This window comes from Eschrichtius robustus, chromosome 11 (genome assembly GCF_028021215.1).
Source record: "Eschrichtius robustus isolate mEscRob2 chromosome 11, mEscRob2.pri, whole genome shotgun sequence".
In the NCBI taxonomy this organism is placed as follows: domain Eukaryota; kingdom Metazoa; phylum Chordata; class Mammalia; order Artiodactyla; family Eschrichtiidae; genus Eschrichtius; species Eschrichtius robustus.
In genome coordinates, this window is record NC_090834.1 from 91,231,972 (window position 1) to 91,376,150 (window position 144,179).

General features: G+C 39.9%; 3 protein-coding genes and 1 non-coding gene across 9 annotated transcripts; 2 read left to right on the plus strand and 2 right to left on the minus strand.

The window, feature by feature from the left end:
• The first annotated feature begins 5,403 nt into the window (after positions 1–5,403).
• RAG1 (recombination activating 1) lies at positions 5,404–8,535 on the plus strand. The gene has a single exon (XM_068556408.1). It carries the CDS (start codon positions 5,404–5,406, stop codon positions 8,533–8,535), a length of 3,132 nt encoding a protein of 1,043 aa, XP_068412509.1.
• An 11,173-nt stretch (positions 8,536–19,708) lies between these two features.
• On the minus strand, positions 19,709–21,292 carry RAG2 (recombination activating 2). Its single transcript, XM_068556451.1, has one exon. It carries the CDS (start codon positions 21,290–21,292, stop codon positions 19,709–19,711), a length of 1,584 nt encoding a protein of 527 aa, XP_068412552.1.
• Positions 21,293–21,647: 355 nt separating this feature from the next.
• IFTAP (intraflagellar transport associated protein) lies at positions 21,648–79,344 on the plus strand. 6 transcript variants are annotated; one of them, XM_068555209.1, is made up of 7 exons: positions 21,648–21,769; positions 37,789–37,943; positions 57,159–57,313; positions 58,550–58,621; positions 59,950–60,016; positions 71,133–71,272; positions 79,106–79,344. In XM_068555209.1, exons 2-7 carry the CDS (start codon positions 37,802–37,804, stop codon positions 79,262–79,264), a joined length of 735 nt encoding a protein of 244 aa, XP_068411310.1. In that variant the 5' UTR covers positions 21,648–21,769; positions 37,789–37,801; the 3' UTR covers positions 79,265–79,344. The 6 variants fall into 6 exon arrangements, with proteins under 6 accessions (XP_068411310.1, XP_068411313.1, XP_068411312.1 ...); XM_068555212.1 differs by having other exon boundaries at positions 59,950–60,010; XM_068555211.1 differs by lacking the exon at positions 21,648–21,769 and adding an exon at positions 22,089–22,106.
• On the minus strand, positions 48,146–48,253 carry LOC137772769 (U6 spliceosomal RNA). Its single transcript, XR_011075572.1, has one exon. It is a non-coding gene; the product is annotated as a U6 spliceosomal RNA (small nuclear RNA).
• Positions 79,345–144,179: the final 64,835 nt, after the last annotated feature.

A 144,179-nucleotide genomic window follows, 5' to 3' on the forward strand; every position in this document is an offset into this window, starting at 1 on the left:
ACAAACTTACCTGACTGAGAACTGACCAGGTAGGTCATTTCAAAATTATGATAAAAATGATCATATAGTTAGCATTTGATGAGTACCTACTAAAGGCAGACACTGTTCCAAGTATTTTCTTATAATAACTCTCACTGTATAACCTCGTTGACTCTTTGAGGTATATACAGTTCGTATTTCCATCTTACAGATGAGGAAACTGAGGCGCAGAGCTATAGAACACTGGCAGAAGCCCCAGATTATGTTGACAAGATCATTTCCAACCAAACAGTATTGGGGAGTGAACTGGCAGCTTTGGCAGTGTTCCAGCACACGCCCATGTGTGGTTCTACACTCAGGTCCCCCAGCTAAGCTTCCTGAGGAGCCAGGTGCCAGCTGGAGCTGGGGGCTCCTGGCCTGTGATTGGCTGCCATCATTTGTGGTTAGCCCTGTGTGGTGGAGGAGGCTGGGAAGGACAGTGGAGGCTGATAAATATTGCAGCAGTCTGCTCTGAAAGACAGGAGGACACACTCTGCCTTCTCTTTGATATCAAGTAATATCAACCAAATTGCAGACATCCCAACACTTTGCCCAGGCAGCCTGCTGAGCAAGGTAACACTCATATTTTTCATGCCTTGAGTCACAATATTTATTACATTTTTATGTTTCTACTTAGAAGTACTTGGGCTTTTTCCCTTGCAGGGAATGAGAGGAAGGAACAAGGGAAACTGACGTACATTTGGTTTTTCTCTCTAATGTACGAAAATAGGAAAGGAACAAAAAACCAAGTTGAGGAAGACACTGTAGGTTCATAGAGAAGATGCATAATATCCGAATTACTGTAAATGAGTGCTGCAGGCAAAGGAAGCGTTTAAGGAGTGTCTTTTTTCTTTGTCCACACCACCCCGGGGATATTAGTTCCCCGACCAGGGGTCGAACGTGGGCCCCCGGCATTGGAAGCTCAGAGTACTAACTAGTGGACTGCCAGGGAATTCCCTAAGGAGTGCTTCTTGAATGGATTTGTAAAATGAATCAGCAGAAGGAAAGGTGTGAGGTACTTGGAAAAAATACTGTGCTGGTCCAGGCAAGAAAAATAATCAGGAGCAAACAAATTCCGGGGTTGGAGGAAATGTATACTTGCTCAGGTATTTGCCAAGTACTGCCAGGAATTTCCTGAACTAGATTGGACTAAGCAGGAGATCAGTATTTGTCAAAGCATGACCTGTGGGCCCCTAGTAGCAGGATCACTGAAATGCTTGTTAAAAAATATGATTTCTGGACTCCATCCCAGATGGAGAATCAGACTCTCTGGGACCTGATGATATTTTTTTTTAAACACAAGCTCCCTAGTGATTCCGATACAGGGCAATTTTGAGAATTGCCACTGTAGAGACCCTACACAGAGGTTACGTTCTTGAATGGGATTCCTGAACAGGGGCTGTGACAGTGCACTTCTCTTTCTGAAGTGGTTCAAGCAAGAAGTTGCCTGGCGGAAGAACCAGAATCTTCTGGTCATTTTGTGGATGCCTGAGACATAAAAAGTCTTTTGATGCTTTCAGCTTTTTGATGCTGATGTTTGGCAAATAGTAGACAATAGTATTTGTGGAGTGAATGAACGAATAAATGAGTGGGACAGTGACAATAAGGGATAATTCTTGGCCACACTTGAACATTGTGTATGGACCAAGTTGAAGATGTTAAGAGGAGAGATTGTGGACCAAGTACCAGTACGTTTGTGTGTGTAGGGTCTGAGTGTGTAGGGTCTGTGTGTGTAGGGTGTGTGTGTGTAGGGTGTGTGTGTGTAGGGCTGGGTTGGGAGTCAGGGGTGGTACTGCTGTGGTTCTACCTCCCGAAATAACTAAGGATGCACTCATACAAATGACAGATTCTGCCCCAGCCAAGCCACCCCAGACCGGCTTGTCAAAATGAATCCACGCCCTGTGGGGAGAAGGAGCCCTGTAGCTGTGATAGCAGGTGATGGCAGTGCTGAGAGGGCAGAGCCCATGGGAACAGGGCTGAGCCAGCAACAGCCACCCCGCCTTGTAGAGCCTGAGGCTGGTCCACTGCTGAGACCTTTTGTTAGAAGAGAGGAGATCAAGCATTTGCAAGATTCCTGAGTGTCAAAAACAAAAAAAAATCCATGACGACAAGATAACTCTTTCATAGTCCTAACTTCATGTTGTCTGCAGGTCCATATTTCAGTCCCCTTTCAACATGTTTACCAGAAAAGAAAGGTAAGCTAAGAATGGTGGTCAGATTTGAGGCTTAGCCAAATCTTAAACTTTTCTGGGGGGAAATTTAGGAAGAAATACAGAAAAGGGACTATGGGTACATAGAAATTTAGCCTTTAAAACATTTTTTCCCTAAAGTGAATATATCACAAAAATTAAAAAAATAATCTGTATTTGTTGTGAAACATTCTAATGATATAAAAATGAATTAAATAGAAAATTAGAGATCTCCTTACCAGTGCCAATTCTATTTTCTAGAGAGTTAACATTGTTAAGGTTTTAGTGCATATCCTTCCAGATTTTCTGTATTTTCAGATATATACAAACATGCATAAATGAAGTCTTACTTTACTTGCTATTGTTGTTCTGGTCTCTGCTTTGTCATGTGGGCATCTTTTTGTATCTTGATGTATATAGAAATTGCACATATGTATCAATGCATATAGAAATTTAAAATTTCTGTGTTGTTTTCCATTGTATATCTGGACCAGAGTTTATTTAATAGTGCCCTATTGGTGATCATTTATGCTGTTTTCTATTTTTCAAAGTAACAAACAAATCTTTTAAACAGATTTTTAATTTTTTCCTTTCTCTCTCTCTGTCTCTCTCCATATAAATATCACTGTGGGAATAACCTGTGGGAATGTTTCTATAGGATAACTTTCTAAAAGCAAATTTATTGCACAAAAGATAATATATATTTTAAAAATTTAAAGACATTGTCACATTTTCACTAGAAATATTATACCAATTTATACTTCTCCCAAGACTGTATGAAGATATCTGCAATCCCCATGCTTATATTAATGCTGATTAATATCAATATTTTTAATTTCTGCTAATCAGATAGATAAATGATATCTTATTAGAACTAGTTATTAAAAGTTCTATCTTCTAAAAGTAATGGAAGTGTATTTCAGAGGAAGTAAAAATCATAGATAAAGATAAAAAATATAAAACGCCTATAGCTTTCACAGATCACCACTATTAGCATCTTGGTGTATGTTCCCCTAAAAATAAGAAGAATAACACATTTCTCCCACTCCCTCTTGCTTCTAGTTTGGATAAACTTTTAGCAATTAAGTAGAAAAACAATCTAATAAATAAATTTGATTTGGATGTCAATGGCTAATAACTGCTTGGTGATGGTACTCGTTCCGTGGGAGTAGTTACACAAATGTATTTTGGCAGATTTTGACCCAACATTTCAGGCCAGTGCCAGTCAGGAGAGGGGTGGGTAGGGAGGGGAGACAGTTCTAGGGAGCCTTCCAACATGCCTTGTGGTTGACTTACTCATTGTGAAAGTTCAGTATTTAACTTGAGTAGCTCTAAAGATGGTCATGCATTTTTTTTTTAAGAAGAACTCAAAATATTATCTTGGAATTCCAGAGAACTAGTGCAGAAAAAGACAGGGAAGGAAAAGCCTAAAGAAATAAAAAAGAGACTTGGGAATGAGTTCAAAGCAATGGGGCAGAGGGCAGGGGACACAGAAAGTCCTCTGCCCTGACCCAGGACAGAATTTAGGAACATAATAGAACTGTAAACAACTCTGAGGTGTTGGTTGGGCTGCAGATGAAATATTGAATATTTCTGATGTTAATGAGACCTTTGAAATGGTTTGGAACTGTTTGGTTCTCACACAGTTCTGCATATAGAACAAGGTAACAGGATTTCCTTTTCAACAAAGACTGGAAGTTGGCTTTTAGTTTTTATGAAAAACATAAACCTCTGAAGCATAATGCATGCAAGATGCAACAAAATTCAGTGGTTTAAAGGGGCGATCTGACAGGAAGCTTTGTTAGCAGCTGTCAGGACAACACTTGTGGCTTCCTCTCCCACCCCTACCCCCAAATCCCACCTCTGGGCAAAGTGTGTTCATCTGAGGATTAACCTCCATGATCACATGACTGGAAAAATATCATCAGTTTGGTTAGTTAGTTAATTGAGGGGGAAACGTTGTTTGATAAAATTGGCAGGTCAAGAGCATTAACCCAGGCAAATATGAGAAATATAGATGATAGTCTGAAAATACAGTTGCTGTTTTCCCAGTTATGTGTACTAAAGAATTTTGAGAATATTGGGCTAATTGGGTCTAGAGACACTCAAATGGCATTTTTAGACTTTTTTCTGCTGCTCCATGATGTCTACACCACAAGCCAGATTGCTAGGGTTTCCTGGAATGTATAATTGCTAATGTTTTTCAAAGAAGAAAAATATTACTCCCACCTCTTCTTATTACAAACTATAGAGCTAATGACCAGTGCCCAGTAATGACTTTCAGGATGGCCTGTGTAATTTTATCTGAAAATACTTGAAATTTTCATCTTAAAATTCTTCAGAATCTTTGTACATGCACACTGTGGTTTGTTGCAGGTTTAGAGAGTTCTGTGGGTTTTGTTCCTAATGGAGAAACAACCTTATAATTTACAGCAGCGTTCGCTAGTTAAAATCGTAAGTGTAATTACTATCCATGATACTTATTATTAGCGTGCATTCATAAAGCTCAAAATTCACTTCATCCTTTCACGTACTGAGTAATTAGTTTCTTTGGATGTGTAGCTTTATCATCCCTTTATGTTCCATTTGGAAGAAATCAACAGCCAACCTCCCGGGAGACAGCTTTAAAAAGCTGGAAATGTATTGTCCAGCTAGTGCAATGAGACTGATACAATGCAGAAAATATGACTTTTCTTTGGTTTAGTAGACAGCTTTTCCTTGCATTTATTCAGCAAATAACTATTGAGCACATAATGTGTGCTAGGAAACTTGGGGAGACAGAGATAAATCACTCAAGGATTCTGTCCTCAAAGACCTTAAGGTTTCACTGGAAGGGAAATAATATTGTACATACATAATAGTGTACATCAACTATACCTCGATAAAAGATAATAAGTTAAAAAAATAAGATTGTGCACATATATGTGAAATAAACCATGGTGTTGCATGTAATTAGATACATGGTATAAATGACCATCAGCATTGTCAGAACAGGGAATGACTCTCTTCTCCGCTATATGATCAGCACCTAACATAGTATATTAAAATAGGAGGTTTAATACTTATCTTTTTGGATGATTTAATAAGTGAATAATTGAATGTACTAATTTGTATTCCTTCCAAGGTACATCAGTGGGATATTGAAATTTTTTCCTAATCTGACTTGTTTTTATTGTTTCCAGGTACCTCAGCCAGCATGGCTGTCTCTTTGCCACCCACCCTGGGACTCAGTTCCACCCCAGACGAAATCCAGCACCCACATATTAAATTTTCAGAATGGAAATTTAAGCTATTCAGGGTGAGATCCTTTGAAAAGGCGCCTGAAAATGCTCAAGCGGAAAAGCAAGATTCCTCCAAGGGGAAATCCTCTCTAGAGCAGTCTCCAGCAGTCCTGGACAAGGCTGGTGGTCAGAAACCAGCTCTGACTCAACCGGCATTGAAGCCCCACCCAAAGTTTCTGAAGAAATCCCATGATGACAGGAAAGCAAGAGACAAAGCCATGCACCAAGCCAACCTGCGACATCTCTGCCGCATCTGCGGGAATCCTTTCAAAGCTGATGGGCACAATAGGAGATACCCAGTCCACGGGCCTGTGGATGGTAAAACCCAAGTCCTTTTACGAAAGAAGGAAAAGAGGGCCACGTCCTGGCCAGACCTCATTGCCAAGGTTTTCCGGATCGATGTGAAGGCCGATGTGGACTCGATTCATCCCACTGAGTTCTGCCATAACTGCTGGAGCTTCATGCACAGGAAGTTTAGCAGTGCCCCGTGTGAGGCTTACTCCCCAAGGAATGCAACCATGGAGTGGTCCTCCCACACAACATCCTGTGACATCTGCCACACTGCCCGTCAGGGACTCAAGAGGAAGGGTCATCAGCCAAGCACGCAGCTCAGCAAAAAACTCAGAACTGTGATTGACCGAGCTCGAGAAGTCCGTCGGCGCAAGAGGAGAGCTCAGGCCAGGATCAGCAACAAGGAACTGATGAAGAAGATCGCCAACTGCAGTAAGATACATCTCAGTACCCAGCTCCTGGCAGTGGACTTCCCGGCGCACTTTGTGAAATCTATCTCCTGCCAGATTTGTGAACACATTCTGGCAGACCCTGTAGAGACCAGCTGTAAGCATGTATTTTGCAGGATCTGCATTCTCAGATGCCTCAAAGTCATGGGAAGCTATTGTCCTTCTTGCCGGTACCCCTGCTTCCCTACTGACCTGGAGAGTCCAGTGAAGTCTTTTCTGAGCATCTTGAATACCCTGATGGTGAAATGTCCAGCCAAAGAGTGCAATGAGGAGGTCAGCTTGGAAAAATATAATCACCATGTCTCAAGCCACAAGGAATCGAAAGAGACTTTCGTGCATATTAATAAAGGGGGCCGGCCCCGCCAGCATCTCCTGTCCCTGACCCGGAGGGCTCAGAAGCACCGTCTGAGGGAGCTCAAGCTGCAAGTCAAGGCTTTCGCTGACAAAGAAGAAGGTGGAGATGTGAAGTCAGTGTGCCTGACCTTGTTCCTGCTGGCTCTGAGGGCAAGGAATGAGCACAGACAAGCCGACGAGCTGGAGGCCATCATGCAGGGACGGGGCTCCGGCCTGCAGCCGGCTGTTTGCTTGGCCATCCGTGTCAACACCTTCCTCAGCTGCAGCCAGTACCACAAGATGTACAGGACTGTGAAGGCCATCACGGGGAGGCAGATTTTCCAGCCTTTGCATGCCCTTCGGACTGCTGAGAAGGCCCTTCTGCCGGGCTACCACCCCTTTGAGTGGCAGCCACCTCTGAAGAACGTGTCTTCCAGCACTGACGTGGGCATTATTGATGGGTTGTCCGGACTGTCCTCCTCTGTGGACGATTACCCGGTGGACACCATTGCCAAGCGCTTCCGCTATGATTCAGCTTTGGTGTCTGCTCTGATGGACATGGAAGAAGACATCCTGGAGGGCATGAGAGACCAAGACTTTGACGACTACCTGAATGGCCCCTTCACTGTAGTGGTGAAGGAGTCTTGTGATGGGATGGGAGACGTGGGCGAGAAGCACGGCAGTGGGCCAGCAGTTCCGGAAAAGGCAGTTCGGTTTTCCTTCACGATCATGAAAATCACCATCGCTCACGGGTCACAGAATGTGAAGGTGTTTGAGGAAGCCAAGCCTAACTCTGAACTGTGTTGCAAGCCCTTGTGCCTCATGCTGGCAGATGAGTCTGACCATGAGACCCTGACGGCCATCCTGAGCCCTCTCATTGCCGAGAGGGAGGCCATGAAGAGCAGCAAATTAATGCTTGAGATGGGAGGCATCCTCCGGACTTTCAAGTTCATCTTTAGGGGCACCGGGTATGATGAGAAACTTGTCCGGGAAGTGGAAGGCCTCGAGGCTTCGGGCTCAGTCTACATTTGTACCCTTTGTGATGCCACCCGCCTGGAAGCCTCTCAAAATCTTGTCTTCCACTCCATCACCAGAAGCCACGTTGATAATCTGGAGCGCTATGAGGTCTGGCGTTCCAACCCATACCATGAGACGGTGGAGGAACTGCGGGACCGGGTGAAGGGGGTCTCGGCCAAACCCTTCATTGAGACGGTCCCTTCCATAGATGCACTCCACTGCGACATCGGCAACGCAGCTGAGTTCTACAAGATTTTCCAGCTGGAGATAGGGGAGGTGTATAAGAACCCCAGTGCCTCCAAAGAGGAGAGGAAAAGATGGCAGGCTGCCTTGGACAAGCACCTCCGGAAGAAGATGAATCTGAAACCAATCATGAGGATGAATGGCAACTTTGCCAGGAAGCTCATGACCAAAGAGACGGTTGAAGCAGTTTGTGAATTAATTCCCTCCGAGGAGAGGCACGAAGCTCTGAGGGAACTAATGGACCTTTATTTGAAGATGAAACCCGTCTGGCGATCATCATGCCCTGCTAAGGAGTGTCCAGAATCCCTCTGCCAGTATAGTTTCAATTCACAGCGTTTTGCTGAGCTCCTCTCCACCAAGTTCAAGTATAGATACGAGGGCAAAATCACCAATTATTTTCACAAAACCCTGGCTCACGTCCCTGAAATTATTGAGAGGGATGGCTCCATTGGGGCCTGGGCAAGCGAGGGAAATGAGTCTGGCAACAAACTGTTCAGGCGCTTCCGGAAAATGAATGCCAGGCAGTCCAAGTACTACGAAATGGAAGATGTCTTGAAACATCACTGGTTGTATACCTCCAAATACCTGCAGAAGTTTATGAATGCTCATAATGCATTGAAAACTTCAGGGTTTACCATAAACTCACAGGGAAGCTTAGGGGACTCATTAAACCTAGAGGACTCTCCAGAACCTCAAGATTCAATGGAATTTTAAGCAGGGCAGCCACTTATGAATTGGTTTTGCAAATAAATTTTCCTCTGGGTGGCATTGTGACCTTCTCCTGGTACCCTTCACTCCTGCGTATGGGACTTCACCACCCAAGCGGTGGTAGGTTGGAGAGGCCACAGATGCTGAACCCATGTCAGGAATGGATAACTGGTGAGCTGATTGCTTGAGCCGTTTAGGGAGTTCAGAAAAGCAACAGGAGAAATCAGTTATTTGAAAGCTCAATAGCTGAGAACAGGAGTAACTGCAGGGGACCAGAGATGAACAAAGATATGTGTATGTGTGACCGAGTGACAGGAAAATCAAAGTCAAGGTTGTCAAAGGACAGCCAGTGAAGGCAGGAAAGGAATTTGACTTGTGGTTTCCATCTACCACCACCTCCCCAGTTATTCTAGTTTATATTGAGATGTGTTTTCTATATCATTTTTGTAGAATTATTTATTTTATAAATTTCACATATTTTGGCTTATTCTACAAGATTCAGGAAAGCTTTTCAGATTTCTCTAATAATAATATCTTACATTTGTATGGCACAATGACCTTGACAATGCTCCTGGTGCATTTTGTCATTTGGTACACTTATGCAGAAATACCCTACATCCAGAATATTTTTGGAAAATCAGTCCTTTTCTGGATTTAAATGATGTCTCTGTTGTAACTCTTGGAGTTTAGGAGATCATCTGGTACCATGGATTTTTCAATTATAAAGTTAGAATAAAACTGTTAGCTGCAGTTGGTTACTAAATCTTGTGATAATACATGTTTACTTAGCGATCAGTAGCCAGGTATGATTTTTATTTTTTACTTTTAATTAATTTAGATTCTCCAAATGCTTTTCCATACAATCTCAAAGCCACAGAGGCTATTAAAATCTGGTTTTGTTTACTGTATGAAAACAGATTCAATGTCTTGCTGAAAATTTCTGCCAGGTTTTCTTCATTTGAAACCTGGGTCAATTTTACTAAATCCAGTTTTCATGGAGTTTTTCCCTTTGCAATGTGTTATTTTTTTCTATTATGATCAGTTTACTTTCAGTATATTAAGATTTTTGTAGCAGGATATCTTTGTACTTTTCTCACCTGCTAAGTTTACATGGAGCCTTCTCGTGGTACAGTGGAAGAGTTAACATTTGTAGAGGGTTGTGGTTTTTTTGGCCACTTTTAGAATATTTCCACATTCATTTTGCCTCATTTTTCCTTACTACAACTCTGTGGGGTAGGCATTGTTATGATTCTCATTTGGTGGAGAGTTAAATGATTTGCCCAAAGTTACAGGGATGGTACATACCTGATCTGGAATTTGAACTCAGTCCTTTTGTCTCCAAATTCCACGTTGTTCCTACCATGAAAATTAACCACTGTTTTTTGTTTTTTTCTTTTTTTAAATAAGGCAGTAATATAATTTGTTTAGAATCTACAACTAATCACTATAGTTTGTAATCTTGGGATTACATTTCTTGGGGGCAGGGATGGGTGGGTTTTAATTCCTTGGTGTGCTTTGGGCCTTTTGCTAGAAGAAAGAATTGCCAAAATTCCCAAGAGCCTCCCAAACCTCTGGTGGCTCCAGTTTTTGGAAACCGTTGTCTGTATCCTTAGAAATTTGGGAATTGCCAATTGCTGGCAGTTTAGAGCAGGCGTGGGATTTTTTATATGCTAGTGAGTCATAATGATATGTTAGTGTTAATTAGTTTCTTTTCTTCCTTTGATTTTGTTGGCCTTAATTGCCACTCTTCATACAGAGTATATCAAAGAGCTTTGTAATTTAGTTGTCAAACGTGCATCAGTGATATTATCCTAAATGGTATGCATTTGGTGCTTTTACAGAGATTGAACCTGGTATTTTTCCATTTAAAAAATACAGCGGTTTTGCTTGCTTTTTATATACAGAATACATAAATTACAAAGACATTTGTAATTTAGTTGTCAAAAAGATATACATATTTTAATTTTATTTTTTCTTGAAAATGTTTAAGTTTTGCATTTTGTAAACAAATGGGCTTTGAAGCCATGACTTTCCTTCATCCCATTTAATCCTTACAGCATGTCTCTGCACTAATAAACAGCTAAATTCATGTAATCATCTTACTCCCTGAAGCATGCTGGCGCTGGTTTGTAGATTTTTTTTTCCCACTTCTACTACATTGATTGGTGGCAATGTAAATACTTTCCAATATTAAATTCAACTTTTCTAGCATTTAGGAACTATTCTGAATGCATGTGAGTAACAGCATGATTTATAGCACAACCCTCCCAAAAATCCCTTAATCAGATCACATTTTGATAAACCCCAGGAACATCTGGCTGCAGGAATTTCAATATGTAGAAATGCTGCCTATGGTTGTTTTTGCCCTCACTGTTGAGATTGTAATATACTAGACCCCGGTTTTATATTCAAGTTTTATTTTTGACAATGCCCACTGTAAATGCAGCCACACACTCTAGGGAAATTCACCACACTGAGTGGAGCTTTTTTTTTTTTTTAAGTATAGACTGAGACTTGAGAAGTGCAATGCATTTTTCTCCCATGAAACCTGATGCTACAAGTTCTCCTGCCAACCCACTGAGGTGCACTGCAGGGACCAGTGATAATGGCTGATGAAAATTGATGAATGGTCAGTATGAGGCGAAAAAGTGCTTTGGGATTAATAAATATGTACCAAGAAGCAAGAGCAGGAGGAAAAGATGTCTTTTCCTTCCAGGTGAACTGAAATTTAGTTTTGCCTCAATTTGTTTTCACAAAATATAGATGATGAAGATTTTTTTGGTTGAGCGTGTGGGTCTCACATTAGATCAAACAGAATTCAAATTACACACAGCTAGGAGGTAGAGTTTGTAAGCACCAGTGGTGGTTGGGAAAAGGAATCATCATTTAGATGCAAGTGATTTTTGATTGCAGATATGTATGTGTCTTTGGTTATTGTATGAGAGGTGGTACTATTCTTTCAATGTCAAGAGGTTTTTTTAATAAGAGAAGGTATTTTGTCCCTATTTTATTTTTTTCATTTAACCATAGTAATCTACATAAATATACCTCATTCGTTTTTGGTGAGATTTTTCTTTTTGTGGAATTGCACTTCACTTTGTTTTCATACAAATAATTGTAAAGTTTGTTTACTGGCTTCCAAGACTCTTCTTCTTCTTCTATTTTTTGTGTTTGCTTTGGGAAAAATTCAGGTACCAGGATGCAATGGTTTTATTTGATGATTTGATGCAAAGGACCTGTATTTTCATGTCAAATGATTTCATTTAAAAGATGTGTTTCAATAATTATTTTTATATTTTAATATTTTCATTCCTTATTAATGTTATGGTTATTGTGAACAGCTTTATGTTTAAGTGTTTGAAATAAAAGTTTAAAATTTGAAAATAGTGAGTATTGTGATTTGTATTCAAATAATAATATTGAGTGCAACATTTAAAAAAATGAAGTAACTTTTTTTTTTTTGAGGGAAATACGAAATAAATTTGGTGATCTTATAATAAAAAGCAACAGAATGGTGACAATGAGTATAATTTATACTACTATAGGAGAGACAATTTGGTTCCAGATACTTAAGGTAAATGTAGGATGTGAAAATGAGTCGTATTTAAACTCCTTTGAGAGTCTGATAAAAATATGACTCTGTTCCCCAGAAAATTCACACATTCATATACCAACATTTTGGTCAGAGTAGTTGACTTGTCCAGGGCCACACAGATAATGGTAGAAGTGAGCTAGAGCCCAGGTTCTTTTGACCAGTTCTTTTCCTAGTGATAACAACAAAAGCAGCAGTAACAACAACAGTAATGATAGCTACCACTGACCAAACAGTGTGGTGGACACTTTGCATATGGTTTTCTCATTGGATCCTTTTGGAGTCAGTACCACTATTTTCTTCATGTTATACACGTGGTCCCTGAAACTTATCTCAGCCAGAAAATGGCAGAACCACATCTTGGCAATCTTCCCCCTAGTTCTGTCCATCTTACCTTCATACTAGTCTGTCATCTCCACATCATCCGTGAAATTTCAAGTAACTTAGTGCCACTTTCTGGAGACTTCCAAGCTCCCTCCAACTCAGAACACAGATTTAGCCTGGCTGCTTCCATGCAACCATACCAGTTTTTTTTAATATCGAAATATGTTTGTACTTGTAGGTAGGTAGCCTGTTCCCCAAAGGCCCTGTTCCTGCAGCCCCCCCTCCCCCCGTCCCCCAGGAACTCAGATTCAGCAACTAACAAGTTAACTTTTGGCACAGCAGGGAGCCTTAAGGACCTGCTCCAGCACCCTCTTCTTTCACTGATTTTTTTAAAAAAACTCCTACTATCCTTGCCTTGTACTATTTTTTCCCAGCTTTACTGAGGTATTATTGACAAATAAAATTGTATATATTTAAAGTGATGATTTGATATAAATATACATTGTAAAATACTTTTCACAATCAAGTTAATTAGCTCATCCAGTGCCTCACACAGTTACCTCTTGTGCGTGCGGTGAGAACACTTAGGATCTACGCTTTTAACAAATTTTAAGTGTACAAGGCAGTACAGTGTCACTAATATAGTCACCAAGCTGCACATTAGATCCTCAGAACTTACTCGTAACTGAAAGTTTGTACCCTTTGACCAAGTATTTGAACATTACCCCCTGCATTTGAGAATGAAGCATCTCCTCACGCTTTAAGGTCCAGCTAATTTCTATATCATTCCCAATACCCCTTGTAACTACTTCAGCCTATTTTTAAAACAAATATTTATAGGATGTCTTCTACGAGCAGGCAACGTGTGCTTGGCACACGCCGGAGATATAGTGGTGAACACAGATGGTTTCTGCTCACAAAGAACTGTGTGGAGGTAGACATTGAATCAACTATAAGCCTAGCAAATGCATGACTCCACAGTCTAGTATGTGTTATGAAGGAAAAGTACTAGGTACAATCAAAGTACAGTAAGACAATGGAATTTAAACTGGGGAATCAGAGAAGTGTCTAGGAAGAAGGAACCTTTAATGGAGGCTGGTAGGATGAGTGGGGTGAGGGCAGGTGAGAGGTGATAGACCTGGGCCAACTTAGCCTATGGGAAGACTGAGGTGGGAGAGTGATTGGAGATGTTTTAGGAACTGAAGGAAGGTCTGTGTGGTAGAAGCAGATAGAGAGGAAGAGGGTGCTGCATGAGTCTAGAGAATCAGGCAGATGCCTCATCATGTAGGACTCTGCGGTTTGGTAAAGACTTTGGATCCTACCCCAAGTGCAAATGGAAACCATTGAGGAGTTTGAGGCAGGTAACTGTTGCCATCCATGCCATGCCAGGAGAGGGACACAAGTGAAATGCTTTTGGAAGGTATTAAATGTGAAAGGATTTCCAAGATTGAGAAGGTTATGCATATACATTTAAATGATGGAGTCGCTATTTCAAACATTTTTGACATCGGTTACACACTGCCTGCTAATTCATATGTCTCACTCCCTTAGTTAGGTGACTGTGTCCAACCCTAGGCTGGAGAAGATGCAGGGAGATTCTGCAGTATCCTCAACTTGACAGCCTCACCTGTTCATAAAGTTAGCATTTCTTCCCCTGACATTTTTCCTTCTTTCTCACGGAAATTTCCTTTCCTTCTTGGCTTTCAGAATGAGGTATTAGTTCTCTTAGGAATAAGTGGGCTATATTAGATGTTTCCTGACAGAATTAGGTTTGGGAAATGGTAAATTCCAAGACAAAAAGCGATATTCTATACTGGAATGGAATTTGGTGGCATATAAATAATTTGGAATTCTTGGCACTGTGGATTAGAATGACTGCCTGTTCTATCTAAATATACCATGATATCCATTCTAATCTTGTGTGAACTCTTTTCACTAGAAAAGAGAATAATTTTAACCCAAGACCTCACCTCATCTCTTTCTGTGAATTTCACCATACTTTTTGTTCCCAAGTTCTATGAGATGGGACAGTTTGATTGATCAAGATATTTAGAACACAGACTTATTTCCATATCTCATCCTTCATTTATTAAAGACTGGAAAGATAGAAAGACAACTGCAGAAGTGAGTACATTTCAGTTCATATTCAGTGAGCTTAATTCAAGAAACATTTTCAGAGCAACTATAATGTAACAGAAACCATGCTTGGTACTAAGGATATAAAGTTGCTTTCCAGGAGCCCACTGCCAAATAGAGAAGGCAGGCATATAAATGTCATGTAAGTGGATAAATGCTATGAAGACAAACAGTGGGGAAAGAGGGATGGCTTGGCCACAAACGTGCGTGTTTTGCTCTGTTTGGGCTGAAGTCTTCACCGAGAACCTCAAGATTGAATCAAATCTTGAAGGATGGTAATCATTCACCAGGGGAAAGTGTTTTCTAGATGGAAGAAGTTCAGCTTTGATGAGGAATCATGTACAAAATGGGTAAGGGGAGAGGAGGGATGAGCCTAGAGAATCATCCCATATAATACTGAGGCATTTGGATCTTTTTTCCTCATGGGAGATGGGGGATCACAGGAAAGTTTTCACTTATGTGATGTCATTTTGGGATGATTTCTGTGGTCTCAGAACAGTCAGATGATTGGAGGGGCCATGGTGGAGGCAGGGAGACCAAGTCAGGAGGTTGTTTAAACAGTCTAAGCACAAGATAATACAGACAGGGGCAATGAGTCTGCAGAGCATGGAGCTTTGTTTCTACTTTAACAGGACTCTGTTAGTACCCTTCATTATTACTTCAAGGTACTGTGACTTTCATCTGGTTGTTTAAATATATGCTATAGCAGGCATTGGCTTCAAGCTTACCACATCCATTTCCCTTTTCTGGGCACACAGTTAAACTATATTTCCCATTTCCCAGCCCCTTTGCATCTAGGTGGGGACATACAACTAGTTTTTGTTTTTTTGTTTCTTTAATCAGTGGAATGTCAGAGGAAATAATCTATCACTTGCAGTCTGAAACATTTGCACGAGGGTGTGCCTTCTCCATGTTCTTTCTTTTCCTTGTATCTGAAGTCTTCAGGATCCAAGATAAAGATGAAGATGGTAGAGTTGCCAAACAGAAAAAGCCTGATTCCCTGGGACACATCTTGGAGGAATGCCACTCAGATGGATAGCTTAATAAGGGAAACCTGCATTGCAATCTGCTTGAGTGAGAAATAAACTTTGTGACAATTTACTGGTGTTTGGGATTTTTTTGTTACCACAGCCAGTGTCAATTATCCTGACTAATACTTATTTTCTTATTCTCATCTATGGGGTCACTCAGAGGTTTGTTGGTTCCATTTATTCTTACATCTCTTACTTATTCAGTTAGTATAATTTATTCACTCTATTTTACTCTAAATATCTATATCAGTGTTAAGCTAGGCAATGAATAAGTCACTTTGACTGCCCATACTGGAATACAGATGCAACTCACTGAAGAATTTAATTCAATTCATTTCAATGACAATTTAAATGCCTACAATATGCCAGGCATTATGCTAAGTACTAGGTATATAGAAATTACAAAGTATCCTATACCTTGGGTTGAGCTGTGGAGTTGGGAGAACAATAGAAACCCCAGATAAGCTTGGGGAAGTCAGGAGCAGAGCGAAGGTGCACCTCACTTTCCTGACAGAGTGGAAGAAGCAAGTGACTTTCAGAGGCAAATGGTGATGAAGTGGTTTAGCCAGAGAAACTTGGGAAGAGGTTCTGTGACCCAGTAAAGGTGCAGGAGCAGGAAGATGTGCCCAGGAGTGGTACAGAAAATAGACAAGTCCTAGATGGTCTCACAGAGAGAACTGTGGCCACGCTGGGAAAGGAAGGGGCAGAAAGATCTCCTCATCATGTGATCCCAGAAGGGACCTGAAAGTGGGAGAGAGAGAGAGAGAGAGAGAGAGAGGGAGAGAGGGAGAGAAGGAGAGAGGGAGGGAGAGAACGAGCCAGAGAGAGAGAGAGCATTCTAGACCTTATAATACCTTGTGGTTAAGGCTGAGGTGCAACCCAGGAGTCATCTTCCAAGCTAACCTCAGGCCAGGTGGGAGTGTGGATGTTGAGAAGCAGCTAGTGAGGCGGGTCAATGACCCTAAGTACCAGATACTTCACCCTCACTCGTTCTTACTCCTGACACCTCAGCATTATATTTCTTCTGGAACTTGGAGAAAAAGTTGGGTGAACACAGAGAACTCTAAATTTATTAAAACTAAATTTCCAACGCACAGGAAAAGGGATGCATAATGTAATGTGAGTTGATGTATAGAAAAATACAGTTTTATTTCTTGTAACTCTGAGTCTATCAGCAGAGATTTGTAAGCATTACAGCTATTAAGGAGGTGATGGGGTTCGGAGGAGGCTTCCTGGAGGAGGAGCAGGTGTCTGAACTGGGATGTAAAGAGTGGATAGGAGTGGGCCAGATGGACTAGGGTATTGGCAGGTGCTATAAAGTGCAGGAGAGCAAGTGTGCTCTGCAGAAGGAATGGGTTGCCCCAAGGCCCTGAGTACCTGTGAAACGACTAGGGCTGCTCACCAGAAATGTTATCAGTTCAGCATTTTTGGAAACTGAGCACAAAGTGTGAAGAGAGTAGTAAAACAGAGAGGTAAGCAGTAGGGGACAGGTCAACATGATAGGAATGAAATTGTATGTGATTTTATTGTACTGATGAAAAACTGGAGGCCCCTGCCCTGCCCACCCCTCCATGCTTATGCCACTCCATGCTCCCCTTGTTTACTGTGTGTTCCCCAGACTGGTGTTCTTTCAGTTCCTCTAACGTGACAAGCTTCATCTCACCCTTTAGACTAACTACTCCTTTTCCACTATGCTTTCCCTGCTCCTAACACATTGAACTCATTTGTACTTGTAGATGAGTAGAGTCCCTTAAAATAGTCACTCTGGAAAGCCATATACTTATTTATTGATATTATTCTTGTGTAAAGCGTTTTGGGACTTACCTTTAGGACCTATTTGTGAGGTATATCAGAAAACCCATTTTGTTATCTCAGACTTCATTTTTGGGCCTAAAGTGCCAATAATACTGAGAGTTACACCCTACTAGACTTTGGACATTTGTCTGTTTCCAGAAACCAAATCCATCTCTAACTATTGAGTATCTTCAAAGGAATGAAACATAGGCTCTGATGGTGATTGAAAAGTGAGTCCTAGAAATGTTTTCGGCAAAAGCATTATATCATTGGGATAAGTGAATACTCTTCTAATGTGGTTCATTTGAAAGTTTGCATGTGCTTAGTAGAAAAGAAACCTTATTATCTTAAAATCACATCTGGTGGACTCATTGGTGAGATGACTTAAAAGACCTATTTTTACAAAAATTTATGGTAAGTAAAACCAAAGTACTTGCTCTTGACACACACACACACACACACACACACAAACAGCTATGCTAATGAGATCTGAGCTTGACTGTAGAACCCAGTGAGTTTATAATTGAATCACTCAGATTACCATATGTTGATCTCACTGATTACAAAACAAATATGGGTAATTATTTTTTAGCCACTTGGTCACTGAAGACAAGTCAAGATAAGAGAACGTATATAGTACTTGAGGGAATAACCCTTTTGAACCCTGTGGAGGATATCTCAGTTCCAACTTGTGCTACTTTCTACTAACAGATAAAAAATAAAACAGAGAGCTCCTGAGAAAATTAAACAGTATCATTTTGCCTGCAACTAGGTAACTACAAATGTTAATAATTGAAATAAATCAATATAGACAGAAGACATTTTCATATTTTATTAGTTTTATATAGGTGATGGAAACAACAAAAATCAAAACAATGGTACAGCAAATTATTCAAAAGGTATATTCTTCAAGCAACATTACTGAAACAAAGTGAACATGATTTAATTTTTTCAAATTAATTTCAGTATCTGAAACATGGAACTATTAGCAGAAGAACTTTTGTTCCAGGATTTCATCTCCTGTATGGTTCATATTTCCCCTAAATTTGGCAATAAGAACTTATACACTGTGGACTCTTAGTGAAAACTGATGAATAAGAGGCTATGGTTTAAGCTCTTAGGCTAAAGTGAAATGCTTTTCCAGAAAAATATTCCAGGAGGGAAGACATTTGTATCTAAGGTCATCTAATTATCAATTGATATTGTGAAGCCTCAAAATTAACAGTCCTTTTAATTTCAATTCTAGCAAGTAACTAATTGAACCTTAGCAAGCTCACTGATTTTATAACTTTCGTTGGCAGCAAACTCCACATATTAACTAGACTCATAAACACACGTACATTTCTTTTTTTCTCTTTTAAAATCATCTACCTGTTAACTTTATCAAATTCTCTAAACTTTTATTATTTGGGTAAGTAATCAATATTACTTGGGGAAATAACCTCTCCATGAGATTTATTTGGTGGTTCTTTCTTAGTGCCCTGTTTCAGAGAGCTAAGAAGCAGTGGACTGCAGTTTTCATTCAATCTCTCAAAGAATTGGTTCAAGTGCCTAGCTTTGGTTCATCATCTGTGGACCATATGATGGGGAGGGGGAAATCCTTTGAAGAAAGTGCATGTGGATAGTTTGATAAAATGTAACAAACGATGTAGATTCTTTTTCTCTTCCTTCATGTCAATGGAGATTATTTATTTCTTCCTATCTATCTATCTATCTATCTATCTATCTATCTATCTATCTACCTACCTACCTAGCTCCTCATAGCGTTTTCTGTACATGGGCATAGTCAAGTGGCCATCTTAGAGGTGTACAAAGAACATTTGTGTGGGATACAGGTGATTCAGTTTTAGTTTTTGGTCAACTACCAAATTGCTATAGTTCACAAAATAATTCATTTAATTTCTTTGAGTGTTAGTTTCTTTACTGGTTAAATTTGTTTTAACTGCTCTATGGATTATTTGTTATCAAAAGTCCTATAAGGGATATAAGCATACCTCGATTATTATTACTGCTTCTGTGTTTAAGATTCCTTGAATAAAAAATTCAGATAAATTCTCATTAAGATAACTGAGTAAAATATTTTCAAAATATAGGTTATAGGTCCTGTATAGGTCTAAATACAATGACTGTAGTTAGAATTGTATTATAAGCACTTTTCCCTGGCACTTCATTCGTATAACTAAAAGAAAACATTAGACATTTTCAGTAAACAAAAATAGGGACATAAATTTTATCATTGTTATGATTCTTTAAAATAGGTTTAAAAATTTGATGCACTTGAATCTGAAAGGCTCTTGTTGAACTAATCAAACAACCTTCTAAGAAAGGATTTCTTGGCAGGAGTAATAATTTTCCCAGAACCCTTTTTGTGGAGGGATTTCAGTGGAGGCTTTTTTAAGGGTAGAACTCTTTTGGGGGTTTGCAGTGCTCTTGCTATCTCCACATGCTCATTGCAATAATATTTGTTGCTTCCTTCTGACAGATGGATGAGTGTGCTTTCTGCCAGATCCATACACTGGGCATGGACCCAATGCCCATCTCCATGAGAGCAGTAAATCATGGCAGGTTTGTTGAGCTCAGTTGAATAAAATGGTACCCAAGTGTTGATATCCACATCACAAGTAGGGCAGCATGTAATCCAATAGCCCGTTTCAGACTCATCTTCTTCATCATCTTCATTATAGGTGTCAAATTCATCATCACCATCAAAACTATTTGCTTCTGCACTGAAACAAAATTCTTCTGAGTCTTCAAAGGGAGTGGAGTCCCCTGGGTCTTCTGTTGATGTCTGACTATTTGTGAATGTTTTCTGATCTTCATTCACATCGTCTTCAGCACATTTCAACATATAGAAATAGAATGCTTCTGAAACAACCTGTTTATTGTCTCCTGGTATGCCGAGGAAAATAGTTCCATTTCCCATGTTGCTTCCAAACCATATCTTGCTGTGCTTAATATCTGGGGTCCAATCTGGGGTTTCCATCTCACGAATTTCCATCTTGTTGTCCTCGAAAGAGATGATGTTGCAGACCATTCTTTTTTGATTTTCAAGCTGATAGCCACCAATGATAACAAATTCATCATTGCTTATTTGAGTCAGGATTGCACTGGAGACAGAGATTCCTCCTGGCATGACTGTGCAATTCACAGCTGGGCTACCCAGAGGGAGATCAACCCTTATTCTGTATAGATTGGCAGGGCGGATGTTATTGGCAAGTGAATGGCCTCCTAAAATATAAACGGTATCATTTCTGGCAATGGAGACGTGAAAAGATAGCCCATCCTGAAGTTCTGGAAGAATGTATGACGTAGAGCACCCAAATTCAAAATCCACCAAGAAAACATGGGGCAGGCAGTCAGCTACACTGTTCCATTTTTCTGTGGTTCTTTGGGCGGAAGGTATGTATGACCGTCCTCCAAAGAGAACACCCACACTTTTTCCACGACTATACACTACATCAATGGAATGACCATACCTGCCTTCAGGAACATCTCCTACCAAGTCTTTCTCTGTGCAGCGAAAAGTAACTTTTTTGTTGTTCTTGCAAACAACAGACATGATATAAATCTTATCTGAAAGCTCGTTGTTTGGTGTTTTCCCTCCATGGATGATGTACCGATGATTTTCAGACTCTAAGTTGCCTTTGAATGTGCAAGTGGCTGGATAACGAAGAGGAGGAAGGTAGCAGGAATCCTTAGAGAAAACTGCAGGCTTCAGTTTGAGATGGTTATGCTTTACATCAAAATGGAAAACTCCAGTGGGGCAGGACCTTTTGGGCCAGCCTTTTTGGCCAAAGAAGAAAACTTGCCCATCAAAATTCATTAATGAGAAGCCTGGTTGAATTAAGGCTATGTTATTACCGACTGTTACCATTTGTAGTGACATATTTTCTGATGGTGGATAGATCTTTTACCTGAAAGAATTACAAAATTTTTTTGGCCTTACTACATCCCTTCATATAAAATCACTGTGTTTAGATCCCCTCACACGTAAGAAGCATGTTTGAAAAAGAGCTGTCCCACAAGCTCGTAGTGGCCTGAATTCGCAAAATAGCAAAAATTCAGGCAGCTAGGTAAGCAAAGAGAAACAGAACCTTCCAGCTTAATACCATTCAAGAAGCTGGGACCTATTTTAGACATGGACTAGCGTCCCTTAGACTTCTGGGAATTGTAGTCCTTTTCCCTTAAAGATTCACCGCTTGTCAGCAGAAAGAACTACATTTCCCAGGAATCCGTTCTCTATGGGATGTGTGGCTACGATAGTTTGTCTCTGTGGCTCCGCGAGAGGAGTCTGTCTGAATAAAGACGCCAATAATGCGAAGTGACTAGATGGGAGCCGAGACGTAAAACTAGGGAAGAAGAGGTGAGAATGGCTGACTCAGACCAAATATCCGGGTTACGGGAACGCTGCGGCACCGGGAGCTGCGTCTGGCTACCCCCGCCCGGGTGTTGTTGGAGCCTCTCCTGGGGACTCTTATTAACAAGTGACCCAGTAGGAAGCAGGGCTGCTTGTGGCCAGAGCGGGGTTGCCTGGAAACCGCAGCCCGAAGAGACTCCCGGCCCAGGTGTCCTCACGGACTTCTTTGGAGCTTTGGAGCTCGACTCAAAATTGCACCCCCGGGTCTCCTTAGGTTAATGGGGCGGGGGCTTGACGGGGGCACAGAGAATAAAAAGCTATGACTATTTTGCGGAACCGAAAGGTTAGTCTCTGAATACCTGGAGTGCAGGGGAGAATTTACCTGATAATGGTTTTTTACCACTCCTGTATTTAGTCATGGAAATACAGTAATGAGACTTTAGCGGATACCACGCCAAAGGCCATTTGTTTTCTCAGCTGCTCTTGCTCCGGTTTTTAGAGTTCTTTTAGGGATGCAGAGAAGTTTCCTAAACACCTCTCCTTCTCCCTTCCTCCCCCCGCCCCCACTCCTCCCTCTTTTTGGATAAGAAAATAGAGTTAGTGGCTGTTATTTCAGATCTCTCTTTCCAGCCCCAGAACCTTGGAAGTAATTAGTAATTCTGTTGTAAGCAGGCATTAAGCAAAGAGGTACCAGAATTATTCAGAATGTAATATTTGTATGATTTTTAAAAACAGGTATTTTACTAGATGGAGTAAGCTTGATAAATTTTAATTTTTAGAAAAATTATTACTTACCTTGGAGAGATGTCAGGAGCCTTAATGGGAAATGCACGCCCTGTTTGCAGAGTGAGGTCCTAGGCACTAAAGATTAAAGGAAACAAAATAGCACAGATTCCTTGACTTTTAAGAATAAATTGTTAATATGCTTCAAAAACAGTATAAAACAGTGTCTAAGAGTATGGACTCTGAAGGCTGACTGGATTCAAATCCTGGCTCTGTCACTTACTGTGTGACCTTGGGCAAGTAATTTAACCGGTTTGTGTCTCGGTTTCCTCATTTGTAAAATGAAATAATAATTTTACCTACCTAACAGGTTGATGTAAGTTGTGATTAGTAAGTTAATACATGCAAAGCACTTAGGACAGGGCTTTGTACGCTGTAGGTCATAGCTGTGACGATTATGCTTGAACATATAAAAAGTAAGGTTGTTAATGCACAGTTACCTGCCAGTTGTGGCAGATGATGTTTATGATGTTGGAGATGATTAGAAGGGCTTTAGGATCTGGGAATCTGGTTAGTGGGTGTAGACTGATAATTTTTTAGACTAGTGAGAATTGGATAAACATATACAACAGAGGAGTTGCTGGTGGGTTCAGTTTAAATAACAGGAAATATTTCATTCTTCTTGTTACCCTTTCTCTAACCCCTCATTAAATATGCAGACTCTGAAGTTGGAATGTCTGAGTCCAAATTTGGGCTCTAAAAGTTATTTGCTGTGTAGCTATCTTTTTTTGTCTCTTTTCTTTTTTTATCTGCAAAATGGGGATAATATTAGTACCTATTCATTGAGTTATTTTTGAGAATAAATGGGATGACACATGTAAATCACATAGCACATATGTGATCATATGTGCTGGCACATAATAAGTATTGAATAAATGTTAATTGATGCTGTAATTTATTTTTATTCCTCCTGCAAAGGTTCTTTGGACCTTGTGGAGTTTATGGTCAGTCTAATGAGATCTTGGTGGGGCTGTTTGCCTTGAAGATCAGGTGTAATTAATTGCTAATTATTCTCTTCTACTTATGTTTAGCTTACTTGGGAGACTCCTCAAGGTGTGATATTTTAATAATCATCTTGTGGGTTATTAAACCAAGTGAGGAACTGGTGAATGAGAAGGATTATTACTAAGGTTATGAAAGCAATCCTTTTTCTTCCTCAGACCATGGTGGTTTGTAGGTTCAGCAACTTGCCTTGCTTATGAAATAACCTGGGCAAGTGTTTTATTTACTCGTGGCCTATCCAGGTATACATGAGAGAAGGCATCTGTGCAGCTAAGAAAATGCTCTCCATAGGAACTGAAAGGAAATATTGTTGGCGCTCAGTTTAGTAAAGGAAAACCATATGTGATTACACTCAGCATGATGTGTGATGATTTTTAGAGAGTTGCTCACTTTTGGGCTGAGGGAGCACCAAAGCCTGCTTGTTGTAAACACCTGTGAAGACCATTATTGGGATAGAAAGCAAGCTCTACAGAGGTAATGGGTCCCAGATCCCAAGGGGTGACCATACAACAAGAACATTTGCTTTTAAATGGAAAATTAAGAAGTTTTCATTGTAACCTATTGGCTTCATTTTAAAGTTCATAGGGATTTTGGCTTCTCATAAGTGAAAACACGGTTATTGTAGATTAAACAGAAATATTTTCTTGGGCAAGACATAAGGAATACTACCCCTTTTTGTAGCTTATTTTGGGTCCCCAAAGATTTCTGACCTGTTCTCCCTTTGGTGCCCTGCTATTTGGCTCACCTCATAATTTCAGGGCCCTAAAAATAGTGGTAAAGTTGATTACTGTTAAGATGAATTACCTCTTCATGTAACACAGTTCAAGAATCTGTGTATTTAATTTTTAGATTATTCATTTTAAACTATGGCCAGATGACTTATGTATTTAAAGAATGAACAAGAACATTGAAAGTGTTTTCACATTATTCCATACTTGTTTCGTTTTTGCAATTTTGCTTTGCTAACTTAAATATGTCTTCACAGGAATAGACTATAGTATATTTTCCACAGTTTTACTATGACTCTATTCATCACATCTTGGTTTTTAAATGAGTTTTTAAAAGGTGACACTAGAACTAAAATAATCTACTGAAGTGGTTTTCTTTAAATAGACCAGATAAACACAGGCAGATTTTGAAAAAAATGACACTGTTCTTTGACTGAAAGAAGTTTCAAAGTCAACACATTAAAGATTCTTTTTAAAGGTCAGAAGTATAGGACCAATAAATTTATACAAGTCTCCCAACCCCATGCTAACATTCCTCAGCAGGGAGATTTTCATTTATTCACTGTGAAGCTAGGGCATAGTTGAGAATCAAAAGAGGGCTAATGGTGTAAGGTCTGGGTTTGTAGTTTCCTGTGTCTGAACTGACACTTTTTTCCTTCCAAAGAAAGCTACTGTACTCGGAAGCATTAAATCTTGCTGATCAGTGTTGCCCGTTTTCCTGATTGCTCCAAAATAGCAGGTAACCTCATGTAACTGCAGTCGTTTAGTGTTCGAATTAACACTATCTTGCACGGTTTATCAGGTTTGAGGTATACGTTGTTTGATTTTTTTGCTGGCAGTAAAACCAGGATTAGGTCTTCCTTCTGACACTTATGCCAGAGAAGCATTTATGCATTAAGATTAAAATTTCAACACTGATACCACAGGAATAAAATCCTTGCAGCAGCCTGAGACCAGAAAGCCCCTCTCTTTCCAAATTCTACATCATCCCTTCCCCATCTAGACACCCAATCCACCTGGAACTAACATACTGCTGAAGGGGGGCACCTTTCCCTTAAAGTTGACAAACGTAGGCTCCCGTATCTTAGCTCTGGTAGAAATGAAGTTATTGGACCTACCTGAAGGCCAGGGGCACTGCTCACCCCTCTCTGAATCTTTGCCGCTAAACCAGGTGTTAAATGTCAGCACTTGGGGAAGAGTCACTGACTGCTCTCTCTGACCGTGGCCTGCAGAAGGATGACGGTAAAGAGAGTATGTATGTGTGCCTACAGATGTTCCAGTGAACACTGATCTAACGGGAGTAACTGACTGTGACCTTTTTTTTTTCTTTAGACAGTTAAGGGAGATATCCAACTAGGGTGTACCCTCAAGATTTAACTGTTTCCTTACTGGTGAACAGTGGAAACAATCTACTATTAACTGTAAAGACCAAAAAAAAAAAAACCAAAAAACTGGTAAAATCCTGATTTATTAAAAACGTTTTAGAATGTTTAATATGTTTATTAAATGTTTATTATTTAAACATTTAATAAACATTAATAATATAATGTTTATATAATTAAACATTAATAATAATGTTTATTATTTAAACATTAATATTTAATGTTTAAATAATTAACATGATTTAAAAAATACTATCATGATTCAAATGGGAAATTACTTTTCCTAAAGCAGAGACTACTAATACTAATGTCAGTTATTTTGACCGTGAATTGCTCCTCAATGGTCTCATTTTCTTTAATGCAAGGCTTAGAAGGAGTTCTGATTATGGGAGGCCTACCACCAACTTTGTATCAGGGAACTGCTGTGTAATATTGTATAGTGGAATGATTAAGAAAATGGGCTTTAGAGTCAAGCTGACCTGGTTTTCTCTGCCAGCTTTGCCATTTTCCAGGTGGAGTCATCTTAATCCTTAAGCCTCTTTTTTCCCCATCTCTGAAATGGGGATAGAAATATTTACATCAAAAGATTGTTGCAAAAAGACTAAATGAGATAATGTCTTTGAAGTGCTCAGCCCAGGAAAATATTCCACCGTGGTCTTAAAAACTATGATAGTAGCCTCCCCATTCCCACTCCAAAGTTTCATAATCAAAGGAAGAATAAACCGAAGGGTTGAGAACAGATGAAAAAGCTGACTTAATTTTTTAAAATAGACCTAAGTTTTTAGAGCAGTTTTAGGTTCGCAGTAAAATGGTGTGGAAGGTACAGAGAGTTCCCGTATACCTCGTGCCCCCCGCTCACTCATAGCCTCCCTCATTACCAACATCTCCCACCAGAGGTACATTTGTTACAATCGATGAACCTACATTGACACATTATTATCACTCAAAGTTACATTAACATTCACTCTTGGTGATGTACATTCGATGGGTTTGGACAAGTGTATAATGGCACGTATCTACTATTATAGTATCATGCAGAATAATTTCACTGCCCTAAAAATTTTCTGTGCTCCACCTGTTTGTTGCTCCCTCCCCTCAATCCATGGTAACCACTGATCTTTTTACTGTTTCCATAGTTTTGCATACTCCAGAATGTCATATAGTTTTCAGATTGGCTTCTTTCACTTAGTAATATACATTTAAGTTTCCTCCTAGTCTTTTTATGACTTGATAGCTCATTTCTTTTTAGCTCTGAATAATATTCCATTGTCTGGATATTCCACAGTTTATCTATTGTATTTTCCTACTGAAGGACATCTTGGTTGCTTTCAGGTTTTGGCAATTATGAATAAAGCTGCTGCAAACATCCATGTGCAGGTTTTTGTGTGGACATAAGTTTTCAACTCCTTTGGGTAAATACCAAGGAGCACTATTGATAATTCATATGGTAAGAGTATGTTTAGTTGTGTTAGAAACCGCCAAACTGTCTTCCAAAGTGGCCGTGTGATTTTGCATAACCACCACTGATGAATGAGAGTTCATGTTGTTGTACATCCTAGCCAGCAGTTGGTGTTGTCAGTGTTCTGGATTTTGGCCATTCTAATAGGTGTGTAGTAGTTATCTTGTTTTAATTTTCATTTTCCTAATGACATATGATGTGGAGCATCTTTTCATTTGCTTATTTGTCATCTCTATGTCTTCTTTAGTGAGGTGTCTAGTAAGGCGTTTGGTCCATTTTTTAATCAAGTTGTTTGTCTTCTTATTATTGTATTTTAAGAGTTCTATGTATATTTTGGATAACGGTTCTTTACCAGATGTGTCTTTTGCAAGTATTCTCTCCTATCCTGTGGCTTTTCTTTTCATTCTCTTGTCAGTGTCTTTTGTTATTTTATTTTTTTATAGTTTTATTTATTTATTTATTCGGCCGCGTTGGGTCTTCATTGCTGAGCACGGGCTTTCTCTAGTTGCGGTGAGCGGGGGCTACTGTTTGTTGTAGCAGGCTTCTCTTTGTGGTGGTTTCTCTTGTTGTGGAGCACGGGCTCTAGGTGCGCAGGCTTCAGCAGTTGCAGCACACAGGCTCAGTAGTTGCAGCATGCGGGCCCTAGAGCACACGGGCTTCAGTAGTTGTGGCACGTGGGCTTCAGTAGTTGTGGCTCATGGGCTGTAGAGCACAGGCTCAGGAGTTGTGGTGCACAGGCTTAGTTGCTCTGTCGCATGTGGGATCTTCCCGGACCAGGGATCGAACCCGTGTCCCCTGAATTGGCAGGCAGATTCTTAACCACTGTGCCACCAGGGAAGTCCTGATTAGTGTCTTTTGGAGAGCATAAGTTTTTAATTTTGATGAAGTTCAGCTTATCAGTTATTTCCTTCATGGATCGCGCCTTTATTGTTATGTCTAAAAACTCATTGCCATACCCAAGGTGATCTAGGTTTTCTTCTATGTTATCTTCTAGGAGTTTTATAATTTTTGTTGTTAACACTTAGGTCTGTGATCCACTCTGAGTTAATTCTTGTGAAGGGTATAAAGTCTGTGTCTAGATTCCTGTTTTTGCATGTGGATGTCCAGTTGTTCCAGAACCCTTTGTTGAAAAGACTTTGTTCCATTGTATTGCCTTTGCTCCTTGGTCAAAGATCAGTTAGCTGTACTTACGTAGGTCTATTTCTGGGTTCTCTATTCTGTTCCATTGATCTATTTGTATATTCTTTCACCGATACCACACTGTCTTGATTACTGTAGCTGACCTAATTTTAAACAATTCATTAAAAACAGTTACATCAAGAAAAATGTATACCATTTATTAAGCCCATTTCCCGACTATAAAACTTTTCATTTCTTTGTGCTCTATTCTAATTTTTATCCAAATGTATATATATTTTTACTTAGTTATGATAAGAATGTATTTAAATTTTGTTTTATCTTTTTAATGTAACATTATTTCATATATACTATGAAATGTATATTTTATTCCAAAATTTTTACTAGTTGCCTAAAATTCCATTAAGTAAATATATCTGACCATTCAGTATTGTTGGTCATTTAATCAGGTTTTATGTGGCTTAGATGATAGAATGCAGGGATCAGAGGTAGACAGATTTGGAGTTGAGTCTTAGTTCTGCCACTTACTAGCTGAATGGCCTTTTTGACCTTCAATTTCCTTATCTCTAAAACAGGGACAATACCTGCCTTACTGGGAAGATTAATGGATATAAACTGTTATACAGAGTGTACTCAGTAGATCTTGTGTAATGATGATGGTGCCATAAATATATTTGTGTAAGTGAAGATTTTCATTTTTTGCCAAATTTTAGGATATATTTTCAGGGTTGACTTTTAAAAAACTGACAAGTAGCTCAGTTGTTTGGCTGATTCTTGTCATTTGGAATGTTGGTCCATTCCTTAAAAAAGTGTCATCATCTCTTCTGTTACTTCCATGATGATTTTTTTTTTTTTCTTTGTCTGCAAAAGAGTATTGGGTTATTTCTCTAACCTATTTATGGTGTTGTATAATGATTATGGCACTTGAAATTCCAGCATCAGTGACAGCTCTCATAAAATTGACATATTGGTTATCTCCACAGTAAATATAAAGTAAGAAGTGCAACCTAGAAACCAGGGGTAGGTTTAGGTAAGTGTTTTAGCCTTTGCATTCTGCTAACACCAGAAAACAAGCAGTTTTTTGCTAAATGGGTTAGTTGTCTCCTAAAGAGACTGGAAATTAGCAACATATTTGGAAATGGATTTTTAAACCCTGAGCCCTTGCCACACATTAGGAGAGCATTAGACTCGCAGTGATCTCCTTCAGAGCCCCCAGTCTACCAAAGTCCTCAGAATAGAAACTAAATGTGAAGTCATGAACAATATTTATTGAGTATCCACTATGTATAGAGTCATGCGGAGAATTAGGAAAAAAAATCACGGACTCAGCTCTTGCCCTTAAGGAACACGCATGATAGTAGGATGAAGCAAATTTTTGATTGTGGATAAACATGTTTTACATTCTTCCTATGCTCACCCTTTCTTAAAAGTTCTTAAAAGTTCACCAAGAAATCACAATTATAGGGGCAGAGTCAAATTCCTACCGAAATATATGGATTTCTCGTGCCTTAAATCCAAAGACAGTGGACAATTAAAGAATACAAGTCAGTGTCATTACAGAGTAGAATAATTTTTATTCCACAGAGGAGATAAAAAACTTAGTAATGGGATATACTGACATAGTAATTGAATGAAAAGGAAGCATAATTGGAGAAAAATAGAACGTCAGAGATGGAAGACAACTTCAAGTCCAGTCCCCTTATACCTACATTCAAACTGCTTAAGGCCAGAAAAGTTAAATAACTTGAAAGGGTAACATAGCTGCAGGGGTGTGTGTACATGGTGGGTTGAGGTGGGCAGGGGAGGAGCACAGTTTTGTGAACTCATGACAGTGTTTCTTAAGAAATGCAGTGACCTCTCAAGCATTTCCATCCCCATCTTATAAATGGAGAAAAAACTTAAATGACATTGTTGCTCAATGGGTTAGCAAGTGTTTGAAATGAGGTCAGTGGCAGCTTTTCATAGCATTCAAATAGGCATAGACAATTTTTACTTTTTTAATAAGTGGCTGATTTTTCAGGAAATAATGTAAATAGTGTGGGAAAGGGAGATGTTTGGTCTGTTGAATGAATCCCATGATAGAAGCCACAACTGAAACTAGCCAAGAGGAGAAAAGAGGAAGGAAAAGGAAACGTATAGAAGGAAGCAATCTACAGTTAGTATGATGGATTGTCAAGAGAAGAATGTGACAAGTGACTTGTCATATTTTTTTTTGTCATTTTTTTATTTAAAGTAATGAATTAAATACAGCCACCTGACCAGAATGTTCCATGATTTAAAGTGGACACTTAGTTGTAAAATAAAATGGAGCAAAATTTCAGAGGTGTTTTACAATGTTGTACTAGAAAGAAAATGCACTTAAAATTTTTATTCTTAGAGAAGGAGGGAATTTGTGTATGTTAATTTCTACCTTTGAGTATAGAAACCATGATGGCAAAAAGAAATTGTTTTTATCTTGGTGTGTGTGTATGTTATGTGGTGTACATCAAGGCAAAGTTGCAAATAAAATGTTGAGAGAAATTGGAAGCTAGGGAAGCACTGTATTACTTCTTAAGGCCCATTTATTATTCCACGGTCATAGGAATTTAGAATCAAAAACAGCTGAGAAATACATTTTAAAATCTTATTTCTTTTAAGAGAATGTCAAATGAAAAGGTCAATTTTATTTGCAAGATCTGGCATTTCAAAACACTTGGAAATGAATTCCTAAAAGCAGAGTTGATTTAGTTTGGTTGGTCTACACCTGCTCCTAACTAGCTGTGCAGGTGTTGCTTTAAAGCAGGCTTTCTGGTTTTGTGAAAGTGCTGTGCACCGTGCATGTGGCCGACAGGCTCTGGAGCTGGAGAAAAAGGGATGATTTTAATTAAGAGTAGATGCCTTTGTGCCACAGTAGTTATGCAGTACATATAAAATGAGCAATAATGGGACATTGCGTCCCATGGGAAGGTGGGATTACAATTGAGCTAATAAATCTTTTATGATCGAAATCTTACTGCATGATTATAGAGCTCTAAAGTTAACTTAGAAACTCTACTGCCTTATGGATTCACAGCTTTATCAGGGGCCTTGAAAAAATGTTCACTGAAAAACTCACTGTTATTGTCTGTAACTCACTGAGGTAGTTGATCACATTTCTGAGGCTAGGAGATCAGTTTTGAATAAGATTGAAATATGTGTATTGTACATTTTTCTTGATAAAATGTACTAGTCTAGAGTTCAGTTAATATGCTTGTAGGAGTTTTGTTAGGGGGTGAAGGTAGGGTATTGACTTGTGATTACACATGACTTAAATTTTTCAGAAAAGCAAATTAAGAAACAAAAAATGGTAGTGAAAAGGTATCTTTCTGCTTTCAAAAACAATGGATTTTCTGAAATTTGTCTTATGGGTATATCCTTCAGCTTCCATGTCCACAGGTAATTTGCTTTTTAAAAAAACAATAGGGAGTGAGCGGGGAGAGGCAGTTCTGAATGCTTAACTGTTTGCATTTTTGTTTAATGGAATTAGTAACTGTGTAGTTGAAAACAGTCTAATAGTTGACCTGCCTCAGTGAGTCAATGTAGATGTTTCTGGATTGACTTAAACAGCTTGGAGGAAGAGTATATTTTGGGGAAATAAAATTGATTTTATACAATCTGCTGATGAACAACAGGGCTTAATGAATGATAGCCTCAAGAAACCCCATTGCAGTAACTTGGATGGATGATCAGGAAAGGGAAGCAAATTTTTCAAGAGGAAAGTTTCTGCTTAAACATGTAATTTTATAGATTAGTATTATTCCCATCCTCCAGAGCTTTCTGCAAGAGGAAAACAATCAACACGCCTGAGTTCCAACATTTCTTGGTAAACTTTTACTGGGTGTCTTCTCTTTCTCTTTTCCTTAAGGTGAGATCTTTTGTCAAGGAAAAAGTAAAACAAAGACATGTGTACTTCTGAGACCTCTGCACAGATGCCAATACACAACTTCTGTCTTCTAAAGCTTTGTAATCAACATTCAGCCCTAAGCCTCTCCTGCCTCCCACAAATGCTTTCCATAATATTCACTGCAGAGGCTTGTACCTAGGAGAGTATATATGGAAGTCCAGAGGCTTATACTGTCAACTTTTTCGGTGATAATGGAGAATTCCATGCTTTTTAACGTATTAGAAAAGGCTTGTTGGGAGAAGCTTATAAATTGGAATGCTGTGTATTCTTAGATGCTAGAATGTATGTCTTTATCTCATCCTGATAAACTGTAAAGGAGTTTAGATCCTTTTCTGTTTTGTAAGGTGTTTTGTATTTATGCCTTCCTCTTTTCCTTTGTTTTCTTGTTCCTACTGGTAGATGTCTAAAACAATGGTATATATGCATATGTGTCTGTGTGTGTGTGTGCTTTGTCTCAAGATGTTTTGTATGTTATTGGGGTACAGAATGTGGTTGTAGTCAGATGCATGGATACATCCAGCCAGGGTGAGATTGCTGCTTTTTGTTTAAGTTCCTGATGACTTCGTGTATGCCTTAAAAATCATAATCAAGAGCATCTCATTACTGTTTGTGATACGAGAACCACATGATACTGCTCATCAATAGAGTCATTAATTGACAAAAACCTCACTTACAGTTTCTTTTCCAGATTCCTTTATTTGTTCTCTGTGATTGGACTAGGTGACCTTTAGATTTCTCTCAACTCTGAGAATCTTTGGCAATTTCTGTCATTTGATTTCGTACTCCTTAATATGATCTAAACGACATAAAAGATATTATAGGATGCAAAATAGTTGTTGTTCAGTCAAGGCAGAAGCCATCAGTTCACACTGGGTCTCTTCTATCATGTCAATAAATCTATACCCTTACAGTGTAGTTTGGCCTCTTGAGATTTGTCCATTTTCCAAAGTATAAAAAGAGACCTAGCCTTTGAAGTATCAAGGTTGATGGTTTCATTCCTCAGGCTAGGTGAATTCTTTTTAAAATATCCCATTTTACATTTCACACAGCAGGAGCTTCTTATTGAGAAGAACTATGAGAATTTGAGAATGTGGGCTTTGATGGCCCCTGCACAGCTCTTTAAAAATGTGTTATTATTTATTACTTTCAAGCATCAGTGGTAAACCTCACAATTTAAAAAAACACAAACAAACCTTTTTGCAGGCATACACCTTTCTGTGCTGTTAGAAAGCAGGTTATGTATTTTGAGAGGACACTAGCTCAGGGTGACTTGTTTCTTAAGGCTTATCACTCTCGTCTCTGACAGTTGTGTTTTGTTTAGCTAAGTCGCATGAAGCAGGGATCTGAAGATAAGCATCAAAGATATGCTACAGCAATGGTGATAATTCCACATACCAAATTTTATAATAATGTCTGTAAAGGAGCAGGTACCCTTCACAAGGACCTTCCTGGGACAGACACCCCCCTCCCCACCCCATGTCCTCTGCCTGCCTCTTGTTTGTAAAAAGGCTCTAGTCTCCCAGATCTTCCCTGAGTTCCAAAGAGCAGATTCAAACAGCTGCTAACTAGGGAAGTGAGGGAATGTACAAACAAAGGAAGAACAAGCCCAACTTAATTTTTTTCATAATTGTTATCTTAAACCAATGTCTTGATTTATGACCCCAAACTGTCGAGATAATGTTCTGTGGGTTCAACCAGCTGGCCCCAAGTGGACCTGAACTTGATGACAGGGGAGGATCAATTAAAAACTGAAACTCCTAAACCATTCACTGAAGGCTCTGAGTATATAATACAATGTTGCAACCATTGCTTTTGCTCTCTCCTAGAAAAAGTTACAAAACACAGACCCTGGCTGCTATTCCATAGCAATGGAATGAAGGGTTGACAGTGGGGAATTACCGCCATGGCATAAGCTCCTGAATAAAGCAGCTTTTCCGTTTTCACCAACACTTGTCTCTCAAGTATTGGTCTTTCCAGCAGTGAGCAGTCAAACTTGGGTTCAGTACCAGCCTCATCTAGTTACATGTCCTTTCAGAGAGCAGGTGACACTAACCGGCTTGAGTGTGAGTGGTCATTAGTTTCATTATTTGTTAGTAGGAAAGGGGAGTCCAGGAAGGTTATGTGACTTTCTTGCTAGCTCCCAGTGACTCAGTAAGAAGAGACCCGTGCTCCTAAGGAAGCTTGTGGTCTCCCTGTGAAGCTCAGTAGTCCAAGCAGAGCAATACATCCTCCCAGTGGTTCCTGCTGGGTGCTGTGACTGTGAAAGTGTTACTTCTGATTTACCAGTGGGCGTTGTTATACATTTAGTTATCACAATATGCTCTGGGTCTTTTATGTGGAGATTTAAGCCTTAAAACAAAACACCAAACCAAAACAAAGAATCCTGTTATCCAAGTATATGTCTCTCTCTCTCTTCCTTTTTCTCTTTTAGAAAAATACTTTATGGTAAAAACACAAACTAATGTGAATGGTAACTGAAAAAGCATTGCTTCCTTCTAGAAAACCACTAAGATTTGCATAAACCACTTGACTGTCTGGTAAATGATTATCTGCTCTGTCAGTCTCTGGGGACTTTTAACATGAGGTTATTTATATTTTTATAGATAAGGAAAGTTCTAAATTTGAAGGTGGGTATCTGTTAAACTCTCTAAACAATGACAGCTTGTAAAACTGGATTTTCCAAAAGTCTTTAAAAAGTCAGTAAAAACAACCTCTCCTGTATTCTGGTAACCACATGAATAAAATTAAAGGCACTGAAAGATTTTGAATTTGTGCTGTGTACAGCCTGTTGATTGTTTGCCTTTTAGTAAAACTGAGATGTGTTAAGGCTAAATACTCAAAATACACCAATCTGAGAACTGCAAAGGAAGTTTAAAGAAATTTCTATTATCACCCTTAAAGCATCCATGAGAAGGCATTTACAGCAATATAAAATACAACCTGGCTGCTTCTGTTTGATATTTTGCCTGTAGAAGTAGATTACCTGAGAAGCCTTGAGAAAGAGATTGATATAATACAGTGTTGGAATCTTGCTGGGATGCACTTCTGGAAGAGCAGACATTTTTGTAATTAAGTACATGTCCTACTGATAGTAAAATAATAGCCACCTTTGAACTTATCATTATTTATTATCTAGCAACTGCAAGCATAATATATTAAACTATGGATTGCTGAAGCCTGGCAGTATTATAGGTAAATTTGCATACACTGTAACTGGTGCTTTTTCCTATATCTAATTTTCAGGTACAAATAGCTTGAAACAGTTTCTTTCATTTGGGGTTGGCACATAGCTACACTTTTTATTTTCACTTGGACTTATACAATACCATGTTTTATCTAGGGTTGTAATGTATCACGAATTCTCTTGATTGATCTTTGGGTAATATTAGTACCTTCAGAGTCAAAGGGGTCGCAGTCAAAACATGTCTTCATGTAGACAAAGGACAGAGTACTAAGACTGATCCATTATCATCATCATCATCATCACGGCTGACATTTCTTGAGGCCCCATGTATATTCATCTAATCCTCATAGCAATCTTGGGAGGCTCTCGTAGCTTCGCAATTCCAGTTTAAAACCCTTGGGGTCAGATGTCTTTCAGTATTCAGAAGTTTTTGGAGTTTAGAAAGGTAATCAGGGCAAATGCCACATATTACAGAAAATCTCCAGTGGGATCAGGAAAGCACCTCAAAAGCAAGCCCATTAGTATTTTTTCAGGGAAGCATATGAATAGTTATACTATTTAAATAGAATAAATAAAAGTCATAAACACTTTCATATTAATTCAGGTCAGGTCTTGCCACTAGGTGACTTTGGGTATTATCTTACGAATACATTTTTGTTTTACTATTATTTTTTCTGAGCTTTTTGGTAAATACCAAATAAATAAAGTTAATAACAGACACCAGATTTTCACTCTTGTTTTGGAAAAATAGAAGAACCATGGTGTCTATACAGTATCAGAGAACCCCTCCTTTTTATTATCCCCCATGAATTACACTGGGTGCTTAGGCTGTCATTATTCTTCTGCTTTCTATAGATAGTCATTTTTCTCAAAGCCGTGTAAGAATCATATTTCACACAGAATGAATGGAATTTAACAAGATGAAATATCACAACTAAAAACAAAGTTCAAACTCCTCAGGGATTGAGGCATTGTGTCTTAGCTGACAAGCATTTAGTTAGCGAAGCAGTCAATGAGCTGACAATGTGAAGGGGCCACTAGCATGTGAACGTGATCTTCAGGTATAAAGCAGGAGTGTAACATTTAGAATGTGAGAGTTAGTCAAATCTCACTGTCTTCAGACCATATCTGGAGTCTTGTCTTCATTTCTGGATGGCATATTTTAAAGGGATGCAGGCAGTGTGAAATCTTTTCTAGGTAGATTGATCAGAAGGGTGAAAGGACCCAAAGCCATGTCATACAAGGTACAGATATAGTGATTGGGCAGGTTTAGTTGAGTCTCTTGCCAGCTTCTAGCAATATCTGACTATAGTACCTGCTCAAATGCGTAATTTTAGCTTAAGATTGATGGACTGCCAGCTCTATGCCACCTCCTGAGTTATGAAAAGACATGGACCCTGCCTTTCACGGGCTCTAAGTCTAATAGAGGACACAAATGTATACAGCTATTTACAATACAATGTGATAAGTGGAACAGTAGACACAGTATAGAGAGGCAGCACAGAAATTATGATTTGCTCTTCCTGTGATGATGGGAGATGGGAAGCTAAAGCTTTCAAAGAGAAACTGAATTCTGAACTGGGTTTTGAAAAAGAAATTAAGTGAATGAAATGAGAAGATTGAGAAAGGACAGTATAGGCTTGTTCAAATATTTGAAAGGATATCACGGATAAAAAGGATTGAAATTATTCAGTCCCATCCAGGGACTCGGGACCAGTTGGGGTAGGGTACAGGGAGACAGATTTAGGCTCAGTCTTAGAAGGAGGCTTTAATAGAGCTGTCCAAAGGCTTCTTTGGAACATTCAGAGTTTCCAGTGTCTGGATGTGTTAAAGTACAGACAAGTCAGCTGTTTGGCAGCAATAGTGCAGTAGTATGGAGGGGGGTGTGTGTGTCATGCAATGGTTAGAGAAACATAGTGAAGTACTTAAGGACATGGGTTCTAGGATCACACTTCTAGAACTGACACTTCTGCCTACTGGCTCTGTGATCTGAGCTAGAATTTTTATGAAGTTAACATAAAAGTGCTCAGAACAGCACCTGTTACCTAATAAGTGCTCAAAAGGAACTAATAAATATTAGCCACTATTGTTGTCATTGGAAGGGTGGTTGTTTGACATATTCTTTGAAGTTCACCTTACCTTGACAGATTTTGGGTTTCTAATTGTGTAACTGTGTGATGATATTCCTGTGAATTAAGAGGATGGAAATGAGGAACTGAAGCAAAAATAAAATTGTGATAGTTAACAGTTCAGCAGTTGAGATAGGAATAAAACTCTGGTCTCTTGAACTAGGGTTTATTGCTCTACTAACTACCTTGATTTGTCCTTTTAGGGCCTTGGAATTCTTCTACCTACACATCTGGAGTATTTTTAGGAGAGGCTGGTACTGTACAACTCTCTGTAGCTCATGTTTTTCTTTGTCTTACAGATAAAGTGGCTTCATGAATAGGAATGCCTGCCAGATACCAGAATTGGAGGTGATGGATGAAGATCGGCATATTGAAGAAGTCTTGGATAAGTTTGTTAATTGTCACGAGCAAACATATGAAGAATTTCTGAGCACTTTCACTCATCTTTCAAAAGGTAAAATGGAGACGTAAACTTTCTATAGCAGCTGAGACAATGAATTTTATTATAGTTTTATGTCTTTGCTGTCTTTTTCAGAAAGACTATTGAATGAGCATTCATTCATTCTATCTCTTTGATCAGGTAATTCTCATCAGGGCGTTTGCAACTGATGCATGTAAATACTAACATTTTTATCCAATCAAGAGTTGTATTATGGAGTCAGAGCCATTGAATTTGAGAACTGAAGAGGACTTGAGAAGTCATTTAGTATAATCCCTTCGTTTTATTTTTGAAGAAACACAAGTGCAAAAAGTGGAGGTTTTTAAAAGCGTATTGAAAACATTGAAGAAATCTAGCATAGTGTAGGATGTTTTTTGTACACTGCACACTTTTGGATTCTGCCATAGCCACTTTCTGCCTTGGGGGGAGGTCATTGAGTAAAGAGGGGATAATAGTAGTACCTTAAAGGTTGATGAAGGTTATTTGAGATAATCCATGTGAAACTGTTAGCATAGTGGCTAGCACATACATGCTTAATGAAGGCTAGGTATTAGTATTATTGTTGTTGTTGTTGTTGTGATGATGATGACGCTATGTTTTCTGTAGAATGGAAACAACCTTTTAGACCGGAGTGATAACTAAAACCCTAAGGGCCAAACCCGTGCTGTGTGTTTCTCGTGATGTGTTTGGTTGCCTCATGCAGTATTGTTGTTTTATTGAGCCAATAGTTAAAAGTTGGAAATTTTACATAAAGATCTTGATTTGCTTTTTTTTGCTGATTAAGTGAGAAGGTCGGTTACCTCTTATTTCCCTGATGGCAATATCAGCTGGAGTTCAGGAGCCCTTGCCATGTGACCTCCCTCGTTGGACACACTCTCTGGCTCTCACACACTCGAAAAACCTGTGTATACCCTGCCTGCTTCCTTCCCTTAAGTGGCTCCCGTAGGCATTGAGTTCTTGCTCTCAGCCTTGGTCCTTTCTGGGTCATGGGATCCACATTCGGGAGACTGTTGACTCAGCTCTTAAGCGGAGTCCAGTGTGCATCTGGTCATGACAATCTCAGGATACCTGACTTCATGATTTGAAGTCATAGTTCATGTGTCCTTAAGAAATGTAAAAGAAGGGTAGTTATAATGAAGAAAAGGAAAAGTGATTCCAACCTGATTCTTTTATTGTGCTAGGTAGTGGGAATATCATTATCTATTTTGTTTACACTTAAGGGAAATAGAGAATTTAGGAAATTCTTGTTAACTTGGGCTGTGAATGATCTATTTTGGCATGATACGTGGATCAAATTAATCTTGATGATGGACAAATCATCTTTCAATCTATGCACATGGATTTAGGAAGATGCTTGCTTTCTCTGAGCCTAATGATTTAGTTCCATGTTTTCCAGAGCCAAACATGGCAGTATGACTGGCTGGGGTAGGGTATGGGAACAAGGGTAAAACTGGCAGAATTAATGCATTTTGGTATGCCAGTGGCATTTTGATAATCCAAATTATTTCGGAAATTTATTCAGAAGGCTGACTTTATTTTTGTACTCTGAAAGACTAAGAACTTCTTGCAAGGACTTGGATATTTTAAGGAGGTTATGCTGTTTTTGTTTTTGGGATAAGGGGTCTATTCTTTTTTCAAATTTCTGTATGCTCATTCCATGCTGAGAGAAACTGTTTCAGATGTGGTGACTTCATTTTGAGTTCAGTTTTAGGCCCCAAACTGAGCTGAAATAAATGATGACACAAGTCATATAAACTGCATCTCCAAGCACACTAGTTTTTTCCCTTTCAAAATGTCCCTAGGCGCCAGTTCACATTATAAACTAATGACCTGAAAAAATTCCTCCTACAGCAAAGATTTGTGAGTGGAAAAATATGTCTTAAATCAGTAAGTGTCCTTTTTTCCCCCAGAAACATTTAAATACCTTCTGCAAAACCAAAGAGTACTTAGGGTCAGGCCTAAGAGTTGAATGATAGCCAGCAGAATTGATCAGTCAATGTGTTCTTTTTGTTAGTTCTGTTTGACGGAAGACATGAAAGCTGTTTCTTCAAAGTTTTCTCCTTCTTTCCAGCCCTTCATTTGTCTTAGTGTATTTGGTTGTTTTGCTGATATGTAGTGGAATCTTTTCTGTGTTAAACTGGCCATCACCACATATACTTATGTACATTTCTTTAGTAAGTTTAGTATCTCAAGTACATTACCATTTCCACTGATTGACTGTTCTATTTATTTTTATAATAGTTATATGCCAGAATGTTTATGGGATTCATCTTCTTTCCAAGAGTGTTAAAGGGGTCAGTAATCCTATTAAAAATATTTCCCTGGAAAAAATTAAACTGTAACCTTATTGAAGAAATTCACATTACTGCTTCAGATGCTTGGTGGAAAACAGTTGGAAACTGTTAATATTGTACCATAACTGTAACTGCAGTACATTTATGTTGACCATGTTTTGCAGTTTTTTTAAAAAGCAGCTCTGGTTTTAATAATCACAGCGCATAGTTGATGATAACTCCAGTGTCTTGTCAGAATGTTTAAAGAGACATATTATGTATTAGTTTTAAGCAGACATTTATAATTGAATTCTTAATTTAGTGTCATCAGTTCAAGAAAGTAAGACCGAGTTTAAGATTTGTATTCGAAAATCAGCATGCAGATTTTGGTTTTGTTCATTATCAGTGAAGACATTATATTTTTGACATTACTGTGGATAATGATAAGAGGCTGACTTTCAATCTTTGGTATTTCAGTTTCTTTGTGAATATAGTTAATTTATACTAGACTATTTGTCTAAAGGAAAAAATGCTTCTTCCTCCTTATCTGTTATGTTTCCATCTTTTTTTAGGTTACAAAAACACAGATATAAATAATTATACTTGATTTTCTGTTCATGCATTCATTCATTTATTCATTCAGTAATCCTCTGTGTGTCTTGTTATAATCTGAGTTTCTTGTTTTAGATGCTAAGGATTCAAAAACAATTAAGATATAGTTTGTGTTCTCAAGCACTCATAGTCTCACACACACACATACACACACGTACACACACACACATACCATTATTGTTATGATTTTGTGCTTCAGGTTAAATGATTAATTTCCATTAAGGTAGCCAATTTTACCAACTTCAGCTTAAAATGCTTTGGAAATTGAAATGAATCTACTGTGATTTTATGATTAACTCTTAAATAGGACTTTGTATTTCATTCTCTCATTTCATTCTTAAAATACCTAGGATCCAGATTTACCAGTTTCTGTATTACCACACCCTAGGATCCAGATTTACCAGTTTCTATATTACCACATAATAATAGCTTTTTACTCAACTGCCATATTTATCTACTTTAACCTATTTTCTTCTGTCAAAATCAAAGATCTTGTTTCTGATTTTGATGTGTAATTTTGTTTCTTGTTTTCTTTATGCCATTCTCATTTCACTTTCAATACTTCATGCTTTTAGCATTTTATTGTTCTTTCAACATATATTTGAAAAAATAAATCCTGTCATCTCAGTCTCCCTTTCTCCCTTCACACTTGTTAATATTTGAATTAAATTCCCCCTTAGAACATTGTGTGTCTGAATGTTCTGGACAAATGGCTATGCCTGTGGCTTTATAACCTGGTGGTGGTCTAGTCTTTGATTGTCCCAAACTCTTAGTTTCAAAACCTCTGAATAGGTTTCAGTTTTTCTTAGGTTTTAATAATCTTAATAATCATGAGAGAGTTTGACCTTCTCTTATTGATAAGCAGCTAACATTTGTTAAGTACTAGGTATTATGCTTAGCACTTTACCTGGGTCATCTCAATCTTTGTAATTACCTAGTGAATTTCTTTTTTACATTTTAATTTTTATTATTTTTATTATTCTCAACTTACAGATGAGGAAACCAAGGCTTAAGGTTAAGTAAATTGCTATTATGGACTAAATTGTGTCCCTTCAAAATTTATCTGTTGCAGCCCTAACCAGTAAGGCAACTGTATTTGGAGACAGAGCCTTTTAAGAGGTAATTAAGATTAAATGAGGTCATAAAGGTGGGGTCCTAATTCGGTATGACTGGTGTCCTCATAAGAAGAGACACCAGGGATGCCTGTCCACAGAGAAAACACCACAGGAGGACACAGCGAGAAGGCAGCCATTTGCAAGCTAAGGTGAGGGGCCTCAGGAGAAACCAGACCTGCCTACACCTTGATCTCGGACTTCTAGCCTCCAGAAGTGTGGGAAAATAAATTTGTGTTGTTTCAGCCACCTTGCCTGTGGTATTTTGTTATGGCAGCCCTAACAGAATTGCCTAAGGTCGTGTAACTAGTTAGTGATGGCATTGGATTATGGGCCTAGTCATTGTGGCTCCAGAGCCCGTACCCTGAACCATGTTGCTTTTCTGCCTTCCATACAGCATCGGGCAGTTCTCAAGGTCTGGGATTCACGGGCATGTGGATAACGTGAGCCATAGGAATGGATGTGCTACCCCAAAACGCTTACACTCTGTACTTCTCCAGAGTGTAAGCTCCATGATGGCTGATTGCTTGGGGGTTTTGTTCACCATTATTATTCTAGTGTCTAAAGCAGTGTCTGGTAATGTAGAATAAATCAATGCTTAATACATATTTGTTGAATAAATGAAACAAAAAGAAAATAAGAGAACGAAGGATGTCAGAAACACAGATAGGAGGGCCTCAGACCAACCCTAAAGAACATCCACAGTTAGTGGCTAGGCACAGGAAGAAGAGCCCGCGAAAGGATGCCCTGATGTCATGATGCCCCGAGTTTGGATTTGATATACTAGCTAACTGGGAACCATAGTAGAATTTCAACACACACACACACACACACACTGCAAGTGATTTTGAAAAATAGAGGCAAAGAAGGAGAGAAGCAGCTAGAGTCAGGGAGACTGGCTTAGCTAGGAGGCTGAGCAGAAATGCATATACGGTTGCAGCGGACTCCACTAGGGCCGTGGAGGAGGAAATGGAAAGGAAAATAGGGCCAATGCAAGTGAGAGTGACAGTACTTGGTAACAGGTGACTGACAGAGGATTAGGGAAAAGAAACAAAGATGAGTCACAAGTGTTTTGCCTGGAGATCCTGAGGCCCACCGAGGCCAAGTGACTTGTTCAAAGTTCTCATTTCAGGAGCCTTTTATTTTTTCCCTTAATGAGTGTATGTTCTGTCAAGAGCTCAGGATCTTGGGCTGGGACTGGGTTTACACTTCTGGACTGATAAATTTTGAGTTGTCAGTTCAGCCAAAGGAATATCACCACTCACACTTGACAACTTCTGAAAAATGTAATTAAAAATGAAACTGGTGACAGCACATAAAACAGCATGTTTCCGAAGTTGACATATCATTTTGGTCCCCAAAGCTATTTTGAATTAGAACGTTAGAAATGCATCTTTAAACTTCCAAAGTGGGACGAAGAGTCTTTTCCCCATCTGAAGAATGAATTTAAAATCTGCTGTAGAAAAATACCCCAGAGAAAAATAGAGAAAGCAGCTGGCCCTCTTACCAATTTCAGAGCAGAAAAGGAATTTCAGTAGAGCATAAAAACAGCTTTCTCTCATAAAGAAAACACAACAACAAAAAATAATCCTCGCTGTGAAGCCTTTTGCAGTTGTTTTGTGTCGAGTATTAGATAGAGACCGGCAGGCTTAGCATTGTTTTGACACCCTTGCACCTGGCAGATTGCCTGCCAGCGGAAGTTGGAAACGAACTGACCAGCTTTATGCTTCCAGGTGGCACTTAAGCCACATTTTCTGCGCTGTTGTTATCAGTCATTTAATTCCCTACTGAATATTGAGTGGTGTTTTTAGTTCACAGGCCATTTGCAGTGTCTTTCTGTTTCCTTTTTTACATTAGCCACATTAAGAAAAAAAGGCAACTTGGGAAGCACTTTTGCAAATGTGAGTTTAACAGTAAAGTGCACTATTGAAAATAGCACAGCAAGTAGCAGTAAACTTGCTTTAACTTAAGACATAGACCACTGGGATGTTAAATTCAAGAGAAATTTGTAGAAGGCATCATATGAGGACTTGGTAATAAAAGCAACTAGGCAATTTAAAAAAAAAAAAACCCACCTAATTAACCTGGCATCCCAGGGGAGAGAATAAGGAAGCAGTTATTGATTGATTGATTGATTTTTTTTTTTTTTTGGTATTGCTGAAAGGACTAAAAGGAGAAGAAAAAAAGCTCATGGTTTTATACTGATCATACATTTAGTAGCTATCTGTATGTGACTTATTTATCACAGCATAACATCAAATATCACATAGAACACTGAAGGAGAAAAAAGTATTGGATGAAGTCAACTACTTTATAGCAGAGTCCTATGGAAGAAGCATCACCAGCTGTTTAACCTGTTCTTTCTCTTTGGGGGACCATCTGCAAACTGTCATTAAACAATTTTCATTTGTTTCTCTATTTCTTTTGTCATCACTAAATCACTTCACTTAGGGAACAAATTGACAAATTATGAAACACAGAAAACTGCTGGTTCAGTTGCAGAAGGAAATTTCCCCCTCTCAAATTATGATGGATTTTGAGCTGATCAAGCCATTTTGTTTTAGAGATATTACCATAAATCTTCAGCCGCAGTTGTTACAATTCGTATTCATTTTACACATGAATATTTGGTCCATAGATAGTCATTTGTTTTCTCTGCTGTAGTCTAGGTGTAATTGGATAAGGAAAGAAAAAGTATTTAAGTATTTACAACATTTTGAATTACAATCATTACATTTATTTTCGGCAGTGTTTCTAACACATATTTTCTTGCAATAAATATCTTTTCTAGTGTGTTTTCTCAGTAAAACACACATAAGATATTATGTGAAGTTTTAAATTTGACTTATGTCCAAATAAATGAATCATTTTATTTCTCTCTGTATAACTTTTCAATACACACACATATACATATATATTATATAGTATATTTTATATGTACATATAAATTAGAGAGGTGAACTTTCTTAGGCAAATGGAATTTTGAACTTTTCCAAAACACAAGCAAAGAATTACTGGTAGGGCTTCCCTGGTGGCACAGTGGTTGAGAATCTGCCTGCCGGTGCAGGGGACACGGGTTTGAGCCCTGGTCTGGGAAGATCCCACATGCCGCGGAGCAACTAGGCCCGTGAGCCACAATTACGGAGCCTGCGCGTCTGGAGCCTGTGCTCCGCAACAAGAGAGTCCGTGATAGTGAGAGGCCCGCGCACCGCGATGAAGAGTGGCACCCGCTTGCCACAACTGGACAAAGCCCTCGCACAGAAATGAAGACCCAACACAGCCATAAATAAATAAATAAATAAAATTAAAAAAAAAAAAAGAAAAGAAAAAAGAATTACTGGTAGCCAAAGAAACTTTTAAGATGGTTACTATCAACCTTTAAGTAGCCAATTTAAACAATATTAAGTGCATGCGCATTTGTTTCATATGCATTTTTCTTTAATTTTTACTTATTGTCAATATGTTGTTATACTCGATGGAAAAGAGTAAATTACTGGACTTCAAACTGAGGTGGTCATGAGACTGTGTCCTTTGATTCAGTGAATGGGTACATATTCACATCTGGATGGTTTTAGCAAAATGTTCTTTCAGCCATAGAACAATAATATTTTCTTTGAAATGGTCAGCTAAACCCAAAGGGATACAAACAGGAAACTTTATTTTAACCAAACTCATATCTTCCTTATATGAAAATCCAACCACAGTCAGTCTAGTATGAGAATTTTTTGTGTCTTTTTCTTCTTGCTATTTGGATTCATTCCAGGTGGGATAGATCGAAGTGAACACTAGTTAGCTTACTCTGCAGCCCATTGCTCCCTTAGCACAGTGAGGAACCATTGTACCATTTTCATGTTCTTTCCGGACTTAGCCTGCCTTTGTATTAGTTTTTGTAGTGTGTGAATACCTGATTAGAAAAAAGGGATTGTGAATCAAGTACCATTTTCTCTTTTTTTCCACCTTCTCCAAATTAGACTTTGTGTGACTTATAGCCAGTCATCTAATTTCTGGGTATTGGGCTTAGTCCCTAATTGTAGTATCAATCCAGTTCTTGCTAATGTTGAGATCATTTCTGTATTGACTGTATTCCTGCTATAATTCAGGCATTGAGCTAGAATCTGGGAATACAAGATGAATGAGACAGAAATATGTTGTTCTTATTTATTTCTGTGTGCTGGGTGTTCCAAATGCTCTAGATGTGTGAAGGCACAATAGCAATCTATATGTTTGTAGACTACGTACAGTTACAGGTTGATTGATTGGTAAGGCAATGCATAAAACAGTATCCAGAATATTGCCTTTGGTTTTCGAGTCTCAATTTTAGATTGAATAAACACTTAATATGAGTTAAGAAAAGAGCAATAAGAATGCTTAGAACAGCGGATTTAGAGACTTTTTCTTCTTTTTTTTACTTCAAGCTTTTTTTGTATTCAAGGGATGTCTTGGAGCACTCTGAAAAAAATGAGGGAGTGTGAAAGACATGTATAATTTAAGTCTGTTCTTGCATTGCTCTCATATGCCAATGTATGAGTCCTATATTATTACAGATTTATATAGAAGAGGTTATTCTACCTCATAAAGTTTGAAAACTTCTAGGAAGCATTTATTTATAAAGGAGACAGAAAAAAATTACTCCAGCTTTCTCCAAGCTATATGAATAAAAGAGGTTGTCTTGAGTAGATGCATCTTTGTGTAGGCAGGCAGTAGGGCATGATCTCAAGGTGAAGGGAAATTTCTTAGGTTGGAGGAATTTAGTTTTATGAAGAATTTAGTATACTGCCCTTATATTTCTTATTTTGTTGTGGGCAGGACCAGTGTAATGGAAAGGATGCTATTCTAATGTAGGATGCAGAAGACCTGGTCCAGGCATTTATTAACTCTTTGAGACTGCAGTCCTGCCACTTACTCTCTCTGAATCTATAAATCAGGGATAATTCTGTCTGCTTGGTGTCTCGTAGTTATGCAGAGAATCAGATGAAATATACATGAAGATACTTGATAAGTTTTGAAGATTTACTCAAGTGTTATGACTATGGGGACTATTTATTATTTAAAAGAGGAGCATCAAGGTTAAATATTAAAGAAATCTTGATTATACAATATAAAAAATGTAAAATACTGTCTACAGTATTTTATATTTTTATAAAATTTTATATATTTCAGTATAGTTTTCCACACCTCTTCCTTGAAGTAGTTAAAACCAATTATGTATAGTATGTATTGTGTAGTATCTATGTATAGTGTGTATTGTATAGTGTAACACTATACAATGCAGGGAATAATCCTACACTGGCCTCTGGTGGATGGACTAAATAATATGTCTACACATAACCTTCAGGCAAAGGTATTTATGTGTTTTGACAAAGATGAGGTATCAGAAACTTCTTTTTAGTTCTAAATTTTTAGATTCTGCTCCACAGAATCTTTACTTGGGGCTCTTACCTTGAGTATATGCAAAGATCACCTGGGAGATGCTTATTAAAATGCAGCTTCCTGGGGATCAATCCCCCAATTCTGAATTACTAGTTCTAGTGTGCAGCCCAGGAAGCTTGACTTTCAGACCAGCTTTGAGAAGCACCCTAAATGAGATTAAGGAGGGGCATGGGAAGATGGATGAATTCATCAAAATTCTGTGCTTTTGTATATATAGTATTTCTCTAGGATTAAGTTCCATAGCTTTCATGAAATTGTCCACACTCTTCACCCAAAGTGTAAGAACAATTATTTTACTTTAAATATAACTTTAGTTTAATGTTATCATTTTATATTATTTAAAAGATACTTTGACAGTGAAAAAGCATGACATGTTACAGGAATGATTTTTTAATTGAAATATAGTTGATTTACAATGTTGTGTTAATTTCTGCTATACAGCAAAGTGACTCAGTTATACACATATATACGTTCTTTTAATATTCTTTTCCATTATGGTTTATCCCAGGATATTGAGCATAGTTCCCTGTGCTCTACAGTAGGACCTTGTTGTTTATCCATTCTAAATGTAATCATTTGTATCTACTACTCCAAACTCCCAGTCCATCCCTTTCCCACCCCACTCCCCCTTGGCAACCACAAGTCTGTTCTCTATGTCTGTGAGCCTGTTTCTGTTTCATAGATAGGTTCCTTTGTGCCATATTTTAGATTCCACATGTAAGTGATATCGTATGGTATTTGTCTTTCTCTTTCTGACTCACTTCGCTTAGTATGATAATCTCTAGTTCCAAAAAATATGGAACACTTCACCCATTTGTGCGACATGTTTGTGCAAGGGCCGTGCTAATCTTCTCTGTATTGTTCCAATTTTAGTATCTGTGTTACCAAAGCAAAGCACTACAGGAATGGTTTTACTTTGATCTTGCTAATCTCTGATACAGAGGCTAGGATATAATAGCATACAGAATTTTAGGGTGGGCTTTGGTTCAGCATATATTCTGTCCCAAGTCTGAAGGATTATAGTGCATGTGTCTGCAGGCCAAAGTTACCCAATCACAGGGAAATCTGTCTACTTCTACTGTTGCCAGAAGAGTATCTGAGTATTTTGCCATTAGCGAGTGCGCAGGCAAGAGACTTGGGAGACCACATGGGCTATGAAGGCATCGTGTTGCATGTACTTTTAGGAAATGCCCCTCCAATAATTTTGTGCTTTTGGTAACTTTTCTGCTCTGTATTTCATACATGAGGGTACTTTGTAAGTTTAAAAAATTTACTCAAGTGTAAAATTTTATGATTGGGGTAACTGTGATTTAAAAGAGGGACCTCAAAGTTAACTATTAAATGAAACATGAATCCAAAATATTAAAAAATGTAAATGTAAAATATCATATATGTATATGTATATTTTTCTTTGGTATTTCTAGGAAAGACTGCTTAAGGAGGAAGGAGATGCATGTATGTGTTCTCCCTGGATGGAGGGTTTGAAGAAAATGCTTTTCACCTCTACAAATGAATGTTTATTTTTTTGTTCATGGTAGGAAAATTAGAAAATACAGAGAGGCACCAAAACACATGCATATACACATATACAGCAAAACAAAAAAACATACTCTTTCTGCAGCAGTAAAATTTTTAACTACTCTGTGGTCATTCAGAATGAAGATTACATTTCTCATTCTCCCTTGCAGTTGGGTATAGCCATTTGACTAAGTATGTGCCAATAAGAAGTGAGGGGAACTGATATGTGTAACTTCTATCCTCATTCATACAGCTAATGCTCATTGAACACCTAGTATGTGCGAAGTGCTGTTCACATAAGTGAACAAAAGAGACAAAGATCATTATCTTCAGGGAATTTGCTTCCTGTAAGGGGGAGATAGACAACAAACAATAAACACAACAAATAAGAAAAATATCTGTGTTAGAAGACAGTAATTTCTCTGGGAAAGAAAAAGAATACAGAGCAGAGTATGGAGGATCATAAGTGCTGGTAGCAGGGGTGTAAGGTGGCAATTTTATGTAGGGTGATTTGGTTAGGCCTCCGTGGGAAGGTAAAATCTGAATGAGGATTGGAAGGAAGAGAGGGAGTTAAGCCTGCAGAGACTTGAGGGAAAAGCATTTGAGGCCAAGGGAACAACTAGTACAGAGACCTAGTGACAGCAGTGCCTGGGCTGGTTGAGGAATAACGAGGAGGCCAGAGTGACCAGAGTGGCCTGAGCAGGGGTGAGAGGAGGAGAAGCTGAGGTCAGGGGGTGTGGAGGTGGGGGTGGATGAGGCATGGATAGCCTTGTAGGTCCTTGTAATGACTTTGGCTGTATTAGTAGTAGTATTAATTTTTGGTAGCTACATTTTTGTACCCTTCTTATTTATGGCCTTTGGATAAATTTTTACACATGGAAATGCTGGTTCAAAGATATGAAAAAATGTAAGGCCTTGATTAAGTAAAAATTTTCAGGGGAATAGATCAGACATTATTGGCTTTGTAGTGAAATCTTTGCCCACATATTTAATTATTTTTTTGGATAAATTCTTAGACATGGAAATGCTGGCTGAAAGATATGCAGAATGTTATGCCTTTGAGTGAGTAAAAGTTTTAAGGGGATAGATTCTGTTTCTCATAGGCAGAAGTCATGTCCTTTAACTTTCCCAATTCGTAGTCTTCCAGCCTAGCATGGTGCTAAGCACACAGTGAGCTCGCTGGGTGAAGTGTAGTGTGTCAGTCTACCTTCCAGTCTTAATCATTACATGTCCTTGGGAATGGGGAAACAACATTTTCCCTTTCAGGAATTGTGAGTAAGTTTCTGATGGAGAGGTCCCTATTCTCTTTAGGCTTACATTTTAGTGGGAAGAGATAGAGCACGGACAACTAAGAAGGGTAATTGCAGATGATTTCAGATACATTTGAAGAAGAAAACAGGATCATGTTTCTAAGGCTGTGACCATATGAGACAATAAGATGATCAGAGTTGTAGCTTCAATTACTATATGCATTTTTCCCCTTGTTGGGGTGTGAAGGGAAGCTGGGACTCTGTGGCTGGCCTTTGTGTTGATTTCAGCATGTCGTGGCACCGCATGGAATCGGATTAGTGATGGTGGTCTTTGGATCAAACTCAGTATTAGAATCAAGGGGGCACCAAGTGTGGAAACAATCCAAATGTCCATTAACTGGTGAATGGAAAAACAAAATGTGGTCTATCCAGATAATGGAATAGTTTTTGACAATAAAAAGGAGTGAAATACTGATATATACTACAACATGGATGACCCTCAAAGATGTCATTCTAAGTAGAGAAGTCAGGTACAAAAGACCATGTATCATATGACTGTATTTATATGGAATGTCTAGGAAAGGCATATCTTTAGCTATAAAAGGTAGATTAATGGCTGCCTGTGTTGGCAATAGGAATGGGGAGTGGCTACAGATGAGTACCTGGGACTTTTTGGGGTGATGGAAATGATCTAAAAATGTAATTGTGGTGACGGTTGGACAACTCTATGTATTAAAAATTATTGAATTGTACACTTAAGTGAATTCTATAAATATACCTCACTAAAGCTATGGAGAGGTGGAGCTACTATTCATGGATACCTAGATCCTTACCTGAGTTCTTCACTGGATGAGCGTATGGCCTCGTGACTCTGCATTTGGCTGAAGAACTAGGAGGATCCTGCTTGTCATAAATATTTCCTATTAAGAAAATAAACCATTTGTGCATAGACTTGAAATTTTTAAGTAGATAAGGACAGTGATACAAAAAGAAACAAGATCCTACTTTGTGTAGACAGTGTCACCAACAGGTGTCACCCTGTTAGGCATTCTGGGAGCTCAGGGAAGCTGTGCTCAAATACGCTGCATCTGCTCCCACGCTGGACCAGCTCCCTTCTGCGGCCTTGACTAAAGCAGTTGGGAAGGTGAGTTTATCTTATGGGATGATATGTGTGGCCTCTTTGCACCAACATGTAATCCATTTGACAGGTTGCAAGCATGCTGTAATATCTACTGCCACCATCACAGAGATTGTTTTGTTGTTGTTGTTTTTAAGTTATCTGGGGCATGCCAAATTAAACTAAAAGAATAATACAGATTGCCATGGGAAGATAAGGTGAACATTCTGAGATATCTAGAGGGAGGAAACATAACCGCTTGGAGACAGTGTCTTCATATCTGTTCTAGAAACACAAAAAGAACCTACTTTGTGAGCTCTTTTCTCCTTTCTTAAATCCATCGCTGAGGCTCCCTTTACTTCTCACCTGGATTGCCACAGAAGCGCCATACTTTCTGGTATGAAAGTATCTGAACCACTCTGCCGCATTCCATCCATTTCATCTTAGAGCACAGCTCTAGTTATGACTCCCAAGGGCCTTGGTATACTACAGAGTTTTTGTCAAGCCTGCAAATAGCAGCCCTTCCGTGCATCGCAGAATATGTACTCCTGCCTTCCTGGAATACATGGTGGTTCTTCCTCAGGCCCCACGTGTTCCCACCTTGGGGGCTTTGTTTGTACAGTTTTCCCTTTGTAGGATACCTCCTCACAGGGCGCACCTGCTGAAATCATAGCCGTCTTTCAAAGCCCAGCTCAGACTCCCCATTCCTATATGAAGCCTTCTGTGATTCTCCCAAACCAGTTGTGATTTCACCCTTCTCTAACTTTGTGCTCCCTTATATCCTCTGCGTTAGTTGTGTTCTATTTGGGTGGTTTGCATACCTGGCTTAACTTCTTAGTTTGTAAGCTCCATAAGGGCAGGGACTGGGTCTTACCCATCTTGGGTCACTTTGCACATAGTTGATGCCCACGATACAACCTGTGGGTTGAATAAGTTGCATAACTCAACTACCACTCAGCTTTTCTCCCTGAAAATAAACTTACAGCAACTTTACACTTTCCTCACTTTTTTTTCTCTCTGTAAGTGCCTAACACTGGACATTTCAAAAATGTCAACTTACTGCTATTGTGTCCCTCACCTTGGACTTTTGACACACTTTTTTTTTTTTTTTCTGAGCTAGGGTTGTGCATTTGTGTCTTGGCAGCTGGAGAGCTATGTCTATGAATAATGGGTCAATTATCATCCAGCCTCGGGGAAAGTACAGTTATTCCTGACTGGCCAGGCTAAGGTAATCCTCTCCTCCCTGTGCCCTTTCCAGTGAAGAACATGAAACAGTTGGAATTCAGACCACTGCAAAGGGAATTTAGACAAGACATTTGTCTGCTGAATTTAGCTTCTTTGGACTTATTCTGATTTATGATTGATTCGTTTTTAAATTGCTTATTTAATCCTAATGCCTATCGCTTCAGGGGAGGCCATATACCAAGGAGAATGTGATCAAGAAGCAGTGGAGTGAAGTAGTTTGGCTGGGCAAATGAAGAGTGAATATTGTCCACAGCAACATTGCTTTAGGCTAGGAGTATATGAAAATCACCCCCCTGACTTTCAGAGTACCCAGTCTTGTTATAAGCATGATTGCTTATCCCCTATGCTCTCGGCAGGAGGCTTTTTGCAACTACCCAGTGTTGCACACAATTTCCCCCCTGTGATTTTTTCTTTCCTCCTTAGCAACATATTCAGTATCTCTTCACAACTGAGAACATGCTCCTGATTTGTATTTCTGTTGACCATGGTGCAGAAGAACAGACACTCAGGTGTTGCTGGGAGAATTAGGTCATGAGTTCTGATGTTGGTTGTGTTGATCTGTGAGAACTTTCCTGTAAGTCTAAACTTTCTTCTCAGCTCATGGACACTAGTCTGGCCTTTGAATGGATGAATTTGAATTTTTAAAAAGTTTCTTTCAAAACCGAGTTCTCTAAAACTGACTGCTTTCATCTGGAAGATGTACAGTCAATTTACGATTGGTATTTAATTTATCAAGGCGTCCATAGTTTCAACCTTTTGCAGGAGTGTAACGTTTTCCTTTGGCCTGAAATTAGACATTGTAGGTGTAGTTGGTGACCTTGTAAGGGAGATCTGTTGGAAGCTTGTCTGTTTGGTATCAAAAGAACATTGAAATTCCATTGCTTCAGAATAACGAAACCTTTAGCAAAAAACCTTTGTTTCATGTGTATTGAAGTTTTGACTCAGAAATGCCCAAAGAAACACTCTTTCAGGTCTCAGTAACCGACTTGTTCTCTGAAATATTGCTGTTAGATTTCCAAAGTGTATTATGTCTGGCACTTATTTCAAAGCAAGGAACATTAGGGATAAGATGAAAAGGTAGAAAAGGACTCTGATGAAAAGCAGAAACAGAAGAAGATGAAACGCACACTTGGGTGGCATGTTTGGATGGCCACCAGGATAACTCTGGGAAGCAGCATCTGGCACTGTAATCAGGCTTTAGGCCACTTCGGATTCTGGGCTGTGCCAACATCTGGCATTTTGTCATTATCATATTGAAAAAGAACTTTTTTCCTATCTTCTTCTGCCAAGAGATTTTGTTTGTGCTGTTTTTTTAAAAAATGATAAAAGCATTTGTAAGAAGCCCTTCGGGGTCTTTGGAGTGAAATAGTACTTACTCTTGTGAAACTGCTTTCAAGGTTTAGGAAGGAGTCTTAAACTGTAGGTTCAGTCAGAGAGAGAACAAGTTCTTTTCTGAATCTTTCCATATTTTAAAAATGAAAGCTTTATGTTTATGAAAGGACGAAGTTTTGAAAGAGTAAACAAGAAATTGTGTTAGATCTGAGACCTCAACCATCGTTCCACGTCAGCATCAGAAGCTGGGACTTCATTATATTTTGCTCTTTATTTTGAAGGAGTTTCATCTGGTTATTTGTCAAATAACCTGGTGTTTTATTGGAAATGGCAGAGGAGTACACTGAGTGATTATAAGAACAAACAGAACTTGTCCTTACGGAACATCTGTTCTTCCCAGACATCACTGTGGTTTTCAAGTACGTAAATCAATAGATTATTACAGTAGTGTTGTGCTGAGTACACGGTATTTTCTCAGGAAATACTAGGTTTAGGTTGTGCTAGACTTAAAGGATAAGCAAGGAGAACTGAAACTATTCTGCCTCTTATTAGAACAGGGCACTGAGGAATGGCAGGGAGCCACTGGAAGTCTGCTTGCCTCTAACTTTGATGAAGTTTGAAGAACCCTTTCATTCCTCCTCACTCCTGTTTCCAAGCATCTCCATGCCTATCTTGCTCCACGCTGCTGCCACTGCTTGTCTCCGCCCTAGGACTGATGATTTTACAGCCATAACTGTGGCTGTAAAAGAGGAAGAAGTCAGGGAGGGTAAGTCCTAAGACCATTTTGTCCTCACTTCTGTGGCCTGACATCGTGCTGGTTACTCCAGCAGTGTTCCTATAACCCTCCCATCACCTTCCTTACTCAGCCCCTCAGCCCCTCCACCCCCAGCAGCCAAGGCGAGTGCTTCATATCAGAGTTTGCAGGGATTTGTTGGGGGCACAAGGCAGGAGTCACCCGTCCCAGTAGTAGCTAATTAGGAGTCATGGGTGCTGGTGCAGGAGGCAGTAGAGAGAGCTGGCCTGAGCTGGTGGTGTTTGCTAATATATCCCTTTGAAAGAAAAAGCGGTGCATTAAATATTTGTGTTTTCCCTCTCTGGCTTATTGAGCTAATGCTGTATTATAGGCTAGGCTACCTTATCTCTGCTCCCCAACAGTATTTCTGTGTTAATGTCCTATAGATATCCCTACAAGTCTTTTTTTTTTTTTTTTTTAATAAATTTATTTGTTTATTTATTTGGCTGCGTTGGGTCTTCGTTGCTGCCCGCGGGCTTTCTCTAGTTGCGGCGCGCGGGCTTTCTCTAGTTGCAGTGAGCGGGCTTCTCACTGCGGTGGCTTCTCTTGTCGCGGAGCACAGGCTCTAGGCGCGTGAGCTTCAGTAGTTGTGGCTCACGGGCTCTAGGGCGCAGGCTCAGTAGTTGTGGCGCACGGGCTTAGTTGCTCTGCGGCATGTGGGATCTTCGCGGAACACGGCCTGAACCCGTGCCTCCTGCTTTGGCAGGTGGATTCTTAGCCACTGTGCCACCAGAGAAGTCCCCCTACAAGTCTTAATTCTACCAGTGATGAGGTATTCAGAAGCAAACAGAGGATTCTGGCTGCCTTGCACCAGGCCGAGATCATTAGAACAACAAGAATCTTTACTGATTTTGAAGCCATGCAACCAGTGGCTCAAGAGAAACAAACATGCCACTTCGGTGGGTTAGGCTGTTTTGTAACCCCTTCAGTTAGATACCTGCCCAGGTTGCTCACAAATAAAACAAACCCATGTCTCCAGAATCTTTCCATGGTGGAGTATTGTAAGGGGATGGAACAGGGTGCCCTAATCTGACAGTAGCTTGATTTCTGCCACTTGGCCTCTTTTGAATCCCTTAGTCACTCTTCTAGTGATCCTTGAAGTAGATTCCTGTGTTTTGCTATTGTCATTTGCAGCAAGGGAATTCTAGTTTTAGTATGTGCCGTGCACCCTGGGTTCTTCTTGTACTGTTGTAAACTTTTCTTCTTTGTCTCCTTTCTGGGATTTTAAATTTTCTTTTTTTTTTCTGCTTTATTCTTCTATTCTCTAAGAACCCTCTCCCTTCATTTACTGTACTATTCTAAGTTGCACAGCAGTGAGTGCTGGATTAGGAAGGCCTGGGTTCACATCCCCACTCTGCTACTTACCAGATGTGTAACTTTGAACAAATTATTTAATCTCTCTGTAGGCCTTGGTTTCTTCACCTGTAAAATGGGGATACTAACAGTACCTACCTCTAGGGTTGTTGTGAAGCTTAAATGAGATTTATGAGATGCATAATAAAAGACAGTCTGACCCTCAAGTAAGTGTTAACTCTTATTTATTTTAATATTGCTGCTAATATTAAAAATAATTTTATGGCTTAAACCACTGCCCCAGTGTAATCGACTACCACCTCTTTACCTATCGCTGTAATCTCCCTCCCACATTTTGGCCTACATTTGCAGTTGCCTCTGGGACATTTCCCTCACAGTTTCCACTGGCACCTCAAATGCAGCATGGACAAAGGTTAATTCATTCTCTCTCATCTGAATTTGTCCCCCACATTTCTGTTAATGGCATCATGTTATCAGAATTTTCTCTTGATTCAGGATGAATCTTAGACTCTTTCCTTATCCTAAGGACATAATCATGAATGTGCAAAGATTTAGCACAAATGTATTCATTGTTTATAGTTTTAAATAGTTGAGAATAGGAATTGGTTAAATAAACTATGTTAAATATATACAGTGGAATTCTCTGTAATCATTAAAATTATGCAGAATATGCAATAGTATGAAAAAATATTGCTCTCAAGTTGACTTATAATATGGTATGTACAGTACAATTCCATTTGACTTTTAGAAGTTTATGGGTGAATAGATAAAAGATGAGAAAAGTAGCCACTGAAAAAATTTTGTTGCATCTTTTCTGTCTTGTAGGATTATGAGTGATATTCTAATTTTAATCTTTTTCTTTTACAAATTTTCTAAAATCATCCATACATTGCCTCCATATTTTTAAAAAAACCCTCAAATTTAGAAAAAAAACGAGATCGGTAATGTCCAAGAGTCTTGCAAATACTTTATTGAGCTTTTAACAATGGCTGAGAAAAGTGCTGGATACAAACTTATAAATGTTTGTTGAATAGTGAATGAAATAGTGTTATCTTTCTATGCATTTTTAGAAATAACTTTATAGGTTAAGAGTGTTTAATGCTTCAAGCATTCAGTTTGTAGATTTTTTTGAAAAGTATTTTTTTTGTTTGGAAGGAAGATTCTCAATAAACACAAAATAAACTAGACTGGATGTGGTGGGTGTTTTCTAATATTATGTAATTTATCATTTCAGATAATTTGACCAAAAGAGGAGCCTTTGGAACCAATTCTTCAGAAAACAATTTTACTTCAGTAAAATTTACTCAGAGAAATGAACCAAATGATCACCATCTTAGCAGTAAAGCCATCTTTCTTCGTACTTCGTCACAGTGTTCAGAAGAGGAACAGGTAATACCGTAGCACATTTACAGAAACAGAGAAAAAAAATTCATCATGAATTAAAAAAAAAGAAAGAGAGCATAATAAGAAACATCAGACAGCTATTGGATCAGTAACTCAGACTCCTAATTTTAGAAGGAGTGCCTTTGGGATACTTTACTGAAAATCATCATTAGATTTCATGATTTCAACAGCCAACTTTTATGATAGTAACTTAATTATCCCCAATTTTTGTTAAAAACCTCTTAAGGATCTGCCATCTACAGATTTTTCTTGAAATTATGTCTATATTTTAGCTTGTCCTCTGGGACAAAAGAGTTCTTTTTTATAATTCTCTATGTAAATGAGAGTTTCTTTTACCTGTCCTGGATTCGTGTCCTTCAGACTTAAAGTAGAATATGTTATCTTGGTTCTTCCAAGATTTGGTCAATAAATAAATGTTAGATGCTCTATTCCTAATCTTCAAGACTTCATAGACTATATTCACATTCTCTTTAGCTATGGTTTGTAACTATCAAGGAATCCTAGTGGAAGCTGTTCTATTTTTTAAGCCATTTGAGTTTCTACTTTGTATCTCATCGTGTATCCCCTGTGATATCGTGGACAGAATTGTATATGAGATTGTGGTTTTATGCAAGGGAGAAAAATCTCCATATTAGAAGTGTGTTTATATACAGCGAAGGGCTATAATTCTTTAATTCTATAACTTCTTTCCAGTGAGGTGATTATGGGACAAGAACTTTTCTTTCTAGAGGATTCACTGTCTACTGGCAATCATTGGCAATGGGAATTACATTTTCTATTGAGTCTTTAACCGGTGTGTGAGAGGCAAAGAATCATTCCACGGTATTTTTTCCTAGTAACTTGAAAATGTTGTATTAGCATTCTCTGATTTGTCCTTCAGAGATTCATTGGGATGGGATGGGAGCTGGGGTAATGAGGTGCGGAGTGTTCATATTTTACACATGAAACAATTGAGGTTAAATAATTTACCCTAGGTTACACTGTAGATGAGTCTAGAAGACAGAAGTAGAAGTCAGACCTCCTGGAACCTATTCCCTGACGGCTGCTATGACTTAGTGAATCTGCTGTCACTAAGGTGTCATGGTTTGTCATGCATAGCTAATTAACAGAAAACGGAAAGGGAATTTTAGTGCCTGAAGGGCTACAAGATCAGCCTCTTTATTTTCAGTTGTTTCATGTTCCCATCAATATGTCCTCAGTGTTTTTTGTTTGTTTTCCCAGATAGTGATGGATGAAGGCCAAAAAGTTGGCAGTTCCTTTCAAGGTGATCTGAATCGGGCAGGAAAGGTGAAGGTGAGGCATGATTCGATTTTATTCCATGGCCAAAACCCAGAAAGAGCATAAAAACGATAAAAACCTCACAGGACTCATTTGCTGTCTGTCATACAAATTTGGAGAATTCAGCAGATTTTGTCTATATGCTTTAAAAAAGAAAAGTGGTGTTTGATTATCTTAAACTGTCCTTGGTTGGCTGGGTTCTGGATCTTTTTTCCTCAAAGCTTTACAAGTGGAAGGGGTGCTTCAATAGAGGAACATGACTCTCGTCCCCTTGAACATATACCATTAGTTAAGAGAAATGACAATATAACAGATTCTCAAGTTTTAGTACTGAAACCATCATATGGAAGATAAATTTTTGCGTCACTTGGAAGTCAAAAAATAACTGTAGTTATGTACTTCCAAGTAATGGAAGCTACAAGCCATGGTCTGGCAGGTAGAGAGTGGGGAAGAAAGACCCAGGCTGTGTTTTGAATTCCAATGATGAGATCTAAATTTATAATTTTACGGTATTCTGTTATGTACATGTTTTAGGTCATAAGCATAAAAGGCATTTTGACATCATGCCTTTACCAGATCTGCCTTGGTGCCAGTGGTGAAATCATTTGTTTATTCACACTCTTTGATATTCACCTGAGATGAATTGGTTCATGTCTGAAGTGTTACCATTTTGTTAATCTAAAATGTCTCATTGTCACCTTGCAGTGGAAAGCAACATTGAAATGCTGCTACTGTCTGTAAAGGTCATTTGCTCTGCTTTTTACCTTTGAAGTAATTTTCAGTTTTATTTGTTCGAAAGAGAGAACACTTGATTTTTTGCCCTGTTCACCTCTCTTGCAATTACCTGGGGCAGGATGATTTTGTCTTGAATGAACCTTCTCCCCTGCTTTCTTTAGTTTCTACTCTCTTTTTGGAGTTTAAAGCACACTGTTATGAGAATAGCCAGACCCACCACCATCATTTGCTTGAGGAGCAAAAGCAATAAAACAAAACCAAAAAACAGAAACACTGTTTCAGACTGTCTTGATGGTGGTATATATTCTGGGATAGAATCAGGAACAAAAACTTTTCAAAAACTTCCCAGACTGTTTTTTCCCTTTCAGTATAGAGATCTTACTGTGGTGCCTACGAAATCCGGGCCAACTTCCAGATTGAGTGCTTCTTTCAGATGTCTCTGGGAAAGCACAGTGAACATAAAGATCTCTATCTGGGACTCAAAAGTTAATGAGAAAAGGGGATTCAGTTGCTCACTTGAGTGTTGTGGAGGTGGATTCACTGATTCTTAATTGCATTTTTTTTCTCTAGGTCTAGTTTGCATAAAGATGATGTTAATCCTTTTCTAGGTAGACAACTTCCTTGATTTAGAAGATTTGGACTTGGATGAAGAGATTAAGCCCCAAATGAGTAAGGGTATGCTTTCTGTTTCCTTTCTACACTGCTTGACCTCTTTCTAGAAACTACAAATAAGACTTTAGACAGCTTTTCTTTTCTTTCTTTCTTTTTTTGGGGGGCAATGCTTACCTCTACTTTCCCTGAGACAGGAAAAACTGGAGTCCTGCAGTCTCTTTTTCGATAATCAAGATTTCAGCTGAAAGGTCAAACAAAACTTGTTGAAGGTTGTAACATCTTTGGTCTTAAATGAAGGAAAAGTGTTCTTCCTCCCACCCCCCCATTTACCATTTGATTGATTTTTGGATAATTGTCTCAGAGTCATTTAAGTCAAACCCTTATTCCTTAGAAGCACCATGTTGTAAATTGAGATTATTTTTGAGTGCTACTTAAAATATCAGTTGATCATAAAAATCATAAAAATTATGAGAATTGATCATAAAATAAACAAAAAGAAAATAAAATCCAAATCTTTGCTTTTATAAATATTTATTAATATGTAAACCAAACAATTAAAACTAAAGATATAGTGTGAATGTTTCTTCTGGGGCTTTCCCTGAGGTTTATGTAGATGAGGCCTTTTCCTTTCTTGGTTAACGTTTCTGTGTAAGCCTAGGTATCCTTTGTTGCTCAAAGGGGCTTTGAAATATGTTCAAAATTTGAGTTACTTGTTTTGAAAACTCTCATTCCTAATTTAATATGCAAGAATATCTCAAAATTAGTTGCATGTTAGGGAAGGGGCAGTTTCCATGGGGGTTTGGTTGTTGGTGTTTGATTGTTGTTTACAGTCCTTAGGTGGTCATAAACAGCGATTATGGTCATTATTGTTGGGGAAGGGGGCTTCTTTGTAATCACACAGGAGTTAAAGTGCAGAGTGTAGTTGGTTGGGGGATGGCCACTGTCTGTAAACTGACTGTATAAGCCTCTGCTTTGGCTTCTCTGTTTGCCTGAATTTGAGAGGCTTTGGTAATTGGAAGCAATTAACATTTTTATTCTGCTTCCAAACATCACACTACTCCACTGAAGACACTGTTACTCAAGCACTCTATTAACCAGTAGACTTTGCAGATTTTTTCCCGTACTTGCTTGGTTCAAGGGAGATCAGAGATCTAACAGAAACACAGAGGTTCTCTTAACTTTAATGCCTTAGGCATCTCTGAATTTCTTTATTAGAGCAGTTTAGAGGCTCTGACTGGATTAGAAGGGATTGCTGAGGATTCATGAGGAAGCCAAATTTGTGGAGCAAGCACACTATTTCTGGGTTTTGGGTGATTTGGGGAAAGGGAACAGATTCCTGGGTCCTGTTCCTAAGAAAGAGTCTAATTCAGAAGGGCTTTTGTGGCATCTAGTGATCTGCATTTTTTTTTTTTTTTTGATAATATTTTATTTATTTATTTATTTTTTCTCACACACACACACACACACACACACACACACACACACACACTGTAGTGATCTGCATTTTTAACTACTACTCCCAGGGGATTCTGATATAGTTCATCTGTGGGTGATACTTGGAGTCTGCTTGTATACCTTTGCAACATAAAATTAATTTCATAGGAGGGCACAAAAGTGCACAGGTTGAACATTTTTGTGATGGTTTAAACTTCTTGCTTTCTGCCAGTAATGAGAAGGTCTGTATACTGACATAATCCTACATAGCCAGCGAATCTGATTTTGGTTGTATCAATATTTTAAATTAGTCTTCTTACCTTTTCCATTATTTTCACATTGTTTTCTTTAAACAGTTTTTTTTTTTTTTTTTGGCTGCGTTGGGTCTTTCTCTAGTTGAGGCACGTGGGGGCTACTCTTCGCTGTGGTGCATGTGCTTCTCATTGCGGTGGCTTCCCTTGTTGCACAGCACGGGCTCTAGGTGCACAGGCTCCAGGAGTTGCAGCACGCAGGCTCAGTAGTCGTGGCACCCAGGCCCGAGAGCACACAGGCTTCAGTAGTTGCAGCGGGCAGGCTCAGTAGTTGTAGCTCACGGGCTCTAGAGTGCAGGCTCAGTAGTTGCAGCTCATGGGCTCTAGAGCGCAGGCTCAGTAGTTGTGGCACACAGGCTTAGTTGCTCCACAGCATGTGGGATCTTCCCGGACCAGGGATCAAACCTGTGTCCCCTGCATTGGCAGGTGGATTCTCAACCACTGTACCACCAGGGAAGTCCCTCTTTAACCATCTTTGAAGGTTTTTTTTTTTGTTTTTTTTGTTTTTTTTGTTTTTTTTGTTTTTTTTTTTACCAGATCTGTTTCTGTTGTTTAAAAAATTGCAAAGAAATGTCTCACTAGTATGATTTTTCTGGAAATCAGATAACAGGTAGTTTTGCATTTGTGTATAAAAGCTTACTGAGGCTGAGCCAAGTCTCAGTGGACTTGGATGAGCTAGTCAGGACCTTCCCAGGTGTAAAATAATGTGAAAAGCCAAGGCTAAAAAGCAACCTAGGCTTCAGTGATCTATTCCAATTACCAAAAAGACCACCAAGCTTCACAATTTTCATAATGCACAATCTGGGTCATTTGAAAGGAAAGAAGATAGAAATAGTTGTGCCAGGGTGGATTTTAGATTGCGTCTGATTTGTATTACACTTCAGGAATGGGAGCAGAAGGTGAATATTTATATCAGACGGGAAACGTGACATTTTAAACAGGCAAGTTGCTTGTATAATTTTGGCAGCTGAGAGGTTTACTGATTAGATTCTGTTATTATTGTTTAAGCAACAGATTTGCCTGGGGCAACGAGGAAGTGAGTTGCGTATTGTTTTTCTACCACTGACTTTATTTGTTCACCATTTTCATTTTCATAAATATTCTCCAAGATTCAGGTGCTTGTTTCTGTCCTGGTATTTGGCTTATTGTTTTGGCATCCCAGGTGGAGATAGTTTTTCCAAGCAGACAACTCAGTGCCGTGCTCTTGACCAGTTGTTGGAGGGAACCTTGGCCACAGAGTTTGGTGCCCTGTGTTTATTTGACGTCACATTAACCATTTTTTCCTCCTTTGAGATAAGATAGTTAACCTGATGGTTAGTTACTGTCATGCTCCAGACTGTTACCCGGAAAGATTATTATTTGGAATAGGTATTAGTTATGATGCTTTGGCCATTGGAGTAGGAAGAATCTTCTGGTCGTCTTTACTTTTTACCCCCTCAGTTGGCCCGGCGTGTTCTCTGGATGAGTGCAGAAGGTCAAAGAGACTTTTTTGAGGTCTACTTTTCAGAATTATACTGTCTTATACAAGTTTCTTGACCAGTGGGTATACTTATGCTATGGTTGATTGTGTTGGATGAAAACGGGCAACTGATTCCTGCTCAAAGATTGGCAGCCTTATTTGATTTTCATTTTCAAGCTCTCCAGTACTCCCAGTTCTAATGAAGGCGTCATTTTCTCTCTCTCTCCCTCTTATTTTAAAAAATTCTTTCCTTATCTGCAACTTTAAGGCTTTATGTAGCCTATGAATGACCTGGACTCTTATTCAAAGATATTTAACAACTGTGACTGGATCCTGGAATAAAATAAAGAATAAAACAGATCTGGTTCCTGTCCTTATAGAAATTCATAGTTTATTGGAAGAATCAGACATATCACAAATATGTAATTACATATGCTCTAGATCTCATGAGAGCATATGGCAGGGGAATTTAATTTGTCCATGGATCAGAGAAAGTGCTGAGAGCCTGAGATCTAAAGGATGAGTAATTATTAACTGGGTGAGGGGTGGGTAAGAGAATATAGGAACATCATAAGAACAGTGTGTGTAAAGGTCCTGAGCTAGGAGAAGATGGCATATTTCAGCCAACATAGAGTTTAGGCATTTCATTTACTTTCCACTTGGGACTGTTAAAAATCATTCTTTCATTGCTTAGAAGATCACTAAGAGATCATTGAGAGGGAAAAATCCTTGCTTTGAAATATTCCTCTATCCCTGTTCCTCCAGTTTTGTTTTTTTGTTAATGTGCAAACTTATCCATCTATTAAATTCAAACTTGAAAGCCATATCAACCACAAAGGCAAATGCTTCCACTCCATTCCTGAGAAGAGAACAGAATTGGGATGATAATTCCACCCTTTCAATAATTCCTCTATTTATTTCTCCCCAAAGGAAAAGGAAGGCATTATCTAATTGGAGAGATTAGGGAAAAAAACTGATGTGTATGGATGAGACATTTTGTTTCTTCTTTTGGGTTCATGCTGTTTGGAAGGTGTATGTCCTCTCTTCTGTGCCTGTGTCACCTTTCTTATAGTAGACACACTTTAAAAGGGGCCCAGGTCTGCCTTACATGGTGGTTTTAAACCTGAGAGATACATTGGAATCACTTGAGGAGCTTAAAAAAAACCCGACAATACCTGGATCCTGCCTTTGGAGATCCTTTCCCAGTAGTCTGGTGTGTGTCCTGGGCATTGGCAGTTTTTAAAGCTTCCCAGGTGACTCTAACATGCAATTGAAGCTGAGAACCGTCTCTAGACAAATGTCTGGAGGTATCACTCTCTGAGCCCCTACTCTAAGGGCTCTAGCGATGTGAAGAGGTTCTCCTTATACCTGGCTGGATTCATGTCATCTATGCAGACTCCCTGTCAGGTGGGATAGTCCAAGGTCTAGACTTGGAAGGAAAGTTTGATAAATAAGAGGCCAAATTGTGACTGCAGGACAAGCTCTATTTTCAAAGTCAGCTCCATTAGTTATAAAGCTCATATTTTGATCCCCATCTTTTTGACTCCTGTATGGATTTTTCTTTTATTTCTGTATTTAAAGTAGAGGGATATGATTTATTATCACTGTCAAATGCCAACTCCACCCATGAAGTCACTCTTCCCTGATCTTCCTGACCTTCTCCTTGGATGGGCAGTAATCTTCCTCTGTTTACATTTCCACTTTTATTTATTTTGCAGTTATTTTTTTTTCTCAAAGTAAGTTTTCATTAATGTGTCTCTTGAAAGTGGCATATGGTTTATTCATATGCATGCACACACACACACACACATACACACACAAATAAAACTTCATCTTCTAATTGGAGTGTTTAATCCATTTACATTTAATGTAGCTGCTGATATATTTGGCTTTAAATCTCTTATCTTACTATTTTGTTTTCTACTTGTCCTGCCAGTTATATGTTCTTTTCTTCACTCATTTTTTGCTTATCTTGGATTAATCGAGTATTATCGTATTATTGTTTCATTGCCCCCTATTTTTGCTGGGTAGAGAATTCTAGGTTTGTAATTATTTTTTTTTTCAGAATTTGTAAGACACTATTCTATTCTGTTATGGTGTTAATTTTTCCTCTATTGAAAACTGTCGAAAAACCAAATGTCAATCTGACTGTTGTATGTTGGAAGATAATATGTTTTTTACCTCATTTGACTACTTTTATGATTTTCTCTTTGTTTTTGTTTTTCAGTAATTTCACTATGCCCCGGCATTGTTAACTTTGTATTTGTTCTGCTTGGGGCTTGTAGATTCCTGTAAATGTTAGGAAATTCTCAGTTGTTATGTCTTCAAATATTACCTGTGCCCAGACTTTTCACCATGTCCCACATATCACTTATGCTCTTTCCTGCATTTTCCATCCTTTTTTATTTCCTTTCTTTCTTCAGTCCAAATATTTTCTACTATCTATGTTCTAGTTCAGTAATCCTTTCTTGAATTGTATCAAATATGATGTTAAAGCCATCAATATTTCAGTTATTATAGTTTTCAAGAGGTCTGGAATATCTATTTTTATAGATTTTAGTTCCCTGCCAAAATTCTCCATTTTTGTAATATATTTATTGGAATATATTAATCAATTATTTTAAAGTTCATGTCTCATAATTCCAATAACTGAGATGTCCTGTGAGTCCATTTATATTATTAATTTTCCCTTTTGATCTGGTGTCTTTGTATACCTGGAAATTTTTGTTTGAATGCTGAACATTGTATATAAAATATTATGTATTTTATAATATTACATAATGCTCTGGATGATTATCTTAATCTTGTTTTAGAAAAGCTTCTCTTCAACATTTTGCTAGCAGTTAGAGTAGTCATAGGTCATCTTAATCCAATATGGGATTGAGCTGATTTGGTGACTGGGTTTCAGGCTTTATGAGGGCTGCACTACTTCTAGTTCTTGCTTACTGCTAGGGTGTAGCCCTTCAAGGTAAATCACAGCCCCTCCTTCTTGGACATCCCGAACTCTATTTTTTATCTTCACAGCACTGTGAACCTGTTGGTAGTTCTGCTAAGCTTCTCCGCCTCTTAGCCTATTTCTTCTTCACTTCTTGGTTTTTCAGCCTCTGCTTACAAATCAGTAAATGCCATAAGTTGAAAAACAGCTTAGACTCTTAGACTCACTTTCACTACTTTCCTTCTCTCCAGGATCTTGGCCTCTCAAGTTCTGGGCTTCCCTGGTAGCTCTCTAATGCCTTTAAGTAGTTGATTTTTTTATCATATATTCAGCTTTTCTAATGTTCTTGGTGGGAGGGTCAGATTCATATTAAATGTGGTCTGGGAGCTCCTTGGAAAACCCCAAGGTCTGAAGGTCAAATAAGTTGACGTTTGCACTGATGTTGCAAAAGCAATGATGGGTAAAGATGCTAGTAACTTAGTGTGAATCAAGGTAGAAGCACCAAACTATACTAGTAGTCACTGTAATCTTCACTGTCCTGAATTTGTAGTTAAAACAAATGCCAGTGTCCATTGCAAATGTCCTTGATGAAGTGGTAAAAATTATTAATTTTATTAAACCTTGATGCTTGAGTATACCTCTTCTGCTGCGTACTGAAATACAACAGTTGTATTTCACATATACATGAGATACATGAAAATTTTTTCATGGAAAAAATGAAAAACACTTTTTCATGAAAAAACACTTGTGCAATTGAGTGGTGTGCTGAACTTGTTTCGTTTTGTTTTGTTTTTCCTTTCATGGATCAACGTTTTTACTTGAAAGAATGACTGACAAAGTATAGTTCTCAAAAAGGAATGAAGTGAGCCCATCTCTACAAGACAACAGCTGATAGTATTCATTGCCAATGATAAAATTGGCAATGGATCAAGTGAAAATTGGATTTTTGGAAAACTTATATCCAGTACTGTGAGCTTGACAGCTTCCCAATATTTAAAGCCTTTTCTGATAAAATTGGTAATGTTAACTAATGTGATTTTTATATTGCATAATGAAATATGTCAACATTTGAAAGATCTGCATAACACAGTGAACCACCATTTTCCAAATAACCAATATATGATGACAAAATCATGCACAGGAGCACAATTCATTCAACATGTAAGATAGACCAATGGATTTTAACGTAAGAGTATGAAAAATTTACTGAAAGGGTTTCATATTGCACAATGAAATTATTTTTAAAACCTTTATCATTTGTCAATATCTAGTTTGTATCAAAGAATAATATCCCCAGTTATATAAAAGGAGTATTAAAATAGTCCTCCCCTTTCCAGCTACATATCTGTGTGAGACTGGAGTTTCTTCATTTTCATCAACTGAAACAGCATATTCCAAAAATTCAATGCAGAGGCAAATATAGAATCCAGCTTTCTTCTATTTAAGACAGACATTTAAAAGATTCAGATAATGTAAAACAATGCTTCTCTTCTATTTTCTTTGTTTTTGGAAAAGAGGTTTTTTAAATAAAAATATTTATTTTAATATATGACAGTATTATTTTAATGATTCAATAATCAAATATTTGAAAATTTGTATTTTAATGATTCAATAAGCAAATATTTGAAATTTTAATTTCTAATATGGTAAATATTGATAGATATAACTCCCATAAACAAAAGCTCTTTGGGGTCTTCAAAAAATTTTAAGAGCAAGAACCACTGATATAAACTATCATAGCTGGAAGCTATGTGCAGAGGAGGCCTGAGTGCATATCTTATCTGTATCCTTTTTGGTCTTGAGGAACACCTGAAATTTCAGGAAAGTTTGGCCATTTCTACATGGCAACAAAGGAATGGATTGGTTAATTTTTATAAATATGACAGGCAGACTAAATATTATTATTGTCTAGATTATCAGATGTCAGATAGATGGCTTACTTTTTAATGTTGTATTAAATTACATGATTATAACCTTTGACTTGCTGGTCATTGGCTAAATACAGAAAGACAAATGGCACAAACACATAGTTTATAAACGTTGGACATTCTTGTCATGTAGTTGAGAAAGAGGTTGAAATGCTTTCAACCAGGCTTGCCATCCAACATCAAGATTCGTGTTTGAGAGTTGCCTTAACTGTACAAAGCACATCAGTCAAGATGGTGGTATTTAGCTAAGAAGGAAACTAATTGTTGTAGAAACAATAAGGTCAGATGAAGTGTCTTAAAGATAAGATTTCAGTTGGGAAAGCTTCGCAGAGAACTTCAGAAATTCCATTCCCCACCATCAGTGAATACAATCATTTTCCCCCTGAGAGAATGAATATATAAGTAACCCATCAGTGATTGTAAAATGGCTAAAAGATAAGGTATCTTTCTTTATGACTTGTGTCTTATCAGACTATTCGTGTCCATATTGATTTCACTCTTCTATGAATCTGTCCTATTTAGAGTTAAAGCAGTTCAATTCTTGTGTTGATTATTCTCTGATTTTATGTATAAAAATCCTACTCCTGTAAAAAAAATTTAGTTTTTGAGGGAAAGGACTGTACATATTTTGCATGATTCACAATGTCCTGTGGATGGGTAGACTCTTCATACTTGCTGTTCAGTTTAAAAGTTGAGATGCAGGAAATTAATTTCCTTTCTGCAAGTATGTGCTGAGAATTTACTACATGTAAGGTGTCGTGTTAGGCTCCAACAGCTATGCGTTTGTGCATTTTACTATTACACTGGAGAAACAAATGACAGGAATGGGAAATGCAGTGGATACTGAGTCATATTGTTTTGAAAGAATTGTACCCATGGCAGTGGAATTCTTATGAAAGAAACCATTTTTGTTGAAAACCCTCCCTTCTTCGCAAACACATGAGGGATGTGAAGAGTTTCAGCAAAGGAATTGCAGAGTTGTCCCTCCTGGTGCACAGTACTGTCCATCAGATTTTAAATAGCTCTGAAAGCAGAATTGATTTTGATTTCACATTCAAAGGGATGTTTGCACTGGCAGCCAATGGGTATGGTAGATATTGGTTTTCGCATTAAGAGGCTTGAACCTTTCTCTTCTTGCCTCTCTTGTTGGCAGGCCCCTAACCAGTGAGGGAGATTAGCTTTGGACTCACAACGGGATACCTTAGCAAGCCAGTTTTTCCACCAACCTTATTGAATTTAAAAATATTACTTCTCTGGGACTTCCCTGGTGGCGCAGTGGTTAAGAATCCGCCTGCCAGTGCAGGGGACGCGGGTTCGATCCCTGGTCCGGGAAGATCTCACATGCCGCGGGGCAACTAAGCCCGTGCGCCACAACTACTGAGCCCACGTGCTGCAATTACTGAAGCCCATGCTTCTAGAGCCCGTGCTCCACGACAGGAGAAGCCACCACAATGAGAAGCCCGCGCACCACAATGAAGAGTAGCCCCCGCTCCCCGCAATTAGAGAAAGCCCGCACACAGCAACGAAGGCCCAACGCAGCCAAAATAAATAAATAAATTAATTAATTTTAAAAAAATTTTAAAAAGAAATATATATTAAAAAATATTACTTCTGGTTATAAAATTGTAAAATGCCCTGAACGCTTACTAATCATGCTAATGTGCTATCGTAGTGACATTTCTTGGCCCTGAGTTTGGAGGTACAATCTGATAGATTTTAAATAATATATGTGATGAAAATGCTTACTTAAAAGTAAGTTCATGATGTGACATCATGAGCTAGGAGCATGGGCTCCGCAGACAGACTGCAGCTGTGGCGTCTTGAGTGAGGTGACTGGGGTGACTCTCAGTGTTAGAGCTCATTGCCTGTAAAACAGGAAATAATAGAGTTGTTGAGAGGATTGGCTGAGTTAATGCATGTAAAATGCCAGCTATTATTATTGTTCTTATTTCTCCTAATTAATCAGGTCATATTCTATGATTTCAATAATTAATCATAGTAGAAGTTCCTTCTTCACCATCCCCCTGCCCACGTGCTCAGTTTCTAGGCTGTTTGCCATGTTCTCTGTTGCTGAAGTCTTAAGAATTTTGTAATCATGTCTTTTGTGAAGGTGATAGCTGTAGTGGTGAGAGATGTATTTCAAATAAGTTTCAGTTTTTGAATATCAATACCTGCTCAGTTATCTCCCCGTACATGCTGCCCTTGGCAACAACCAAGGCATGACTGTTGTTAATTAATCACTTCCACTGAGAACTTAATTAGTGTCTTAATTAGGATCATCATTGAATAGCAGGCGGCAGCATCTTGCGCCAGCTGCAAGTTATTGGTTGCAGCCCTTCTGGTCCCGAGAAAACTTAGACGGAGGAGGGATCCTGTTGTGCTTCTGTTTGTTTTTCTGTCTTCAGAGAAAGCTGCAGAAGGTCATCAGTTGTCTGTGATGCATCCATGTTCTGTCACACGTGCAAAAATAAGGAAACACATCCACTTCTAATGGATCGATCAGAAAACCAAGATTGGCTTTTGAATTCTTGTGATTGTGCTAAACAAGCCGGAAACACATTGTTGTTGTTGTTTGCATGCGTTGAGAAGTAGGCCATGCATTCTGAGTATGACAGAGTATTTCATTTTTCTGCTGGAAGTTAAAGTTCCTTCCTTCTGGCATCATTGTTTTTTAATATGTTTTTTTGAAATATTGCCATATTGTTACAGGATGAAATCAGCACTCCATTTTCTTTCTCTTCACCCCCTCAGGAAAATATGGCAAAATGAGGCAAAAGTAGCATCTTCTTGACTTATTTTCCTGTAGAAGTAGAAATTGGGTTGAGGGTGAGAGGCGTGATCAAGTTATTCCCAAAACAGCGTTTCTCCCAGACCTTTTGGATGGATTGTAACATTGCAACTATAAAATAAAAACTAGTGCACTGACGACTTCTATTTTATAGAAAAGGAGAATCCCTTGAGTCAAGTTCCCAAGTGAGGACAGGCATTGTGAAATGGACCTGCTTTACTTGAGCATATTTGCTCATTTTTTTGACTATCATAGACTTTTAGATGACTTGGGTCAATTGTGGACTTGATGAAGGGATCAAGTGAAATATTTTGTATTCGACAGATTTGCTGCTGCTTCCAGGAGAGGTGGAGCAGGACATGAGCATGAGTGTTCCTTCTTACATTCCTTCCGTGGCCCAGCCTCTTATGTCTGGAGTGAAGCCAAGGCCCACTGGAAAAGGAGCAGACAAACAAAGGGAAGAGGTACTCCACAGGGAATTCAATCCTCTTGAAATTGCCTTGATTTTGTAACTAGTCCTTTCCGAGAAATGCCACTATACCCGTGTGCTTCTGTATTTTTCTGAGATTTGGGAAGGTTTACAATTCAGGTTGCTTAATTGGGTCCCTCTCACTGCCGTCTCTCTCTAATGTGTATAATCCCTTTTAAACACACAGAGCGAGCAATTATGTTTTTACGTGGAAACTGTGTTTGTGTCATGATGTTCGCCGTGCTACAGGGACAGTGCTACTTGGGGACTCCGCAAGAGAAAGGATGGAAAGTTTTCATATCTCTTTTAGTCTGCACTGGCCACTTTTCTTTTTATTGTTGTTTCTAAGGTCCTAAAAACATCTTGCATTAGTTAAGGTAAGGCCAGGCTGCTATAGTAGGGAATCCCAACAATAAATCAGTGGCTGAAAGGAGATAGAAGTTTATTTCTCTCATGTCTCATTTCAGTCTGTAGAGAGCCTTTAAAGTGAGCAGTGGTTCTGTTCCCTGGGGTCACCAGGGCCCAGGTTCCTTCTCTCTGGATCTCCACTGCACCTCAGGACATTGTCCTCATGTGCATATTCCAAGTCAGGTCACCGTCCTACCTGGAGGGGCAAGGGATGAGAGCATGGGGGCAGCAGGTTCCCCCAAGGCTTAGGACTCAGGGCTCTTCATCTCTGCTCACATTCCATTGGCAACCACTTAGTCGCATGTTCCTATCTGGTCACTGGGGAGGCTGGGAAATGTCATCTAGACATGCGCTTCACCAGCGCAGGAGAATGGAATCTGCCACATGTTAACGCTCCCAAATGCACAACTTGAAAGCTATCTTTCACCATCATTTGCAACTCATCTACATATACTTAACAAACATGCGCCAACCAAAGCTACTGATGGTGCTGGGTAGTGACCTTTATCACCTTTATTACTCTAGCATAAAAGGGGATGGGCACGAGAAGTTGTTAAGGGCTCTTTATTATTGCTTCCTAATAAAAACACTAGGGTGTTTCGTGATTATTTAGTTGTTTGGGTACTAGTCTTGTCACTTGACGATATTCTGTTACGGAAGCAGTCATTCAATCAGAAGTAATCCACACATTTCAATTTTAAATTGCCCTTTTCTCATAGAACTTTTGTTCACTGACATCACAGAAGTCTATCTAGGATGCTTGCAGACTTATATTAAACCCCAAATTGTTTACCAGATAAACTTGCGGAGATAGCCACCTTTCAACGTGCTTTTTGAATTATAGATTGCTTTCTCTGAGTATTAAGAAACTATAATTGCAAGGTGATTTCTAGCAGGAATCAGTTTCTTTTAAAGACTTGTTCATGTTCTTGACTTCAGTTGTGACCATACAAATTATTGGACCAGCCAGTGGTCAATGGCACCAAGTGCCATTATAGAAATTGTTACAAAATGGTTTTAGTTGATAGGTTAAAAAAAAAAAAATGGAATGATTTGTGGAATCAATCATATAGCCAGTAAAATGCTAGTTAAAACCCTGTATATGGTTGTATCTTTAAAAGGAGTATAAATTTCTTCCCAGAGAATGTGAAAATTTTTAAATGTTCGAATCAAAATGATATGAACAATTTTTGTGTTGGCAAAAATGAGACATAGATGAATAATTTGCTGCTTTTTAAATATCCAGAGTAATATTTTGGGTGGGATTTTAATTTCTAACCACTATTTGTTAGAGAAATGTTTCAGAACTGTCTAGAATCACAATACCACACCAACTCTGCCTTGGTTTAATAGTATTGATCTTATTTTAAAATACCCAAAGCAGGTAAAAGAACATAATCACCAATTTCCAGCATATGTCCTGTAAGGACCTACCAATGGGCTATTTTGGATGAGAGATGGTAGTTGCTTTCTGTGATGTCAGTCTCAAAAGATGAAACTTATCCTGGATGTCCTGACTTCCTCTTAATTGCCTAATGAGAATCCGTAACTTCCTGATATGGACTGGACCCATTTAATTTTTTTCCTAATTTTATCACTGCTTTTATACATGTGCATTTCCTCCTTACAGTCAAACATTTTTCAAGAGCCTTCCACTTTCCCTTTGTGAATAACTTCTTGCCGTAGTTACTCTATTTTGATGAATTCTGGAAGTTTTGAACAGCTTTACTGAACAAAAAGAATTCACATTAAGAAAATGAAAAATTGAGTTCTTGTCCTACTTCCCAAGATATAGAAGAGGTCATTGAAGAAACTTTTGTAGTATTTTAATGGGAGATTGCCTGTTTTTCCAACTCAAAATGGGACTCTAAAATTTTTCACCTGTATAGACAGTTTATTTACCATATTACTGTGTAAGATAACCTACAGCTAAATGCTGCTATTATTGATTTGAGCATTAGTTCTATTTACTTTAATTTGCCTATGTGGTACTATGAATGAAAATGATTCCTTCTGTAATAGTGTCCCTCTTAGAATAAATCACGTGGGCAATTTTAAGAAAACTAGCAATTTTCTAATAGTGTACAAATTCTATTCCCTGAGAGGCTACAAAAAGATTGCAATTAGATTTGAAATTAGACACCTGAAATCCACATGTTTCTCTCAGCTCCTTAGGCAAAAATAACAAGTTAATAACTTAATTCACAGTTGTTTTCTGTTTAGTAGCAGGGGATTTGGTGTTCCATTGCACGAATTCTGCTCTTTGAAATAAGTCAGAAGTTCAGTTTGCAATCTAAAAAACTTGGAGCCTTATATCTTAGAACCTCAAAATGAACCTAACTTGAAAGAAGAGAATTCCCAAAGTGTGCCACAGTAGCCAACAGCTGAAATGCATAAATAGAACTGCAGCTTTACAGTATTTGAAAAGCTGTCATTTTGAAGATCACAGTGATGTGTTCTGAACTGCAGTGTACATCAGGGTTCACTTTGAATTACATATATGCCCCTCGTCTTAGAAGACCCTACATTCACTCATGTGTGTCTCTATAAGGTTACTTAATTAAAATGCAAAAAAGTCAGAACTAGTGCCGAGTTCAGTGCTTTGCATATAGGAGACATGCAATAAGTATTGAATGAACAAATAATCAGGAAACTTTCCTTGCTACTGGGAGTGATTTTCTGGTATAATAAGATGGTTAGGGTCATTGTCTCTTTCCTTCTCTATTGGTTCATTGCCCTCAATGTGTAAACATGTTTAAGTCTCTCCCATCCTTGACAAAATGAAAGAAAACTAAAGAAAAAACGACCTTCCCTTTACCTTGGACCCCTCTTGGCTATTGTCTGCTCTTTTTTTCTCCCTTTTCATACAGACTTCAGAAACCAACAGACTCGACTCCTCTAATTGACCCTGCTTCCTTTCCCCTCACTCCTCATTCAGTTCATTGCAAAATGCCCTTGGTCTAATCACCTGCCTGGACATATTCAGAATAAAGGTACTTAATCATTGCCAATCATCCCAATGGACACTTTTCAGTCTTTATTTTAATGGGACTCTCTACTGTGTTTTTTACCATTGATTTTCCCTGACACTCATGGTCTACTGGTTCTCTCTTCCCAGCTCTTCTCAGATTCTTTGTGTATTTCTCTGAGTGTTCTTCCCCTGCCTCCTTTGGGGGTTTTCCCTCCATGCTTCCCTTAGGAGTTGGTGCTCCTCAGGGTTCCATGCTAAACCTACAGCTCTTCCCACTTGCAAAGTTGGATCTGTTTTCATCTATAGGTTACTACCTTTTGTGCTTATGTCTCCAAATCTGTATCTCCAGCTTCAGACCTTTTGCTGAGCTTCAGGTTTGTGGGTTCAATTGCCTGTTGACAGTTCTATCTGGATTCCTTGAGGTACATTCAAATCAACATGTTAAAAACTGAGCTTATCTTTACCCGCTTCTCTTCCTGCGTTCTTGCTCTTCTTCCCTTCCTATATCCAAATCAGTCATCAAGTGCTGTTAATTTTACTTTCTGATATTTTAAAATATCTGCTCTCAATGCCCTGTTCTCATTATCTTGTCTGGACTGCTTCACAGTCCCCTGACTAGTCTCCCGACTCCCAATCTACCCTCTGTTCAGTCTTCAGCGTGATCTATCTTGATGTACCCTCCAAGAGGGCAGGGTCTCCTTCTGTTCTCTGCACACCTGTGTCTCATTGTAGGTGCTCAGTTAACATTTGAATGAAGGAAGAAATTTATTCGAAATGCACAGATACCAAGTGTCTACCTGCTTTCAAAAAATCCTTCAGCGACTTTTCGTCATCTCTGGGAAAAATAGCTTATAAGACCTGTCATGATCTGGCACCATCTTCATCTCTTGCCATTCTCTACCTGACATTTTCTGCTCCAACAACACTGAATTACTCGCAGATACACACGTGTGAAATTCTGTGTGTTTCTGACTTGGCCTGTTCATGAGACCTGCTTTTGTCTGCAAAGCTCGTCTTCCCTCAACCTTGTTAAATAATATTACCCTTGAAGATTCTGCTTAGATAGCACCTCTTCCAGAAAGCCTCCTCTGAATGCTTCCTAGTGCCTTCCAACCTGGGCTGGGTTAGTTGTTCCTTCTCTGTTCCTGTCACCTTCTAACTATACCATGTGTACTTTCTGCATTTTACTATAATGATCTGTTGATGTGTCTATCTCATTTCTCTGTGATTTCATACAAGTCTGCATCTTTGTATCCTCAGCACCTACACAGTGCCTAGATTTTAATAAACATTTGTGGAAAGAATGGAATATATCTGAATGATTTCAGGAGACTATGCCTCTGACATTTTGATCCAGAGATGTACTGGCCACCTTGCAGTATAGAGAGACAGTGATACCCCCAAAATGTTTTAAAAGGTCTTGAGTATCATATTTTGGCATTGCAGATATGAAATTATTATTCTTCTTGGTTTCTTGCTTTTATATTTCAGCATTTAACTGATTGCCTAAGGAATTAATCTATCAAAGATAGCTGCTGTTAATAACTCAGTTTCTAAGTGAAGACATTTATAAGTATATTTTTATATTTTCAAGTGTATTGTAAATGAATAATTCTTGTGTTGGCCTCATATATTTATTGGCTAGCTAGAAACTTATTCCTTGTTGCTGTTTCGGTTAATAACAAATGACTGATGAAGGAAATCATGCTCCACAATAGAGAAAAATTTAAGTGTATGAAAAAGAACTTAAAGGAAAATAAAAACTTTTCACTTAAGGATAAATTTCTATATCTCTAGTTCCATACTGTTGGATATTATGGCCGAAAGGTATATGGGGACCCTGGGTAAGGGAGAGGAGTAAGAAGGTGGTGGGTTGGACCCTATCTGGGAGAAAGGACTAACTTGGTCACGGGAGTCAGCCCTCGTCAGAGAGTCTGGAAGTTCAACATACAAGCCTTAGTCTGTCTGGGTTGCTGATAAAAGGTGGGTCCTGAGTGGGGTGATGAGTGGGGAGGTGAGTAGGATTTTCTGGAGAGTGGCCATACTCTGTTGAGAGTAAGTTAAGCTTCAGCACTTTACCCTCTGTGCTTCTTTAGCCCTTTTTGCATCCCTCTGTTGGGGAGCATGGAACATGATAATGAAATCACTCATTTACTTCCGTCTTCTCCCTGAAGTTATAAAACCTCGTGGGCACAGATTTTGCTTCTCTTCATCCTTGTGTTCCCAGTATCTAATTCACATTAAGTGCTCAGTGAGTGTTTATGGAGTGAACACGTAGAGGGCAGGGAGGTGGGCATGTGAGGGTTGCTCGGGCTGTGTGAGGGAGCGAGGAGGATGGTATGGTCTCGCTGGGATTTTAGCTCAGCAAAGGGATTTGTCTAATTTGAACCCGCTTTCCAGCCTCAGAGGGAGGGGTGAAGGCAAAGTGACTGCATCTAGTGAGAGTGGCTAGTAAGGTCTAGGCAGGTTTTAGAGGCCTCAGGATAAGGTTCAAAGTCCTAGTGCAATGGGCAGCCTGAAACTTGGTGGACATGTGGATGGCAGGTCTTCAACCAGGTGTCCATGGGCAGCAAAAATCCCTTCAGACAGAAGCACTGGCAGAGAGGGGGCTCTTTCTCGTCCTCTGCCAGGACCAGGCCTGCAAACCTCAGCGCTTACTGCTGGATAGAGTTAGAGACGGCAAGGATGCTTCTATTCAGGAAATGAGCATACTGTGTCCTTGTGTATGTGTTTCTTCATTTGAGCTGGTCTTAGCCATATTACCCCACTGTCACTTTGTGGTGACGATAAATTTAATTTTCAGAAAGTGACCTAAATGGACAGATTAGCCACTCGGCAGACTGATTTGCTTCCAGGGTACAGCTGCTCTTTTAAAGATAGTCATGGTATTATGTGGATCCTCGGGTGCATTTTTTTATGATAGGCTGTGAGAATTTTTTAGCTTATTTAGAAAATATCTTTTCTCCCAAAGAGCTATGACTTGGCTTAGTGAAAACTTCAAGGTCGATCTTTGCTGGTGTTTTTTGTTGCGACGGTGAAGCTTTATCTACAGGTCACCCGGGATTCAAATCTTGCTTCTCTTCCTTACTAACTGTGTAGCCTTGGTAAGTTACTTAACCTTTCAGAGCTTTGTTAAGATGGGTTGTTTGAAGATTACTGCTAATGCCTGCACGGTTCCTAGTACTGGGGCTGGCGCATGGTGGGGACTCACTCAGTGGCAGCTCCCATCATTACCTTTGTCAGGAAAGCACACAGACACTTTCTAACAAAGAGGAAGTGAGCAAGTCTCTGAAATTTGTTCCCGTGCTGGTTTTACTGAGAAAGGATGATAGATGGCTGGGTGTTTGCTATTAGCACTGCACACCCAACTACAAGATGCAACTTGCTAAACAGATAGGAGATATCTACTTTTCATGTTTTGGGGTGGGTTTTTTTTTTTTTTTTTTTTTTGCACCTTTGGTAACAGTACACAGTTGCTGAGCTAGATGCTCCATTTTCAAGAACATTGCAAAAGCCACTAAACGAGATCATTTTCCATGCAAGAATATTGAAAGCTGATTATAGCTTCAGGGCATTTTTTTCATTCTTGCATAGGCCATCCTTTTCAATTATTTCAGCATCACCATACATAATAGAGAGCTACATAGAGGTGCTGGGTGATTTCATTGTATCACACAGCATTTGCTTTTGGAGAGGCCTTTTAAGGGGTGATACAGTGAGATTTAAGGCATTAAATCTCTTGTTTATTGGAAAATGTGCTTTTTTAAATCTACCTTCCTTTAGGAAGTCTTTAAAATTCACAGATTATGAATAAGTAGATACAAAATTATTACATCTCTTTGCAGCTACTCTGAGTTGCAGATAAATTCTGTAATATTTTAAAAATTCTTGGTAGGAAGAAAGGATCCTGGACCTTTTAATTTAGAGTGCTACTATGTGTTTTAATTCCTGCTGTTATTGGCCCAAGCCTTATCTGAAGAAGTAAGTATATTAAGCATAGAGTATTTTTATCTTTGAAAATGATGTTTTATTGCTACAAGTCTTTTTTAGTAAATGGTAAAAGTGTCCTTAAGGTTGACCAAAATCTTAAGGTGTATTTTCTCACATTTGAATATAACTCTTCGTTTTTCCATATTCCTGTAGCCCTAACACTACAAATGGTAAAAATGTAATGAATGTGTACCAGAGAGACTTTCTGATTCTTGCCGTGGGCAGAATTAGTTAATGATGTTCATTCAGATGCAGGATGGTACAAATGGGGCATATTAAGAGGCTTAAATTAGGTCAAATTGAATAATTGAATTTATTCCTTTACTTAAAAACAGCTTAATCAGCTCAGAGTGCTGAAGTCTAAAATAAGTTTAAATATTAATAGAGAGTTTATGTTTTCAACTTTATCTTCATTTACAATGATTATATGTTATTTTCCTCGTTTGTTACCTTTTATAGATAGTCGGAGATGAAGTTCGGCCCTTCTCACTTGATGAGGAATTTGATTATGATGCTGTGATGCTGACCCCCAAGTTCACTCCTGCAGAGATAGATGCCATCAAAGAGCTATACAAGCAAAAGAGCAAGAGCACAGACTTAGAGAAACCCCGTGACTGATCCACCAAGACATCTTCGTGTTTATTTTTACTTTGTTCTTAATTCAAGCAACATTAGAATAAAATATATACCTACTATAATCCCTTTTGTGGAAATTTGTGTGTGCGTTGATTTATCAGAGTTATTTGTCAGTAGGGAGATGAGACTAAAAAGACCAAAGAGCCCCCTACCCTTACAGAGTTCTCTTCTGTCACGTGGCTGCATCCATGGCTGGTCGGGGGAGATGGAGGTGGCAAACGGGGACAGGAAGCAACGCCTACAGAAGGGTCCATCCGATGAGAGCGCGGAAACTAGGTAATGTGGGGTGTTGTCACAAAGCCTGGAAATTTCATCCCGCCCCCTTGGGGAGGAAGGGCAATTGAACATGCAAAACACAGAGAAGAACTGATTATGTGGTAGGTCACTGGTCTCAGCTATCCACAGATAGTGGTATGAATGTGAGTGCTGAGAGGTTGGGCTTCTAGGATTGATTGGGAAAAGACTTTACTGAAAAAGAAAGCATCTGAGAATTGATTATATGTCATATATTAAATTCTTGCACTTTGTTATTGCTATTCAGCCATGTGTGAGGAAAGTTACAAAGTACAAGGAATGATCTCTATTTCCAGAAGTTTACAATATAATTTGAGAAGGCAAGGCATAGATAGAGAAGACAACTAGAGAATGTAAAAACTATTAGGAAGTGCTAATTGTGTAAAATACCCACGAATGCTTTAAAGGGAGGAGAAAAAGTGGTGAAGGCACAGACGAAGGGGGAATAGTATGTATGAAGTAATTTTTATCATTGAAGGAATCAGTAACAAATGTACTTGGTCTTTTTTTTCTTTGTATATATATATATATATTTTTTTTTTAAAATTTATTTATTTAATTTTGGCTGTGTTGGGTCTTTGTTTCTGTGCGAGGGCTTTCTCTAGTTGTGGCAAGCGGGGGCCGCTCTTCATCACGGTGCGCGGGCCTCTCACTATCGTGGCCTCTCCCGTTGCGGAGCACAGGCTCCAGACGCGCAGACTCAGTAGTTGTGGCTCACAGGCCTAGCTGCTCCGCAGCGTGTGGGATCTTCCCAGACCAGGGCTCGAACCCGTGTCCCCTGCACCAGCAGGCAGATTCTCAACCACTGCGCCACCAGGGAAGCCCTTTGACTGTATATATTTTATTTCTATTTTTTCTTTTCCATTATGGTTTATTATAGGATACTGAATATAGTTCCCTGTGCTATATAGTAGGACCTTGCTTATCCATTCTATATATCAGGGGTCCCCAACCCCCGGGCCACGGACCGGTATCCATCTGTGGCCTGTTAGGATCCGGGCCGCACAGCAGAAAGTGAGCAGTGGGCAGGTGAGCAAGCAAAGCTTCATCTGTATTTACAGCCGCTCCCCATCAATTGCATTACCACCTGAGCTCCGCCTCCTGTCAGATCAGCAGTGTCATTAGATTGTCATAGGAGCGCGAACCCTGCTGTGAACCGTGCACGCAAGGGATCTAGGTTGCGTGCTCCTTATGAGAATCTAATGCCTGATGATCTGAGGTGGAGCTGAGGTGGTGATGCTAGTGCTGGGGAGCGGCTGCAAATACAGATTATCATTAGCAGAGAGGCTTGACTGCACAGAGACCATAATAAATCAATTGCTTGCTGACTCATATCAAAACCCTATCAGTGAGTGGCAAGTGAAAACAAGCTCAGGGCTCCCACTGATTCTGCATTATGGTGAGTTGTATAATTATTTCATTATATATTACCATGTAATAATAATAGAAATAAAGTGCACAATAAATGTAATGTGCTTGAATCATCCCAAAACCATCCCCCCCCCCCATCCTAGTCTGTGGAAAAATTGTCTTCCACAAAACCGGTTCCTGGTGCCAAAAATGTTGGGAACTGCTGCTGTATATAATAGTTTGCATCTGCTAATCCCAAACTCCCCATCCATTCCTCCCCTGCCTCCCCGCCCCCCAACACCCTGGCAACCACAAGTCTGTTGTCTCTGTCTGTGAGTCTGTTTCTGTTTCCCAGATAAGTTCATTTGTGTCATATATTAGATTCCACATATAAGTGATATCATATGGTATTTGTCTTTCTCTTTCTGACTTGGTTCACTCAGTATGATAATCTCTAGGTCCATCCATGTTGCTGCAAATGACATTACTTCATTCTTTTTTATGGCCGAGTAGTATTCCATTAAAGATATATATACCATATCTTCTTTATCCATTCATCTGTTGATAGACATTTAGGCTGTTTCCATGTCTTGGCTATTGTAAATGGTGCTGCTATGAACATTGCGGTGCATGTATCTTTTTGAATTATAATTTTGTCTAGATATATGCCCAGGAGTGGGATTTCAGGATCATATGGCAACTCTCTTTTTCGTTTTTTGAGGAACCACCATACTGCTTTCCATACCAGCTGCACCAATTTCAAATGTACTTAGTCTTAATTAGTTTTCATACAGTCCTGTGCTTGTGTGTGTGTGTGTATATATTCATAAAAACTGCCATTTATATTCCTTACAAAAAACGCTCTTGATTTAATATTGCTATAGTCAGGTGATTTCCACATCTATTTTTCTTCGTCTAGTCAAAAGACTTTCACAAAACACCATTTATGTGCCAAACCTATGCTGGGCAATGGGGAGGATACAAGTAAATTAGACATGGTCTGACGTAGTGGGGAAGACAAATGTATAAACAAATAATTACAGTAGAGCTGCACTGTCCAACATCATAGCCACTAGCCACTAGTGTGACTGAGGAACTGATTTTTAAATGTTAATTTTATTTTCATTTAAAATATAAAGTTGATATTTGATGCACTTATTATAAAACTCTCAAGTCCATTTGGAACAACTTGGGTATGTGGATCTACTTCTTCAGTTGTAAATTTTTTGACATCTAAATACAGATCATTTATTTTTTTATTTTTATTTTATTTTTTTAATTCTACAGGACTTTGTTTTTTATTTTATTTTTTTTTAATGTTTGGCTGTGTTGGGTCTTTGTTTCTGTGCGAGGACTTTCTCTAGTTGTGGCAAGCGGGGGCCACTCTTCATCGCGGTGCGCGGGCCTCTCACTATCGCGGCCTCTCTTGTTGCGGAGCACAGGCTCCAGATGCGCAGGCTCAGTAGTTGTGGCTCACAGGCCCAGTTGCTCCGCGGCATGTGGGATCTTCCCAGACCAGGGCTCGAACCCGTGTCCCCTGCATTGGCAGGCAGACTCTCAACCACTGCGCCACCAGGGAAGCCCAGATCATTTATTTTTGATGACAACTTAGTGTCTAAAATATGCTATAAATGTAAAATGCACATTGGATTTCAAAGAATTAATATGAAAAATTATAGACTATCTTGTTTTATTTTTGTATTGATTACATGTTGAAATTTTATTTTGGGTCTATCTGGTTAAATAAAATATATTATTAAAAATTACCAATTTCTTTTTACCTTTTTAATGAGGCTACTAGAACATTTCAAATTACATATGTGGCTTGTGTATTTTTATTTGACAGCACTGCAGTAGAGTGTAATCAGTTTTGTAAGAGTAATGTGTACTAAGAGCTACTGGGCAAAGCAAGTTGGAGTTATTGAATTATGCCTTGGAGAGCTGGGGAATCTTCAAAGAGGAGGTGACACTTGAGGCTGGCCAGGAGGAATCAGTAGGACTTTTTGATTGGAGGCTGTGAGAAGAGTTTGTGTGGGAGATAAGAGCCAGAATTAAGGCAGTGTAGGTGGAAGTGGAAAGTATGGATTTGATTAGAGATTTGGAGGTAGAACTAGCAAGGATTTTTGATTGATGCAATGAGGAGATGAGGGAGCAATTGTGAGGTTAAAACAAGATTTTAGCATGCAATGTATACACACATGCTGACTTGAGGAGACAACTGCATTGTGACATAATTGTTCATAAGACCAGAGGATCTCTTTTGACTCAATGTATATACACATAGCATTTTGGTATTTTAGATAAAGAAAGACTTCACCATTTTTCAGACATCCCAATTCTATGGACTTAAATAGTTTTATAATAGAAGAAACAAAACTAAGTATTCAAAAAGAATTACACTTTGGTGGAGTGTTCCATTAACTAGGCAGGGTAGATGGCAGGTGAACGTTACTGTAGAGCATTCTATCTGTAGAGTTGGTGTACTATTGGCTTCATTCCTTTTGGAAATTATTTTTTTTAATAAATTTAAGTAATTCATTTATTTATTTTTGGGTGTGTTGGGTCTTCATTGTGGTGCGCAGGCTTCTCATTGCGGCAGCTTTTCTTGTGGAGCACAGGCTTTAGGTGTGCGGGCTTCAGTAGTTGTGGCACGTGTGCTCAGTAGCTGTGGCTCGTGGGCTCTAGAGCGCAGGCTCTGTAGTTGTGGCGCACGGGCTTAGTTGCTCCGCGGCATGTGGGATGTTCCCGGACCAGGGCTCGAACCCGTGTCCCCTGCATTGGCAGGCAGATTCTTCACCACTGCGCCACCAGGGAAGTCCCCCACTTTGGGAATTTTTGATTCCTACATTATTTGGGGCAATTGTGCATTACAGCAAAAGTGACACTGGAAAATGGGTCCCTTAAGGCCTTTGAATGAAATAGTTTTGTCTCAACCGTACCATTACTCTTCCCCTAACTAGCAAATACTCCTCTATGACTTTCAGCTTTATGGGTCCCTTGAATCGATGTGAATGGTTTATTTTACGTTGGTTGGCAAACCCTAACCAAGTGCCCTTAGAAGAAGCCTGAGCTTGTATTGATAGATAATGCTTACCCGGATTAGGTAGTGACATTGAGGAAAAGAAAGAGTAGAAGATAAGGAGAAGCTCCTGCATGTATACACCAAAATGGGAGGGAAGAAGAAAAGAGTATCTTGAAATAATGTAGCAGTTACAACACGAAAGAACTTGAATGGAGAAAATTTCACTCCAGGCCTGCAATACCAGCCCTAGCTTGTTCAGTGCGGTGGCACTCCAAGCAATCTTATTCCTTCAGGATCCATCTTATGGGGAGTTGCACAAGGAGAAAAAATACTTAGACCTGATATTGAACTTCCTTGATTCCTTCATCAAGAAATTTCTTTTCCCATGAATGAGATAGAGCTATATCCTCATTTAAAAGAATAAATTTTCCTTATGTGCTAGGTAATTGTATGGATGAATTGAAGTATGAAAAAGAAAAACAAAAAATTTTCATTTCATTGGCTTGTTTCTTGGCGGTCGAAGGTACATGAGTAAAATAGCATGGGAAATGACATGAAAGAGACAATCTTAGAATTTCCTAGAAAAATATTTCTCCATATGTGGAAGAGAAATCGATAATTTTCACCCTGGCCTACCCAGCCCTTACACCCTATGGCCCCTACTTACCTCTCCAATCTCATCTTGTACCTTCTTCCTCATTTTTTATTATGTTCTAACCAGTTCATATTCTTTTTTGTTTTTCAAGCACTCCACCTTGTTTCCACCTTAGGACCTTTGCTCTCACTCTTCTTTCTGATTGGTCTTCCCAAGTCTTGGTGTAGCTGGGTCCTTCTCATTATTCAGGTCTCAGGTGAAATGTGTCTCCCCAGAGTCTCTCTCTTGACCACCCTATCTAATCCCGTTATTACAGCCTTCACTCCGTCCTGGTTGATCCCATTATCTTACCTTGTCTGTGTCTTATCTGACTCTCCCATGAGATCATAAACTGCAAGAGGGCATGGACTTCCTCTGTCTTTTTATTGCTGTGTCCCCAACACCTGAAAAGGACCTGCAATAAAGTAGGTGTTCAATAAATATTTACTGAATGAATCACACCTAAAGTATGAGCTTATTAGTTTGAAGAACCCAGAGGTCCATTTCATTGATTCAGTTTAGTTAGACAGATACTGAGCACTTTTGGTATATATTCTTACTTCTTAGACTCATGACAATCCGATGGCCCAGGCAAATTTGGGAAGCCTCACCTGATTGGCCTGAACTGTTCCATCCAATCTGTTCCTTCTTTTCCTTGCCACAACTCCATGGAAAATTGAGAGATTCTTGGTTCACATGGAAACTTGACCCACTTCTCAATTGTTCTTTTGAAACCCTGTTATGACTTCTTAACATTAAAAACCCTATTGAGGAGCCATTCATGTGATACAATACTGATATTGCCAACATTCTACATTAAAAAGTGTGGACTGATGACTAAAGGAAAACTGGAAAGGGAAAAAGAAAACAGAACTTAAAGAGTGAGGTAGGAAGGAGAAAAATTCCATTTTGGTAGCTGCCTGTAAAGCAGAAGCCTTTATCCATTCATTCAATAATGTTAATGCTCATAAGAGTCATCACATTTTAGAGGTGATCTTAAAGCCTAATTCCCTCATTTTCATTACACTTTTATTTATTTTGAGTGTCATGTGAACCACAAGAGGTTTTTAAACAGAGGAGAGACAAAATCTGACTTACGTTCGGGAGGAGATGGTGGAAAGGGGATAGGGCTGTATTGTATTGGGGGAAGGCTCCACTGGAGGGATGTGTGTGCCAGGCTATATTGTTCTCTCTCTGGAAGTTTCTATGATTTCGTTATCCCCAGTATTCTGAAAATTTACGATGATCAGTGTTGACACAGGTCTATTTTCATTTTTTGTCCTGGGCACTCAGTAGCCTTTTAGTCGGGAAAGCTACATCCTTAGTTCTGGGAAATTGTCTTGAATTATTTTTTGATGACTTGCTTCCTTCCATTTCCTCTTTTCTTTCTTTCTAGAATGTTCGCTTTTTGGATATTGAACTTCTTAGATGCTACTACAATGTTTTCATACTCTCTTCTGTTTTCTTTCTTTTTGCTCGGTTTTCTGAGATTTTTCTCAACTTCCACGTTTTTATTGCAAGGTGCGTATTATTTTCTTTTTTGAATTTTGTATTATTTTTAAATCTGCTAAATAGTAAAGCCAATTCCATGAAAAGCAAACAAGCACCAAGAAACCACATCCAGAGGGATCAGGACAGCATGCCAGAGCTGCATCAGGGCTAGACGATTAGAATTGAGAGAGTGAAGGTAGCATCTCATCCTTGATAAGGATGAGCATGGTGCCCCTCGATGGGAGGCACTTGTGTTCATGATGCTGAATGAATGAGCCATAAGAGATGGAGATGCCAAGAGGGACTTGGGTATTCCCAGCATGTTGTAGACAGCGTCGGGTGTGAACAAGTGGAGGCTAGGTAAGTTCTAGGATCCCTAACACTGAGAGAGGGAAGCGATGCATTAGGTGCTGGGTCTTTGGCTGGGTTGCCTTTGGAATGTACGAGGCATTCATGTGTTAGGCACTCCATCCTCTAAAGCAGCTTGTTTTTCTCTTCCTGATGTTCCTATTTCTGTTTATGGCACCACATTGGTTGCCAGAGGCTATTATTTTGGCCTCTGTGCTACCTTTTCATTCCAATCTCTCCTCTGTAACCCCCTGGCCATTATTCAAGACTTCATTTTTTTTTTTTTTAATGTATTGCTAATTCTCTAACGCCATTTTATTTTATTTTTTAAAATTTGTAATTTATTTATGGCTGTGTTGGGTCTTCGTTTCTGTGCGAGGGCTTTCTCTAGTTGCGGCAAGTGGGGGCCACTCTTCATTGCGGTGCGCGGGCCTCTCATTATCGCAGCCTCTCTTGTTGCGGAGCACAGGCTCCAGGTGCGCAGGCTCAGTAATTGTGGCTCACGGGCCCAGTTGCTCCGTGGCATGTGGGATCTTCCCAGACCAGGGCTCGAACCCGTGTCCCCTGCATTGGCAGGCAGACTCTCAACCACTGCACCACCAGGGAAGCCCCAAGACATCATTTTTACTTATCTCCTCCAGGAAGCCTTCCTACTTCCCAATTAGTCTCTAAATGCCTCTATTCTTTCCATTCTGGCTTGTTTTGCACATTGTTTTCATATTCATCTTCATGTTACTATCTTGTTTCAAAACTACTACTAGTTGCTCATTGCCTACTGATTATTAAAAACTTCTCAATTTAGCATCCAAGGCCCTATTCCCTTGTACCCCCATGATACAGACAAAACTGACTACATGTGGTTCCCAAATGTTGCCTCCCACCTTCATGCTTTTCTTCTTATTGTTCTTTCTTTCTGGATGGTCACCCTCCATTTCTGCCCAGTGAATTTCTCCTCATCCTTTAAGATGCACCCCAAGGGTCACATCCTCCATGAAACATTTCTGATTCTCCCAACCATGTATAATTTCATCTTCCCCAGAACCTGGATATCACTTTGTAACACTGTTGCTACTTGTCACATTCTGCCTTGTGTACATGTTCCCCCATCACTGGAACCGCCCACCGCCCCCCCCCCCCCCCCCCCCCGGTCACCAACTCCAAAGGCAAACACCAAATCTCATTCATTCTTGCATCTTTAGGAAACACTGTCTCTTACGTATTATGGTTCTTATCTGACTTCATTTACTTACAAAATCCAGGAAGAGTGCCACAAAAATGGATCCCATTAAGATTTATTCATTCAGCTAATGTTTATCTACTGTCTGGTTCTTCTGTTACATTTTGTTTTTAGAAACAAATAGTTAATGTCATGATTTGTTAATCCATTGAATTTATGATAAAGAAACGAAATGCAAAATGTCTGCACAAGCTGCACCAGAACGTTGATTTATTGAGAGAACAATCAGAAAAAGTAATTCCATCCAGTACAAAAATGGGAGGAAAAAAAGACCCAACAATATGATTCTAATGTAAGTGAATTTTGCATGAAGGAATGTAGGAAGACATTTTAGTATCAAAATAATGGCAAGTCAGTAATAAAGGTTATGGTACATGATAAATAATTGTAATACTTTGCATCTCTATAAAAATGTGCAGTCTTTCTAAAGATTTTTGTTGTTGGTTCCACTTCAGGTGGTAGTAGATTATCTCCATTGAGTGCATTTAGAATATTGACATCCCTGTTAAGATTAAAAAAGTAAATCCAATAACTCTCCAAATTGTGTTAATATTGGCTATATTCTCAGAAGAAATTAGCATGAATTTTAGTTTAGGTTAAGAAGTATTTTCAAAGGATGGCTTATGTGCAAGTGGTGGTAATGGTGCTTGAAGTAACTAGGGTGTTTAACAACCATGCAGAAAAAACTGCTAATTCTTCTTATTTTTACCCACAAAGATGGGAAAACCTGGAAACTATTTGAATCACAGACATATTGGGGCATTTTTTGGGGAAAAAAGCCATGGTATCAGATGTCTTTGCAAAAATGATTTCCTAAGTCCTTTGGGTTTAAGAAGGTCATTGTCTTGAACTTATAGAGGACTTAGCTTGAAAAATGGAGGTCAACTGATTCCTCAGGAGACTTTAGTTTCTGGAGAGTAGTTTATGCTTTTCTTTAAATGCTTTGGTTATAGTATTATCCTGTTATTGATGTATTGACTCTAATGACTTCTGATGACTTGATGTTTTTATATCTATCTATATATATGATATATATTTCATGTGTATATATATTTATATTATTTTGCAGTGAATCCAACTTATTTTCAAATGTGAATGAAATCCACAGTTTGGTTAGTCTGGGTTACCTTTTTGTTTTGCTAAAATTGAGTTTGCTAACCTTTCTCTGGGGAAAAAACCGGCAGCATTTGTTTCTTCAGCTCTATTCCTGTTATTGTTCTGCCCTGTGAGCTTTGCCTATAGCATTGGTTTCTGCTTCCCCCAATCCCACCGAGTATAAGTGTAACAGAGGCAGGTACATGTTGGTGGATGTTTCGTGTTTGAACAGCTGAACACCTGGCTACTGGTGTGCAGGTGCCCAGAACTCTGGAGAAGGGGCTTTCATTTAAGACAAACAAGAAGAATATGTGCAAGTTGCAGATGAGGGCTTGGGTGTTGCACTTGAGATGTTTCTGTGTTCAAAACAATAAGGAAATGTGAGTCCCTTACAAGTCAGGGACTGAGTAAAGTGCTGGTCAGGGTATTTCTGGAAAATTTCTTCACTTACATAATGGCTTCTGTATTTGTTGGCCTAAATGAGTCTGCTGTATCCTGTTTAGTTATGGTCCTCAATTTTCAAGGATCACAAAGGGTTTTATACAGATGGTACCAAAGTGATCACTTCTCATTATGGTGAAATTAAGCTTTAATATGCTATATATCAAATAAATAACCTGTCCAATGCCATCACCATAGTTTAGAATGAGAAATGAATTGCACTTTGCTAAAAGTGTGCTCCCATGTTCATTTTCCCCAAATTTGACAGTCTTTACATTTTAAGCCATAACTAATCAAAATAGAAAGTATTAAGAAAACACTAAGTGTCAACTGAGTGTTTACCACATGTTCACCATCATATTAGATGAGATGTGGGAGAAGAAAAATGAATGGCTAAATACTTAGTAACATCACAGAGAGGCCAGTTTTGACACAGGAAAGAGAAGTCAGTGCAGTATCCTGGGGAACCCAGTGGTGAACTAGTACTACCCTAGCTAGATTCATTGCTTCAAATGAGTTATTGATATTCCATAGCTAAGGGGAGAAGTAAATAGACCTTACTTTCTAGAAGTTGAGCCCTGTGTTCTTTTGGGGAGAGATGGCTCATCCGGATGATGTGGCATCAGTGGCACATACCAGTATCTGTGTGTATTTGCCTGCCCATCCCCCTCCCCCATCAGACACTACACCACAGATGGCACATGTTCTTCTTGCGGTGGTGAAGGGTTGACATCAAAAGCAAAGAAACCCTTGAAAACCATCCCTCTCGGCCCACAAGAGCAGCTTCTCTCCACCACAGCCGGAGATAAGAGGGGCATTCCCACCACTGTACTCTCTTGTGGGCAGCTGACAGTTAATGCAGGTGGGCGTAAGGGGCTGCCTGTCTTTTGAAGGTCGTCTGTTGAACTAGAAGGCCACGTCCCTGGGGTCAGTGCCCTGCTTTGGCCCAGGAGCTGCTCTGAGAGTAACCAGGTGGTGAATACCTGCCCGTATTTTCAGAAGATCAGAGGTGGCTGTCAAGAATCCCTCTATCATTCAAAGGCAAGGTGGTGAGCCTTTGCGATGAGTGGCCGTTGGAGGGGCCACCTTGATTCTTGTTTTCTCAGAGGTCAAATTCGATTGCTGAACAGCTGGTTCATCTACCTCCTCCCATCCCTCCCTAGATGGGAGGGAGGTTGGCGCTGTTCAACTCAGGGTGAGCACAGCTAAAGTGCAGAAGGAGAGAAGCAAGCGTGAAATGAGTCTGCCACTCACCAAGCAAATGGCATTTTGCTTAAATTGGACTCTGCTATTTTATCTTGACCCACAACCCAACGCAACTCATTGTAATACATTATCACATACAAGATAGTTGGCTCATTAATAATACCCCAGGAAGGAGACAGGGGTAAACAATGAAAACTCCCACACATTAGCACCATAATCTACTACAATATTTTTCCTTCTTTTCATCAAAATCTTCCATGTAATTAAATCCCAAGTAAGTCAGCAAACAAATCCCTCAGCTTCTTTTATTGCACTTTTGTTTTTTGGAGTGAATTTGTTATTTTTCATACTAGGTAGCAACTAAGCGCAAGCTCCTGGATGGCTCTGCAAGTTTTCCTACAGACAATAAATATTTATTGAGTGCTTCTGATAAGCAGGGCACTGGCACTCTGGAGTTGCAGCAGCAAAGACAGAACGCGTATTGCTGATAACTGCTGTGAGGAACGCCAACCTGGATGAAGTGAAAGAGAGCATTTGGGTGAAAAGGGAAAACCTCGTTAAGGAGGTTACAGGTAAGCTGAGACCATAGTGGCAAGATGGGGCCAGGCTTGCAATGACCAGGAGAAAGTGTGTTCCTTTTTGAGCCAATAGCTAGGACAAGACCCTAAAGTGGGAAAAGCTTGGTGACCAGAGAAACATAAGGAAAGCCTGCGTGGCTGGAGTGTAATGAGAGAAAGCAAAGGTGGTTGGAGATAACTGAGGCAGGTAGGGGGGGGGTCCTGAGATTGTATGACACTGGAGGTCATGATAGGGAGTTGGATTTTAATCTCTGTGCTACGGGAAGCCATGGAGGTTTTTTTTGAAGTCTTTGATGTGCTTTATATTTTAAGAGATCAACTCTGCTTGCTGGTGTTGAGATGGAGTCAGGAGAAGAAGCAAGATGACCCGCTATGTGGCTGGTTTTGCAGTCATCCAAGTGGGGGGTGATGGTGGCTTGGGTGTTAATAGTGAAGGTGGAGAGAAGTGGATGGATTCAGGACCTGTAGTGGAGATGGGGTTGATGGGACTCAGTGAGGGATTACATATGGGGAGGCTGAGTGGATGAGAAGACTTGAGGCTGAATCCTAAGTTTTTGCTTCACAGTTTTCTCTTCCAACCTCTGAGGGTTAAAGCTAGGATTAAGAAAAACATGTTGATGGGGGGTTGAGAGGTGTCTGGAATTTCCAAACATAACACTATGATATTGTAGGAGGTTTCATTCTTTATGAAATATCATCTTTCTGACTTGTGATACTTCTCAAGCCAAGTGCTATTTTCCCTCTTTTCCAGTTGAAACCTATGGATTATTTAATTACACTATCACTTTGCAATAGCCCAGCCTCATTCTCATTCATCTCAGCAACTGAAAGAGGTTTTAAGCCAGTCATGTAAATATCAGTGGTGGCCACAGCACCTAGCATAGACCTAGAAATTGCCTAATAAATGTCTGGAATTGAATTGAAAAGGGATTTAGGGCAACGCCTCTCTGTGTGGTCTGTAGTCCCACGTGCTTCTGTGAACTGTTTGTTACAAGTCCATGGCAAGAAAAGTCTGGAAATAAGAGCAAACATTTAGAAGCTTTTATAGCAAATTGAAATTGCTGTGACATCCAAGCAGCATTTCATTTTTCCAGTAATTTACTTTTATTCTGTTTTATAAAATAGCCATCTAAGATGTACTGGAAATTATCAGACAAAAAGACGAAACTGGGTTTTCACACCCAAACAGTTTAAGAAGCACTGGTTGAGGACAATAGAGAATATCATTGCCTTTCCAAGGAGAAAAGTGTGGTGATGTCACGTGACAGATCAGGTATTAGGGGGAAACAGAGCTGGTTCTTGCTCTTTCTTGCTTTGGCTACTTCCAATCACAAGTGGGTTCTGGGGTGTCCAGGACTCTCCTGATGTATGTAACCTCTGAAATGCTGAAACAGGAAGCGAGTGAAGGAATTCCAGGAGTGTGCATTGTGTGGAAGCGTGAAACTGAGCTTGAATAGATGATTGAAAACCTATGTGTGAACAGGGCCAATTTTATCTGTTTCTCCTCTATGAGCTGCTCCCAAGGGGCAATTTGAAATTGGTTTTGCATTTCAGAAAGCCATAAAATGTGGAGTTGGGGGTAGTTCCATTCCTTCATTTTACAGATAAGTAACTCATATCCTAAGGGTACGTTTTGAGGGGAAAATGTCTCATAGGGTCCAGGAGCCAAGGATAAAGGGCACTGGCCGATCTTCTCCACCCCAAACCAAGCCGAGCTTGTGGGTGGTTTTGCACAAGGCTCATTTTTCAGTGTTGCGATTTGGACCAACTTTCTTCACAAAACCACATCTCTGTAAAACTGGAGCCTGGGAACCCATTTTTAGCCTCTTGTTTTGACATAAACCAAAGTTCTGTTTAGTTGTAAATTTGGGCTGGAAAAATACAACCACGTGCTCTAACAGCTTTCCTGAGTTTGCACATCTGTCGTTGGAAATATTTGCCAAGCAAACTTCATGAGGTGCCTTTCACGAGGAAACCAAGCAACCCACGTGATTGGTCGGCACCCCGTCTTTGTCCATTTCCAGTAGGATTTTACGAGCATTTAATTGTTTTATTGAGGGTCATCAGGGCTTAGCAGGTAAGAGGATGAGTTTGGAGGAACAGAGTTTGCGTTCAGCACACATTAGTTGGGTGATCGTGTGAATAATGTCTGCTCTATCGGTTTAATGTACCCTTCTTCCAGTGGGGGTAATACTACCTACTTCACAGCGTTGTGTGGTTAAAAAGGGATGGTACATATGAGCACTTAGCACGGTGCCTGGCACAAAATAATGACTCCATAGTGGGTTGTTGTAGGCAGATGTTATCTGATGTGGGAAGGGGGTAATGAATGCAGAGGATCAGGTGAGGAGGTGGGCTGCGCAGTCAAGTGCAGTGTGAGGACCACCTGTTTCTCCAACATGACAGCACAGGACAACTCTCCAGAGCTTGCTAGGTACTGAATGGGGGAGGGAGGACACCAGAGAGGAGCTGCTGGCCCACGAATACCTTCATCTGCTGGTGGACTTCCTCCCAAGCAAGGAATTAGAAGTGGTGACATGACGCATCCGGGAGATCTGAGCGAGCCTGAGCTCCAGGGCATGGGTCTCCATCCCAGGGCCTCACTGTGGGAAAGAAGGAGGTGGGTGTGTCTCTGAAAGTCGATCACAGCAGAAGACACTGAGCCAAGTAGAAATGTTAAAGGCAAGACAATGAGGATGATGGAGATGTGGGTTAGAAATCGAGACAGATGCCAGGCCAATTACTGGGAAAAAGGAAGTCTGGTCTCTAAGGAGAACAGATGTCTATGGCCAGGATTTGAATCTGGTGAGAGACTCTTGGTTTCTAACCTTCATGTCAGGGAAGACAATGTTTCATTAAGTGGAGCTGAGTGAGCACATCAGGCTTCACCAGCAGGCATGGTTTGGGGCAAATTTCTCAGCTTCTCTATGTCTCATTTTCTTAAGGTACACAATGAGTTAAGTCCTACCTTGCAGACTTGTTGTGAGGACTAGAGAAAATGCATATCAAGCGTCTAGGACAGTGCCTGGTATGTGCAAGATGGTTAAAATGGTACCTGCTATTTTAATCTATTAGTGCCTATTTTGGTTCCTAAGGATACAAAAGTCCCTAGAGATTGAGTGGGGCAGTGCTTTCAAAACTCAAGGAAAGAAAATGGTTGCATGGCAGTCCTTTCAAATCTCAAGGAAGAAAATGGTTTACTTAGACCAACATTTCCAAAGGTGAGTTCGTTAGACTATCAAGGCCTTGAGATGCTCTATAATAAAAAGCTTCTATGGTCAAATGTTGAAAATACCTCCCTTTGGAATTTCAAATTGCACATGAGAACATTAAAGGCTCTGAGAATTACTGCAGTAAAGAAAGATCATTTTGCTTAATCTTGTATGGAGCATTTACCAAACCTCAGTGTCTTTTTTCTTTTTCCTTCCTTCCTTCCTTCTTTCCTTTCTTCCTCTCTATAACCTTCCCTTCTCTCTCTTTCTTTTCTTCTTCCCTCCCTATCTTGTTCTTTCCTTCATTTCCTCCTTCCTCCCTTCTTTCTTCTTTCCCTTCTCGCTTCCCTTCCTCCTCTCTCTTTCCCATCTGTCCCTCCTCTACCCTCCCCTGCCCTTCCCGTTACCCAGAACACTTCTAAGCTTTGAAGTGTTTTGATTAAGGAACACTAAGACCTACTTTGAATGTCTGAATAATCCAATAATTATAAAATTATTTTTTACAAATAATTATAGATTATTATTTAATATAATAAAATCTAATAAAGTCATCTAATAAAATCCTTGTAGTTTTCCATCTTATTTAAATATAAAAAAATTGCCTAGAGAATAATGTCCAGTCTTACTCTTTGTCAATAGGTCCAAAAAAATAGCTTTCTCTTTTGTGGATTAGTGTGAATCTGACTGGATTTTCTAGAGCAATTCTCAAACTCTAATGTGCCTGCAAATCCCTCAGGGAAATTGTTAAAATACAGATTATAATCCAACAGTCCTGGGGTGGAGCCTGGAATGATTCTAACAAGCTCCCTGGTGACGCTTGTTAGAAAAGCAGAGTCTCAGGTCTCCCCCTACATTTACTGAGTCAAAACACGTACTTTCCATTCATCTGTCGATGGACATTTAGGTTGCTTCCATGTCCTGGCTATTGTAAATAGAGCTGCAATGAACATTTTGGTACATGACTCTTTTTGACCTATGGTTTTCTCAGGGTATATGCCCAGTATTGGGATTGCTGGGTCGTATGGTAGTTCTATTTGTAGTTTTTTCAGGAACCTCAATACTGTTCTCCATAGTGACTGTATCAATTTACATTCCCACCAACAGTGCAAGAGTGTTCCCTTTCCTCCACACCCTCTCCAGCATTTATTGTTTCTAGATTTTTTGATGATGGCCATTCTGACCGGTGTGAGATGATATCTCATTGTAGTTTTGATTTGCATTTCTCTAATGATTAATGATGTTGAGCATTCTTTCATGTGTCTGTAGGCCATCTGTATATCTTCTTTGGAGAAATGTCTATTTAGGTCTTCTGCCCATTTTTGTGGCACATATATACAATGGAATATTACTCAGCCATAAAAAGAAATGAAATGGAGGTATTTGTAATGAGGTGGATGGAGTTAGAGTCTGTCATCCAGAGTGAAGTAAGTCAGAAAGAGAAAAACAAATACAGTATGCTAACACATATATACGGAATCTAAGGAAAAAAAAAAAAAAAAGCCCATGAAGAACCTAGTGGCAAGACGGGAATAAAGACACAGACCTACTAGAGAATGGACTTGAGGATATGGGGAGGGGGTGGGGTGAGATGTGACAGGGTAAGAGAGTGTCATGGACATATATACACTACCAAATGTAAAATAGATAACTAGTGGGAAGCAGCCGCATAGCACAGGGAGATCAGCTCGGTGCTTTGTGACCACCTAGAGGGGTGGGATGGGGAGGGTGGGAGGGAGGGAGATGCAAGAGGGAAGAGAAATGGGAACATATTGTATATGTATAACTGATTCACTTTGTTATAAAGCAGAAGCTAACACACCATTGTAAGGCAATTATACTTCAATAAAGATGTTTAAAAAAAAAAAACAGAACACGTACTTTCACAAGATCCCCAGGTGATTCGTATACACATAAAAGTTTGGGAAGCACTGGTCCATCAGGGTTTCTCAAATCTTAGCTCCGTTGATATTTTGGGCCTGAGAATTCTTTGCTGTGGAGGCTGCCCTGGGCACTGCAGGAAGTTTAGCAGCATCTCTGGCCTCTGCTCACTGGACACCAGTAGCACTCCCCTTCCACCTGTGACAAGCAAAAATTCCTGCCCGAATTGACGAACATGCTCTGTGGGGCAAAACTTACCCAGCTGAGAACTACTAGTCTAGATCCGTCAGATTGTCTCATATTTCTGTTCCTGGGCCACTTGGAGATTCTTTTTTTTTGTTCTTCCTGTTTAGTGCCTTGTTTTTTGGGGTTGTGCTTTTTAAATTTTTTCTTATTGAGGTATAATTGACATATATCATTATATTAGTTTCAGGTGTACAACGCAGTAATTCAATATTTGTACATATTTTGAAATAACCACCACAAATTAACATCCATCACCATACACAGCCAGGATTTTTTTTTCTTGTAATGCGAAGTTTTAAGATCTATTGTCTTAGCAGCTTTCAAATATACAATACAAAATTATTAATATAGTCACTGTGCTGTACACTACATCTCCATGACTTATTTATTTTACAAGTGGAAGTTTGTACCTTTTGACCCATTTGGAGATATTTTAAATGAGATAACTAAGTGATAATCTCACTTAAAATAGTAAAGTTGCCCATCCATAGTTCCCAAAGCTGATCCACATCAGAATCGCCTGAGGGAAGATTTGCAGATTCTGACTCATTAGGACTGGGGAGAAGTTTAGAAACCTGTATTTTTTAAAAAATAAAGATAATATTTTAGACTTAGGTAACAATTTGTGCCAGACACTGTTCTAGGAGCTTTACCCACATTAACTCATTTAATCCTTATAAAACCCTATAAGGTGGATACAGATGTTATCTCTATTTTACAAATGAGGAAATCAAGCCACAGAGTAACTTCTTAAGGTCACAGAGCCAGTATTAGAAACTGATGGGGTGTGAGGGTGGTGTCTGTCTAGAGGGTAGCACTCGGGAAAAGTGTTGCAAGTGCTGGCGGCCTTGGGGATGGCAGGTATGGGGATTGTATAGCCCAACTCTCTCACCCTCTGGGTGGTTATCCATTTCACTTGGAAAGATTGGGCCGCTGACATTTTCAGGGCTATTTCCTTATGCTAAGATTATTGCATTCTTCATTTTTTCTGGGCATGGTAATATAGTTGTCCATTTAGGGCATTTTGACTTATTTCCCCCAGTTGAGTTTTCTTGCCCTTCTATTTCCTATTATCTCTCCTCTGCCCCCTGTGAAGTGCTTGCCTTTATCAGACAAATGCTTCTATTTTTTTTTTATTTTTAATTAATTAATTTATTTATTTTTTGGCTGTGTTGGGTCTTCGTTTCTGTGCGAGGGCTTTCTCTAGTTGTGGCAAGCGGGGGCCACTCTTCATCGCGGTGCGCGGGCCTCTCACTATCGTGGCCTCTCTTGTTGTGGAGCACAGGCTCCAGAGGCGCAGGCTCAGTAGTTGTGGCTCACGGGCCTAGTTGCTCCGCGGCATGTGGGATCTTCCCAGACCAGGGCTCGAACCCATGTCCCCTGCATTGGCAGGCAGATTCTCAACCACTGCACCACCAGGGAAGCCCAATGCTTCTATCTTGACTCTCCAAATAGAGTGAAGGAAATGGAAATAATATGTATGTCCTAGTGACACTTTATGAATGAAGAAATAGTTATTTTTAAAGATCTAGAGTTTAAATGATTAACATTAGTGTAACTAACACAGTTAGTATATTACAGATAATTTTAATTTATTTTCACCTTACCTGATGCAGAATGATGGTATTAAAGCTATGATTAATTCTATGGTGACGGCTGAATTGTGGGCCACATGAAAACAAGATGAAATTTTAAAAGACCTTAATGTAAAGTCCTTCACTTAGATCCAGACATCCAAGGACACAAGGTTCTAGAAGTATTTCCTGGAGTCATTTCTAGAAATAAAGCTGTTTAAAAAATTAGAGCTAGCATAAATTAGCATTTACTATATTTCAGGCACCGTTATAAGTTCTTTAAATATTTGAGCTCATTTAGTCTCTCCAACAACCCTATGGATAGGTACTATTATTACTAGAAGCTTACAGATGAGACCATTGAGGCACAGAGAGGTTGCATAACTTGCCCAAAGTTGCACAGCTGAGAAGTGGCAGAGCTGGGATTCTAACCCGGGTGTCCTGGCTCCAGAGTCTGGGCTCTGAACCACCCTTTTGTATTTTGGCTGGGATTACATCAACTCACTGTGGTTATATTGGTAATCCGGTGCTGACCAGAATCTAAATTATCATTTTCTGTGTCCTTCATTAATTAAAAAAAAAATGGGGAACAAAGGATTGTTAATAAACGCTATTAGCTTATTATTAGTTATTAGCATGTTGTTTCAATACATCGACTCCATGGAGGTTCGGGGAAGGGTATGATAAAAAGAATCCTTAATTGTGGAGATATTGGGCAAACGTGGGTGATGACTGCTCATGGGACCATAATGTTGCCCTTCTGCAATATTTCTTTTTTTTTTTTCACACACACACACACACACACACTGTATTTTATTTTTACAAGAGATAAATAGACTGACACCAAGCATTGTACATGGATGACCACAACAAAAGCAACAATGATTGCAATTACCAAACATGAAACACACTCATACTATGTCATAATATTGACATTCAGTCCAGTAATCCTCCACTGTAACAGCTCCTTTACTTTGCAGTGAAAATTGATTTGTATATTCTTTGCCTCTGAGTCCTTGTGGGATTTTTTTTTTTTAATTCAGACAGAAAGTCACAAAAATTATACTCATCCTCATCAGTTCACTCAGTCCCATGTAATTAATTTTTTTTTTCATCTTGATCTTTTGTTAGCACTTTTATGAGTTCATCAGTTTTTCATTAGAGTTCTGAAAATGCTTATTCATTCAGTTCAGCAGTACAGTCAGTTACCAGAAACCTGTACTTGTCAGAGTCTTTTCCATGAATTTCTTGAAGATGAAACCCTTTTATAGGAACATATTTGCAAAATCATCAGAGTACACCCAGAACTGTCTGTAAATGACAAAAGACTTAAAAATGACCACAGTTAAAAATTTGATGAAAGTTCATAATAATGCAGTTGACAAGAAAATTAGTTATTTCTGAGATATACATTTTAAAGTAATAACTAGGATTATTACATATAACATTATACCAGAACATATAAGATTTTTAGAAATTTCATGTAATGTCTGAAACATTTATATTAACATATTTCCATACATATTTCCATACACATACAAATATAAGATTTTTAGAAATTTCATGTAATGTCTGAAACATTTATATTAACATATTTCCATACAAATAACCCAGTGAAAGTTTAGTATTAGTTGTTTTGTTTGTTTTTTTATACTGCAGGTTCTTATTAGGCATCAATTTTATACACATCAGTGTATACATGTCAATCCCAATCGCCCAATTCAGCACACCACCATCCCCACCCCACTACAGTTTTCCCCCCTTGGTGTCCATATGTCCATTCTCTACATCTGTGTCTCAACTTCTGCCCTGCAAACTGGCTCATCTGTACCATTTTTCTAGGTTCCACATACATGCATTAATATACGATATTTGTTTTTCTCTTTCTGACTTACTTCACTCTGTATGACAGTCTCTAGATCCATCCACGTCTCAACAAATGACTCAATTTCGTTCCTCTTTATGGCTGAGTAATATTCCATTGTATATATGTACCACAACTTCTTTATCCATTCGTCTGCTGATGGGCATTTAGGTTGCTTCCATGACCTGGCTATTGTAAATAGTGCTGCAATGAACATTCGGGTGCATGTGTCTTTTTGAATTACGGTTTTCTCTGGGTATATGCCCAGTAGTGGGATTGCTGGGTCATATGGTAATTCTATTTTTAGTTTTTTAAGGAACCTCCATATTGTTCTCCATAGTGGCTGTATCAATTTACATTCCCACCAACAGTGCAAGAGGGTTCCCTTTTCTCCACACCCTCTCCAGCATTTGTTGTTTGTAGATTTTCTGATGATGCCCATTCTAACAGGGGTGAGGTGATACCTCATTGTAGTTTTGATTTGCATTTCTCTAATAATTAGTGATGTTGAGCATCTTTTCATGTGCTTCGTGGCCGTCTGGATGTCTTCTTTGGAGAAATGTCTATTTAGGTCTTCTGCCCATTTTTGGATTGGGGTGTTTGTTTCTTTGATATTCAGCTGAATGAGCTGTTTATATATTTTGGAGATTAATCCTTTGTCCGTTGATTCGTTTGCAAATATTTTCTCCCATTCTGAGGGTTGTCTTTTTGTCTTGTTTATGGTTTCCTTTGCTGTGCAAAAGCTTTGAAGTTTCATTAGGTCCCATTTGTTTATTTTTGTTTTTATTTCCATTACTCTAGGAGGTGGATCAAAAAAGATCTTGCTGTGATTTATGTCAAAGAGTGTTCTTCCTATGTTTTCCTCTAAGAGTTTTATAGTGTCCAGTCTTATATTTAGGTCTCTAATCCATTTTGAGTTTATTTTTGTGTATGGTGTTAGGGAGTATTCTAATTTCATTCTTTTACATGTAGCTGTCCAGTTTTCCCAGCACCACTTATTGAAGAGACTGTCTTTTCTCCATTGTATATCTTTGCCTCCTTTGTCATAGATTAGTTGACCATAGGTGCGTGGGTTAATCTCTGGGCTTTCTATCTTGTTCCATTGATCTATGTTTCTGTTTTTGTGCCAGTACCATATTGTCTTGATTACTGTAGCTTTGTAGTAGAGTCTGAAGTCAGGGAGTCTGATTCCTCCAGCTCCATTTTTTTGCCTCAAGACTTCTTTGGCTATTCGGGGTCTTTTGTGTCTCCATACAAATTTTAAGATGATTTGTTCTAGCTCCGTAAAAAATGCCATTGGTAATTTGATAAGGATTGCATTGAATCTGTAGATTGCTTTGGGTAGTATACTCATTTTCACAATGTTGATTCTTCCAATCCAAGAACATGGTATATCTCTCCATCTGTTGGTATCATCTTTAATTTCTTTCATCAGTGTCTTATAGTTTTCTGCATACAGGTCTTTTGTCTCCGTAGGTAGGTTTATTCCTAGGTATTTTATTCTTTTTGTTGCAATGGTAAATGGGAGTGTTTCCTTAATTTCTCTTTCAGATTTTTCATCATTAGTGTATAGGAATGCAAGAGATTTCTGTGCATTAATTTTGTATCCTGCAACTTTACCATATTCATTGATTAGCTCTAGCAGTTTTCTGGTGGCAGTTTTAGGATTCTCTATGTATAGTATCATGTCATCCGCAAACAGTGACAGTTTTACTTCTTCTTTTCCAATTTGTATTCCTTTTATTTCTTTTTCTTCTCTGATTGCCGTGGCTAGGACTTCCAGAACTATGTTGAATAATAGTGGTGAGAGTGGACATCCTTGTCTCGTTCCTGATCTTAGAGGAAATGCTTTCAGTTTTTCACCATTGAGAATGATGTTTGCTGTGGGTTTGTCATATATGGCCTTTATTATGTTGAGGTAGGTTCCCTCTATGCCCAGTTTCTGGAGAGTTTTTATCAGAAATGGGTGTTGAATTTTGTCAAAAGCTTTTTCTGCATCTATTGAGATGATCATATGGTTTTTATTCTTCAATTTGTTAATATGGTGTATCACATTGATTGATGTGCGTATATTGAAGAATCCTTGCATCCCTGGGATAAATCCCACTTGATCGTGGTGTATGGTCCTTTTAATGTGTTGTTGGATTCTGTTTGCTAGTATTTTGTTGAGGATTTTTGCATCTATAGTCATCAGTGATATTGGTCTGTAATTTTCTTTTTTTGTAGTGTCTTTGTCTGGTTTTGGTATCAGGGTGATGGTGGCCTCATAGAATGAGTTTGGGAGTGTTCCTTCCTCTGCAATTTTTTGGAAGAGTTTGAGAAGGATGGGTGTTAGCTCTTCTCTAAATGTTTGATAGAATTCACCTGTGAAGCCATCTGGTCCTGGACTTTTGTTTGTTGGAAGATTTTTAATCACAGTTTCAATTTCATTACTTGTGATTGGTCTGTTCATATTTTCTGTTTCTTCCTGGTTCAGTCTTGGAAGGTTATACCTTTCTAAAAATTTGTCCATTTCTTCCAGGTTGTCCATTTTATTGGCATAAAGTTGCTTGTAGTAGTCTCTTAGGATGCTTTGTGTTTCTGCGGTGTCTGTTGTAACTTCTCCTTTTTCATTTCTGATTTTATTGATTTGAGTCCTCTCCCTCTTTTTCTTGATGAGTCTGGCTAATGGCTTATCAATTTTGTTTATCTTCTCAAAGAACCAACTTTTAGTTTTATTGATCTTTGCTATTGTTTTCTTTGTTTCTATTTCATTTGTTTCTGCTCTGATCTTTATGATTTCTTTCCTTCTGCTAACTTTGGGTTTTGTTTGTTCTTCTTTCTCTAGTTTCTTTAGGTGTAAGGTTAGATTGTTTACTTGAGATTTTTCTTGTTTCTTGAGGTAGGCTTGTATAGCTATAAACTTCCCTCTTAGAACTGCTTTTACTGCATCCCATAGGTTTTGGGTCGTCGTGTTTTCATTGTCATTTGTCACTAGGTATTTTTTTATTTCCTCTTTGATTTCTTCAGTGATCTCTTGGTTATTTAGTAACGTATTGTTTAGCCTCCATGTGTTTGTCTTTTTTACGTTTTTTTCTCTGTAATTCATTTCTAATCTCATAGCGTTGTGGTCAGAAAAGATGCTTGATATGATTTCAATGTTCTTAAATTTACTGAGGCTTGATTTGTGACCCAAGATGTTATCTATCCTGGAGAATGTTCCGTGTGCACTTGAGAAGAACGTGTAATCTGCTGTTTTTGGATGGAATGTCCTATATATATCAATTAAATCTATCTGGTCTATTGTGTCATTTAAAGCTTCTGTTTCCTTATTTATTTTCATTTTGGATGATCTGTCCATTGGTGTAAGTGAGGTGTTAAAGTCCCCCACTATTACTGTGTTACTGTCGATTTCCTCTTTTATAGCTGTTAGCAGTTGCCTTATGTATTGAGGTGCTCCTATGTTGGGTGCATATATATTTATAATTGTTATATCTTCTTCTTGGATTGATCCCTGGATCATTATGTAGTGTCCTTCCTTGTCTCTTGTAACATTCTTTATTTTAAAGTCTATTTTATCGGATATGAGTATAGCTACTCCAGCTTTCTTTTGATTTCCATTTGCATGGAATATCTTTTTCCATCCCCTCACTTTCAGTCTGTATGTGTCCCTAGGTCTAAAGTGGGTCTCTTGTAGACAGCATATATATGGGTCTTGTTTTTGTATCCATTCAGCCAGTCTATGTCTTTTGGTTGGGGCATTTAATCCATTCACGTTTAAGGTAATTATCGATATGTATGTTCCTATGACCATTTTCTTAATTGTTTTGGGTTTGTTTTTGTAGGTCCTTTTCTTCTCTTGTGTTTCCCACTTAGAGAAGTTCCTTTAGCATTTGTTGTAGAGCTGGTTTGGTGGTGCTGAATTCTCTTAGCTTTTGCTTGTCTGTAAAGCTTTTGATTTCTCCATCAAATCTAAATGAGATCCTTACTGGGTAGAGTAATCTTGGTTGTAGGTTCTTCCCTTTCATCACTTTAAGTATATCATGCCACTCCCTTCTGGCTTGCAGAGTTTCTGCTGAGAAATCAGCTGTTAACCTTATGGGAGTTCCCTTGTATGTTATTTGTCGTTTTTCCTTTGCTGCTTTCAATAATTTGTCTTTAATTTTTGCCACTTTGATTACTATGTGTCTCGGCGTGTTTCTCCTTGGGTTTATTCTGTATGGGACTCTCTGCGCTTCCTGGACTTGGGTGGCTATTTCCTTTCCCATGTTAGGGAAGTTTTCGACTATAATCTCTTCAAATATTTTCTCTAGTCGTTTCTCTCTCTCTTCTCCTTCTGGGACCCCTATAATGCGAATGTTGTTGAGTTTAATGTTGTCCCAGAGGTCTCTTAGGCTGTCTTCATTTCTTTTCATTCTTTTTTCTTTAGTCTGTTCCGCAGCAGTGAATTCCACCATTCTGTCTTCCAGGTCACTTATCCGTTCTTCTGCCTCAGTTATTCTGCTATTGATTCCTTCTAGTGTAGTTTTCATTTCAGTTATTGTATTGGTCATCTCTGTTTGTTTGTTCTTTAATTCTTCTAGGTCTTTGTTAATCATTTCTTGCATCTTCTCAATCTTTGCCTCCATTCTTATTCCGAGGTCCTGGATCATCTTCACTATCATTATTCTGAATTCTTTTTCTGGAAGGTTGCCTATCTCCACTTCATTTAGTTGTTTTTCTGGGGGTTTTTCTTGTTCCTTCATCTGGTACCTAGCCCTCTGCCTTTTCATCTTCTCTATCTTTCTGTAACTGTGGTTTTTGGTCCACAGGCTGCAGGATTGTAGTTTTTCTTGCTTCTGCTGTCTGTCCTCTGGTGGTTGAGGCTATCTAAGAGGCTTGATGGGAGGCTCTGGTGGTGGGTAGAGCTGACTGTTGCTGTGTCGGTCAGAGCTCAGTAAAACCTTAATCCACTTGACTGTTGATGGGTGGGGCTGGGTTCCCTCCCTGTTGGTTGTTTTGCCTGAGGCAACCCAACACTGGAGCCTACCCGTGCTCTTTGGTGGGGTTAATGGCAGACTCTGGGAGGGCTCACGCCAAGGAGAACTTCCCAGAACCTCTGCTGCCAGTGTCCTTATCCCCACGGTGAAACAGAGCCACCACCCGCCTCTGCAGGAGACTCCCCAACACCAGCAGGTAGGTCTGGTTCAGTCTCCCCCAGGGTCACTGCTCTTTCCCCTGGGTCCCGATGCACACATTACTTTGTGTGTGCCCTCCAAGAGTGGGGTCTCTGTTTCCCCCAGTCCTGTCAAAGTCCTGCAATCAATTCCCACTAGGCTTCAAAGTCTGATTCTCTAGGAATTCCTCCTCCCGTAGCCGGACCCCCAGGTTGGGAAGCCTGACGTGGGGCTCAGAACCTTCACTCCAGTGGGTGGACTTCTGTGGTATAAGTGTTCGCCAGTCTGTGAGTCACCCACCCAGCAGTTATGGGATTTGATTTTACTCTGATTGCGCCCCTCCTACCGTCTCACTGTGGCTTCTCCTCTGTCCTTGGATGTGGCGTATCCTCCTTGGTGAAGTCCAGGGTCTTCCTGTCAATGATTGTCCAGCAGCCAGTTGTCTGCAATATTTCTATGTCGGAGGGGGGTTCACTGGAGGGACTCAGGAGTAAATTTAAGGGGCCATGGCAATGCGAACATAGAGACCTGGGACTGGGAAAGCTTTTACAATCCCCATTTGCAATGGAGGCATCTGTGTCTGCTGTCTCAATAAGACTCTTACTTGACTTTCAATAGAGGGGACCAATCCTCTTTATGGAAGTGAATATTGCAGGTGAACAGTTTTGTTTTGTTTTCCCAGAGAATCCAAGATGAGCAAACATGGCCAGCAGTTTTCTCTCCATAACTCTACCTGGCCTGTTAAAATACACAGCTCCAAGCTTTACTGAAAGAACATGTTTTCATCATTTTTTTTGCCCTCTTCTGACTATTCAAAGGAATTCTGGCCAAGAGTTCCAGGAACTCTGAGTGTAGCTCCTGCAGGTCCATAACAAATTCACTAAGTGCCCCATTGTCCCCTGTAGCCTGGGTGCTCTTTTTGGTGGAAAGTGTAATCTCCTTTGAAGAGTTTTTTTCAAAACTCTGCTGAGTTATTTCGGAAAACCCAGTCTTTTAGAATCCTTATCTGAAACATTAAAAAAGATATGAAAATCAATTAACTTCACATATGAAAAAATTCTTCATATGGTTTATCTTCCTTTACATAGTTTCTTGATTATGTTTGGAAGTAAATTGCCTTGACTATAAATTGGATGGAAAGGAATGTCTTTTAATTAATTTGAAACATGCTGTCGTGATGCTGATTTGTACCATAGAATGAGAAATTGAGTTGAAAGCTATAAGTCGTTCTGAGAGGAGTGAGCTGCAGTTGTATTTTTATTTTATTTTTGGCTGAGTGGTGAACTCGGAGCTCTGCTTTCTTAAAGGGACAAACTGGAAAATCTGTCCTTTATTTGGAAGTCAGGCTGAGCTTTATTGGTTGCATGAGAATTTGTGAGAGCATTTTACAAACTTCTCCTGTTTTCTTTCTTTTTTTAAAAAACGATAACAAGAAATTACCAAGGTCATAAGCCGAGACACTGGCAGCTACAAAGAAGAACTTTGAATGACAGAGCTGGACAGAGCAATTATGTAACAATCTCTAATGGCTACACTTTATTAAGGGTATTATCTCATTTAATTTTAACTCACTTTAAGCTGCGGAAACTTCTCGGAGAGGTTAAATAACTTAACCAAGGTCACTCTGTTAGTTCACAGTTCAGCCAGATCTGTTTGATTTCAAATCTATGCTCTTAATTGTTCAGGTCTTGGGATCTTAGGAATCTGGGGGCTTCTTGTATGATTAGTGGTCAATGCTAAATTGGTAACATTAATCTTAAGTGGTGTAAATAACAAAATATACCTTGTAATATATATACGATGGTTGTATCCGCTTGGCTATACAAAATGGTGAGATTTCGTATAGAAATCTATATATATATAGATATATATATATTTATATTTACGAAATATATATATTTCGTAGATGGTTAGTCTATAGGTCTACCTGTGAGTTTTAATGTAGGGACTTAGATACCAGATAGCCTTTTGTTTGTTTGCTCATAATTATCTTAGCATGATGGTATTCAAATTTAGGGTTGATAAAAGATTTAATGCAAGAGAAAATATTATCGATCTTTATTATGAGGCCATTATTCATTGCTGTGGCATTCTATAAATGTACGTAAAAGTATAGGAAGTATTTATATCTAGGATTTAAAATACATGTGTAAAAAAAAAAGAAACAATATGTCCAATGACCAAATCTCTGAATATTTTGCTGATAGAAATAGAATAGATAATGTGGATAAGGTACGGGGATGAATTTACACCAATGTCAAAGACACACATTTTTTTTTTAAAACATTTTATATCCTTGCTTTGGAAATCACTGGAAAAATCCTGAACTGTTTTTGTTTTTTTCTTAACAGAAGCCATAGTTTTAAAAGAAGACTTACTCCATCCAAGAAAACTTTTATAGGTGACAGGAGGACCTGGAGTTATAGGTATGTTATCAAACCAGAGGTTTACTATACTTTGGGACATATTGAAAAGATGTTTAAACATCTTCCAAAACCTGTAATTGATTAATACATGAGTTACATAATCCTCATTTTTTAGATGGAGAAACCAAGGTCTATAATAGTTAATCATGTTAAAGATTATCCAGAATATTCCAGAATTATCCCTCCTTCCTGATGTTTAATTGCTATTTGTTTTTTTTTTTCAATTCAAGACAATTAAATAGTATTCAGATGGGTTTAATTCTTATATTAATTCCATGGTGCAACATTAAGATATTTTAAAAATCACAAATGTACTAATTATTCAATACAGAAAGTTTGGAGTATAAGAAAAAAACACATAGGAAATACAAAAGCTCCTGCCAACCCAGAAAACTTCTCCACAAAGATAGAAGAGAAAAAAAACAGTTTTATTAACTGAATGAGCATTAAACCAGAACCTGATGCACATCCATTAATGCAGGCAATCCATTAAGAGATTACAAAAACAGAAAGAAATCTCACCATTTTGTATAGCCAAGCGGTACAACCCGTTCCATACACGTTCTCAAGATAAATGATAACTAGTACTCAAGTGAGAGGACTTGACAGCACTATTTGCCACACGTAGTTCACCCTAATTTCGCCTTGTAGTTGGGATAACCATCTGTGTTTGCTAGTTGCCTTTATCCAAAGGAAAAGTAAATTTCTCATATCTTCATGACAGGAGGTAAGTTTGCATCATGAATCCCGGAAGGTAGGCTCCTGTCCTCCCAGGAGACTGAGAGATAGGGGCCCTATCTTTCTTTCTTTCTTTTTTTTCTTTTTAACATCTTTACTGGAGTATAATTGCTTTACAATGGTGTGTTAGTTTCTGCTTTATAACAAAGTGAATCAGCTATACATATACATATATCCCCATATCTCCTCCCTCTTGCATCTCCCTCAGTCCCTCCCTATCCCACTCCTCTAGGTGGTCACAGAGCACCGAGCTGATCTCCCTGTGCTATGTGGCTGCTTCCCACTAGCTATCTATTTTACATTTGGTAGTGTATATATGTCCATGCCACTCTCTCACTTCGTCCCACCTTACCCTTCCCCCTCCCCGTGTCCTCAAGTCCATTCTCTACGTCTGCGTCTTTATTCCTGTCCTGCCCCTAGGTTCTTCAGAACCATTTGTTTTTTCTTTTTTTAGATTCCATATATATGTGTTAACATACGGTATTTGTTTTTCTCTTTCTGACTTACTTCACTCTGTATGACAGACTCTAGGTCCATCCACCTCACTACAAATAACTCAATCTCGTTTCTTTTTATGGCTGAGTAGTCTTCCATTGTGTATATGTGCCACATCTTCTTTATCCATTCATCTGTCAGTGGGCACTTAGGTTGCTTCCAGGTCCTGGCTATTGTAAATAGAGCTACAATGAACATTTTGGTACATGACTCTTTTTGAATTATGGTTTTCTCAGGGTATGTCTTGCATTCCTATACACTAATGATGAAAAATCTGAAAGAAAAATTAAGGAAACACTCTCATTTATCATTGCAACAAAAAGAATAAAATACCTAGGAATAAACCTACCAAAGGAGACAAAAGACCTGTATGCAGAAAACTATAAGACACTGATGAAAGAAATTAAAGATGATACAAACAGATGGAGAGATATACCATGTTCTTGGATTGGAAGAATCAACATTGTGAAAATGACTCTACTACCCAAAGCAATCTACAGATTCAATGCAATCCCTATCAAACTACCAATGGCATTTTTCACAGAACTAGAACAAAAAATTTCACAATTAGTATGGAAACACAAAAGACCCAGAATAGCCAAAGCAATCTTGAGAAAGAAAAACGGAGCTGGAGGAATCAGGTTCCAGACTTCAGACTATACTACAAAGCTACAGTAATCAAGACAGTATGGTATTGGCACAAAAACAGAAATATAGATCAATGGAACAGGATAGAAAGCCCAGAGATAAACCCACGCACATATGGTCACCTTATTTTTGATAAAGGAGGCAAGAATATACAGTGGAGAAAAGACAGCCTCTTCAATAAGTGGTGCTGGGAAAACTGGACAGCTACATGAAAAGAATGAAATTAGAACACTCCCTAACACCATACACAAAAATAAACTCAAAATGGATTAAAGACCTAAATGTAAGGCCAGACACTATAAAACTCTTAGAGGAAAGCATAGGCAGAACACTCTATGACATAAATCACAGCCCTATCTTTCTTGATAATTACTTTTTAAAGAGATGACTCCCTGGTCCTCGAGGAAACATCCCTGGATTGTAAAATTGGCAAGAGTTTTATTTAGCTTCTAAAAAGATTTACATACATTTCAAGGAGGCAGAGAAAGAGCTTACAATGATGAGTTTTAAGGTAAACGCTCAAAGAAAAAAGGGAGTTGGAGGAAGGTGTCTTTCCATTTTCTTTGCCTCAGGGTGAATTACTTTTTTTTCTTATTTCTAATTTGTATTTACCCTTACAACACCAGTATCGGCATTGCCTAAGATTTCGATTTCTGAATGTTACTCTTTTTCATGCTCTATTTGGCTTATTAAGTGTTGATGTTAATCTTAAAAGCATAAAGAAACACACACACACATGATCCAGAGTAATTACTGGCAATATTTAGTTCTGTCCTTTTAAATCTTCTCTCTATGAAAGTTGACTTAAAAAAAATCTATGTCTACCATTCTATTAAGAGGTCTTACTGACCTCTTAAGAGAGAGGTCAGGTAGAGCAGACAGGTAAAAATCACTTGATGTGAGATTTCTTTTTCAGTAGACTATACTTCACATATAGAAGCCTGCACAGGAATGAGACATTTTGCATAGCATTTAATTAGTGGCTGTTTGCTTGGTCAAGCTTTACGTGACCCATGCAGTAATCAAAATAATTATGGGCACAAATTGCATATGCAAAATTGAGACCCAGTAGATGTCCTCATCCACTCCCCTGTTCCCCTGGGGAACTGATGGTTCCTGACAATAGGGTTGTCTGCAGACACTAGCGTGCAGTGGTTGCTTGCTTTCTCTCTGCTTCAGTGCTTTTCTTTCAAGCAGCAGAGAGATTAAAAAAAAAAGAAGAAGAAGAAGAAGCTCACGATATCAGAGGAAGAAGGGAAATCAGGGGTCAGGGGTCAGGAGAGTGCCTTTTTTTTTTTTAAATATTTATTTATTTTATTTTATCTTTGGCTGTGTCGGGTCTTAGTTGCGGCATGCGGGATCTTTTGTTGCAGCGGGCAGGCTTCTCTCTAGTTGTGATGTGCGGTGTTTCTCTCTCTAGTTGAGGCGTGTGGGCTTAGTTACCCCACAGCATGTGGGATGGGATCTTAGTTCCCCAGCCAGGGATTAAACCCACGTCCTCTGCATTGGAAGGTGGATTCTTTACCATTGGACCACCAGGGAAGTCCCAAGAGTGGCTTCTGAACTGCCAGCTGGAGCACTTTATAGCCCTCACCACCCATTTGTGCAAGTCAGGTCTTTCCTTTGATTATTCACAAGTCTCTCTTACCATTAGACTGAAAGTTCCCTGAGGTGGTGGCCATGTCTTATGTCTCTTCTGTACTTCCTGTATACTATCTCAAATGCTGAGAATGTAACAGGTATTCAGTAAGGATCTGGAGAATTTAGCTGAAGAGCTGGGGTGGTACAACAGGGGGATATTTTGAAATGTTGTTTTATTTTACACTTCCCTCCATGTAATCTTCTCCCTAGTTTACTTGAGGCATCCTCCTACCTCTTAGAAAGGTTACAAGAGGGATGCAAAGGGAAAGGAGTTAATATTCCAGGTTTGGTATTTAAAGTAGTATTTTTGATTCTGCAGTAAGATAAGACATTTTTCCAGAGAGGAAAAGAAGTCTAGGACTCCTTTTATAGGAGTTCCTCTCACTCCCAGCTTACTGAGAGGAGGCCTCAGTGGATCAAAGCATAAAGATTTTCCAAGTGTAGAGGGTCCTCTTTCTGCCTAGGACAGGTAGGGCACAAGACTTGATGTCCAGAAGGAGGATAATTTATAGAGGAAATGGAAAATCCATGATCTACTCCTCTGGCATAGGGAGATGGGGAGAAGAGGAGGGGAGATAGGAAGTGAAGAAGGGGTGACATCTCCTTTCTTCTGGGCCTGAGCCCTGGGGATGGGAAGAGTGTGTGTGTGTGTGTGTGTGTGTGTGTGTAACCAGCAGTAAGTTGGGATTCTGGGTGTAGATTTGTTTCTCAGGCTGCCTTTGCAGGAACCTGTGGGCAGCTTCATCAGAAGACACTGGTCAGCACAGCCAGGTTAGGCCTAGGAGGGCCTGGTTCTTCTGAACCAGCCTTAATTCTCAAGTGACTGAAAGGGACCTAGGATTTCCTCACGTCCGCAGGGCCAGCCACTGAATTTTGTACAGCCTGCCTGGGGAGCCTGGGCCACTTTGGTGGGCAGAGGAGCCAGTGTTGCTGAGGACAGCAGGGCAGTGCTTCCTGGCCAAGTCTCAGGGGTGTGTCCACTGTGCCACCAGGAACTGAGGTCAGGGGAGTCCAACAGACCCCGAGTGATACCAGCAACAGACTCAGAGGCACCAGCAGAATGTCCAGAGCATAGGTTCATGACTCAGTGGTCTCCAGTCCAGGGGTCAACCCAGCTTGGGCCCTCTGCAGCAGATGCTGGCTGACATCTCAAGGACCCCGGCCATCTCCCCTCTGCCCCCATGAGGTCACAAAGCCACACCCTTCCTTTCAGGCTCTAAGGTGCCACCTTAGGGGGAGCAGCGGAGAGGGAGGTGCAGACTCTGAAACAGCATGTATCCAAGCCATCCCAGCCGAGATGGGACACCAAACAAGACTACATTACTAGGCTGGACAAACCTTTCATTTTTTTCTCCTGCCATCAGCCTGGTGAAGGTCTTCAAGGGAAGCAGATCAATTACAGAGGAATAAAAGGCTCTTTGTTTTTGTACATCTGGGTATAGTGTAAGTGAATATTGATCCTGCTACACAGTGTGGGTGTGTTTTATGTTTCTTTAAATTCTCAAGGAATGAACATTTCCTAGCTTTCTCTGTAAGCTCCAAAGTTAGACCCCTGTTGATATAGGTGTCAGCAGGAAGCAGTGCCTCCCAAGGTGGAGGGAAGGGGGGAGGAAAGCTTCCCGGTTGCTTCAGGTGAGGTGAGAGTGAGCTGCGAGAACTAGCGCGATGGTTTGACCAAAGCTGCTGGCCAGCAGATCCGAGCAGACAAGCAAATGTGCTTATTCTCTTAGAAAATACCCCTACTCTGCCTTCACATGGTCAGCCCAAATGCCTCATTTTGCATTAAATGTCAACTCATCTCCAGGGACAAAGATAAAAGCCACTTTGAATTTACCTTTTTAAACGAGAGAACACCAAAGCTGTCAGCCATACTATGGGAGCAAAACAGATTCTTCATCACCGCTGCAAATAATGAGGTTTCCAGACCAGAATTGTGTGTGTGAGTGTGTGTGTTTGTGTGTGTGTATTTAGTTTTGAAGGCAGCATTTAAAAAAAGCAAAGTTCTACTCCTAACCTGGGAATTAGCAATAGCACGGACATGGAGGACCTAGCCAGGGCTTGGTATGCGGTAGGGCCATCAATAATAGGGGGAAACTGTAAAAATCAGGGGCAACCAGATTTTTCTTCATCAGAAGTATGCTGGCTGAAAGGGGTAGAGGGCTACCACCCTGTGCCAAGAGCTTGCACATCTTTTCGTGCAATATCTCATTTAGTCCTTTTCCTAGCCCCATGAAGCAGAGATTTATGTATTGATTCTATTGAAAAGAGAACTTAAGCTTCAAGAGTCCTACCCAGGTCCCCAGCTGGTGGGTGAGAAGGTTTGAATTCAAACCTAGATCTGATTTAAGACCTATGCTCCTTCTGCTACCCCTTACTGCCTCCTTTTGGGAGAGGTGAGAAAATCTCTCAGGGGGAGCCAACAGTTACACTTTGTACTTCTTTATAGAAGAGATCTCATCTATAGTTTTTAAAATTAAGTGTTTTCCTTCCTGGATGGTGAGCAACATGAGAGCTGGGGCCATGTCTGTTTTGTGTATTATCAGTAACACACGACATATGCCTGGCACATAGTACGTGCTCAGTTTTCGTTAGCTGATTGTAAGTAACCATACGATATTGGAACCCTAAAGGTACACTAATGCAAGTTTTAGGGATTGTTCGTTGCAAATAAGCTTCCTGAGATATATCGTTAACTTATTTAGAAAAATAATTCTTTTTTTCCCTAAAGTTTGTGAGAGTCTTTGATGTTCATACTAACTAAAAACTCCTACATGATTAGTAAAGAGATAAGAAATGTCCAAGAACAGGCAAGTCAACTGCTGGAGTGATCATTGTTAGTTTTCTGAATCTCCCATCTTTTTCCTTCTCTTTCTTTTTTTGCCTCTTACAGACCAGGATAAGAGTTGGTTCCTAATGGTTGGACGTGGGCTTTGTGAAGCCTAGAGAAACATAACGGGAATGGGACCTATGCTTTGAGCTTGGGAGGCACCATTAAATGGCCAGCAGCTGAGATTCAGGAATGGCGTGGAAATTGATTAAGCTGCAGTCAAATAATAGCTGCTAACAAGAAAGGAACACTGGGGAGAGAACAGAATGAATTGAAGGAGAGGTGAATATGGGGGTTCCTAGGGTTACCTGATTACCCAGGCACTACTGCACTTTTTCTGTTTTTACTACTGCACTTTCTGATTAATACTTTGTGTCCATCTGGAAGAAGGCCTTATCTCTCCTCTTCCAGCTGAATTCTAAGCTGAAAATGCAAAGGTTAAGCTTGTTGGGAGGCCCAGGAAGCAGTGCATCTATTTCAATGGGGATGAATATTACTTCTGTCCCAGCCATTTGCATCTGGGAACCACATGGTGGTGGTGTTGCATCATTCCTTGTGAAAGCTTAACCCACAGCCCCATCTCGGGTAAATTCAATTGCTAAGCAATAAATTGGGAGATGCAGGATGGTGTTGGTTTAACCAGCGAACATTATACTTGCATTTGGTACCACTGATTGTGTTTTCCGTGATAAAATATAGCACACTCTGGGAAAAGTAATACAGTTTACTCCTTGTTAGACTGCTTGCGTAATTCAAGCAAGTAACAAACGTGGACACCGTCTGAAATCCAGTCACATAGGCTCAGTTTTCCCCAAGATCAAACTAATTAGTTTTATTCTATCCAGCCAACACCTGCTTGAGAAGAACATTTAATGTCATAAAACAAACCACCCACCAAAACATAAGTAAACTGTGAAAGGCCCACACATCAATGTCATGTCGCCAAGCTCAGCTTTGAAACAAAGCCTTACAACCTACCCTGGTGGGTTCTCTTGGAGGAAACTCTATTTTCTAATCTAAGCATCTCCATTAAAAATTCTGTTTAGAGTTGTGAAATGTTCCGAAGCAAATGATATTGTTGGGCATCTTTTTCCTCTTCATTAGGAACAGTCTCTGAGGACAAGTTCAGGGTTGAGTTCTTTCAGCAGATTCTTTTTTTTTTTTTTAATCAAAGTTAGTAGATTTACAATGTTGTATTAATTTCTGCTGTACAGCAAAGTGGTTCAGTTATACATATATATACATTCTTTTTTTTAATATCCTTTTCCATTATGGTTTATCATAGGATATTGATTATAGTTCCCCGTGCTATACAGTAGGACCTTGTTGTTTATACATTCTATATATAAAAGCTTACATCTGCTAACCCTCACCTCCCATTCTATCCCTCCCCCAACCCCTCCCCTGAGACAACCACCAGTCTGTTCTCTATGTCCATGATTTTCAGCAGATTCTTGAGTCCTCAGATTTCTGAGAGTGTTTGAGGAAAAAAGATTAAAGTGAAATTATGTGGTAGAATCAGATGCCACAGGGTTTGGAGTCTTGCGAAGTATGATGGACTTAGATCAAGTACTGAATACGTTTCAGTGCTTTTTAAGTCAGGGTACATGTGTTAGAATTGTTTGATCTAGAAAAGGTCCAGGTAAAAATGAGTTGTCTTAGGGAGGGGTTAAGGGAAAGAATGCCACTAGATCAGTGAGTGGTTCTCTGATTTTAGCAGGCATCAGAATCACCTGGAGCACTTAAAACACAGATTCCCGGCTCCCACCCGCAGAGTGTCTGATGCAGTAGGTCCTGGATGGCACCTGAGAACTTGCATTTCTAACAAGTGTTCTCAGCTGTCAGTCCAAGCGCCACATTTTGAGAATCCCTATTCAAGACCTATTTTTCCTAAAGAACGGGCAGCTGGGTGATTCTCATTTAGGTGCTTTGCAGAGAATGTTGAGAAACATTAACTCAATGGAATGAAAGGCTTGCTTTAGGATCCAAAGATGCAAGTTCAAATACAAACACCATAACTTAGGCAGTGGATGAATAGAAGGAGTGACATAACCTCTTAGAACCTCAATTTGTCATCTAGCAAATAAGATTGTACTCAGATGTCAGGATTTGAGTCCTGGCTCTGCTAGTTACTATGTGACTTCATGCAAAATACTTAGCCATTCTGAGTCTGATTCCTTATGAGTTAAAAAGAGAGAGCTTTATTTCAGAGTTGTTTCGGGAATAAACCATTTAATGTTAAAGATTTGCTAATCCCTCGCTCCTTTTTATTTTTCCTTCCTTAGTTGATTTATGTACCTGAAAGCACTTTATGAAATATAAAACATCATAGAAATGTTAGTTAATATTTTACAGAGAAATTGCTTTAGGAGAAGCCTTCCTGGGTCCCTTAGATGATCTGTTTTCGTTGACCAGCCTAGTGAATTCAGATAAAGTGGCTATTCTCGTTTCATGGTCTCACATTTGTTTGACTGAAATCACTGGACAAACCCCAAGTTTGCATATGTAGTTCAGGTTGCAGGAGGGAGCACTAATAACTTCCGGAATCTTCTCTAGATTGGGTTGGTCAGCCGTTTCCCTCTTTCAGCTCCCATTTTAAAAGATAGGAATAAAGACTGAAGAGCTGGATGAATCAGTGCAGCTTGGCTGAGAGAATGGGGGTCAGCTGGGGGAAGAGATCTTGTTGGAGCTTTTTTCCCGTCCCAGGAGAGGTGGGTGCCCAAGCAGAATTTCCACATTATTGCTGTGTCTAATTGAGCTCAATATGACTTGTTATGCAGTGAAAAAAAATTGGTCAGTTGAACGTTGGTTGAAGATGTTAAAGACCTAATTCTGTTTCTGCCTGTAACTAGCTGTGTAACCTTGGGTTAGTCATTTCCCTTCACAAAGCCTCAGTTTCCACATCGACAAAATGACGGGTTTGCATGAGATCAGGTTTCTTAAATAGCACTCTGTAGATGGGATGCATGGACCACCCCAAACTCCAAAGCTTTTATCAGATTCCTAAAGGGGTCTATCGCACTAAAAATTTTAACCTCAGGTTTTATTGTTAACCTCAAGTCTAGCCTTGCAACTCTGCCTGTGCTGCCAAATAACCATTATGGCTGGGTTTTTCATTGAACAAGTCAAAGAGGTCAACTAGCTCTTTTGGTATTGTATACATACTGCCCATGAGTCAAACCACTAGGGGAAATTAACCTTTTAAGCAATGGTGAAAGAATGGAAAAAGATCAATGGCAAAGGAAAGGATAAAGCCGTAGAAAGGCTTCTTGGTGCTATGCAGCAGCAGCTGTGTAAATGTACTACTGTGTATGGGGCTACAGAAACTGGGCTTATCAGTATACTTAGAATTGACCAGATTTAAAGTGATGGCTACTCACTAAGTCAATTCACATGAGATTGCTGGATAAACTAGAATGCCAATGTGATTATTTACAACAAGAGAGAACTCCTGCCTGTGCCTGGATGGCCCCTTTACCAGGCATTGAGCTGAGTTATCAATCAGCAGATTGTTGAATAAGGATTCAAAGCAAAAGGATGCAGATAGCTTTGAAGAATATTTCTTTTGGGTCAAGGTAAGGTTCCATTGTGCCAATATCATTGATTATGCATCAGAAAGCACTCGGTAGACTTTTTGCTTTCTCCTGTTCAGTGTTGATTTATTTGGTTTGCTTTTCAGTGGGCACCCTTGTTCTTTGGGGGCATACTTCACTTTGTCCCCAAGGTACTGCCTAAAAAGCCAATTATTTTCCTTATTGAATGAAAGGATCATCTTGTGCAAACCCAGTTAAGTTGATGAGATACAGAGCATGCTTTTCTACTCACAACATCCTTTAGGTTGTTGACCCACGTTGCAAGCAAGTTGAGTGTCTAACTTCATTTACCACGATGATACACATCATTCTTCTTGAGTTTCTAGTAACTATTTCAATGCAACCGAGGCTTTTGTTCAAATACACTTTTTGTCAGTTGTTCTCACTCTAAGAGCCTGTAGCTAAAAGAAGTCTCTTATCTAGATCTTGGCATCTCCTCTGTTTACCAAGAGAGGAGACTGACTGCTCAGTCCTTTACTAACTTGTCAGAAGAACAACCTTTTAGCAGTTTGGGGATGATCGTATTCACTTCATGCACCCCACACAGGCATAATGAGATCATCAGGGTGCTCCTGCAGATCCTTGCCCACCTGAACAGGCATTTTGTAAATTAAATCAGTAGTTGTCACTGAGTTCTAAACATTCTGCCTTCCAGAGAGAGAGGCAAACACACTGTAAGTGTACTTCTTCGCAAGCAAGGCTGATGTAGGAAAGCAAGCATTTCTACAAAATAGTCAAGACATTTTCACTGTTCCAGATGATCTCCTCACTAATTCTCCCCTGGAATACCTACATTACGATTTGACTTATGAAAAATTATTTACCCAGAGCTTGTCAGAAGCATATACACTGTATAAAGGGAAACACTGAGCTGGAATTCATGCTGCCTCATTCTTGGGATGCTAGTGATGCAAAATCAGTGGCAGAAAATTTCAGTAACTCAATCCTGCAGAATAGGATGCCAGCTACAGTCAGACTCCTCGACCTCTTATTTCCATACAATTGTCCACAATTTTATCAATGCCAAGCAGGCGGTACAGATATGAAACTTGCTTTCTCCGACCCTCCTTCCTCTTTTGCCTTGTTTTCCACCCTTGGTGGTGGACCTGCCCCAGCTACTCAGGTCATTGCCTCCAGCTACTCTCTTTCAATTCTCTATAAACACCAGTGCCCTAGAAAAATGGCTAAATTTATCTAGACTTATCTGAGGCATAAATGATTGACCATAGTTTGATATGCGATCCATCCTACACGATATTTGACTTTTAATAGGAAAATCCCAAAGGAATACATTTCTGGTCCTAAAATTTCAGATTATAGCAAAATGGTAGGTCAAGTTTTGGGGAGTGGTAGTGGGAGCCAAGGATGCGTTTCCTGAGTCCCAAGAAAGCACATTCCCTTAAATCAGACCTTGTGTCATATTTCTGGGCCTGAATTCTCTATCCTTGTTTCTTACTGTGCAATTGATATAAAAACACAACGGTCACTGCCACTCCTTTGAGATCAAGCATGCATTAACCTGTGGGGTTGTTTTATAGTAATTAAGTGATAAACCCTCTCTGAGGTGGTGTGCATGTCGAAGGCTTTTGTAGCTGATTAGCAGGGGAGTGAAACTGAAGAGTTTAATCAACCACCAAATTTGTTAGGCTCAGGTTTACACTAGCACCACATTTGCGAATGTGTATCAAAAAAAGGAAGGAAGGGAAGAAGGAGGGAAGGAAAGAATGCAGGAAGGGAGGAAAAGATTTCCATCCCCTGACATGTAGCACATGTGCTTTTTCGGTTTCATTGCAGGTTGGAGCAGATTTGTGCTACACTTCTCAATCCCACCGCTGGGCTGTGCTGCCAGCTGACCTCATTCAAGGCTCTGGGCTCAGCTGGGGAGTGAGTGAGTGATGTTAATGAGGAGGCCAAGATCAGAATTTCCTTTAAGGGTGGAGCCAGTTGGCTTTGTCCCTAGTCAGAGACTGCTCTAACCTCTCTTTCAGCCATACTGTAATCATTAGTTCCAGGGTAACAAGGATGAGAATATATGGATATATCTATATGACACATCCCAGTGTTTGGAAACGTATCCAAAAGATAAAGTCTGTCGATAGGGTTGTAGTATTATTATTGCTGTACGTAAAGAATAACACCTCCCTCCTTCCTCCCTCATTCCTTCACTTGTCCAATGTTTATTATAGCTCATACCCTTTTCTGGGGTTGGTGCTGAGGGAAATACTAAGACTGATACAAGGTAATTCCTGACCTCAAAGAGCTTACAGTAAAGTGGGGGAGAAGCCTCCATACTGTTTTCCATAACGGCGGTAACATTTTACATTTCCACCAGTAGGGTACCAAGGTTCCCTTTTCCCCACATCCATGCCAACACTTTTTACCTCTTTTTTTTTTTAATAATATCTATCCTAACAGGTCTGAGGTGATATTTCATTGGGGTTTTGGTTTGCATTTCCCTGATGATTAATGATGTTGAGCACCTTTTCATATACCTTTGGCCAAGTTTATGTCATCTTTGGAGAAATGCCTATTCAGGTCCTTTGCCCATTTTTAAATTTGGCTATTGAGTTGTAGGATTTTCTTATACTTTTTACATGTTAACTATACCTCAATAAAGTGATTTAAAGAGTGGGGGGAGTCTAGAAAACTAATATTTAGAGTGCTTTTTCATGTATGTTGTATTAAGGAGAGTGTAATTGATTATTTCTGGGGGGAAACATAGAAGGCTTTTAGAGGAGATATCTGCTGAGTTGAATCATGAAAAATGGGTAAGAGTTAGCCAGGTGGATGGGTGGAAATCTGGGATACTCCAGCTGGAAGTAACAACACCACACATAGAAATACTTAGAGCAGAATGGCAATAGCGTGTGGCTTTCTGTGGCTAAAGTGTAGGTGATGGGTAAGTGGAGTGATAGGAGATTAGACTGAAAAAGTGGGTAGGGGTCAGGAGGGGGTTTCTGGGCCATACAAAGAACTTTGAAATATACCTCTCTGGCAGTAGGGAGCCTTAAAATCTAATCTGGAAAAATATTTAATCTGTGGTCAAATCAAAATTTTAGAACAAGCCCTATGCTAGCACTATGGACAGCAGATTGGAGACAAAATTGGTAGCGTGACCCAGTAGGAAAGCTGATGTCACGGTGCAGGTGAGAGATGACAGGTGCAGGTGAGGGTCCAAACTCAGACAGTTGCAGTGAGCATGGAGGGCAGGGGACAGCTTTAGAAGATAATTAGTAAATTGGTATAACCCGATTAACTATAGATGCATGGGTGTTATTGGAGAAAGAGTAGGAAAAGCTCTTACAAAAGGAGACAGAAGACCTTGAGGATATTCTTTCCAAAGACGGGGGAACTACCTCTCTCTCAGAGAGTCAGCACTTTCAGAGAGTACGGCTACTGTGGGAGGGAGTTCTGGGTGGGACCTGATGGGGAAGTCTGCATGAAGCCCCCAGATGCTTGGGTGCTGGGGAGGAGACAATAAAAAGAGGCAGGAGAGCTGGGAGCCCTGACTGAAGAATGGAGAAGAGTGCCCCTTACATTTTGTCACAGACCAACCTGAGGTGGCTCTTCAGGACAGATCTTTAACAGTAGTAATAATAATAGCAATAAACTACATAGCTCTAAGCACTTTATGTACATTGGTTCATTTAATGATCAGGAACCTGAGGTGCAGAGAGGTCAATAACTTGTCTAAGGTAGAGCTAGTAAGTAGTAGAGCTTTGAATCTAGGCAGCCTGGCTCCAGGATCCATGTGTTTATCGCTCAGCTGTTTCCCAAATGACTGGCAAGAGAGGACACGAGTCCGTAAAACCCTGGATTATGTCTGTTTCTTTATCCCAGCGATTCCAAAGTGAGTCACTCCAATTCGATGTGTACTTTAAAATAGAGAGAGGGAAGGATATTGTCCTTGTGTCCTTGAATTCGGGTGAGAGTGAGTGAGGAGGGAGATCACTTTGAGTCAAAAGGTTCTGGCATGCCTACCCTACTGGCTGGAACTTTGGAGGATGAATTGATCACATCTGAGGGAATTCTGTCTTTTTAAAATTTATTAAAAACATTTTTTTTTGACTGTGCTGCATGGCATGTGGGATCTTAGTTCCCCGACTAGGAATCGAACCTGTGCCCCCTGCAGTGGCAGCATGGAGTCTTAACCACTGGACCACCAGGGAAGTCCCGAGGGAATGCTGTCTTATCAGGTCTAAAGGTGATGTTACTGAACCTGTGTCTTTCCTCATCAGCCTGCTCCTGGAAATGGTGGGCAGCTGAAGCCTAGATGACAAAGGAGAAGATTAGAGGTGCCGGAGACCTAACCAAGCCATGGACCTGGAAGATGAAAAGGTGAGCCTTGTTTGAAATTGCATCTTCTGGGCCCACTTCAGTGCCTGAGCCTTCAGACAGAATTGTGGCACACACACTTTTCTTTATTTTAAAAGGTAAAACATTGACTGTTCTGGAGACAAGAAACTCACCTTAGCTGTGAATTAATGCCCCAGTTGAATGTAGGGATCACTGTCTCCATGGCTTTCTAACCCCTGGGCAATGTTTAATCGCAATTACCTGTACCACCAGTTGCTATAGTTACCTATCCTCTATGCTACAAGAGGAGAACTATCTAGCTAGGCTAGCTAGCAGGAGAGAAACAGGTACTACGGTCTGACAAAGAAAGAGTGGGACACGCAGAAAAAATATCTTTATCCACCCAGTGGCAAGTTTTAGAACATCTACCCTATTCAGAGGCCAGTGATCATGCATCTCCACCCCCCTTTCCTATGGGAATCACCCCAGTTCACAGCGGCGAGCCCAGAAGAGTCAGGTGTGAAATAGGTGACCACATCGCCATGGTTATAACTAACTGGACCACGGTGAACACCTGACCTCAGCTGGGACCGTCAGATTCTCATCCTGGAAATAGGGCCTGAAGTTTTTCTAGCCAGTCTGGATAAACAGCAGGACCTTCCTAGGGAAGCTTGGCAGTCTAGGGACCATTTGCTATCCTGTGGAATGAGGGGAAGAGAAAGGAGGCATGTGGAGAGAGAAGATGCCTGTTTGCAGAGAGAGCAGGGAGGAGAGGGAGAGTGTCGTGAGAGTTTTCCAGTTTCTGGTTCCTTCCTTCTTGAGGCGTGATTGTTTTTCTGCCTCAGAGTTTTTTCTTTCGTTTTTTTCTTTTGATGATTATGATGATGATTTGCTCACACTGGCATGAATTAGTTTCTATTACTTGTCACTAAACACTTAAACTCTGCTCTAATATAGGCTATCCTCAAGACCACCCTTATGGGCTGAATTGTGTCCCCTCCCCCCCAGACTTTTATGTTGAAGTCCTAACACTCAGGACCTCAGAATGTGATAGTATTTGGAGTTAGGGTGTTTAAAGAGGTAATTAGGTTAATATGAGATCATTTGGGTGGCCCTTAATCCAATATGACTGGCATCCTTATAAGAGGAGATTAGGACACAGACAGACACTGAGGGAAGTGCATGTGGAGACACAGAGAGAGGGTGGCCATCTACAAGCCAAAGACAGAGGCCCTCAGGAGGGACCAAGCCTTCTGATACTTTGATCTTGAACTTCTAGCCTCCAGAATTGTGAGAAAATAAACTTCTGTTGTTTATGCCACCCAGTCTGTGGCAGTTTGTTATGGCAGCTGTAGCAAACTAATACAACCACTCTCCAAGATATGAGACTCTAATTCCTCCTCCCTTTGCCCCTGACAAAGGAAACTCAATAATGCAGAAACTGCTGGTTCTTTTCTTAATGGTGATCCTTCAAGAAAGCAGCAAAAAGATCTTTTACTTTGGCTAAAAAGTAAGCCAACAACTGGCATTCAAGGACCCTGAAGGAGTACAGCTCTGAAGGAATATATCTTCTTAATGCTCTTGTTTGGCTTAAATGAAAAGTGTTCAGCTTCATGTCTTCCCAAGGAAAGGTGTCTGCTAAGCTTTAATTTTACATGGGAAAATGATTGTTTTTTACTAATTGGAATAAATGGGAACTCTTTCTTCAATTCACTTATACTCAGGTGAAAACAAAGTGAGTCACTTTGCAGGAAGTGCAAGGGCTGCAGATTCTCCCAGTGCCCTTGAGTTCTGAGGTCAGGGTATGAAAAGGCTTTTCCATCAATTATCATTGCATTAGAGAATTATGTAGAGAAAAGTGTCCAGGTCCAGCTTTTAATCAGGAACAAAGTGTTTAGGGAAATGCTTTTGAGATTTCAAAAAAAAAAAAAAAATGCTGAGAGGAGAGGTGAAGGCCAAGAGTGAATAGAAAAAGAAAAAGATGTTGATTCAACTGAACTACAGTGCTGTTTAAAAGGTCACCAAGCAGAGGCAAGGTGCAAAGGGAATGGGAATAGTTTGTAGACTCAGCTAACACAATACCTGCTAATAGAAATAGGCACCAAAAGAATTCTGGCATCTGTGTGTGTGCTTCAGGGCAGTTTCTCTTGAAAGGAGGCAAAGGGAGGGACTTTGGGGCATTTTGTGATGTTCTCATGTTTCTGAGGAATAGCATTTATTCTGTGGTTACCACTAGAATAGACGTGGCAAATAAGTTTAAACTCATATGCAGATCTGAATATTTGGAACATTATCTCCCTGGAGGATTGTGTTGAGATAGATTCTGAGGATGCATTCAGATTCAGTAGGAAAGGGTATCAGTTAGGGGTGAGTCATGAATGAATACATGAATGCTGTCCAAGTGCCACCCATGAGACCAAAAGTCACAAATTGATGGTCCATGGAACAAATGGGGACTGTAAGAGGTTTTTCTTGGCCCAGGTGGTCTTCTAAAAAAAAAATCTGAGCTAGACATTTAGAAGTACAGAGATTTCATTAGGAAAAAAAACCCTTACAGTTTCAGTTTCTCTTAAAAATTGTTAACTCCAGCAATATTGGTTACTCCCACATGACAGTAGGATGGAGCTAGGTAGTGACTCAGTTCAAACATGGCCCCTACAGACACTGGGGTGTGTGACCACAGGTTAATTAGGTCTGCTCTGGGCTCAAGATCATGTGGCTGCAGATCAAGGAAGTGGCCAGTAGATGGCGATATAAATCAGAAAGGATTGAAATTTTAAGACCGTCCCGCCAAAGGGGCAGACAAATGGGCAGGCAAGTGTGGCAGACAAATGGGCAGGCAAGTGTGGCAAAGGCAGACGGTCATTTAGCAGGGTTTGTAAAAACAAGACCATGCCCCACAGCATTTCTAAAATAAGTGGGGAATGCAGTCTTTTCTGGAGGGGTTGGCAGCCTGAAGTTCTACAAGGATGGAGCTGTGACTGGTAAAAACTGAATTCTGGAGAAATCTTTCTTGCTCTACTTACGCTACTCTGGGCATCACCTTTTATGGGTTGAAAAGTGAGATATTTCATCAAACTATTTTATTTAACAATTTTTTAATGGAATCAACAGTATAGACTAAATCACTCCTCTAAACTCCAGAGCTGCATGTCCAACTGTCTACTTGCCATCCTCACAGTGTCAAAAATACTTCAAACATAAGTGTCCAAAATGAAACTTATTTCCTCCCCAAATCTGCTCCTTTCTGTCTATCTCAGGGAATAGCACTTCCCTCCATTCAGTCATGAAAAACAGGGACCTCTTGCTCACTACCTGCTTCCTTCCCACCCCAGTCCAATCATTACAAAGCCCTGGTAATTTTGCCCCTAAATATCTGTTGACTCTGCCCCCTTCTCTTTGGCCCTGCTGCTCTCAGAGTCCTCACTTCCATCACTTTTTGCAAAAAACAATGGCAAAGGCCTCCTCACTGGTCTCTCACACCCCTCTCACCCCACTTCAAACTTTTTTTCACAGCAACCATGGTCACCCTTATAAAACCCCAAATTGATCATGTCCCCTCCCTGCGTCAAATAGTCCAGAGGCTTCCTACTGTTCTCAAGACATAAGACTCACTTCTTTGCACACACTTGCATCCTCACAAAGTCTTGGCATTTGCTTCTTACATGCCTCACGTAGCTTGTCACCTTCCTTTCTCTTAGCAAATCCATCTTCATAGGAAAGCAGATCAGTCCAAAAAGGACTATGTGTTAACTTCATCTCTGATTTATAAAACCAGCAGTTTTTTATTTTGTTTTTTTTTTGTTTTTTTGGCAGAGAAGTAAATTTACTTTCTTTAGCTACTTAAAAAGGGATGTTACCATGTCTGTGACTTTGAACAGAGGTACTGGAGGGTTTCCAATTTGTACTATAATAACACATTTGGGGGAGTCATCCTGAAGAGCAGGAATCCAGCCTTTGTAGAAGTGAAGATACCAATTAGGATTTCAGAATACCAAAGAATCCTAGGTAATGGCTGGCAATTATTCTTAATAAAGATTTGTTGATGCTGATGGTGTCAGAAACTGAATTGGGCACGAGGCATACAATAATAATTTAGACATGGTTCCTATTCCTAAGTGGCACAAAATTTAGTGGAAGAGGACTAGAGAATTTTGGAGAATTACACTTCAGAGAAGTGACACTTAACCTAGGTGTTGATGGATGATTAGGAGTTTTCTGAGGCGAAAAATGTTTTTTCAGAAAGGAATTTTAAATGGAAGAAGGAGAAAGAAAAAACCACAGAGGCCCAAAGGAGTATTTGTTGATTAAATGATCAGTTGTTTGGAATGACTAGAGCTTAGGACACACAGGGGCAAGTTTCTGGAGACGAACTTGGTGGGGTAGGCTGTGTTGAGAATCATGCTAAGAAATTTGGACCCTATTCTAGATGCTAAGTAATGACTGAAAGTGTTAGACAAAGGGGTAGCTTGATTAGACTTGTATTTTGGAAAGATAAAGTGGAAACTGTCTGGAGGGCAGATAGAGGCGGGGTGAGTCTGGATTCAGAGGGAACAGTTGATAGAAGATTCTGGATAGTTCAAGTGAGAGTGTGACAAGGGTCTGAATGTGGAGGGAGAGGATGGATTCAAGAGACATTTCAGGGAAACAATGGGCAGGACTTAGTGACCAAAAATTAAGAGCTTGGGGACTTCCCTGGTGGCGCAGTGGTTAACAGTCTGCCTGCCAATGCAGGGGATACAGTTTGAGCCCTGGTCCGGGAAGATCCCACATGCTGCGGAGCAACTAAGCCCATGCGCCACAACTACTGAGCCTGCATTTTAGAGCCCACGAGCCACAACTACTGAGCCCACGTGTCACAACTACTGAAGCCCGCGCACCTAGAGCCTGTGCTCCGCAACAAGAGAGGCCACTGCAATGGGAAGCTGGTGCAACGCAACAAAGAGTAGCTCTTGCTCGCCAAAACTAGAGAAAGCCCACACGCAGCAACGAAGACCCAACGCAGCCATAAATAAATAAATAAATAAATAAATAAATAAATAAATTAATTAATTAATTAATTAATTTTAAAAAAAACGACAAAGAGCTCGGGAAGTAGAAGATTTCAAGTTCACTTACTTGGTGGTTACTCTGTGCCAGCACTGTACTAAGCATGAGAGATAAAAAAAAAAAATTAAGGAATGGTTCCCATGTTTCAGTAGCTGGAAGGAGAGGCAAGTAAGATAATAAATACATACAATGCAATGTCATGCATGCAATGATAGACATGTGTATAGAAATAGTACACAGGAGGCTGCCAAGAATGATTCTAAGTTTTCTAGCTCTGGTGACTTGGTGGATGTTGATGTGTCTTTGAGTAGGAGAGGAAAAATGGAAGAAGAGGTGTAGGTTTCTAGAGGTCTTCAATGCATTGGTTTTGATGTTCACAAGGCAACTGGAACTTAAGATAGTCTAGCAATTGTCAGGCACAGTCTAGCTCACCTTGGATTTGCAAGAGTTACAGAAAAAGAAAAAAGTAGTAGCTGTCTTTAAAAAACACTGCTGGCATGATGTTTCTCCTTTTAAATGTTTTTGTTATGAATATAAAGAAAGAGAGAGACTATTAATTGCCTCTTTACTTCCCACAGTCCTGGCTTAGGTTTAAAAAATTCTTCCTACACTAATTACAAGGGCTCTGTCTATTCACCCTGAAAACTTAGTTCATTGTTATTTTTTAAAATAGAAATAGCACCAAAGGCTAAACTCATTTTTATTTTGTAAGCAAGAGGATGATATCCTAAGAGGGTCTCATAATCAGAGTTACCTTCTAAAGGTCAGATGACCTATACTTTTACAGTGACCTATACCTGATATGGGTTCAACAGTAATTTATGGGTAGGTAGGGATTCATGCAAAACATTTCATAGTTTGCAAAGATTCATGAAAGAGCCAAGTGTAATTACATTAACTTAACCAACTATCTGGAAACTAAGTTTAACAAAAGGTAGAAAAGAGTATAATACCAAAACTAACTTAAAGACTATTCTAAACTATGTAATTCTTCTTTCTTTTTTTTTTTTAATAGAAAAATTCTTCTAGGGAGCTCAAAGAATTTGGCCAATGCTTTTCCCGTTTTAACACTCATCTGGAGCCTGTAATATGCTAGTTCACCAGAGAACAATTATAACATGATGTTAGGAATCAAGGATGACTTATATAGGTTTTCTGTGCAACAGTGGGAGAGATGTTTTATGCATCACTGTGTTCAGGAGGAAAGAGTGTAACTTGGAAATGAGCATGAACAGATCCAGGACATCACTTGATGTGAGCATGAAAATGCCATCTGAGGCCACCTGTGTTAGCAAGGAACAGTGGTTCTCAGCCTTTTGAATTTCACTGACATACTGAGCGCTGGGGTTTTGGGAGCAAGTAACCTTTTATTTTGCCAATACAAAGCCTGTTATCTACTATTACTCTAAGTTATGAAAGTACATTTAAAAAAAATTTTATTGTAGTATAGTTGATTTACAGTGTTGTGTTAGTTTCAGGTGTACAGCAAAGTGAATCAGTTATACATATACATATATTCACTCTTTTTTCTTTTTTAGATTCTTTTCCCATATGGGCCATTACAGAGTATTGAGTAGAGTTCCCTGTGCTATACAGCAGGTTCTTATTAGTTACCTATTTCATATATAGTACTGTGTCTATATCAATCTCAATCTCCCAATTTATCCCCCGCCCCCATCCCCTGGTAACCATAAGTTTGTTTTCTACATCCCTGACTCTACTTCTGTTTTGCAAATAAGTTTATTTGTACCCTTTTTTTAGATTCCACATATAAGTGATATCATATAATATTCGTCTTTCTGTGTCTGACTTACTTCACTTCACTGTATGACAGTCTCAAGGTCCATCCATATTGCTGCAAATGGCATTATTTTGTTCTTTTTTACCAGTGAGTGCCAGGACCTGCCCTGCTGTCCCGGGAGCATGCGGATAACTCCTCCCAATAAAAAAGAAAGGACGTTTTTAACATCCAAGGGTTGGAAGGACATTGGGTCAGTGACTGCCCTGCATTCAGCACAAGCCACAGACGGACTACAGTTCCCAGCACCCCTTGCAGTTACACGGGCCCTGGGGATAGGGCGGAAGTGAGGCTCACTGCTGGCGGCCCTGGCCGGTAAAATCCCCCACAATCCTCCTCACTCTCGTCCTCCACGTGTCGGGGCAAGTGCTCAGCTTCCCGCGGAAGACGGGGTTCCCTGGTAGTGGCTGAGTCACAGGGGAACAGGAGCCGGAGTGCCCACATGGCCAGGTGGAAGCCCACTGTCAACCCGGAATATTTTCACTGGATTCTGAGTGAGCGAGTGTGGAGCTGTAACTCTGACTTCTGAGGAGGGCACAGTGGACTGCAGTGTGGTACTGATATCTCTGGGAGCTTGATGAGGCTCCTTCTGGGAAAGAGGAAATAAACTGGAAACCGGAACCAACTGCTTCTAGAACTAGCTGCTGCCGCCAGGTAAGAAGTGGTGCTCAGGTGACATTGATGGGTGTAGCAAAACAAAGCAACCCACAAAAACATGAAAAAAACAAGCAAAACCCCCAGACAAGCCCACGAAGGAGCACATCCCTTATTCCTCCTCCAGCCTTGCAGGCCCCTTCTGGGACCTCATACTGGTAGAACCTTCAGGAAACAGCCATCAAAGCATAGTGTGGTTCGCTGAATTCCAGCTCCAGCATCATAAAGCTGAGTATAAAAGGTGGGTTTTGAGAAGAGATACAATAGCTTAATTACCAGCACAGTAAGAAATATACTTTTATTGCATTAAACCACCAAGATATTTGTGACAGTAGCTAATCAAAACAGATTCCCAAACTAAATTTAAATTGAACAAATTTAATTTCACAAAAACCCGCTACCTTTTCCGGTTTTTTTCCTTTTCTTATTTCAGTAAGGATTTGGGAAAAATTCACCTCCTGATGCTGTTCTTGGGGAGGTGTGTGGAAGCCCTGGGGTTTTGAGGGCAAGTAACCTTTTAATTTGCCAATACAAAACCTATCATGTGCTATTACTCTGATGGCTCCATCCTTTCCTCCAAGTATTTGTTTCTGTTCTCAGATGTTCACAAAATCGTGGGTGTGAGTGTGGGTGTGGGAATAGAAGGATGAATTTTGGTTGGGGGCAGGAACAAGATGAAGTGATGGTTTAGTACCAGTTTCCTTTGGGCTCAGATTCCTCTGGTTAGAGGAGTAGGAGTAAAAACTGACTTGTTTCTTGTGAGAAATCCTGTTGAGGGAGTGTGTTCATCAATTAAAAGATAAGCAAGTAAACAAGACCAGGGTGTCCATCAGCAATGGCATCTACAAGGAGAGCTCTAGCTTTCAGTGGCTGGAACCAGGTGGGGTTCAGGACTGTGTAACCAACCTTATACGAAGGTGTTTAGCAGGGTAACAGGGAATCTGGGTCTCTTATACTTTGGTCCAAGGGTACTTGGTATGGTAATGGGGCATCAGAGGAGAAGCTCATCCAGGGATGTGTTGTGGTCCGTGCGCGGGTTGGAAGAAGAATTTCCAGACACGAAGTATTTTAGAAAAGAGTGAGTTTATTGAGAACGAAGAACAGAGTTAGTGAGGGGCGCTGCAAATACAGCGGGCTGGCTTCCTGATACGCCAGGGAGAGCCCGAGCCCCTTTGTGGCCCAGTAGCCGACTTTTATAGCCTCAAGACAAAGAAAATTCCTGCTGGCAGGATGGCATTAGATGATTGGTCAGGATGCTACAAGGTTGCTACATGGTGAATATTTTACCTAGTATGGAGTCGGGGGGCTGTCCGGTTTAGATTAGGAGAGCCCATGGCAACAGTTGCTATGGGGGCTCGGTTAATTGCGGAGTTTTTGTCCTGTGTCCTTGATGTAGTGTGTCCTTGATGTACGGCTCCGCAGGGTGCTGTGTGTCCTGAGGTTCGAGGATTGTCCTGGGAACTGGGCAGTGTAGGAGCCTCAAGCAGCTCCAAGGAGGCCTGGCAGCTGTGGTTGGACAGTGCTTCCCGGGATTGGAAACCTTACTTAACTCATCGTGATGATGTCTATAGTCCCAATAGCCTTCTTCCTTGTAATCATGGCCTGCTGGGGTTTCCAGAGTCACCTACAAAAATACAAAGAAAAAGGCATTTCGTTACAACTGGCGATTTTATTATCATCAGGAAGTCAAGGAGAGAGAGCAGCGTGATGTCTCAAGCTTTGGAGCCAGGTGGATGGCACCCACAGGAGGGAAAAGTCTTCATGTGAAAACTTGTACAACCACAGATAGCACTTCCAGACTGCTACTGCCTCAGGCCTTCCACAGGCCGGACCTGCATCACACTTCCGAGTATCAAATTGCCTAACTCATACATACTGCAGGGAAACATGCAGGATTGTCAGGCTGTCTTAGCAGAGCTGTCTGCACTAACAGAAGGAGTAAGGCATTTGTCTGAAGACTTGTAGGGCAATGAAATAACTCTGCCTCATAACTACCAAATCCCACGTAGAGGAAGGGATATGGATGCAATTTCAAGATTGTCCCCAAATTGCTTTATGGTGTAAATTGTTCCTACTCACTTTATGGTTTCTGCCACTCTGTTGTACTCCTCAGCCCTCACACTCAAGGTGCCTGTCAATCATGACCCACTTCCATGATTCTGTGGAAGCAGGGTGACACAGAGGTTAGGAATCCTGGGTTGTGACATTTGGACTTAGGCTCGTTCAGCCTCAACTTTCTTGCCTGGAGAATGAATTTCATAAGAGTCTGTCTCTTATAGGGTTGTTAGTGAAACGATGCATGTAAATGGCTACATAGTAAGCATCGGATAGATATGAACTGTTATTATCACATTCTCATCGCCCATACTGGAGTGTATGCTTCATGAGGACAAGAGATATTCTTAATTATCACCAGGTCATCACCCAGTCTGTAGCACATAACAAGTAACCAGTGATAATTCAGTGATGTACTCACCTGGACCATTTCAGGCCAGACCTGTCTCTAAGCTCTCTCCTAAAAGCTGGAGATTTGGAGGCCTCTCCTCCACGACAGTAACATACATTATAACATAAAAGTTGTGAAAATGAAACCTAACATTTTAGTACAACATAATATTTCTTAGTGTATACTGCTAGTACATTACGCTGAACTACTTACTGCTGTAAGGGTCGCCAATGTTTTTAATCTTAGCAGTACTACAATTGTTTTAACCTGTATGTGAACAAGAGCCACTTGACATGCTTGTTACAATGCAGACTCCTGGGCTCTATCCCTGGAGGTTTTGGTTCATAGGTCTGAAGTTCTGTTTTTAAAAAGCTCTTCAGGTATTTCTGACGTAGGAGGGTCTTGGACTAAACTTTGAGAAATACCTCTCGGTTCACTAACTTACAAGCTGAATTGTGCATCTGAAAAGCCATCTCCCATCATCAGTTGGACCACTAAAGGCACTGTGGGAACAAGGGGTTGAACATCCGCAGTGAGCGTGGGAGGAGCTGGGGAAGTGAAAGTCTGGCAGGGGAGGCCGGAGAACCTGAGAAAGAGTCACTAAACATGATAGCCTGAAGCACTGGTCCAGGCGAGCAGGCCGCGGCTTGGAGGAACTCCCACAACCTGTGGGTGCCCATCTGCCCACGGGGACCTGCAGGGGGGCTGCTAGAGAAATCTGGGGCAGCTGCTGCCTCTGGAGATTGTCTTGGGGCCGCTCTTGTTTGGTGGGGTCCTCGTTAGAAAGGGGAGCTGGAGGCTAGACCCCGCCAGTCCCACCTACATCCGTCACATCTTCCCGCTGTGACCTGAGAATATGACTTCATTTCTTCCATAAGTTCCTTTTTGTGACAACTCTAACCCACATCCGTACAGGGAAGAGGCTCCTGGAGAACACATTTTCCAGCTGTAGTCAAATGGACACAGAACACTCTGACGCATCTAAATGTGCTAATGTGCTAAAAATCACACATACATCCATCCTCTCCATCCTGCTGCCCCAGGTCTCTGAGTGCTGGCCTTCACGCCATCTCTTGAGTTTCTGTGTATCTCAGCTGCACTGTGGAGAGGACTCCAACCTCTTTATTAGGGAGAAGTTGCAGCTCTTTGCAGATCTGAGTATATTTGGCATGTCGGAAGAACCTGCACTCCGAGCTGCATCCTTGAGCCAGCCTGCAGCCTTAAAGAAATAAAAGACGATAGATGTAGACATAACATGAATAAAAGATGTTAGGTTCATATCATTAGGAAAATTAGCATTTTGGTACTCAGCTAATCATACATGCAAACAGAAAAACATATGTGTTAGGTCTATCTCAAGACAGACATCCCAAGCAGCCTCAAAAATGGTCTCTCCAGGGCTGGTGGAATCCTGTTTGCCGGGCAAAGGTGGAGGATGCCTTTAGAAGGAGGAGTAACAGCCCCTAAAATATCAAGTCATAATCCCTGGCACCTGTAAATGTTACCTTATGGTTCCACATGGAATATATTATAAAAATTTGTAATTTTTAAAGTATTTGTAAACTATGTTACAAGTGGAAAATGGGTCTTTGCAGATATGGTAAAGTTAAGGATCTTGAGATGGGGAGCTTATCCTGGATTACTGGGTGGGCTCTAAGTGCCATCGTAAGTGTCCTTGTTAGAGAGAGGCAGAGGGAGATCTGGCACAGAGACAGAAAGGGAGGAGAGAGACTGGAGTGATGCAGCCACAAATCAAGGGATGCCAGCAGCCACCATAAGCCGAAGAGATAAGGGACAGATTATTCCTTAGAGCCTCAGAGGGAACATTGCCCTACTGACACCTTGATTTTAGCCCAGTGATACTGACTTTGGAATTCTGGCCTCCAGTACTGTGAGAGAATACATTTATGTTATTTTTAAGCCACCAAGTTTGGGGTGATTTCTACAGCAGCCACAGGAAACTGATATAATATCCCTTTTCCAGCTCATCTTCCCCTCCACTGCTCCTTTGCAGGGCAACTCCCTGCTCGCAGGAACAGTGGGGCTGGTGGTGGCAGGGGGAGGGTGAGACTTCTTGAGGCCATCGCAGGGGAAAGTTGGCTTTCTGGCACTTTACAATACAAGGTAAAACTTTGAACTTATTTCTTTTGTAGAGGCAAGTTTTATAGGCAGTGTTCTCCTGTATATTAGAAAAACCTTTCTGTTCAGTATTAAACCCAGTGTCCTTAAGTCCTCCAGTCCTAGGCTGTTTCTTTACTGGATAAATAGAATAACTCAAGCCCTCGTCTTGCATAGTTGCAGGACATGGTGCCCTCTGGTGTTTTAGGAGTGGTTCCTTGTCTCCTCCCGCTCTGAACGGTCAGCGATGGCTCTGTTCATCTTCCTTTGCTGTCTAATATCTCCTTCTGCAGGCTGCTGTCATCTTTTGTGCTTCTAGGTAAGAACCACAATCCTTCCTTCATTTCCACGGCATTTGACCAAGAGTGAGGGGAAGTTTCATCCTTTTTGATAGTATTACTGCCCACATCTTCTGGGACCTTGGATTAGTTTGCTAGGACTGCCATAACAAAGTACCACAGACTGGGTGGCTTAAACAATAGAAATTTATTTTCTCAAAGGTCTAGAAACTAGAAGTCTGAGATCAAGGTGTCAGCAGGGTTGGTTTCTTCTGAGGCCTCTCTCCTTGGCTTGTAAATGGCCGTTTTCTTGCTGAGTCTTCACATGGTCTTCCCTCTCTGTCTATGTCTTTGTTTCCTTTTCACCGGTCATATTGGATTAGGGCTCACCCTAATGACCTCACTTTAACTCAGATACCTCCTTAAAGACCATCTCTCCAAATACAGTCACATTCTGGGGTACTGGGGGTTAGGGCTTCAACATATGAATTTTTGTGGGGAGACAATTCAGCCCATAATATAGCTTAACTTCCTGTACTGAGGTAATTCTTATGAAGGGCTTCGTATGGTGCTGGGCACACATAGTAAGCACTATATAAACAGAGTTACTTAATAATAGCACAGTTATTTCTGTTCTCTCATACATCTACAAAACCATCATAATTATACATATACATAATGTGTCCATTATACATGTATAAATATAAATATACACACATTTCTATGGTATCTTCCTTGGTAAAATTTTTGTGATTTCGTTCAGGTAATTATTTCTGGATGGTTTGCTTTCCAATTCTCAGAATCCTTGGTGATATCTAAAATATAGGGCAAACCCTCTTAATTTTCATTCATTCATTCAACAAAACTTTATTGAGGATGCTGTGCTGGCCTCTGGGTTATAATGTTGACTAAGATTGTGAAGTCACAGTTCAGTTTAAATGTCATGGTGAGGCAAGTACAATGTACCAGGGGGAGCTGCAGGAAGGGCCCTGTGATAGAGAAAGCTTGTCCGCAAATTCTTTGACTTCTATATCGTCTCCCCTTGAATCTGGACTGGTTCTGAGACTGTGCCTGCTATCAGAATATGGAAAAAGTGATGCCTCACCCAAGCTGTAAAGAAGTAGCAACATCCTCTCTTGGAATGCCTGCTCTAGTGGAAGCCAGCCACCAGGTAATGGGTCCACTGTCCTGAGACTGCCATGCTGTGAGGAAGCCCAGGCTAGCTAGTGGAAAGCCTGTGGGAAGAGGGAGGCCCATGAGCTCTGTTTACCCAGCCATTCCAGCCAGGTGCCAACATCTGAGTGAAGAAGCCATCTCAGATACTTCAGCCCCAGCTTGTATAACATAGAGAAGAACCTAGGAATTCAACTGGAATTCAGAACCCAGGCCTCAGACATGTGGCCCCAGGCAAGTTGTCCTAGTCAATTCCAGTTATTCAAGCCATCCTATAGCCATTCCAGCTCTGGTGTGTACAGAGTCCCAACTTGCAAAATGCTGAACTTTATAAAATGGTGGCTATTGTACTAAGTTTGGGGATGCTGTGTTAGGTAGCAGTAGGTAACTGGAACAGGGCCCTAAACTAGACCTGGAGGATAATTAAGAAATCCTTTATAGCACAAGTCCAACATTAAAGCACAGAGCACATAAAGACACAGAATTCTCAGACAATGCCTGTCTGCAAAATCCATTCTCTTCTCTCCCGTGTGAAGGCTGTAGGTGAGTGCCTCTTCAGGCCTCAGGTCTTCCATCCTTGCTCTGTTGATGAACTCCATGGAAAGTGCTGATTTTGATCCTTATATAAAAGTGCTACCTGTATGGGGCCCACTGGTCTCCTGAGGTCTGGGACTGCAATTTTCTGCGGTGGCCACCCTCCAACAGCTCCCCAGGTCATTACTGCAGGATGCTTATTCAGCCTTTCCTCCACCCATGGTTCCGTGCCACGGAATGCTACCTGATTTTGCTACCTAATCTGCTTTGCCAGAGGTCCTGCCCTTCTCTAGTCTCACTAATTACTTTTTTCTGTCCAAAGTTACCTTTTTGCATTCCTGGGTCCAAAGATCCCTTGAACCTTTATTCCTCCAACTCTCCATCACGTTACGTGGCAGAAAAGCAGCATAGTAGAGAGAGATTCAGGGTGCAGGCCCTGGAGTCAGACTGCCTGTGTTTGAAGTCTGATTCTACGTCTTACAGTGTAACCTTGCAGCTTCTGTGCTTCCATTTCCTCAACTACAAAGTGAGGGAAATGGTAGTGCCTGCCTCACAGGGTCAGTGTGAGGATAAAAGAGATCATTCCTGTAAAATGCACAGAACAGTGCTTGCATGTAGCAAATGTCCAGTAAATGTTGTTGACTTTTATTATTCTTAATATGCATCTTGTAGTATGGTACTCACCTGCCTATTTTTGGGTCTGCTCACTAGATTCTGAATTCCTTGAGGACGGGTGGTGTCTTGAGCACTGTCACCTCCCTGATGCCCTGTACAATGTGTGATGTGTTAGACATTCAATAACTGCTTCTTGGATGAGTCAGTGCCACAAAAACAACCGAAAGACAGTGTTCTATCAGTGGAAGGTCAATGATATCTTCATAGGAGAAAGGCAGCAAAAGTTGGACGGCAGCTTGACTTTGTAGAACATACTCTGTATCATTCCAAGAAACAATAGGACAGAAAGTTGATTGGGTGGATACATGTGAAACAACCGTATTCTTATGTGTGGTTTGCATATATGGTTTACTGTTATTGCTGTGTGCTTAAGGTGCTTGAAAATGGAAAACAGTAACGATCGGGTACCTGAAGAAATTGGGGTGTAGGAATCTTGACCCTGAAATACCTTGATTATTCGTGGAGTGGCTGCATAAATGAATGGAGAACTATTTATTTATACATGGGATCCACTTGGTTTAAGAAAGGATTTAAAGTGGCATACAGAGACCCATATAATAATTCAATAAGATAAAGTGAAGTGGGGGAATTTGAGTCCTCAGAAAAACGTAGGTTAAAAGCTAGATGAAGCTGGGAGTGACGTTTGTTCCCGAAATGCTTGCTGTGCTGTCCTATACATTTTCTAGAGGTGGGTTACAGATTTGAAGCTGCACTTTCTACTGGGTTTTGTGTGAAAACCATAATACAACTAATTACATGAGTCACGCTCTGGAATAATAATGCTAACAGCTAGCATTTAGCAAGTGCTTATTTGGTACCAGCTGCGTCTCTAAGTACTTTGCGTGCATTAACTCTTAATCCTCATGTTGATCCTAGAAGGTAGGTACTTGGCCCCGGTCATGCAGCTGATACACAGTTTTGAAACAAGGCACCTTGGCTCCATGCTTTTAAAACCTACCTTGTTTAAAACAAGAATAGCTAGATCTCATATTAAGAACTTGGAAGAAATTTTTCTGGCTGGTTCTTGAATTTTTGTGGGACTGTCATCTGAGAAATAGAGGAGACCGTCCAATCAGAAAAGGAAATTGATTGCATGCCCAGCTAAGGCAGTTCTCAAAGCTGACCCCAAATTAGCAGCATCAGCCTCACCTGGGCACTTGCGAGAAATGGGAATTCTTGGTCCTCTTCTCAGGTCTGTTGCATCAGAAGCTCTGGGGTGAGGCTCAGAAGTCAGCATTTTAGCAAGGTTTCCAGGAGCTCCCGATACGCGCTCAAGTTTGAGAACTCCTGCTCTAAGGGGAAAGAAGCTTCTGGTATAGAAGATGTCTGGCTTCTTATGACCTTGGTGAAGAGCTTCAGGAGGCAGAATGGCTCATGAAAGCATCTTGTCAGCCTCGGAGGCCAGACGGATTGGACTCCTATACTCACTATTCTAGAAAACTAGGAGATACTGTAAAAACCAGTGGCAATGTTTCTGACTAATCCATCAGGTCAGAGGGAAAAAAATGCAATAATCATAGTAATGCCTCCTCATACAAGCCAGCAATGCAGTTTGACAAAGTGCTTTCCTTATATTTTCTCATAAGAGTGTCACAACACCAATGGGAATTAGAGATTCTAATATTGAGATTTTACTGGTGAAGAATTAGGGGCTCGGGGAATTTGATTTTCTCAAGGTCATATGACTGATACATCTCAGAGCTGGAACTTGAGTCTAATTTCTTCTACCTCTGACTGTTTCTCAACACTTCCCTCTTCTCTCCACCTCCAGCCCTGCCCAGTGTCTTTCACCTGGGTTATTACAGTGACTTCAGTGCTGAATTAGAGCAGTGATCAAAGTCACGGAGCTGGTACTCACAGAGCTGGCATAGCAGCAACAGGGATCCTCTTAGGATTTTAATACAGAAATACTTAGGATTTTAATATTAGGATTTTAATACAGATCATATTGCTTTTTTAAGAAAATATTTTATTGAAGTATAGTTGATTTACAATGTTGTGTTAATTTCTGCTGTATAGCAAAGTGATCAGTTATACGTATATACACATTCTTTTTCATATTCTTTTCCGATATGGTTTATCACAGGATTTTGAATATAGTTCCCTGTGCTATACAGTAGGGCCTTGTTGTTTATCCATTCCATATATCATAGTTTGCATCTGCTAACTCCCAAACCCCAATCCATCCCTCTTCTACCCCTCTCCCCCACTGGCAACCACAAGTCTGTTGTCTGTGTCTTTGAGTCTGTTTCTGCTTTGTAGATATGTTCATTTTTGTCACATTTTAGATTCCACATATAAGTGATATCGTATGGTGTTTGTCTTTTTCTTTCTGACTTGATTCACTTAGTATGATAATCTCTAGTTGCATCCATGTTGCTGCAAATGGCATTATTTCATTCTTTTTTATGGCTGAGTAATATTCCACTGTATATATGTACCACATCTTCTTTATCCATTCATCTGTCGATGGACACTTAGGTTGCTTCCATGGCTATTGTGAATAGTGCTGCTGTGAGCATAGGGTGCATGTATCTTTTTTGAATTATAGTTTTCTCCAGATATATGCCCAGGAGTGGGATTTCTGGATCATATGGCAACTCTATTTTTAGTTTTTTGAGGAACCTCCATACTGGTACCTCATTGTAGTTTTGATTTGCATTTCTCCAATAATTAGGGATGTTGAACATCTCTTCATGTGCCTCTTGGCTATCTGTATAGATCATGTTGCTTTTGGCTTTGAAATTGTTTAAGGCCTTTCCATTATACTTAGAACACAATTCAGATACCATCCCATGTCCAACGGCCTTCCCCCTGTGTCCCTGTCCTCTCGCTGGTCTAATCTTCAGCTCTCCCTCTTGCTCCCCAAGCTCCAGCCACTCTGGCTGACTCTCAGCTCCTGGAACACTCCAAGGATTTCCCCAACTCTGGACCTTTGAACATCCCTTTCTACTGCCTGGATTGCTCTTCTCCTTGGCCCTTGCATATCAAAACTCTTCTCATCATTTAGGTCTTAAACTAAATGCCACCTCTTCAGAGAGGCCTTTCCCATCTGTCGTAGGTCGGTTGGGCTTCTATAACAAAATACCACAGACTGGGGAGCTTATAGACAACAGAAATTTATTTCTTAAAATTCTGGAGGCTAGAAGTCTGAGATCCGGGTGCCAGTATGGTCTGGAGAGGGTCCTCTTCCTGGTTCATAGCTGACTCCTTCATACTGTGTCCTGACATGGTGGAAGGGATGAGAGATCTCTGTGGGGGTCTCTTTTATAAGAACACTAATCCCATGTACGAGGGCTCCACCCTCATGACCTCCTCCCCAAAGCCCCACTTCCTGATACCATCATATTGGGTACAGGATTTCAACATATGAATTTTGGGGAGACACAAACGTTCAGACCATGGCACCGTCCAACATGAAATATCCAAGACAGCTTCTTTCCTCAGGTGTTGTCACCTGGCTGGAACAGCTGAATAACCAGAGCTCACTGGGCCTCTCTCTTCCCACAGTCTCTCCACACAGCCAGCTTGAGCTTTCTCACAGCATGGCAGTCTCAGGGACAGTCAGACCCATTACATGGCAGTTGGCTTTCCCTAGAGCATGCATTCTAGAGAAGATACTGCTACTCTTCAAAGGCTGGTTGAAGCATCACTTTTGTCGTATTCTGCTGGTCAACACAGTCTCAGAACCAGACCAGACTGAAGGGAAGAGGACATAGACATCTCTCAGTGGAGTGGGGGGCAATGTCAAAGAATTTGTGGACAAGCTTATTCTATCACAGGCTCCTTCCTACAGCCTCTACTTTCACACTGTATTTGCTTCACCATGACATTTAAACTGAACTGTAATTGCGCAGTCTTAGTCAACATTGTAACCCTAGAGGGCAACACTGCACTCTCAAAACATTTTTGTTGAACGAATGAATGAAAATTAAGAGGGTTTGCCTTACATTTTAGATATCCACAAGGATTCCAGGAGACAGGAAACAGGACACAAAGCTCCATGAAAGACCACGTCTGTCTTGTTCACTCTTGCTTCCTCTGCAGGTGGCAGAGGAATATTTTAGGTTTTACATGGCTATTTAATTAATGAATGAGTGAATGCGTGCGTGAGCCTAGTTCCACTGCCCTTTCAGTGGCACCAGCATCGATTGTTTGTCTTTGAACCTTAAGCCTTTTTTTCTGCATCTGCCGCAGAGCCACCTCCATCCTTGTCTTCTTACACCTCAAGCCCCAGGGACTCAATAGAGTCACCGCCCCCCCCCACCCAGCACCATACACCGTACTTCACACACGGATCCTCCGATCCTTGAAGCAGGAGTAGAATATTGTGAGTTTTAGAATTCATTCAGCTCAGAAGAAAATGTCTTTAAAACTAAGAGGCCTCTCAGCTATAATATTTAGACTTCTGGAGCTTATTCAGCCTTTTCTTATATGGGTACATTGGAAAACAGGAAGTTGGAGCAGGATGTGGGAAAAGCTGTACATACATGAGGCTCTTCTCTCTGTGCCCAGAAGAAACGCAAAGGGGGACTATGTGAACATCATAGGAGTTACTGAGAGGCTCAGAATTAGAGTCAATTCCTGTCATGGTATTTTGCTTTTCAGCTCAACAAGATGATTTATTGTTGAGGCTTTTTACTCTGGTGAGTTTACTTTGAGTACTTTGGATTCAGAGTTTGCTTACAGGGGACCAAGTCAATTGCCTGTAAAGTAAAGGGTTCCTCTGAATCTTTATCTTTGGTTTAAACTTCCCTTCTGAGCTTCGGACCTTTATATCAGACTGCCAACCATAGATCTCACTGGATATCCCACAGCTATTTCAAACTGCACTTGCCCAAAGTAGAATTTATTTTCTGTTCCCAGAACTGAGTTCTTCTTTCTGTAGATCCTATCAGGATCAAAGGCACCTCCCTCCAAGCAGTCAGTCACCTGTGGACGTCATCCTCCAAGCTTCCCTAATACTGATGGTAATGGATAATGGGTAATGTTAGTTTCCTATTGCTAGGTACTGTGCTAAGTGTTTTGTGTGCTTTTAACTCTCTTAGTCATCATGTTGCCTGCGACTCAGATGATGTTGTTCTCTCCATTTTACAGACGGGGAAACTGAGATGATTGCAAAAGCATCCAAACATCCCTCTTGCCTCCTGTACCTCTCCATCCTACCACATGGCAGCCTGACTCATCTTTTAAACATGCAGATCTGATTGTGTCATTCCCTTCCTTAACAAGCTTCACTGGCTCCCCACCGTCCTCAGAATACAGCCCAAATCCCTTAGTCAGGAGTACCGGGCCCTTCATGACCTGGTCACTGAGCTCCCATCCATTCCTAGCTGTTCCTACCTGCCTTCCTCCCCCATGTGCTAGCCATGCTGGATACTTGCAATCTCTTGAAATACGCATAGTTTTCCTAGGCTCATTTGATTCTTCACTCATTCTACAAATACTTTTGGGGAGCCCACCTTGTGCCAGGCCTCTCCTAGGCACTGGTGATGCAGCTGTGAACAAAACAGATCAAGCCCCTGCCCTCGTGGTTAGACAATACACAGGTGAATAGCTAATACGTGTATAATATCATAATCCTGAGTGCTGTGTAGAGAAATAAAGCAGGGCAATGGGCTAGAGAGTGATAGGAGGGCGCTAGTGTATGTAGGACGGTCTAAGAAGGCACTTTACAAAGGCGTTTGCAAAGGAGCTTGCCTGGAAGGTTTGAAGAACATCATGGAGGTCAGTGTGGCTGAAATGGTGAACACTGAAGGAAGGGAGGTCTCTGATACAGCACGGATCCGTCATGTAAGGTCCCCAGACCGCAGCAAGGACTTTGGATTTTATTCCAGGTGTGATAGGAAGCTGCTGGAAGTTTGAGGTCAGGGAGGGATGGAATCTGACATTTTAAAAAGATCATGAGGACAGCTGTGTGACTGCCAGGCAGCCCACGGTGGGGCCAGAGTGGAAGCAGGGGGAACATAGGAGGCTCTCGTGTATCTAGTTCCCGTTTCAGGGATGCTCATTCCCCAGCCCCCTCTCCACCTTTGTCTGGTGACAACTATCCAGCTTTCTATACCCATCTCAAGGGTATCCCTACACAAAAAACATTCCTCAGTTCTCCTCTTCTCCACCCTCCTGACACAGAATCGTATCTCTCTTTCACAGTGCTGAATTTCACTATTTTGCAGTTATTTATGTGTATGTCTAACTTTCCTAACAGGCTGTGAACTCCTTACAGGAAGGACCTATTTTTTTTTTTTTTAAAGAACTTTTGGGGGAGCACATTAAAGGATTTAAATTTATTTATTTATTTATTTTTGGCTGTGTTGGGTCTTCGTTTCTGTGCGAGAGGGCTTTCTCTAGTTGCAGCAAGCGGGGGCCACTCTTCATCGCGGTGCGCGGGCCTCTCACTGTCGCGGCCTCTCTTGTTGCCGAGCACAGGCTCCAGACGCGCAGGCTCAGTAGCTGTGGCTCACGGGCTTAGTTGCTCCGCGGCATGTGGGGTCCTCCCAGACCAGGGCTCGAACCCATGTCCCCTGCATTGGCAGGCGGATTCTCAACCACTGCGCCAACAGGGAAGCCCCAGGAAGGACCTCTTTTTACTTTTCCTTGTGTTTCTAGATCCCTGTCATGACACCTGATACTTGATAGCACTCAAAAAGGGTTTGATGAATGAATGAAGAAATGAACAGCTTGTTTGGCTAACACTAAACATTCAAATGCTTATTTGATTGAAGGAAGGGAAGCTTTACATAATTCTGTTCAGTCAAAATGGGCTGCGTCCATATAGGCTAGCTTTAGCATATAATGAGCACAGATTTCAGAAATGGTTGTACAAACTGGATTTGTGGGGTCATGGCGCAGTCCCTTTGATTCCAGTGCCATCTGTTGGAAAGAGCTCAAGGCTGTTAGCTCGCTTAGCCAAGCTTCGCGCACAATTTCCATCACCTCTCGCAGTGGGCTGAAATGCAGCCAGTATCAGACAAACAGAACCAGAAATCACACACTATTGTTTCAGGTTTTCAAGTACTTCTGCAAAACTCGCTTCAGCTTCCTGAGGGTGGAGGATGTGACTTACGGCTCCTTAGATTACTCATTTGTCGAATGGCCTTCAGTTGGCTTTGTGCCTCACCTAAAATAAACCTAATAGAAGAAAATCTTTTTTTTTTTTTAATACGAATGACTGAAAGCTGATTTATTTGATGAATGAATTAAATCATTATAGGATTCCTTTAACTAACAAGGGTCTTTAATGCATTTAAAATGATGCAATTTGTTAAAAAAAAACAAAACATTTACGTGCAACCTCTAAGGGTCCTTCAGCAATTAGATTTCAGCAATTCTAACTCCGACAGTTTCCATCAACAGTAGTTACTGGGTACCCGTGCTGTGGAAAGCACAGAAGAGTAGAAAAGACCAGATTCTGGCTCTCAGTCTAGTCCTGCAGTGTCTGAAATGTAGCCCCTAGTCATATGTGGCTGTTGAGCTCTTGAAATGTGGCTAATGCAGCTGAAGAATGGAATTTTAAATTAAATTAAATTATAATTAATTAAAATGTAAAAAACTGATACTTGATTCTGCTACTTGAAAAGATCTAGGTATGTGTGGAACAACTTGGGTACATGGATTTGCTCTTTCAGCTATAAATTTTATGAACCCTAAGTACAGATCAAGTATGTCTGATGAAAATTTAGTGTACCGATTAAAAAGTATTTTATAAACACTGATTTTGAAGACATTAGTACAAAAGGATGTAAAATTTCTCATTATTGCTTTTTTATACTGATGACATGTGGAGATAATATATTGGATACATTGCGTTAAAATATGTTAAATTGATTTCACCAGTTTACTTTTACTATTCTAAATTGCATATGTGGTTCATGTTATATTTCTAGCGAACAGCGCTGACAGT

What these genes read in the sequence shown, in the direction of transcription:
- RAG2 (XM_068556451.1), bottom strand. Translation starts at nt 21,292, where the DNA reads ATGTCACTACAAATGGTAACAGTCGGTAATAACATAGCCTTAATTCAA.
- IFTAP (XM_068555207.1), top strand. Translation starts at nt 54,427, where the DNA reads ATGAAGTTTGAAGAACCCTTTCATTCCTCCTCACTCCTGTTTCCAAGC. An exon ending in AGTGTTCAGAAGAGGAACAG is followed by an intron (nt 57,314 to 58,549) that starts GTAATACCGTAG and finishes TTGTTTTCCCAG; the next exon opens with ATAGTGATGGATGAAGGCCA. An exon ending in ATCGGGCAGGAAAGGTGAAG is followed by an intron (nt 58,622 to 59,949) that starts GTGAGGCATGAT and finishes ATCCTTTTCTAG; the next exon opens with GTAGACAACTTCCTTGATTT.
- RAG1 (XM_068556408.1), top strand. Translation starts at nt 5,404, where the DNA reads ATGGCTGTCTCTTTGCCACCCACCCTGGGACTCAGTTCCACCCCAGAC.